At 37.4% G+C, this 144,179-nt stretch overlaps 1 non-coding gene across 1 annotated transcript; it reads left to right on the top strand.

Annotated features, from left to right (window-relative positions):
- The first annotated feature begins 7,657 nt into the window (after positions 1 to 7,657).
- Positions 7,658 to 7,730, top strand: TRNAK-UUU (transfer RNA lysine (anticodon UUU)). The gene has a single exon. It is a non-coding gene; the product is annotated as a tRNA-Lys (tRNA).
- Positions 7,731 to 144,179: the final 136,449 nt, after the last annotated feature.

Here is a 144,179-nt window from a genome sequence, read left to right as displayed (position 1 = left end):
GCCCAGCTCTGCCACTCAGTTGTGTGACTTGGAACCAATTGCCTCACCCTTGGGCACTGTGGTTTGTTCATCCATAAATGGAGATAACAGAAGCCACCTTTTACAGTTATTATACAGATGAGACACAATAATGCACATCAAGGACTTTGCCTAATGCCTCGCTCCAAAATGGCCAGGCTCTGTCTCTCTCCTTCCTTTGTCACTTGAAGGGCGAGACGTTAACCCACCTGACTTCTTATCTCTCCTTCTCCATAGCGTTCACAGAATGCTGGATGCACAGGGAGCACAGAATCAATATCCTCTGAATTGAATCATACAGAGGCCAGTCCTCAGACACAGACCTGGAGAAAATCTCCACCACAGGGCAGTCAGCAGCTATCCCTTTCTTGTCAATTAGAAGTGTCCTTTGAAGTACAGAAGCATCTTTCATAGAGAGAAGTTAGAACTCAGCTGATCTACAGGGATGTGTAGGAATCATGTCAGGTTCCAATAGCATGGGGAAAGTCCAGGAGTTGACCTGTAAAACTGAATCCCTGGTGTCTGTCACACCACTTGTGAAAAAGACCACAAGTAATTTTATCTGGGAAAACAAAAACCTATCTTGTGGATTGCACCCATTGCTTAGGAAAGCGGTAGTGGAAAGGGAGAATATTCATTTATAATTAAGAAGCAAAATATGTTTTCTGTTGCTGCCCTGAGGTTTTTTTTTTTTTTTTTCCCCTTTTGTTTTTGTGTTTTCCATTTCCCTATTGGTTTTCATTAATTTTGCCCTAGATTCCTGAGCTTTGTGAACCTGGAGAATTTTTTTTTTTAATTTAAATAAATAAAAAGAGCCTGTAAGTTTTCCCCAGATCGCCAGGCTTCAATATTAAATTGCTGTTTTCTGGCAGGATCATCCGCAAAACTCTGATTTTGTTTCTTCCTCTGTTCTCATCCTGATAATTGTGGCTGAATTCCCTCGTCTTTAATATGCCATATATTCTCCACCTGGCAAAGGATTCAGACAGATACAGATAATAAATACCCCGTAGACATACAGACAGAGAAACTGCTGTAATTGCTTTCATAATGACTCTGAGACATCAAAGGAAGGCAAATAATGGTATTTAACACTGTTTCCATTCTTTAGCTGAAATGTAATTTTATAGAGTTATTGTCAGGCAGTACAGCGAACGTACAAGTACAACTGTCATATTCAGCTCATATTAATTAGCTGCCCACGAGAGGGCCAGGCGCGTAATGGCAAAGTTCTCCTCATTTCAGATGGTCTGATATTCAGACAGAACCACAAGTACAATAGCTTGATTAACATAGTTGCTTAGATCAGGTTTTCCCTGGGAGTGTGTCAATTGGCATTTTGAAGAATCAATTAATTAGCACTCCAAATAATCCATTCTTGGGTTAATGAAAGTGTTTTGTACAGCTGCAAAAAATTACATGAAGAAAAACTAAACCTTTCCAAAGTTGCAATGAAAAAGATTTCTCTCGGAAAATGGCATTGTCCATTTCAAAATGCCACCAAAAATGTGTGTTTCCTTTTAAAGCCAGGCAATTGACATGTACAGTTTTAAACTACAGTGGGCACATTTTGGCTTAGAATAAGGCAAGTGGTGGATGCCACGGTGGCACAGAAATGAGAACTTTTATTTTCACTATTTTGTCTTGTAATTGTTTTACTTAATTAGGGTAAGTCACGGCCAACGTTTTGCATACCATTATCCACTATTTAAAACAATTGCTCTTTGACGGCAATATGCTTATTAACATTTTTAAAATGCCAGTATCACACAGATACTCCCGCTTTTGAAAGTTTGAGACAGAATTCTCAGACAAATGAGAATTACAAATTAAAGAAGCAAATTTATCTTTAATAAAGCTAAAAGTTGTTTAGCTTAGAGATATAACGCATTCTTTACAATGAAGTCTAAATTGTCAGAAAACCAAACTGTGAAACTCTAAGATACTTTTGCCATCGTTAAAATCTTACTTTCAGCACCTATTATCAGTTTGCCCCTCTACTTAAAGAAAATGCTAATGCTGTCTTCTAACTCTCCTGGATCCAAATTTTAAAGTATTTAATTTTGTGGCAGGCTTTTCTTATTTCTGAAATGACCTTAATCAACCCTATAAAAGAATAAAATAGTTTATTTGGTGACTTAGCTCTCTCCAACTTCCACAACTCAGTGTAAATAATAGATGGTGTTTATATAATAATTCTTCCTTCAGGAAATTCCATGTTTATCAGCATCCCTGATGTAAGTGGTTTTAAAATCATGTTCAAAGGCCTTGAAATGGAAGATATAAAATAAATATTTGTTTAGTAAAATGAGTGGTAATATCCACTAAAAAATTATTTGGAATTAAAATATAAATTTCATTATTTGCATGAGTGGGTTTTTTTTGGGGGGGTAGTTTGAAAAATGTGATTTCTTAGTATTAAATAATTAGTAACTTTCCAATTCAGTCTCATTCATAGGATATGACTATTGACTTAGGTAAAAATCAGCATATTTAAAACAGGCTATATCAAGTTTTTGCTGATATCAGATTTGGATTACCTGCCTTTATCTTGTCTTACTCAGTATTTAGTAAAGTGTTGGGAGTTTGACGATGTAGAAGTACATTTTCCTCTTATTATGTGGATGAGAGTCGTAGAGCTCATTACAAAAGTAGCTCTTAAAGGCTGATCTATCTGCCATACCCCCAAATCAAAACACACACACACACACACACACACACACACACACACACGGGGGCGCTTGCACACACACAGAATTCTGTAGAAACAAGCTGCTCATGTCTTCCTGTTAGGATGAATAATTCTCCCAGATGCAACTGTTTGCTTTCAAGGTTTAAGGTGGTCAGTGATGTGGGTGCTGGGAGCCTTCCTTTCCTGAGTCGTTGAGAGACATACCCCACACCTTCTTCTTCCTCTTCTTTCAAGGTGATGAAGTGATGGGCAGGGACTTGTTCTAACATATTTAAATGGACGTCAGTGAGACCCAGCATCTCCCATTTATTGCTCACCCTTTATTTTTCAACGCTCTCAGAAATGTAAAATGGCAAAGTTTTGCTGTCACTGCTCACGGTGGACTTCAGCCAGCAATGAGATCTATTGCTTATTTTGCTAATCAGCTCCTTGCATATCTGCATGCTCATTTTCTGATAGCTGATGAGGCGACAAGGTCATTGGACGTACAAGTACTTATTTAAAAACAGACATGAGAGTGAGATAGAGGTTAGTTGGGTCTATCAGAGCTGTCAATCAATTAATGAAAATTATTGAGCAAGGACACTGTGGGGGAAGCGAACAGAAGGAAGGAAAATGACCATGGAGACACAACATAGGGAAAACGACAGAACTGACTCAATGTGCTCACGTGAGCGCTAAAAACAGACATGCTCACATCCCAAGTGAGAGACAGCTCTGAGAAACAGCCACTGGAGTCTGCGCTGCTCCAAAGGCTCTGTGATGATAGAACAGGGCTTCTGCCCAGAGGTACACCCTGAACAATGCCTCTGCTTAGACGTGCAGGGGACAGCCAAGTGCCTGATGAATATTTTATTAATGTGTCCAAGACCTGTGGCCAAGATTTCAAGTCATTTAAAGACATTATTATCCAGATCAAAATTTGTGGTAAATCAAGGCCAAAAGAGTACAAACAGCCCTCTTCTTCCAGGAGAGGAAATATTAGATTCCTACCTGTACGACAGACGTGGAGAGCAAACCGAGTAATACCAGAAGGGGCTTTAAAAACTCTCTAAATATCCACTCTATCTCCACTGCACACCGTATGCTGGCACCAGGCAGTCACCCGCCATTTATCAGCACAAGAAAGAAAGAATTCATAACTTGTTCCTTAGGCGAGGGGGAGAATGGAGGAATAGAAAAATATATAAATGAGAGGAATCAGAAAGAGAGAGAGAGACCAAGGGATGAGGGGAGAAAAATTGCCAATAAGCTTGTGTGAATGAAAGATAGTGAGGGAGAAAAAAGAAAAGGCTGCAAAGTCAAAAACGGGGAGATACTGACACCAAATCTCTGCAAAGCGTTCAAAATTCTCCAGCTGCCACGCTTTTAATTTGCTACCATTCTAATTAAAATGCAAATTAAATTTATAATTAGCATCAGCGCTTTCTAAAGAAGCCTTCTTGTGCGCTGCACAAACATATGGGATGATGCTGTAGTGAAAAGTTTGTAAAACAGAAGTAACGGCACAAAGTCGGGGGTGGGGAGCATTCTTTTCCCTGGGAAATAAGTTTTATGCAGAGGTGGGTGGCTTAAGGGGAAGGCAAGAGCAGCGTTTCTTAGAGGAGGATGGAAGTGGGTGACTGTCCCATGGCAACAAAAGGATTGCTGAATATGGAAGATCGCCCGGCCAATGTGTACCTTTGTGTTGAATCAGGTGTCAAGGGTTACCCTGCATGTCATCGGGATTGTATAGGAGGTGCCAAAAGGCAAAAGGGGTCAAAGCTTCTAATCAAAAAGTCTATGGCCAAAATTAACCGCTGCTTGCTTCCAGATAATTAATTTAAAAATTGATGGGGAACAAAGTACCTCATGATTCGCACATGTATCATGTGTGCAAAGTAAACTCTCTCCCCAACTTGCTCTCCAAAGCTGAGGGGTGGGTAGAGATCCGGGAAACTTGTTAACCAAATGGGGAATTTACTGGGTTTGCTGAGGTGTTTGCTGCATATGTAGGTTTTATCCCTAGAATGCGTTAAATATAAATGTATAGATCTGGTATTTCTGCTCTTTTTCTTCAGAAATATGTTTGTGCTCAGTGAGGCTGATGGAGCAGAAACAGGAAGCTGGCAGCTGCAGTCAGTGAAAAAAAAACATCACAAAATCACCCTATATTCACCAGACTTTGGTTCCAGAGGATCTTTCTGAATTAAAAAAATAAATAAAAATCTGCACTCCTCATGGTAATCGTGCTTTCCTTTCCAGTGGAGGACCCTACCTGCACCTAAGTGTCTTTAATATTCCAGGAACTCTCCTTTATCTATTAACCAGGCTCTCCATCAGATATTTTAAAATTTGAATGTAACAGGAATGAATATTTCATAGATGTGTGTTAAGCTGTTATTAAACTATAATGTAAAGCAGGATTGTAGGAATATTTTTATATGTCAGAAAGTCAATTAAAATGATAAGCCTGTAATATCACTATGGTGGAGCCGTACAAAACGGCATTTCATATGCACGGGAGGTCCTCAGCCACCTAGCATTTGGGTGGCAGGCAGGACTGTTACATATTCAGAGGCCTGCGTACTTCAATTTCATTAGTAACACTTAGGTCCATTTTCGGCAGAGATTAAATGGAGAGCTATGGGGGATAAATCTTACCTGACTTGATTTTTATTTAGTATTACAAAAACGGCATTAGGCATTCTTAAAGGTAGGTGCTTACCTAAATGCACTGAGGATTCATTTGAAAATAAATGTCAATCCCTAGGAGAGTGAGGTGCCTATAATAAAATCTCTAGAGAGGATACCACCCTTGACTTGAATAAAAGTGATGTGGTTTCTCCTTGGAGAAAAACATGACAAAAACTGAAAATAGAGGAGGAAGTTAAAACTAACAGGAACCATAATAATATAGTCCTTAAAAAAAAAAAAAACACGTAGATTCCTATTTGTAGACTTTGAGATAACAATAAACTCTGCGGAGGGGAGTATTTTTGCTTTTTGTTTGCACACTTAGGCAGAAACATTTAGAAGTATAGTTGGTTCTTATGTTAGAATGCCTGATAGAAAACTAAATGCTTTCCCAAACTTGCTTTGACCATCAATTCTTCTCTGGGCAATGGCCATTGTCAAAAACGGGATGCTAAAAGATGATCTGCATGACAGGTTTGACATAACTCAATTAATCAAGACTTCACCAAAGAAAGAAAAATAATTCTACCCATACGGTGATGAAAAGTGTCTCCTGATATTCACAGGGTAGAAGTTCCTTATTTTTTCCTGGTGTCTAAGAGGAATGCTGGTCTCTTAAATAAGTCTTCTGTGTGACGGACAAAAGACTGAAAACAGGGGCATAAAAGCATTTCTTTGTTTAATTTTTAATTGTTGTCCTTCTCTTATTCAGAAAATGAAGTCACCTTTGTCGTGGTTTCATGAACCGCTGGGTAATCAAAATTATTATGCCGCCACCTGTTGTCTGTTAATTATTCTGAGAAGATACTCATAAATCATAACACCGGACAATAAATCAAGCTGTCAGCTCCCAGGTCAAAGGTTACCCATGAAAAGTTATAGGTCACCCACCGGGTGTGAAAGAGCAGGGTTTTAGAGCATCACTCATTGTCAAGCACTGTTGGGAGAAGTGCCACAGGAACAAAAGGAAACCTGAAGTACAGAAGAATTTCTGTCAGGGGATGGGCTTTGGGCTCCAGACTCCAGCACAAGTGAAGTCGAACCTCCCTTACCCAGGAATTGACCAGAAAGCTGGTCCGGCCATGGCCCCTCTCAGAGACCCGCTGTTCTTTGAAACCTTGTTGCAAATACTGTTCCTTTCGGAAAAGTCTGAAGAGCTACTACTTGGGAACATTATCTTCCCCTATTTCTCTCCATTGGCGAGTATATTGGAGAAATTCACGTCCTGCTGCATTATTCACCAAGACAATCACAATACGTCAAACTGTAGTTGATTGGAGGATACTTCGAAATGTCTTACTTCCTAAGTTAATTTGGCTTGGAGTATGTTTTCCTTGCGGTGTGACAAGAACTTGAACCGCATTGAACATTTTCAGCTCATTTATTTTCGGTCCCCTGTATGTAAAATAACATCATCACTTCAAACCAGTGTGTGCTGATGGACATCCTTGATTTAAAACCTGGCCAGGGGTAAATTACTTCTGATGTGGTGGAAGCAACTTTAGGATAAGATGTAATAAAGACATAATGATGAGGCAGCTGGGAGACAGAGCTAATGTTCCAGTTGGGAGACGCGTTGCCTGCTGTTTGAATTAAATTCTGTAAAATGGACGTCAGGCCTTCATTAAAAATTTCTCTCCAAAACATTAGTATTTTTCCTTTGTGTTAATTTGTTATTTTCTGCTCAAATAATCATGGTTTTCCTCATGAGGAATAGAAGTGCCATCAAAGTGTCAACTGGGGTCTGCTTTTTTTTTTTTTTTTTAAAGGACACACCACAATTGTTTACATCATGCATCTCGGAACTGACACTCAGAAAGACCATTCTCCGAAACAGAATCTGCGCCACCTTTCTCTTTCAACCTAGCAAGCTGTTATTACCCTTTTTTTGGGGGGGGGGGCACACGGGCTTAGTTGCTCCGCGGCATGTGGGAATCTTCCTGGAGCTGGGATCGAACCCGTGACCTCTGCATTGGCAGGCGGATTCTTAACCACTGCGCCACCTAGGAAGCCCTATTACCCCGTTTTTAATTGAGGCAAGTGAGTCATAAAAATGTGCCAGGTGATGTCGGAGGTCGAAACATGTTCCCTGATCCAACTTTAAACCATGCCTGCAAATTTACACACGTGGGTCACATAGTTTAATTTTGTTTAAAATCACTACTCAATGCCTTGTGGATGCTGGAGCCACCACAGAGTGAATTCAGCAGTTAACCCACTAGCAAACAGTTCTACAGACTGACAATGTCCTCTAGTACAAAAGTCCTGTTAGCCTGGATAGCTCAGCTGGTAGAGCATCAGACTTTTAATCTGAGGGCCCAGGGTTCATGTCCCTGTCCAGGCGCCAAAAATAAATAAATAAACAAAGGTCCTGTTATTCAGCAATTCTCTCATCAAAATGGGATTTGTTGAAGCTTTTCTGATCACCTTTAAAATTTCACTGTGTTGACATTTGGGCATGTTCTTCCAGGTTGCTGAAACAGAAATGATGAGCGGTGACTTTCCTAGTTTCCTCTCCAAGTAGAGTTGAGAGCTTTCTTTACTGGATACAGATGCACTAAGGACCTGCTAGAAGTCAGGTAATACGGGGTACAGAGCCGGCATGGGAACGCAAGCTCCTCATGCAGCATAATGTCCAGTAAAATGCTCTGCTCAGTAGATCCCCTGACTCCTTTCCTTTGGGAACAGTGTAGGCTGATGGATTTTCCTTGGAAGGGGGCTGGCTATCCCTTGGTGCACATGCTGAGGATGGACACTCTGTGCCAGGTGTGTGGGAAATCAGGGGGTCTGGTCATCCTCTACCCAATGAGGGTGTGTCCAGTCATCAGAAAACAGCATCCAAACTCTACCCGGGAAATTCGGGTCATGAACCATTAAGCCTCTGTCATGGGCTTAACTGACCACCTTCAAAATTCACATGTTGGAGTCCTAATCTCCAGTGCCTCAGAATGGGACTCTGTTTGGAGATAGGGCCTTGATAGATTGATTAAATTAGAGAAAGGCTGTTAGAGTGGGCCTTAATTCAATTTGACTGACGTCCTCATAAGAAGAGGAAATTTGGACCCACAGAGGGACACCAGGGGTGTGCAAACATAGGAAAGACCATGTGAAGACACAGTGAGAAGGCAGCCACTTACAAGCCAAGAAGAGGGGCCTCAGGAGAAATTAGCCCTGCCGACACCTTGATCTCAGACTTCCAGCCTCTAGGACTATCAGAAAATAAATGTCTGTTGTGTAAACCACCCAGCCTGTGGTATTTTTTATGGCCACCCAATAAGCCAGTTCCTTTCTGATGCCAGGAAAAATGTCCCTGTGGATGATTATGCAGAGAAGGAAATCCTGAGGGCAAGGGAGAGTGCTCCATGAAATCCCGGGAAGGCTGTACTCCTTGGGGGAAACCCTGATGGGTAGATGAGCCACCAGCATGGAGAACAACCAGTGCGGAGAGAGACTCTGGCCTGGATGCTTGCTGCAGGAGTTGGGGAGGCCATCCCAAGGGCAGCTCAGACAGGGGACACTCCAGCTTCCCAATGTGGGCACAGGCCTGAGTATCACTTTTGCTCACTGGTCTCAAGCGTCCTCAACATCCCTGCTGTTCCTCACACATGCCAAGCACCCCCTAACCTACGATCTCGGCACGTACTTCTCCCACTGCCTGGAAAGTGCTCCTCCAGGAGTGCTCCTAGCTTGCTTATCTACTTTATTTAGACTTCTACTTGAAAGGAGATGACTTCCCTAGTTATCCTTTTATTTAAAGAGCTCTCCCATCACTCTGTCTCCTTATCTTACTTTACTTTTCTTAATAACACTCATCAGCACCCAGAATTATACATGTAGTTATATAAGAATGTAACACACAAGAATGGGAACCTTCCCATTTTGGTTTCCTGCCACCTCCCAGTGCCTAGAAGGGGGCTTAATGACTGAACGAAGACATCCTGGTGTGATATGAGCATTAAGTGAGCTCATGTACATGAAGTTCTTGCATCAGGGCTTGGCACACAGCAGGGCTCCAGTAACCTTGGACATCATGGATGGAGACACCATGCAAGCAGTCTCCATCTCAGAGCTGTCAGGTTTGTCAACAAACCTGTCTAGAAAACTTGGACTTTGTAGATTTGTCCGTTGAATAGTCCCTTGATTTTACTCTTTTTATTCTAATAAAACTTCAGCTTGATATTTTCTGGCCAAAACATGAAAGACAAGGCAGTAAGTAACTGTCAACAAAATATAAAAATATTGTTCCAAGATCTCTTTGCCCTTTGCACTAAGGCACTGTGTGTCCAAGTACCACTGACTCAGATTTCCACAAACAGTCATCTCTCATATATACACTCAAGCCTATAGCTGTGCAGTACAATTATGAGTGTGCCAGGTTTGTCCCTACACAAATGTTACATTAATACTCTGTGCCAAGAGCACTTGCTACACAGTCATTGAGAATTTCCACTGTGCCCTGCATGGTATGAAAGGCAAGGCATGTTCTATCATCATTATTCTCATTTTTTTTTTCAATAAGGAAACTGAGAATGAGAGAGGGTTACTGAAATTAATTCTATTTTTTTTAAATTTTCAGTTTATCAATATATCCTTTTTTAACAAATGAATTTATTTATTTGTTTATTTTTATTTATTGGCTGCATTGGGTCTTTGTTGCTGACTACCGGCTTTCTGTAGTTGTGGAGAGCAGGGGCTGGCTATTCTTTGTTGTGGTGTGCAGGCTTCTCATTGCGGTGGCTTCTCTTATTGCAGAGCATGGGCTCTAGGCATGGAGGCCTCAGTAGTTGCAGAGCATGGGCTCATTAGTTGTGGCTTGCGGGCTCTAGAGCTCAGGCTCAGTAGCTGTGGCGCATGGGCTTAAGCTCCTCGGCATGTGAGATCTTCTCGGACCAGGGATTGAACCCGTGTCCCCTGCATTGGCGGGTGGATTCTTAACCACTGTGCTACCAGGGAAGCCCCATTTTTTTTTTTTTTAATATGGGAAAGTTCCTCTAATGAGGAGTGCACTGTTAAGGCAACTTGGTGACTAGACATTCTTGTATAAATCGCTATGGCTTTGTTGCTTAGTTTTGCCATATGTTCAATGAGGAGTCTGAACCAGATCAGGGATTGGCAAACAAAGAACCACATCTCATATGTCGCCTAGTGTTTGCCTTGTTAACAAAGTTTTATTGGATTATAGCCAAGCCCATTCGTTTATGTATCATCTATGGCTGCTTTTGTCCAATGACAGTAGAGTTTAATGTTTATGACAGGGACCACAAAGCCTAAAATATTTACTATTCGGCCCATTACAAAAAAGTTTGCAGAGTTCTAGACAGATACATGCTAAGGTCTCTCATGGTATTATATTGTTATACTGTAGAAAGCCGTTGATGTGCTCAGAATTTAGTAAACAGCCATGGACTAATTTCACTGACCATACTTACAAATGCTAGGTTACAGTTTTTCAAACCAGCAATGAGGTAGGTAGCTCAGATAACGGAATTATTTTCCCCAGTAAGTATTGCTTTTCTAGACTTAAAGGAAAGACAGTTAATATGCCTGATCACATCAGCATAAAGCATTGTAGGGCACTGAATTCTGTCCCCACCTTCCATTTTTAAAAAATATCTTTGGTATCTATTTGAAACTGACTTGTGACTTCTAAATTATTTTAAACAGTCTTTACTTGAGATGTGCTAAAGTAAGAGACACTGAAAAACCTAATCCATTTTGATGGAGTTTTTCTCAAAGACAATTTACGCTAAGAATATAATTTTGAAAACACAATTTGAAGCCTTTTACTTTATTATTTTTCCTTGCAATTTATCTGGTAGTTGTTAAACCCAGGCAACAATGATCTAGAAAGCTTAATATTGTAGTAATCACACAGATACTGCCCAAAGTTGTTAAGAAAATTTCTGCTAATAGGTCCCAGTTACTTTTCCTGTCTGTTGTGGCAGCTCTGCAGTGGGCTAAGTGCTGCCCAGAGATTGATGTTTGGAGACCCCTGTGCATGATGGGGCAAAAAAGTGGCCTGGGAGGGGTCATCCACAAGTTGCTTTTACTTTGAGGACAGGATGCAATCAGCATGATCTGATAGGAGAAGGAAATGGTTTTCTTCTTTTTCATCTCTTCTCAGATGTTTTGGAATGGTCAGTTTCTGTCTAACAAAGTTCTTGAGCCAATCCCAGTAAGTCTTCCAGTGTAGTCACAGTTTTCCAGTTAAAGTGTTCGAAGGTTCTAGAATCACAAGAGAAGTGATAAAAGTAATAATTTCTTTTCATCAAGTAAGTCAAAGATTTATATGGTAATATCTGAGGAACCCCTAAAAGAGGAATAAAATGACGTATAACTAACAAGCTAAGAGATCAGAAAAAATAGGATGATGATAATAATAATAATAATAAAATGATTAATCCCAAAGAAGGAAAGAAAAGGGATAGGAAAGGAAATAACTAGGTCTAATAGCAAAGAAGTATAAGGATGATAGATATGAACTGAAATATAACAGTAATTACACTAAATGTAAATGGATTACATACGCCTACTGAAAGAGCTAAAAACCAAAAGGCACATAGATGCAACTTCTAAGAGAATCATCTTAAATATAAGGACACAGAAAGGCTGAAAGGAAAGGAAAGGAAAAAATATACCACATATACATTAATTGAAAGATAAATATACTACCAGACCAAGTAGACTCTAGGGCAGGAAACATTACAAGAAACAAAGAGGAAATTTTTATAATAAAAATGGAGTCAAGAAAATTTAATTATTTTTAATATGTTTATATACAGTAACATAGCCTCAAAAGTCATTAAACAAAATTGACAGGATTATGAGGAGTAGACAAATCCATGATAACAGTAGAGTTTAACACAGCTCAATATTTAATTGAAGAAGCAGATAAAAAATTAGTGAAGCCATAGAACATCTAAAGTACACAATTAATAAATGTGAACAATTTACATATTTATTATATACAGACATATCTTGGAGATACAGCAAGTTTGTTTCCAGACCACTGTAATAAAACAAATACCACGACAAAGTAAGGTACATGAATATTTTGGTTTCCCAGTGCATATAAAAGTTATGTTTACTCTATATTGGAGTCTATTAACTGTGCAATAATATGATATATAAAGAAGTGTGCAAACCTCATTAAAAATAATGCTGTTAGATAAATGGGACCAATAGACTTGCTTGACACAGAGTAGCCATAAACCTTCATTTTGTAAAAATGCAGAATGTCCAAGGTGCAATGAAGCAAACTGCAATAAAACCAGGTATGTCTGTATTAATATAACATACATACAATATCTATTATATATTTTATATAAGCATAATCATTGTATCCAACAACCATATAGAACATTAAACCTAAATCTTATCATTTTCAAGTGTACAGGGCACATTATGTGACCTTGTATTTCTCTTTTTGGTCATACAGGTATACCACTTTTTACATGACAGATGTTTTGCCCTCTGCAAGTTTCTTCCTTGTCTATTACTACCCTCGGCCACATGAAAAGTGGATATTAGGAAATACATCCTTCTCAGGGACTGAGAACCCTTCTAGGTCCAATTCCTGACCATTGAATATTAAAGGACTGAGGATTGTTTCAAACAGCCATAGGTTCGTTTATCCTAGGCCTATAGATTCTCAACCAGTGTAACTCAAAAGTTTAGTAACTCCTGTCTATTTAATTACAGACAGGATTCACCAGCCTAAAATATTGATTTGCTTTCTCACTCTTACCCCAGTGCTAATGGTATAAAAAGGGAGGCAGGATTGGTTGGTCTCAGGATGGATGAGAATTATATCACTGACATGGCACAGGGTTATTGGTAAATGGAGGTGCTAAAGTCATGCTGATATTTGATTGGTTTTACAGTTGTTTTAAAATTCTCTTTTGATAACGCACAACCTTATGGATGAGGGGAGAGTTGTGCCATCACAAAACCCATTGGTATGCTACATCCCATTACTTCCTGCTTCCATGTTATGTGGGGGCTATCTCCTGAAGGCAGTCAGGATTTTGTGGGAAGTCCACATCCTTGATTTTATCTCTATCCTGAGTTATTTTAGTCAACTGACGCTTTTCGATATTATGTAGAAAGATTTTGGAAATCCAAATTGGAAAAGAAGAAGTAAAATTGTCACTCTTTGCAGATGACATGATATTATATATAGAAAACCTGAAAGACTTTACTAGAAAACTGCTAGCACTAATTGATGAATTTAGTAAAGTAGCAGGATACAAAATTAACACACAGAAATCTCTTGCATTCCTATACACTAACAATGGAAGAGCAGAAAGAGAAATTAAGGAAACTCTCCCATTTACCATTGCAACAAAAAGAATAGAATACCTAGGAATAAACCTGCCTAAGGAGGCAAAGGATCTGTATGGAGAAAACTTTAAGACACTGATGAAAGAAATCAAAGACGACACAAACAGATGGAGGGACATACCATGTTCCTGGATTGGAAAAATCAACATTGTGAAAATGACTGTACTACCCAAAGCAATTTACAAATTCAATGCAATCCCTATCAAATTACCAATGGCATTTTTCACAGAACTAGAACAAGAAATCTTGCAATTTGTATGAAAACTCAAAAGACCCTGAGTAGCCAAAGCAATCTTGAGAAGGAAAAATGGAGTTGGTGGAATCAAGCTTCCTGACTTCAAACTATACTACAAGGCCATAGTGATCAAGATGGTATGGTACTGGCACAAAAATAGAAAGGAAGATCAATGGAACAGAATAGAGAACTCAGAGGTAAGCCCAAGCACATATGGGTACCTTATCTTTGACAAAGGAGGCACGAATATACAATGGAAAAAAGGCAGCCTTTTCAATAAGTGGTGCTGGGAAAATTGGACAGCTACATGTAAAAGAATGAAATTAGAACACTTCCTAACACCATACACAAAAATAAACTCCAAATGGATTAAAGACCTAAATGCAAGGCCAGACACTATAAAACTCCTAGAGGAAAACATAGGCAGAACACTCTATGACATACATCAAAGCAAGATCCTTTTTGACCCACCTCCTAGAATCATGGAAATAAAATCAAGAATCAACAAATGGGACCTCATGAAACTTAAAAGCTTTTGCACAGAGAAAGAAACCATAAACAAAACAAGAAGGCAACCCTCAGAATGGGAAAAAATAGTTGCCTATGAAACAATGGACAAAGGATTAACCTCCAAAATATACAAGCAGCTCATGCACCTTAACACCAAGAAAGCAAATAACCCAATCCACAAATGGGCGGAAGACCTAAATAGACATTTCTCCAAAGAAGACATACAGATGGCCAACAAACACATGAAAAAATGCTCAACATCACTAATCATCAGAGAAATGCAAATCAAAGCCACAATGAGGTATCACCTCACACTGGTCAGAATGGCCATCATCACAAAATCTAGAAACAATAAATGTTGGAGAGGGTGTGGAGAAAAGGGAACTCTCCTGCGCTGTTGGTGGGAATGTAACTTGGTACAGCCACTATGGAAAACAGTTTGGAGGTTCCTTAAAAATCTAAAAATAGAACTACCATATGATCCAGTAATCCCACTCCTGGGCATATACCCTGAGAAGACCATAATCCCAAAAGAAACATGCACCATAATGTTCATTTCAGCACTATTTACAATAGCCAGGACATGGAAGCAACCTAAATGCCCATCAACAGATGAATGGATAAAGAAGATGTGGCATATGTATACAATGGAATATTACTCAGCCATAAAAAAGAATGAGATGGAGCTATATAAAATGAGGTGGATAGACCTAAAGTCTGTCATACAGAGTGAAGTAAGCCAGAAAGACAAATATTGTATGCTAACTCATATATACGAATCTAAAAAAAAAAAAAAAATTGTACTGATGAACTCAGTGACAAGACAAGAATATGGATGCAGATGCAGAGAATGGACTGGAGGGCTCGTGGTTTTGGGGGGGCGGGGGGTGAAGGGGAAGCTGGGATGAAGTGAGAGAGTAGCACAGACATATATATACTACCAACTGTAAAATAGATAGCCAGTGGGAAGTTGCTGTATAACAAAGGGAGATCAACTTGATGATGGATGTTGCCTTAGAGGGCTGGGACAGGGAGGGTAGGGGGGAGTCGAGGGAGGGAAGGAATATGGGGATATGTGTATAAATACAGCTGATTGACCTTGGTGTACCTCAAAAACTTGTACAAGAGTGTAAAGCAATTATATTCCAATAAAAAAAAATCTGCCTTTGTACCTCAAAATCTCTTAAAATTTTATCTCTACTGTTTGGTGTCAAAACTGAAGCACCCTTAATTTCTTGGGTCTCTCTATTCTTATTACTGTTTGAAAATTTGTCATTTTTTTTTTTCTAAACTCATATCTTCCTTGAAATACTTTGCCAAAAGTAACTATTAACCACTAGCACCTACAACTGAGCTGTGTCTTTTGATCCCTTCCCCTGGAGCTACAATTTCTTGAGGCAAGTAATCTGCTTTCCAAGTTTCCACAGGTTTAGCGAGTATTTTGCTACTGGTGAACATGGACAATCACTTCACATCCATTTCTTCACCACCGTCACTTTCCAGCAACTGACATAACTTCCTCACCCTATATTAGGTCAGGCTAGGCTTGTCCTGTATGACAAACAATTTCAAGCCCTCAGAGGCTTAAAAATGAAATGTATTTATCACTCACACAAAGTCCACTGCAGATTAGGCAAATATCTATGTTGCAAATCTGAGGCTCCCGCTTCTTCAATCTTCTGCGCTGCCCCATTAAGGGCCTCAGTTCTTTACAGGAAAGACAGAGAGTTAGAATGTTGCAAAAGAGCTTTCCTCTGCCTCAACACAGGAGTGACATATGCCTGGGAGCCAGGACCAGTTACATGGCCCGTCTTCCTATGAGGAAGGAAAGGAGTAGAATGAGTCCAAGAATGAGAGAAGAAGCAGATACCAGAAACCCAAGTATTTCTCCCAGATGGGTAATATAGTCTCAGTTTTACAGATGGGGAAAGTGAGGCTCAGAGTCATTAAAATAATTCCTCCAAGATTCCAAGTTAGTAAGCAATAAAGCCCCAAATCAACCCCAGGTCAATCTGATATTCTACTATGTGTCGTACCTCTCCCAATTTATTTGTTATATCATTTCAAATATCTTAACATCAGATAACTGTCCTCTGATGATCACTTGAATAATTAAAAGCCAAATGTTTCTCTCTAAAACCATAATGGCTCCCCAATGTTTTCTTCATTATATATAAAACTGTTCTGCTTAGAATATATATATTTTCAATGACTAATAAGTTAGATGCATGTATCTGAGAAACTTGTGTTCACTTTGTGCTTATCTTCTTTCCAGAGGTCTTGGAACTTGCTGCAAATGGGTTAACTTGCCCAGCACCACAATGGGTAGGATTGCCTGGCAGACAGCACTGGCATGCTTCGTACCCTAGTGGTCCCAACAAAAGGCTTTAGGAAGAACCAATAGTTGGCACAAAAAGCAGCACTTAGCTGGTGAAGGTAACTGTCATGAGGGGGTCAAGGTAAGAAGTCCGTGGGTGTGGAGGTCATGGGAGAACCGGGGGTGTTAGAGGAGAGAATAATGGTTGAGAAGATGGAAATTACCAGTTGATATTAAGATGCCAGAAAGCAAAGAGATGGATGTGTGTGTTGGGGGGGATTGTAATACAAGGAAGAATCAAAACATGGGAAACTAATTGCAGTAGTTTCTTTCGACAACTAAAATCTGCCCTTTTTGTATGTGTCATCATGTCTGTTTGAGAAAACAGTGGCTGCTGCCTGAAAGTTTTCTCTACCAAATTTTATCACTTGGAGGCTGCGTAAGAAGGGCCTGAAGCATTGGAGATATGGATATACCTTATCTGAAATGCAGGTTTTTAAAAAATAACTCTAAATACCAGCATAAAAGCATTATATAAAAGCCCAAAGCTTTTGCCTTATTTCTTATTTTTGTTTAAATTATTTCATTGTTTTTAAAAAGCACCTCAAGCTCATTTTAATGATTTAACTCATATTTCAAGGCACCAAAAAAGTGAAAAGAAAAAGGAAAGAAAATCAATCCAAAGCTCCTTTAGAAATTGCCATAATTAGATGAATATTACTAATATTGTGCTCAGATACAATAGTATACAGACAGAAGTAATTTTTTAAAAATGATTTAGTACTACTTGTACACTATGATAAAAATTATTAAACTTTTTTATTGTATTTAACAAGTAAGAAGAAACAAAAGAAATTGCTGGGGAGTATATATATATATATATATATATATACACATACACACACACACATATGTATATATATTTTATATTTTTTATTACTTCCTAAAATGTCTAAGGAGGGAAAAGAAACATAAAGAGAAAAGAAAACATAAAGAGTTTGAATCCATCTTTTCATAACCTGTTTCAATTTTACATGATGACAATTGATCCCCTGCTCTGAAAAAAGGAAAAATTCTACTGTAACATTTAAAAAAAATTATCTTCCCTCATGTCCCACTTTTATTAGTTATAGAATTATGTTTCCATTTCTGAATATATAACATTGAGATTCTCTTCTATAGCCATACGATATATGATTCACAATTGCTTAATCTTAATTCTATACGTGAATGGGTTCAAGGTTCACTTCTGATCACCCATCAAATCGTGCTTAACTGAGTTTCATCACCAGGTAGATTTGGTGTTGTGGTGGTTGAAGTCTCACTGGGGGTACTTACCTGAGCTTTTGTATAATTGCAAATGTTTTTTACTCAAGGGCAATTTATTTGGATATACTTTTCGAAGGTCATTTTCCTTCCACCAGGGTTATTTTGGGCATTGTTCCAACATCTCTTGGCCTGAAAATTCCATCAGTCCTTTTATCACATCTTCTAATGCTTTTCAATGTCTAGCAACTTTTTAAAGAGTTAATGGTGTGATATTTCTGTAGCTAGTTCACCAGATTGATGCTTTTAGATTTGAAGGACAATTATATTTATATTTTATATTTGAAAGTCAAATTATTTCTTGGGTATAAAATTTGGGTCCAAACCTTGTTTCTCTCAAGACTTTGTAGTCACTGCTCCATTATAGGCTTGTGTTGACTATATATGAGTATATTCACATGTGCATATATGCATATATATATCATAAGTGTATATAAATACATACACTTGTATACATATATCTAGGTATGTATGTGTATAAAATGTATAAAGTCACTCTGATTTTTTTTCCTTTTATGAGTGATTTGTTTTCTTTGCCTGAATGTTTGAATATTCCTTTCTTTACACTTCAAGTTCAATATTTAACCAAGTTCTGTTTCTAAGCTAATAATTTTTTATCTGGGAGAAAATGTACCACTCAAATAGACAATTAATTTTTTCCTTAGGCCCAGGGAAATCTTATTTTATGTCAGAAGTCATACCCTTAAAGGCTTACACAGGACTAGTGCATAACAGGAGTATATAAAGTAGGCTCGGTTACTTTAGAGGGATTGATAGAGCCCCTGGTGAACCAGATCATGGATGCTCTACATTAAGACACTGAGATACAATTTTTAAAAAGAGAGAATGCACAAAGGTAACAAAATACATTTTCCCAGTGTGTGACCCTTGGCCTATGACTTTGTATAATTTTTCTGTTCCTTTTAATTTTTTTCCCTAAGTTAGGAACTATGATCCACCTGTGTTGGGCTGTAATTTTTCTGTCTTCCATGATTATTATCTTCTTTCTTATTTCTGAGATCTTAGTATCTTTTGCTTTCATTTTTGTTTCCTCAAACTTTCCTTTATGCCAATGATTCAGCATTGTTTGGTCTCTGCCTTAATTTCTCAAATTTATTTATTAGTTCATTAATGGTATGACTTTAGACTTCTGTTAGTTATATTTACTATGCTTTTATTATGTAAGATTTTTATTATTTAAGATTTGAATTTTAATTGAATTGAATTTTTATTACTGCTGTTTCTCTGTTGCTTTAAGCGGTACTGAAGAATTGTCTACTGTGCTGCAAATAATGCCATTTGCAGCAACATGGATGGACCTAAGAGATTATCATACTAAGTGAAGTCAGAAAGAGAAAGACAAATACCATATCATATCACTTATATGTGGAATCTAAAATATGATACAAGTGAACTTACCTATGAAACAGAAACAGACTCACAGACATAGAGAACAGACTTGTGATTGCCAGAGAGGGAAGTGTGGTGGTAGAGATAGAGTGCGACTTTGGGATTAGCAGATGCAAACTATTATATATAGAATGCATAAACAACAAGGTCCTACTGTACAGCTCAGGGAAATATATTCAATATCCTGTGATAAATCATAATGGAAAATAGTATAAAAAAGAATGTATAACCGAATCATTTTGCCACCCAGCAGAAATTAACACAATGTTGTAAATCAACTACACGTCAAATGAAAAAAAAAATATTTGTTTTTCTCTTTCTGGCTTACCTCACTCTGTATGACAGACTCTACGTCTATTCACCTCATTACATATAGCTCCATTTCATTCCTTTTTATGGCTGAGTAATATTCCACTGTATATATGTGCCACATCTTCTTTATCCATTCATTTGTTGGTGGGCATTTAGGTTGCTTCCATGTCCTGGCTATTGTAAATAGTGCTGCAATGAACATTATGGTATATGTTTCTTTTGGGATTATGGTTTTCTCTGGATATATGCACAGGAGTGGGATTACTGGATCATATGGTAGTTCCATTTTTAGTTTTTTAAGGAACCTCCAAACTGTTTTCCATAGTGGCTGTACCAAGTTACATTCCCACCAACAGTGCAGGAAAGTTCCCTTTTCTCCACACCCTCTCCATTTGTTGTTTCTAGATTTTGTGATGATGGCCATTCTGACCAGTGTGAGGTGATACCTCATTGTGGCTTTGACTTGCATTTCTCTGATGATTAGTGATGTTGAGCATCTTTTCATGTGTTTGTTGGCCATCTATATGTCTTTTTTGGAGAAATGTCTATTTAGGTCTTCCGCCCATTTGTGGATTGGGTTATTGCTTTTTTGGTATTAAGCTGCATCCTAACTCATATATACGGAAGCTAAAAAAAAAAAAAAAATGGTACTGATGAACCCAATGACAAGACAAGAATAAGGATTCAGAGAATGGACTGGAGGACACGAGGTTGGCGGGGCAGGGGGCGAAGGGGAAGCTGGGATGAAGTGAGAGAGTAGCATAGACATATATATACTACCAACTGTAAAATAGCCAGTGGGAGGTTGCTGTATAACAAAGGGAGATCAACTCAATGATGGGTGATGCCTTAGAAGGCTGGGACAGGGAGGGTGGGGGAGAGTCGCAGGAGGAAGGGAATATGGGGATATGTGTATAAATACAGCTGATAGACTTTTGTGTGCCTCAAAAACTGGTGCAAGAGTGTAAAGCAATTATATTCCAATAAAGCGCTAAAAAAAAACCCCCCAAAAAACCAAAAAAAATTGGAGACCTGAGGATGATGAGCTGCAGGCACTTTAAGGGACAGGATGGGATACTTTATGAGACCTAATGCTTCAGGTTGTCCCTGTGAAAGGGCTCCTGGGTGGAAAACACTAAAACATGAATTAACATGGAGGATATAACTATTAGGAAGACTAATTGGTGCAAATGCTACCAGCTTGGGAGACATTGTCGTAAAGTCCAAAATACTAATGTATCAGCTTGGTTTGCAGAAGTTTAACAAGGCTGCAGTGGGACTTTTTCCTGATTTTGTAAGTTACTTATATTTATCTTGCTAGTGAGTATTTGTGAACTGCCTTAAATCTTTATTGGAAGAGGTAAGGTGTAAATGAATATACATTATAATGCCTTAATTATGTTATTGTTTATGCTATATTTTTAAGACCAAGTTCTCTAACATTGGGTTAGTATCAGTGCATTTGAGTGTTATCTAGGCAACTAGACACACCACCACCACTTCCAATGGCTAATCATTTTGAATATCCATTGACATCATTGTGTTACTTCTGGTGATCATTTTTAAAAGATGGAATTTGGACTCAACTTTGAAAAGGTTGTTAGTAAAATGTCATTTAATCTTGGTGGTGGGGCAATGAGGCAGAACATTTTGCATGTTTGCAAAATAAGCTTCATTTTGATGCATTTGGCTTTACTGATTATATTAATTAACTTAACAGCAAGTGTGAAGATTATTTATGAGGCATTAAAAATGATTGGTCGTTAATTGCTTCTCTGGTAGAACAAGGGACTTGAATTTCAGTGTAAGGTTTGTAAAAAATTTAGCTTACTGGTATGCAAATTCAAATTTTAGAAATGGGCCTTTGAAAACAAATGAAATCTCATGATGAGATGTAATTATGTGTAATATTTCCCTCAGAAAACAGAATTTAAATATTTTATCTAAACCACACCTGTTTTTTTAATGCTTATAAAGCATTTTGATTTTGCTTTTAGATGTTCATTTTATTTATTTTAAGATATTCTTAACCTTTATTTACTAAAAATACACCAAAGGATATATTTTTGTTGCCTGTAGCATCTAAGACCTAAGTATCTTGGGAAATGTAAAAATAAGTCACATGCTAAGCTACTGATCTTCAAGAACATCTTCAGCTAATTTTATTTCAAAACTTTGCCTTCCTTGTGTTTTTAATTTAAATTTTATTCTAATATCTTTGCAGACTTTCTTCTCTTCCAGTACAAATTGAGGCCTGAGCACTTTCCTGCGAAACATTATTCTTCTTTTCCTTATTTGTCTCTTTATGCACCATGGGCAGCAATGAATTTCTGGATGAAAGTTTACGTGGATTCTTCAAGTTCATTAACCCCATGGAACTTGCATTACCTGTTACCAAGAGTCAATTTATCACACAGGGGAATGTGTAAATCTCCATGGAGGAATGAGCAAAAAGTGTATAATATTGAGTATATCGCATGTAAAATGTAGCTGACTGGCAAAAGCCAGATTCATAACTTAGAACAGTCTTTTAAACCTCACACGAAATGCGTGTCATTTTGTTTACTGTTCTGAAGATTTTACCTCTCTTGGTAGGAGGCAGGTGTGTAGTAGATCAAAAGTTAGTGGGAACAGTTAAGTAATCTACATATCTCTAACCAATATCGCTACTTCAGGCCATAATCGTTATAGCTACACAGAACAGGTTCACACCTATGTTTTTGGTCCTTAATGCATCTTAAATAGAGTCTGAGGCTGCATAGTTTCTGTGAATGCATGTGTAATGTCTGTTTGATAAGTGTCTTCTCACACCCTGAGGACTTTTATAGGCAATTTGCATTTCACAATGAGAGAAATCAGCTGGAGAGGGTTTATTGTTTTGTATAATAGAGACGAGTGTGAAAATATCCCAGTTCTACAGATGGCACTTCTCGTTAGCCTTGAACATATACATGTGCAAGGATTGTTTTATCTTAACTAATACAGCCACCAAAAAGGCTATTTTTGGAGGTGAATTCACAGTTTGGTTGGATTGTAATAATTAGTAGAATTTCTTTAAAGACAGATGTAGTACTTACTTGAACTCCAGGCTGGGGGGTGACTTTGTGAACCTGGAAAGGAAATTTCCCTTTGCGTTGATCTCTTTTAAATGGTGAATTGTAATAAGCCTGTAATGCAATCAGCCTGATTTTTAAATAACTCAAAAGACAAATCAAGGAGCATGAAGCCAGTGCTGCTGTGTGTGAACTTCTCATTTGTGGCAGTCATATACAGATGAAAACATATGCATATGTGAGCCCAAAAGCTGGGTAATAAAACAAAAGCCTATGAAGAAAACCATATGCACTTAAAAATGCTATCCATGAACAATGATATCTCAGAAAACTTCAGATCCCCACAACTTATAAAGTTAGCTTGAGTCTTATACTATTCCATCTTCAAGTTGAATATTAACTTCTAAATTTGACACAAAGATAAAGGAAAATAAGACTCCTGTTGATTGATTGGTGGTACCCCAGCCCAATTTAAATTAGTATTTATATTTTCATGAAGAAATAATCACATATCTCTGTAGATCTCAAACTTTTGGTCTCCTTGCCCATTTTTATGCTTGAAATTTATTGAGGATTCCAAAGGGCTTTTGTTTGTGAGGGTTGTATCGATAAATGTTTACCATATTAGAAATTAAAACTGATTATCTTTTTAAAACATTTATTAAACATTTAAAAAATAACAATAATAAACCTATTTCATGCTAATATACATAGATAGCATTTAATGGAAAAATAAAAAATAGTAAAAAGGTAGCACAGATTTTCGATTTTAAATGTTTTTAATGTCCTGCTTATAGAAGAGGGCTGGGATTTCATATCCGCTTCTGTAGATATGAAAGCAATCTGTAGTATATGTTCTTTTGGTTGAAGTATATGAAAAATGCCTAGTTTTAAACTGACATTGAACCGGAAGAGAAAGAAGTGTTTTAACAGCTCTTTTCGATAATTGTGAAAATTCTTCTTTGATATTGCATCACAATTTGACAAATGGTAGTTTGTAAAAGATTAATTGAAAGTAGACTCTTAAATCACATTAATAAACTCAGTTACATTAAAATTATTTGCTGTATCTTGCACTTTGAATAGATGTTTTAGTCACACATAATTTTATGTCATCATGCTTTGGTTATTTGTAAGATATTAGCTCACTAAATTATATAGATATTACAAATGTCAATGTATTTTACCATACAATATAAAAAAAACTGCATTCATTAACATTACCATTAATGTAAGAAATGCCTTTAAGTTTTGGGAAGACATCATACTTGTGGAGGTGAATACAAATTTTCCAGAGCTGTTGTATTTGTTTGAGAGCTCAAGTGTCGTCTTTGGCAACAAAACCATGTCAATGGCTTTTCTTGGAGGGATAAGTACACACAGTGAACTTTTGAAAAACTGTCTGCCAAATACTTAAAATTAAATAACTATATTTTATCCATCATTCTTTTAACTTTAAACAGTGTTCCATGACCAAAAAAAAGTCAGTCTCACAGTGCAAACTCTAGTGTTTTTCCTAGGGAACACCATTAGATACGCATAAGAAGTGCTTCATACATATTTGCCATTTTGTCAAACAGAATATTTTAAAAAACAACATAAAGACCTGTACTCAAGGGTCAGGATTTGATAAAGTTTATCATCTTTACTGTTTTATCAAGGACATTCATTAGTGCAATGTACACTTTTTCTTTCTTTCTTTCTCTTTCTTTCTTTCTTTCTTTCTTCCTTTCTTCCTTTCTTTCTTCTTTCTTTCTTTTTTCTTTTTAATGAGAGAGTGTGTGATGGTGAAAAGTACAGTATAGTATAGTTTGGTGTCATTTGCCTTGACTCAAGCAATAGCACCAGCACTTTTACACCTCCTTTCTTTTGCACCATCAGTGCAAATGTAAACATTGTGAAAACAGCAAACAATGTTTCAATATTATTAAGAAAATAGTTTTAAAATCAGGAACCCCCTGAAAATGTCTTGGGGACTATCAGGAGTAACAGACCACACCTTGGAAACCATTGATCTCTAATCACATGTAACATAGTACTCCATTTTGTGTCTACACAGCCTTTCCTATTGGAAGAAAATCTTCTTAGTTTAAGTGCTCTAAATTTTCTCACTTATCTAATTTGGATCTATGACTTCCACTTTAAACATTTAATGTGAGTGACTTAGTAGAACAAGAAAGGACATTCTAAAGACAATTTTAAAATACCACTGAATACTTTTATAAATAATCCCAAAAGTCAAATAATGTTTTATTTATTTTTTATAAGTCAAGATCAAATAAGAAAGAGGGAAACCACCCTACTCATTTTAACAGATGTAATTTAGTATAGCAAAGTGATTTTAATATCAGGAAGTATTTGAGGGTTGAAAGAGCAAAACAAATAATAGTTTCGTATATCCGAAATTACAACCACAGAGCCGGAGAACCTGAGATGTCCCAGGAATACAGTACTCAAAACTCTAAAGAGCTTATATGACCTACTTCTGCTGTTACTTCCTAAGAAAAAGGTGTTCTGAGCTGGGTATGAGGGGTTAGAAACCTGGATGATGATGGGAAGTGGCCAACAGGAGAGAAGAAAAGTTTTTTAAAAGTGTTCTTTAGTCCCTTTTCTTCTTCTCCCACTTTTTGTTCTTCTTCTAACATGTCCTGTTGTCTGAACCTAAGAAGAAGTCAGTTTCAAAGAAGTCTACAAAACGCCATTTTCTCAGTCCTGGTATCACAGAGTGGACATGTAGAAAAGTAGATCTGCAGTTGGGTGACAACAGACAAAAAACTTTGTGTTTTGGTCTAAAGGAAGACAGTCCCTCATACAAACAAAGGTGCCTCCATCCTCTCTCCCTAAAGCAAAGACTCAAAATCTCAATTGTAATGGTACCTACCTTGTGGAAAAAGTCACTGAATTCATATCTAGGAGATGTATATTTCTCCTGCAGTGCGGTCTCAAACTTCCAACTGAATAATTTGTAACCTAAATATAAATTTGGATACACAATTCATATACAATTTTAAGAGAATAGGAGGAAGGTAAAATTAGTTTATCCATATAAATGCCATATATATAATATAGGAGGGGGTGGGCAGGAGAAAGAAATAGGTAAGGGAGACTAAGAGGTACAAATTTCCAGCTGCAAAGTAAATAAGTCACAGGCATGAAATACATTGTGAGAAATACAGTCAAGAACTATGTAATATCTTTGTATGATGGCATATTGTAACTAGAACATGTGGTGATCATTTAGAAATACTTAGAAACACCAAATCACTATATTGTGTAACAGGAACTAACACAGTGTTGAAGGTCAATTATATTTCAAAGCAAACAAACAAACTCATAGAAAAAGAGAATAGATTTGTGGTTACCAGGGAGGGCTGGGGGTTGGCTAAAGGCTGTCAAAAGGTACAAACATCTAGTTATAAGATAAATAAATACTAGGGATATACTACACAACATGATAAATATAATTAACACTGCAGTACATAATATATAAAAGTTGTTAAGAGTAAATCCTAAAAGTTCTTATCACAAAAAAATTTTTTTGTTTCTCTAATTTTGTATTTATATGAAATGATGGATATTTACTAAACTTGTGATAATCATTTCATGATGCACATAAGTCAAATCAATATGCTATGCACTATAAACTTATATAGTGCTGTATGTCAACTACATCTCAGTAAAACTGGAAGAAAAAATATATATAAATAAAATTACACAAGGAACAACCTACTATAGTCATCACTGCTGTAATTGGTCACAAAGCCATGCTTGGTATTGGTAACATCTTGAACTACCCATTTCTTGTTCCCTTTTTCCTTGGTCAGTACTGAATCTTCATATTCTGAATTTAATTGGTTGCTATAGTTCTAATGAACATTTATTGCTGGACATGGAAGGACTAAGAGTCAGGCCACAGGATTTCCTAGGGTCAGACAATATCCTGCCTCCTCCATTGCACTGAAACAACGTAATTGTGCTCTGGCAACCAGGGCAACCACCTCATCCAGTGGAATCACGCTCTTATTTGGTTCCGTGATGTGAGCAACCCAAATTGGCCGGGTGGCAGTCTCAAATTCCAATTCAACGAAACTATGCTGTATCCCTTAGCAAAAGCATACTTGGGGCATGAGTACCTCTAAGCCAGCACAGTTCAAAAGGAAGCAAACTTTCTGTGAGTGGAGTATTTAGGGCTGATAGAGGGAGAAATCATGCCCATTTCCACACCTTGATTTTGCAAATTCTGAATTCAGGCTATGGGGAAATCCACATCTTACATTGCTCAAAAATATAAGGCCCCTTCAACGAGAGTCACGATCTTTCAACTTGTCTCCCAACGGATACTACAAGCCTGAGATTTGGATAGGTTACTCCACCATTTTATCAGGCCTGCTGCTTCTGAATAATGGGCTACATGGGAAGATTAGTTAATTGTTTACGAGCCTGCTACAGCTATTTCTGCTGTTGTTGTTATTGACAAATGTGTTTCTTGTCAGAAGAACATATTGCCCCTCAGAAGCAATGTTAGGTGAGATTCTGTCATACCTAATAAGGCATTCCTGCTGTAAAGGGCTGGCTCTCATCTATAGGATTTGTAATCTTTTCTGTTTGATGAGTGACAGCCTACCCTGCAATGAATGCCATTTGGCAAGCATTCACATGAGACAAAAATATCTCTAACTTCTGTGTTTGTTTGAAGAGCGTTTTGTCTATAAATCTCTTCCCAGGTCTCCTTATCATCAATCTTTTACCTTCAAAGTCTCTAACCATTTAGTTTCCCTGATGCCCATGAACCAATACCCTTGATCATTTTTTTTCAGTCCAGATAATGTGGACCATCAAATGCATTGTTTAAACTTCTCTCCACTGTGCAGATTTTCCTTCACTACTTTCTTTCAGGAACTTTCTTGTTTGTGCTTGTAATACTAAAAGCCCTTCCAGCTGGTGCCAATGTATTGCACAGGAACATCCACAGCCAAGGTCCAAGTTTTTTCTCCTCACTAATGATGAATTTCTCATGAGGTCATAGATGTGGATTGAGCAAGAGGAGACCAGACACTTACGTGTGACTTCAGGATCTGCTCAAATATGATCACTTATACACCATCTCACCTTATGGTGGAGTTGCTGCTGTGAACTTCCAACTTCATGGTCTAGTGGACCATACAACACCAGTGTATGACAGAAGGCTAACATCACAGAGTCAACGGAATTCTCATGATTAGGCTTTCAGACTCTATCAGAGCCCAGGAACAATATAAGGGTTTTCTCAGAAGAAGAAGAATTATCTGCCAAAAATCAAGGCTTTTTTCTTCTTTTTCTTTTTTTGCAAAACAAACTTCTGTGGGTCTGCACTGTGATTCCTCTAATGTGGTTTATAAGATGCTCTATACAACATGCCTACTTGCCTTAGATTCATAGCATGCTGATGATTCTTCTGAGTCTCAGGGATGAATTAACAGAGTAGTCTGTATTATAGAATAGATGATGAAAGGCTTTGTTTTTCCCTAACAACTGGCGGTTTATAGGTTACTCTAACCTTTATTGATTACTGGCCATTTAATAGGTTTTTTGTTTTTGTTTTTGTTTTTGTTAAACTGGCCGCTTTACAGGTTGCTTAATAAATGGGTTATATTAGCACATTCATTGTGGCCTTCATTGTCTTTAAAATCCAAAGAGAACTACCATGCAGTGTGAGATGTAGCAACTGTTTTTTTACTTAGAGGGGTATTCTGTTGTATTCCAAATCATTGGGTGTCCAGAAACTTCACCAAGTCAGCAGGCTCATGAATTTTCATGTCTTTCTTCCTCTCTGGCATGTACGTGTCTTAATATGTTATTTAGGGTGTTAGCTATCTCCTGCTCATCAGGTCCAATCAGCAATGTTGCCACCAAAAAAGAGGAGCCATATGACATTTTGTGGGATGTGTTTACCAGCAAGACCTCTGTGAACTAGGTTATGTCAGAGAGCACCAGACCTGACATAGCCCTCAGGCAAGATAGTTAAGATGTGCTGTTGTTCCTGACAGGTGGGGGGGGGGGAGGGGTGGGAAACAAACTTCTAGTGTCCTTGCAAATCAGTATAGAGGAAAAAAAAATGTGAGCTAAATAGCTGTGTGTCAGGTACTAGGAGACATGCTGACTTGTTCCAGTAAATAATTTACATCTGGGAATAGCTGCTGTAATTAGATCACCTTATAAAGTTTATGAAAATCTATAGTCATTCTCCAAGATCCATTGCCTTTTGCAAGAGCCCAATTTGCAAGAGCAGAGTTAAATAGAGATATAGTAGAATTTTACCTGCATCTTTCAAGTCTTTGGTAATGACACTGACTCCTGTAATTCCCTTGGAGGTAATAATTTTGCCTTACCATTCTGATAGGGAAAAAGATTCCAAGAGATTTATCTTGGTTATTTTTACTATAATAACCCAGCTTATTGTCTGGTTCTTATTTGAGCTGATAGTTTATAATACGATACTCTAATTTTCTTTCTGTTAACTCTTCTATGCATTTGAAAGCAGCCAACCTACTACACAATCCTTGTGGCCAATATTACTACAGTAACAATAAGTGTATCAGCTGCTGAGTCTTCCAAAGCACCTGCTTTGAAAGGTGCTTCATTCCAACCAACCGAAGATGATAATTTAATTCATTATGATACCACTGCATGGCATGGATTTGGTATCCCATTTTGCATTGGCAACTAGCTCAATACTGTGCTCACAGCTGAAGACGTAACCAAATCAATCCTCGAATAGTTTCTCTGAGCATCTTATTTACAGTACCAAGCACTGTGTTAGACAGGGTCTTGTCAGGAAAAAAAGAAACCATACAAGATATTTCAATAAACCTGATTTAAATTGTCTATACAGGTGTTGAGCTAGTAAGGGGCCAAAAGAAAAGGAAGGAAGGAAAGAAGGAATGAAGGGAGGGAGGGAGGAAAGGAGGGAGGAAGGGAAATACAAAAGGAACCAAGATAACTGATGGAAGCAGCAATCACTTCTAGGCCTGGGGAAACAAAGAAAATAATGGAACTTCAGGAACACAGGAGCACAGATGAGGAGCACCTCTGAGCATCTGACTGATGGCTGCTATACCCCGGGGAAAGTTTGACAAGGCTGGTTCTGAGAAGCTGGAGGTTGGGAATAACTGCTGCTACTAAGGCCAACTGGCACTGCAGGTACCAGATGTCCAAGTCCCTCCCCTCTCCTCCCCATTCCAATTTTCCAAAGTGCCCCTTATTGACAGCATCCATCAGGGAGTCAGCAAGCAAAGGAATCTGGGAAATGTAGTTTGCAGAGTCTCAACCTCAGCATCACAGAGTAAACCATAGAAGGAGCTACTACATAAATGATTGGCACAAGTGGATATCTTTCATTTTGTCGTATCAGTGGTCTGGGTCACTTACAAAGTTCATAGTAGGTATTGTAGAGAGGCTGTGTGAGAAGTATTAAGGATATAGGCTCAGGGATGCATTCACTTATCTTTTCTCTTGCTGGTCTCTGGTCTTAAGCAAATTGTTTGGCCTCAATGATTTTTAGTTTCCTCTTTGATGCAATGCATGAACTTTTACCTTGCATGCTTGATGTAATGATTAAATGACATAAATGAGACTCAAGTGCTTACTATTGTGACTGGAACATGGAAAGCACTCTTAAATGTGGGTTATTAATTGAAAAAAAAACAAAACAAAAAACTCCCTACCATTTTCTTGTTATTGGTTCTCTTTTAGGTTGGTTATTTTATTTTATCTTATTAAGTAATTTTCAGCACAATAAAACTTCATCTTTAAAGCCCAAGCAAAACAGAGGAATAGAAAAACTAAGTCTGAAACTGTTGATCCATCACGCTCATTTATTCTTCTGAAATTTTCAGCTTTTTAAAAATTTGGTTTCACTTTCCATGGTGAAACTATATACTGTTTTTACACCAACTCATTTTTTTAGAGTTTTCAATAATTTCTAACACATGCTTAGCAATGAAAAGTCATTTGTGAAAGAACTTTGTGCACTTTAAAGTATATGCAAATTTATTATTATCATTACAATCATTATTTGAGAAACTAGTTCAGAAAGCTGGTGTTTTTAAAATGCATGCATAACATTGCCTTTTATCAGGTGGTTTAAATATACTTTTGAGTTGTCTTCAAGGCATTTGCTTAAGCCATCGTCATGATTCTTAATAATCTAAACATGATAGTAATAACATGGTCATGAATCTTAATCATTTTCATTTGTAAAAGCCCTGTTAGACATCTGAGATGAAAAAGAGCTATCCACAGCAATCATTCAATTCACAGTTGACTCTGCTTCATCTTCCCTGCAGTTGTATGTTGATAACATTTTCTTTTCTCTTTCTAGAAGAATGTTAAGGAAAGACTGAGTGACTGATCTGGAATTCAGGTTATGGTGTTAGCCAGGGTAGTGGTTACATTGGACTTGGATGATCAACCATAGTGAGGCGAAAAGCATTCACCTTCACTGGTCGCCTAAGATGCCCTCCCAGTCACCCTATCATCTGGTTAGAGAGGAAATTGTGTATTTAGTGATTCAGGAGGTGGGCCAGCTAATGTTATCTGCAGGCATAAAAGTTCCTTCTCAGGTGTTTCTAATGTCTTTAAATTTAGAAACTAGTGTTTGGGCTCAGGCACATGAATGCCTCCAAATTTTGGTGGATGGATCTTTGACATCTGAGTAGGAAATTCAACTAATGAGCTTGTAGGACTGGCCAGTGCCAAAACTCTAGCTGAAAAAAAGTACATCGTTACTCTTATCATGTGTTTCCCTCTGTTGTAATAAATGCAGGCAATATCAAAGATTTGGGGGAACACTAAACGTAAGAGTCTATGAAAACGTCCACATTTTAGGAAAGGCAAGGGCTATTTTTCCATGGATTTCAAAAAAAAAAAAAAAAAGAATCAGAAGTTCTTAATTCAATTCCGAGATTACTGTGCAAATTAATAGAAAAGTACCAAAGCAAAAACGGAGTACTTTGTGTTCCTTGTATTTTTTTTTTCATATAAGTAATATGCATTCCTACAGAAAAATAAGAGACTGTAGATAAAAAAATTAATGTATGGGATGTGTAGAAACTTCATAACCTAGTTCTATACTACATTTTTTTGAAACCCCCTACATTGTACCTTATTTGATTACCGTGTTAATGTTTCTTTTAGAAAATTTAAACGTGCACATGAAAATTTTACCTGAACAGAATTCTATCACCCCAAAATAAACACAGTTACTATTTTGGTGCATTTCTCTTCACACATATATGTGCATTTTGCAGCAGCACTACATTTTATTAATATATTTTATTCTTTGGAATTTTGTCGAGCTTTATTCCCTGGTCTCACTCTCCTCCTGGAAGCAATGGGCTCACCCAGGTGCTCTCCTCAGGGTAGTGGCAGAGGCATGAGAGAACAAATCCAGTTGCCCAGAGACTCTGCAGTTCTCTGCTGCTCAGTCAGCTCTCGGCTAACACACGTGACACGGCCAAGCCAAAATGCAAGGGATGCTGAAGTGCCCTCTCCAACTGCTGGTAAGCCACGTGCCCAAGCCTGACCTCAAATAAAGGGGAATTAGACTTCCCCATGGAGGTGGGGTGGGGGAAGGACATAGATAATTTTTTTTAAATGAGCAAATCTACCATATTGGTCTTTTGGATAGACGCTTTTGTGAAGTCTCAGTTCAATTATTTTGCCCATTTTTTTTCTATTGGGTTATTTGAGTTTTTCTGTACACATATTTTAGATAAGTGCTAGTATCTTTCTAGGAAAAGGTCTACATTTTTTCCACTATTGCAGAAGGAGGGGGAGTAGGAGGGGGGAAGAAAGGAAGGAAGCAGGAAGGAAGAATGGGAGGAAGTGAGGAAGGCAGGAGAGGAAAAAAAAACAAAGAGAAAAAAATCACTGCCAATAATTTTATTCTGGCGAGTAAACCTTTTGGTGGTCAGGAAATTACATTAACTCTTTTTTGATATATAGTGTATGGTCCATCACCCTGGAGATTAGGAGGGCCTCCTCACCTTGCTGAGGGATCCAGGACAGAGGGCTTTACAGGTATCCCTGAATTTACTCTCCTGGTTCAACAAGATTCAGAATCTTTCTGAATCTACTTTCTTGTGGGTCGAGGGGTCAGGGTTTCAGGTCAGTGGACTATCCAATCCTCTCAACTCAAACCTGCACTTTTTTAAGGTTTACAAAGCCCAATCTCATGCATTAGCTACATTTCTGTATCCATATTTCAGATAAGTGCTAATATCTTTCTTTAAAAAGATTTCATTTTATCTGCTATTGCAGAAGAAGAAGGATCATGTTAAAAAGGATCTTTGCCTGCTAAATGCTATATATTTACATAAACATGCATCCATGTATAAAAAGGCATGGATTTAAAAGTTATTGGCACTTTCAAAAGCATTGCATTGAATAATACAGAACTATATTAATTGCTAAGGAATTTGTCTTCTTTTTTGTATTTGTTTCTGTAATGCTTGTCTGCTTTGAAATGACTAATTCATCTTAAGCCATTTTAATCTATTATCCATTAACTTGGTGAAATATTGTCACTAGCTTATATGCCTTGTAGTCAACAAGCCAACAAGAGCTCCATCACTAAGAAGAGGCATTCTAATGATTCCACTGTGTCCTAATCGAGATGGAAGCTTGCAGAGATGTTCCTCAGAGAAGCATCCCTGGATTGTCTCATCTTCTCAGGATTTTTGACACTTTTACTAACATTATTTATCAATGCTGTTAAAAGGGGAAAATACATCTATATTTGAAGGAAGAGGTGGGAAGTGATCAAAACAAGAACTGGATGGGAAGTATGGCTTCTGCCTATACAGCAATGCATCTCATTTTGCAATTCTTTCCTTGGTTCCATTTTTTCCATAAAATGGGACAATTAAAAATAAAGATATAAGGCATGCTCAGAGACAAGAACGTCATATGCATAATGCTTACAGTGTCATTTGCCTTTACCAAATGCAAAATTTTCTAATGTATATGAACTTCACCTTCTGCATCTCAGTATATATTTTTTCTTTAGCTCTTCTTCCACTATTCTTTTTTTAAATAAGTTTTAAAATTTTTATTATTTATTTATTTTATTTTTATTTTTAAAAATTTTTTTGGCTGCATTGGGTCTTTGTTGCTGCGCACAAACTTTCTCGTTGTGATGAGCTGGGGCTACTCTTTCTTGCAACGCATGGGCTTCTCTTGTTGCGGAGCACAGGCTCTAGGTGCGCGGGCTTCAGTAGTTGTGGCTCACAGACTTAATTGCTCCGTGCCATGTGGGAATCTTCCTCTACCAGGGATAGAACCCATGTCCCCTGCATTGGCAGGCGGATTGTTAACCACTGTGCCACCAGGGAAGTCTCTCCACTATTCTTTTAAGACCATGCCTCTGCAACCTTCCATTTTGGGGTTAACCCTTACAGTTTGTTCAGGCTTTCAGTCTCTCATGGAAAATCCCAACAGGTAGGGCTGTTGCACCATCAGCCTGCAGGGTCCTGACTCCTTTTTTATTTCAGCATCATCTGTGTAGGACAGATTATGGGCCCTTTTTGATTCTCATTTGAAGGAATAGGAATAACTTAGATATGTTTTAGCAAATACATCAAGAGGGCTTGCTCTGTTTGAGACAACCAGAAACCCACAAAGGACTAATACTCTTTCCTTCAACTTGAGTAATTAGAGGGAAAAATCAGTCTACTATTCCACGAACCTAACTCTCTACCTGGACCTTCTTGCACCAAATATCTCAGTTGCAAGCTGATCAATGCAGCTCCAACCCTCTTACTTTCAAAGCACTTAACCCCTTTTAAAACATGCATAATTTACTCCTTCATTGGGTTTATTGTCCCTCCACTGCATTAAAAGTTTACACAAGACCCCCCACCTCTACACCTATTTTTGGTAAGTTTTGTTTTTTGAAGACCCCCCACCTCTACACCTATTTTTGGTAAGTTTTGTTTTTTGCTGTATCCCCAAGTACCTAGAACAGTGTTGGAGTGAGCACAGCACTTTTCCAAATGTTAACACCTGAATGAGGTGTGTGGAAGGGAGGAGTAGTTGATATTTTCCATTTAGGCTGCTTTGCTCTTCTGCTGGATGCTAATCATCCCAGCCCGCCTCCCTCAGGTCTATCTCAGGGAGCACAGAAAGTATGAGACATCCATAATCTATCCCAGATCTCATGGGGAGGTGCTGGTAGCCCTCCTGCACTGCCTCCATCAAAAATCAAGGACACCTTGCACGAGTGTCTGTTGAATGCCTATTTTATACAAAGAGTGGAGGGAGAAAAGCAGATAGACACACTGAGCACAGTCTCCTCTTTCAGAGAGTGTGGAAACTGGTGGGCGGGCACTGGGAATGGATGAGGGCCTAGATATCGTCATCATTTCCCCCAGGCCCCATTAAATATGATTAGTGAAAATAGAATAAATAGGGAAAAGAACTGTTGAGCACATTCAGCCTGAAGTTCTAATTCATATCCATCCAATGCTGATTTATCTTAATGACATAGATTAAAAACATCGTTAATAGAGAGTCTCTTTACTGTTAATATTCTTTTGTCTTTTATTTTTTAGTTAAATTTGTTTCTTGGATGCAGTATTTTCTCAGGATATTTCCCAGCTGTTCAGTCACTTCAAATTGTGCGTTTTTTTCCCCCCATTAGGCTTTTGCTGTATGTCAATTCCTAGACTTTATGTCACAGTTAAAACAACATACTTTTTTAATGTTTTGCTAGCTCAAGTCATAGTATTGCATCTGAAATATGTCACTCTGGGAGGGCGGGGGCTGATAATTTTTTTGTATTATATGTTTCTAACGTGTTAGTAGATCTTCTAATCATAGGCTCAGATTCACTGTTCTCTGTTAAGCACTGTAGCTATTTCTGTACTAAATTCAATATGTTTCAGTTCCTACATTTCTGTTTTTGAATTGCGTATGTCCCATTTACATTTACAGTTTATAGAATTGTAATAGAGTTCAGCAAAATAAAGATTTATATTTGTATTACTTTCAGGTATTCTTAGGCTAAAGCATGCATGGTTTTCTAAGCTATTTTTTTCACTGCCTCAGCTAGTTTTCTATCTTGACCAAATAGAGTATGTTATGTGGCCAGTCATCAAAATTGCATGACCTTTTCCTTTGGAAAACTGTCTGAGAAAATATATACACATATATTTTGGGCAAGTTATTAAACCTGACAGTAAAAAAAAAAAAAAAAAAAAAACACACACATTATTTCTAAACAAATACCTTAGCCCACTACCATCTATATGCCACTCCAAGACACACCTATTTGTAAGACTTATTTTCTGTGCTTCAAATTACTCTGAAATTACAGTCTACACAACTGATTATCAGATGGGAAACACTGAAACAGAGATAAAATATCTTCCAAACTTGATGAACCAAGAATTTTTTCTCTGCTCTTAAATCTGTCATTTCTCTCAGATTAAACAGCTAAATTGAGCCACCTGTGAAGAAAACAATGTTATTTATTTCCAGTAAAGGTAATTCCCATTTTGATAACCTTAGTCTAAAAGCAGAAACCTCTTAAAGCACTTTCTTCTGCTAAACAATTTCTGAATGGCTCTTTATTTTCAGAACTGCCCCTCACTTCTGAGCATTGGGGGTCTTCAGTGAATTTTAAGGGTCCACTTGGATATTGTGTTTTTAGTTACTGTTAAATTTCATTAAACAGACAATATTCTTTTCTACTAGAAAATTTCTATCACTGTTAGGATAGCTGCTTAGTAGATGATTTCCATGCTCCACGCATGGTGCACTACAAAGGAAAACATTGATGGATTAATACATTCAAGAATTAAGAAAGTTAAAAATGTAATAGGCTCTCCAAACCATGAATAAAAGGGTTAAAATATCATCAAAACGCCCTATTTGCAGACACTGGCAGGAAGACACATCCAAATTCAGAGAGAGGTTTGAATTAGGTGACTTTATAAAATAATAAAGTTACTTGTAAAAATTGATTTCAGGCGAATTTATTAAATGTATTACATTGAGTTACCGAAACATTTTTGGTAATTCGTTTTTATTAATTTTTTGTCCTGTGTTTGGACAAACTGTAGCTGATTGTCATTTGGGTTTGTTTTTTCAGATGATTAATAGAATGTTGCATTATTACTTTGAGATGTATAGAATAGTGTAATACTATTTAAATTGAAATATTGGCAGTATAGTTTTGTGTAGTTAGCAAAACAGATGTGTGTGCACCTACATGTATGTACACGACTCATATAATTACAATTACAATATCCTTACAGTAGTCTAGAAAGAGAGGGGCATAAAAAAAAGGTCTGTGGAAAAAAATGTACTTCACTGAAGCAAGTTTCATGGTAGAGTGAACTTTGGTCTCCTGATTTCAATCCTGTTATTACTAACCTTTTTAAAAAGTTATTTATTTATTATTTATTATTTATTTATTTATTTATTCGCTGCATTGAGTCTTTGTTGCCACGCAGGCTTTCTCTAGTTGCAGCGAGCAGAGGCTACTCCATTGCGGTGCACGGGCTTCTCTTGTTGCAGAGCACCGGCTCTAGGCACGCGGGCTTCAGTAGTTGTAGCACACAGGCTCAATAGTTGTGGCTCACAGGCTCTAGAGCACAGGCTCAGTAGTTGTGGTGCATGGGCTTAGTTGCTCCATGGTATGTGGGATCTTCCTGGACCAGGGCTTGAACCCGTGTCCCCTGCATTGGCAGGCAGATTCTCAACCAATGCACCACCAAGGAAGTCCCCCCCACCCTTTTAAAAAAATTACGTTAATATTAAAACAAAATTACGTTACTTAGCCTCAGATTTCAGGATGCTTAAAATTGCACAGTAGTTTCTTTTCATATATAGTTCATAATTTTTGAAACAGGTAGGCATTAATTACCTTCATTTCACAGTATATAAGGAGATAACACAAAACATTTCTAAAACTGTCATGTACACAGATGTTCAGTTCAATACTGTAGACAATTTGAGTGTCCAGAATAGGAGGAATGTTTACTAAACTATGTTCCAAGGGAACTTATGCAACTCTCAAAATGACTTTTACAGAGATTTTCCTCAGCATGAAACAATACTGTTGTTTCATTAGTAAAGAAATATACCAAAATACATGTGGACGATTGTCTCAGTTACGCCAAAACACATGGGCAGAAAAATAATGGGATGGCACTTAATTGTTCATTGTGTTAACCTCTAGATAGTTTCTGGTATTTCTAAGGTTTTTTATGTGTTTTCTAAATTTTCTCCATAATTATCCCATCATCTTTATTTTTTAATAAAACCTGTAAAAATAGAATTTTGCTTGCCTTTTCCATAAGGAACTGCTGAGTTTTCAAAGGTTTTATGCCATTCAGATACCTGGGGACAGTGATGAGTGATAGGACAGGGACAGTGCTGCGCGGTTATTCTTAGATCCCTATGACAACATCAGCCTATTCCGTGATGTTTTCTAGCTGGCACTTCATCAGCATATTGATTTTAAAGTTTTATCGACTCTTCTAAGACACTGCTAGGCAAGCTGTAAGCTCTTTCTGTAAGCCATTGGTCCCTCTGCTCTTCACTTCTTGGCTTTGATCGAGCTATTGAAAATTTCTTATGTGAAGCCTGGTCCCGTTGGTGAGATTTCTAGTCTCTGAAGAATTTGAATGTCCAGCTCTGTGCAGCTTCTTAAACTTTTACAAAGCCCCATTACTTTGTGAAAATGTAAATTCCACAGGCGTTAACTTTGGCTGACATTGCGTCTTCTTCTTCACGCCATACTTTGGCTCACGCCCTTCCTGTCTGCAAAGCCTTCTCCCTCCATCCACGAGGCAGGCATTTCCTGGAGGTCCAAACATGCGTCAGGCCCAGGACTCACTGCTGAGGTTGCAAAGATGATGAAGCCAGGCTTCAAAGAGTTCACAGTCTCAAGAGGAAAATGACTCAACACTGATATCAGCAGGATAGAATAAAAATGCTCTGGGAAATAGAAGTGAGGGTGATTTATCTCTCTAAAGAAGTTGAACTGGAAGCAACATGGGGGTGGAGAGGATATATCATTAGCACTGAAGAAAGAGTAAGATTTAGGCAAGTGGGAAGGAAGGAGAAAGGCATTCAAGTCAGAGAACACTGTGTACAAAAATCAGAAGGGGGTGGGGGTGGAGGTGTTTAGGGTATGCAGAAAGAAAAGGATACCACCTGTCCAAGATCACCCAGCTTCTAAGTGACAGAGCTAGCATCTAAGCCCTAAGAACTCTGGTTCTCACATTAAGCTCTAACCATAAGACAGCCTGCCTCTCTATTCTGGCGACTGTCTGTTCTTCATTCAAAATCCTTCAGAACCTCCCTTATCACCACCAAGAACCTTTATAACATGATGTCAACTCACCCTTCCCACTGCATGCCTTACTTTTCCTTTAAGTGGACATTGCACCCTAGACAACCTGGGCTACTTCGTGGCCCCTAAAAATGCTTTACTGCTTCTGACTAGTGATTTTTACACCTCCTATGAGCCTCACTACTAGGCATCTATCTTTATATCTGAATTCTATTCACCTTTCAAAGCCAAATCAGCTTCAGTGGTAGCGTTGTCGATGCTTTCCCCCAATCTTTCACATGCTTCTTTGCCTTAGTCAAGCCTTCATAACAATACTTGTCTTTCTGAATTATTCAGACAAACAGACACAGTTTCCCCACCTTGTATAATCTCTTTCCTTATAAAATAAGATTCTCAAATTGGAGCTGTGCTGTTTTTGGTTTTGCCAGCCACACAGAGCCCAGCACAGTGCATGACACAGAGAATGGTATCTTGTATTAAATAAATTCCTTGACTTGCCTACATCCCATAGACGCCATGTGGATCATGAATGCTGTTTCATTCATGCATCGTCATATTTCTCTCCCCTCCCCATCTCCCCAGGCTCAACTTTTAAAATGTTTTTATTTAGCTTTGGGGGACCAGGACTTGAAAAAGTCTATTTTGGTGTCACAAACTTTCAGGAGTCAACTGGCTTATTAAATTGGTGAGCAGGTGATTAATTGTGTAAAAACTGATGTCTGATGCTGAGCATGACACATATTGGATGAAATATACCCATTTCTAATGAACACAAAAGTACCTTCAGGGTAAAAATAAGCCTCTTCTCTAGCCATCAAAATCTTGACCTTATGCAATAAAGCAATCAGTGCTTAAAGGAGAGAATAAAAGGTGAGCGATATAAACTTTTTAACCGCACACTGTCTTGCTTTATACATTAAGGTTTAAAGAATTATGAAGTGATTCAGGCAAAGAAGCTGCTTGATGAAGGGGTCCAAAATTCTGAAAAATGACTTGTTGCCTAGTGGAAAGGCCCTATAATTCATGAGCACATTTCAGCAGCTAACGCAGTTTGTGATACTTTATAATCCTTACACATTCCAGAGCCCCAGCTCTCGGAAGGTTAGACCTAAGGGATACACTTCAGAAAAGTTACATAAACAACTGTGAACCTTAGGCAGGGAAAATGTACACTTTGAACATGTTGAAACTCTCCATATTAAGTCAGTTTAGCACTTTGATTAAAGAGTTTAATCAATCACCATCCTAAGCTGTTTATTAATCACTTTATCAAGCAGTTGATGCATTGCCGGTTTTAATAGAATCCATTTATTTTGATTTCTACCTACTTCATCTTTCCAAAGGGCTTTGTGAATCAGCTGTGATAAAAAGGAGAGGGAGAGGGAGAAGGAGAGAGCAAGAGAGTGGGAGAGGTTGGTTGCATCAAAAACCCGGCAAGAAATCTCTAACTGCACCTAAACATACTTTATTATCAACACACTACGAAGACTTGGCCAATTTATTACTGGTAAAAAAAATGCTCTGGGAAGTGAATGTTTGGGTGAACCACACGGTTTAGCTCAGATAAACACAGGCCATTCGTCTGCTTTCACACCTGACACCCTCATGATATACGATCCTAATAAGATTAATCTCCACCCATCCACCCCCCGGCCCCTCTTTGTTCCAACCTATTTGAGATCTTCCACTTTCCTTCATGGACATTTTCCCCACCTTGGGTTACAATTTGTGGTTCGAGTTAAAGCCCTTGTTTCCTCACTACAAGGAAAACAAGATGTGTGGGAAGAAAACATTTGTTATATGGCTTAAATTTTACTCAGAGACTTTTATGTTCCTCATGCCTTTAGCATGAAAGGAAGTGGGTTTGGAAGACACTCACGCAGCCAGACAGTCAGGTCTGAAGGCAGGATTCTCCCCGGGTGTTCCGAATACTGCTCCTATTCTCAACAAGCTATTCTTCTCAACCAGTGCCAGGAATTTAGGGGTGATACTGGTTATCTGCACTTCCTTTTATTCTGTTCTTACCGTTTTAATTCATGGAGGTGAGAAATATCACACAAACATTTTAACTCTATATTTTCTCTGTCTCCGGTTTAAAAAATTCGGTAAATATCTTCCTCTTCCACAGGTTTTTCCACAAGAGGAAAATAATGTCATAGGGGAACATTACATTTTAATATTAGTATCATAGACAATGAGAAATAAGTGAAAATTTAGTACATATAAAGATATGACAGTGCCTGTTTAAAGTATTTCCTATACACTGTTCCACATAATTTTATAATAGCCCTAAGCATTATTACCCCTGTGCTTTGGAGCTCTGTAGTCCAATATAGTAGCCACTAGTCACACGAGGCTACTGAACACCTGAGATATGGCAGATTCAAACTGAGATGTGATGTTATAGAGGATGAAGATGTTGATTTAATTGAAAACCCCATAAATGACTCTAAAAGAGACACTCTTTACTGAGGAGAACACATAGCTTATGTAAACATTTTTACATCACCTTTTTATTGTCATCCAAAACTATGGGGACATTTCATTCTTCTGACATTTATTGAATAGATGCTCTGCTAGATGGCAGGTGTATGGCGATTAAAGAACAGTCTCTGCTCTCAAGGAGCTACAATCCAGTTGAGAGAAAATAGGGTGGGGGAAGAAGGAGAGCGAGAGAGGAAGAAAGTGCCATGTGGCACTTAAAATGACAAACCAATGCACAAGGTGTTATGGAACCGGAAAATTTTAAAAACCACCCTTCTGGAGATGGAGGATTAGAAGCTGGAAAGAGTCAATGATTTTCTTGTGGAGGGTATGACTAAGCAAGAGGTATCCATTGTAAGAGTGCCTTGCACTTTACCTTGTAGACCTGGGTGGGGGGAGTTGGAAGATGGGGATTGGTAGGGGAGGAGAACAACCCCAGGTGGAGGCACAGTTTAGGCAGAGACATACAGGTAGAGAAGCAGCATAGAGTGTGAAGAGATTGCAAATATTTCAGCATAAGCTGAAGAAAATGACAGAAAACAGAGCTGGGGTATTAGCTCCAGCTCAGGGTTTCCTCTTGGGGAGCTCTGAGTACCATGGAAAGCATTTAGCCCTTCATTCTGTATCCCAAAATAAATTACTGCCAGATTATAAATGGAGAGAGGTAGTGTGACTTGTATTTAAGATCTCTCTCTCTCTCTGGTGGGGATATATGGAGGATGAGTTTGAGGTGTATAGACTGAAGGGAGACCCATATAACATCTAGCAGCAGTCTAGGTGAGGAATGATAAGGATTTGGAAAGAGGCTCCGGATTCAAGACACGGCTGGACGAGCAGCAGAGGTCTGATCAGATGACCACCAGAGCGTGTCTGCTGGCTCTGGCAAGAAGGAGGTCATTAGGTATTGGAAGGAAGGTCACAGAACATTGATGAGTCACTGGAGGTGGGCAAGTGGAGACCTTAAAAGAAGCTCAGCTAAGAGGGGGTGAAAAGAAATCAATGGCAACTGGAAAGGGATAGAGAGAACAGAGAGATTTTTTCAAATGCATTTATTTTTTAATAAGGCAGAGGCTTAAGAAAGCTTTTAGGATAAAAAGTAGGAGCCAGAAGGTGATTTCTAAAAGACCTCCTGGAATAGAGAAAAAGGGTTGCCATCTAGGGCACAGATTGGAAGTTTGCTGTCACTGTCTCTGAGACAGAACAAAAGGAGGCAGAGATGAATGTGGCTATAGCTGTGTTTGTAGGCAGCACAGAAGATTCGAGATGGTTGACAAAGGAGGTATGATTGTCCATTGTAAGGTCAAGGGAACTGATGATACTAGGGAAGGTTTGTACTGGTTAGTATGGGGAAGGGATTCCAAAACAAGTTCAAGAATTGGTGGGAAGTGTTGAGAGACTGGCTGAATTGTTGTCTATGGAGCTCAGACGTGGCTATAGGAGCCATGGGGGCAGAATGCAGCATGGCCCTAGGCTGGCAGTTGGCTGGATGGCTTTGCTGGAAGGTTGGAGCTGCCAGACAATAAATCCTAGCTGGGCTTGGAAGGAAGAGAAGCTAAACACTGGTTAATGAGTTGAAGAAACGAGAGGGATAGAGGGACTGCGCATTCCAATGATTTTGAAGAACACGTATGGCTGATTTCTTTCACATTAAATTCCATGAATGGTTACTCCTAATTTCCCATAGGAGAAATCAAGCCACAAAGAGCTACCTCTAAAGGAGAGTGACATTAACTTGTGACAATCTAGAATTTAGGGATTACGGCATTTGTTTTTCTATATCCTAGTAAAACAAATAGGTGTTACATAAATATGAATGAAGCAAAACCTAGACTGTGTGTTTGGCCACAGCTTATTCTACGAGTTCATGCAGGTCATACTATTACAGATAGGATGAAGAAAAATATGCATAAAAATACGAAATTGCTATGTTAATTAATTTTATTACTTAAATGTCATGTGAATCAATTATTTTCTACTAATACCTTAGATTTGACCTCTGCTACTTCTAGAACTCTAGAACTTGGACAAGGCAGTTGACCTCTGTGAGCCTTTCTGGGACACTTGGAAGGAAGGCGGTAATTTGTCCTTTGTGGCTTCACAGGGTATGGTGATGGTTACTATAGCTCCTATTCCTTTGGTGCACTAATTACTGTGGGCAGCAGTGATTGGGCTTTATTGATCCTTGCATACCAGTAGGTACCTCTGGCTTCTTTGTGCAGGGAATGCTCAACAAATCTTTATCAAACAAATGAGTCAAGGAGTATGAAATGAAATAATCACATTAGGTGATTTATGAGACCCATTCTAGCTCAGGTATCCCCTCCATCACATCTAGAAATATCTCTGGTTGTCTAGTGACATATGAATTAAAAAGAAGAGTGACCTGATCCCTTAAACTGTACACCCATCAAAAAAAAAAAGAGCAGAGAAAGGATAACAAGCAGTCGCTTGTCTAGAGCCCCCCTGAAATCCTACTGGGCAGACGTTGTGAGAACCCCCTACTCTGGGAGAAACACTTCCTTGATTAGGGTTGACTCAGCTGCCTGTGAGGAGTTTCCTTTTCCATTGTTCTCTGTGGCTTCTGCTCTGCCCTGTGAAAACTTTCTCCTGTGCATTCTCCTCCAGGGCCATGACTCAAATGGGCCTTGAAGAAGCAGGCCTTTTTGGGCAACATAATTTTGTAGCCCACTTTCTGTCCAAGAGTTGTTTGAAGTCCTTGTTAAAGAAGTGCAGTCTTTTTAGACCGAGCATGTGGGGTTTTTTGGCAACACAATTTCTTTAGGAACTTAGTATGTTCTGATGTATTTATTTTTCACCTATTCTGTGCATCAATGATCACACCCAATGTTCCTTCCAGATTGTGCCTCGTGTATGTCTTATTTCTTTGTGTGAGCTCTCCAGTGTCTCTTTTAATTTTCTGATGGCTGCCTTCATTAGGAAGACCATACCTTTCATCTGATCTATCCTCCAAGACTGACTGTCAACTGGGAAATATCACTAGGGCTTTGTCCCTGTAAGTCTTTCTCAATCCCAGAATTTATTCTTTAGGGTCTAGAAACCATTGGCCTTTCTCACTCTGAAAGTCTCCCTATATTTGGACTTTCTCTAATTCCTTATCACTTTGGCTTGCAAAGTAGTTAATACTTTCTAGAGTTCTTTTATCAAATACCTTGACAAAGGCAGCCTGTAACAAACAACAAAGAGCAGTGATGTCCTGTTTTCCAACTTCTTCTATCAGAGTCACCAGCTCAGTAAGCACATGGTCTGCCTTCTATGTTATAACATCTAGGGTGTTACAAAATATTTTGCCACTACCTAACATGAATCCCAGCTATCCATCCAGTTGTATCCCTTTCTTCACTAACTTCCTGCTAAGCCAAGGTGATAAAATCTGAAGATTTTATTTGGCAGTTCTGTAGTTCAAAGTGCCATATTCCGTATTAGGATAGACTATGCCACCCACCCCCAACCCCCCCCCCCCAAAAAAAAAAACCCTTGAAGTCTCAATAGATTATAAAAGACTAAATTTTGATTGCTTTCTCATGTCAGTCCAATGTGGTTGGCTAAGGGGGGATTTCTTTATGTAGTTTTTCAGAGACCCAAAGCTCCTTCCATCTTATAATTTTGCCACTGTCAAATCATGGCTTCTAAGTGTGCATGGAAGAGAAAAATTTGTCATGGGGAATCTCAGGTGGGTTGACATTAGAGCTGGAAGTGGTGAACATCACTTCTACTCTCATTTCATTGGCTAGAACTCTGTCACATGGCCCAATCTAACCTAAGGAAGTCTGGAAAATGTAGTTTAACCTGTGTGCCCAGGAAGGGGAAATAAGCTTTGTGGTCAGTCTTTGCCATTCATAAGATGAACCAAATCTCTGCTTTGCCATAAAATGAATATAATTGCTAGCAAAAGTAGTCAAAAAGGTAAAAATTCCATATTATTTCCTTTTTATAAGGTACCAAATCATTCTACTCCCTCCCTAAACGAAGTCAGCAATTGTTTGGTAGCTCAGGGATTTACCAAACTTTTCTCTGTAACACTGTTGAGCTAAAAGTTGAAAATTTTTAAATGTTGACCACTTCTCTAACCAAGTAGTATTTTTTTTTTTTAATTTGAAATGCTGGCTTGTAGGGGATGAAAATGTTACATTATTATAAGGATGAAATATCCTCCTGTTATCCACTTATTTATATTCACTTATTTAATATATGTTTGTCAAGTTCTTAAAATGTATGAGGCTTTGTGCTCAATGCCTAGGCTGTATTCTTTTATGAGATTTGAGTTATTCAGTCTGCAGATGTTTATGGACTACTAAGCTGTGCTAGGGACCTGGGAGACTGAGATAAATGTCACATTCTTGTCCTGAAAGGGCCCTAGTTTAGGCAGGTGACCGGCAGGTAAGCCAGGGTTCTCATTAGCTTGTAAGTGCTGTGACAGGGTCATATCCTGGGGCACAGTCTAGGAGAGGTGTGGGGGTATCTACAGCAGGGAAGTCAGTGACGATCACACTGAGCCTTAATAGGCAACTAAGTGTTCACTGAGGAAAGGAAAAGAGAGGAAAGGAATAAGGAATTTCAGAAAGAGGGACCTGCATGTGGAAGCACTGAGGGGGAGAGAGACTGGCAAGAGGGCAGGAGGTGAATGGGGGAGTGAGGGTTCCTCAAGGGCTTGCCAAAAAACAAAGCTCCAAATGGACATGAGAGCTGGATCAGGAGGAACCAAAGATGTCTACTTTAGGAGTTTAAACTTGAGCCTTAAGATAAATCATAGGTTAAAGTTATATTATAGGAAACTTTGCTTTGGAAATGATATTAATACAGATAACAAAGTAGCAGACACGTACTGAGATTCTGTTTCAGACACTGCTGTAAGTGCTTTGCATATTGTGAGCTATACATGCTTCACCATAACTTTGGGGAACAGTGACTCTCTTGTATTTGTTTTATCAACATGGGACTGAAACTCGAAGAGGTTCCATAATTCATCTGAGTTTATGCAGCTCGTAATCACTGGAGGTAGCAATAATGACCCACGAAAAAAAACCAGCAAAGAATTATGACAGCTCCCAGTTATGGGGGGTGTGTGTGTGTGTGCGCGCACGCGCGTGCGAGCACACGCGTGCCTGTATTTCTCCCTGAGAAAAATGCTGCATAGGGATTAGCTTTCCTCCTGCAAAGACCTCACAACCCCTAGATGATGCAGAGGTCATTTCAATCCAGGCCTGTATCCCTGCAAAGCTGTCACATACATCCATCTCCTCGCCCATTCCAAGCCTTTATTGGTGAAAGAACAGGAGATGAACTAAAGGTTAAGAGACACTCCTCCTTTCATTCTGTCCGTGTGACCACCCACTGGCCTGAGCTCTAGCCATGTAGCTTCTCTGGACCTTGTTCTCTTCCTCTAAGTCAAAAGTGTTGAAAAAAATCTTTGTCAGGTCCTTCTAGTTGTACACTATCGCATATTCTCTTTGAGAGCCCCAGCCCGGAAGAGGAAAGTCTAGTGTTTAGCATGTGCACATGGCCGTGGAGGAAAGGGGAAGCCCAGCCAGAAGTGCCAGCGGCTCTCTTACTTTTATGCATACAGCAGCCTGAGACCAGGATTATCAGAGAGAGGAGCTGAAGGCATGACTATGTACACTCTCCTCTCCTTTCTGTGCCCTCCCTTCTCTCCATCACTCTCCTGTTGCAGATGGTGGTGGGTTACCACCTCTGAGCCCTCATCACCCAGGCCTGGGGTCTGCACAGTGGGATTACTCACCTTCCAACAATAAATCCTCTTCCAACCAGCTCACCGCTGGTGCAGCACAGTGACAGATGCTCCAAGGGTCAGTTCCAGAAAAATTCACTACGGCTGAAAAAGGCTGCCGAGCAGCCCCATTCCAGGCTCCCTGGGCAAGGGATCTGTGGCCCAGCTGTGAAAGCCATTTCCAGGCGACTAGCAATTGTAAGGGAATACCAATCCAGATGAATTGCGGTGGATCCAAAAATGCTAATTAAGAGGGGACACCGCTGTAAAGCAGCACTTCCCACCTCCCTGGGAACTAGCAGCAGAAGGCTCCGGAAGCTGGAAACGTGCATCTGTTACAACGGTTTTTGCTTTCATTTTATATTTAGCATTCAGGGTAGATAAAGCATTTCTGGTGCCTTCCTTTCCTTCCTTTCTTCCCTCCCTCCTTCCTTCCTTCTTTCTCCCTTCTTTTTCTTCCTCCTCCATTTCCCCCCCTTCCCTCCTCCCTCTCTCCTTACTTCTCTTTCATGTTATTTCATGCCATCTGTGAAAGATGGCATTCTGACAGCATTCGGGGAGCATCTGAAGTTCCTTAAGATTTCCTGAGAAGACTCAGAACTGAGATGGGGCCTCTGTCGAAACCCATTTTAGGCAGTGTCTGCAGATCTGGGTTCAAATTCATTTTCTGAGGTTGGTCGCTGCTGGAGTTAACATCATCTTTGAAAATATAACAGTCCTGCTGGTTTAAGTAGAGGGCACCATTGCCCTAAATAATCTCTGGACAGACTCTAATTCTGTGTTGGCTTCGTGAGGGCTGGAGTATGAGCCCTGGCCCCATCCTCCTCTCCTGCAAAGCTGCAGCATCTCTTGGTTCTGTATTCCCCAAGATCTGCTCCATTCTCTTGCTTCCCTTTATTGACTGGCTTTTCTGTTCTTCCTACCAACGCTTTGCATGAAGCTTTGATTGACCACATCTACTTTCCCAAATTCAGTGTCTCTTTAGTGCAGTCCTGCTTAATCACTCTTCATTTGCAGCAACGTGGAGGGCTGCAGTGGACCTGGAGGGCATTATGTTAGGTGAAACACATCAGACAGAGAAAGGCAAATACTGCATGATATCACTTATACAGTATGTGGAATTTAAAAAATACAACAAACTAATAACTAAAACAAAAAAGATTCAGACTCACAGATATAGAGAACAAACTAGTAGTTACCAGAGAGGATAGGGAAGGAGGAGGGGCAACACCGCAGTAGGGGATTAAGAGGTACAAACTATTAAGTATAAAAAAAGCTATAAGGATATATTGTACAGCACAGGGAATATTGTCAGTATTTTACAGTAACTATAAATGGAGTATAACCTTTAAAAATTGTGAATCACTATATTGTACACTTGTAATATCTAATAGTGTCTAACATCTATACTTCAATTTTTTTAAAGAGGAATTATTGATAGGTAAAAAAATAAAAAAAGTACACAGATTCTTGAGGCAACATGCTTGAGTTCTGATCATGCTTCAACACTTAATAGTTGTGTGACCTTGGAGAAAGTCACTTAAATTCTAGAAACCTCACTTTGCTTACTTGTAAAAGGGGGATAAATAGTACCTCCTTTCTTAAGACTAAATGAAATAGTTTCTGCAAAGACCTGGCATGTAGACAGTGATCTTCAGAGGCTGGCTGTCAGAGCCAATTGTTCCACTTTTACTCAACTCATGTGGTTTCTGTATCTCTTAACTCCAATTTTGTTTTTTCAGTTTAAGAAAAGTTTAATGACCTGTGAGCCACCCATGGTTGCACGAATGGAGGGCGACTCTTAGCTCCAGTTCCTGAGAAAATATGATTGACTCAAACTGGACTGTGGGTTGGTTCTTTGGGCAGTGGGGCCTTTGGGGGGAATGGTAGTTCATAAGATATATTCTCTGAGAAGACAGTGTGGGTTGAGGCAATGACTGACAACTGACATCAATGTTATTGTTTTTTCTATTTTCTACCTGTTTGACTTCATTATCCTTTAACCAGCTTGCTTCTTCTACTCACATATTCATCTATATATTCTGAAGAATGGCAGGAAGATAAAGGAGCCCCAAAAGGTGAGAAAATCAAGATGTTACTTAACTGTTAGCCATCAGTACAGTTGTACTGGTTGTTAAAATATTATTTTATTTATTTATTTATTCATTCATTTAAATTAATTTCATTGGAGTATAGTTGATTTACAATGTTGTGTTAGTTTCTGCTGCACAGCAAAGTGAATCAGTTATATATATACATACATCCACTCTTTTTTAGATTCTATTCCCATCTAGGTCATTATAAAATATTGAGTAGTTATCTATTTTATACATAGTATCAATAGTGTGTACATAGCAATCCCAATTTCCCAATACATCCCATCCCTCATTCCTCCTTTGGTGTCCATATGTTTATTCTCTATGTCTGTGTCTCTATTTTTGTTTTGTAATTGTTTAAAAATTTTTTTGTTGGTATAATACACCTACTACTTGAACAAATGATTTCTCTTGCCCCTGCAGCCCTGGTCCCCCCACTATTAACACCAGAAATATGCATGACCTAAAACTAAAGAAGTCATGCCTGACAGGGCAGGAGCCTCCAAAACATTATTCAAAGCTATAGCCAGCATCCCATACGCCAGCTATATCCTCTGCTATAGCTCTCATTCTTCTTCCTTCCAATTTCTGTCCATCCAATGGGTCCTCGTAATCCTCTCTATAGTGGTGGTTGGAAAATAATCAGACAAAACAGAGAGGAAGAAGTCCATATAGTGTTCTCAATGACCAGAAGTGAAGTGTTGGATTGACATAGGGACAATGGCCTGTGAAGTACTAATGCCTGATCTTAGGCTCCTAATCCATCACTTCTTATATGTGCTAGTGTCTATTTCTCTAGCTCCCTAGAAACAGTGACAATTATATACCTCTAACATTTTCGGCCATCTGGTCAACAAAACAAAATCCTATCTCAGTGTCTCAAGTTGCATTTCCTGATTACTAATGAGGCTGAACATTTTTTGAAAAAAATATAATATAAGCCAGTTTTTCCTACATATTTTCCAGTAATATCCTGTGCTCATTTTTTTTTCTTTTTCCTATGGAGTTGCACAAGAGTTTACGGGGGCATGAGGAGACATTGTACCATTTAGTTAATAGTGTGAAGGAGGATGGTCTTTGGAAAAAACTGTATAAAAAGAAGGAGAGAAACTGAAGGAAAATTGTGTCAGGAGATTTTTAAACTAATTCAGAAAAAGATCTATTTTTTGCTGGAGGGTTGAGATTACCTATGATGATGAAAATCTAGGATCAGAGAAGCTTAAATAAATAGAAATCAATCCGTCTCACAAGAAGATCAGGATTAGATGGCTGTGTTGGTGTTGTTTCAGTACCTCAATAATATGGAGACCAATACAAAGGCTGTTATTTTGGTGATCTTCTCATGCTTACGGACTCATGCACACAAGTTTGAAGCTTAAACTTCAGCCATCACATCTTCATTCTAACAAGAGAAAGGAAAAGGAGGGGCCTATAGATGGGATGCGACGACTTTCCTAGGAATCAAAAAATGGTGTTTCATGGGTATACCTAGCTGAAAAGTTGTTAGGGAGAGTGAGTGCTGGGCGAAGGCATGATACACAGACAAGGAAAACAGTCACCTGTAAGACAAATGAGGCTTCTAGGATTGGAGACTGGGTGCATTTTGTTCATTAAGGAAATGTGAGAGGAGAAATAGGTTGATGTATTTCGAGGGCCTTCATGTGTACAGCGGTTGGACATACAGATCTGAGTTTGGAGGAGAGGTGGGGATAGAAAGAATAGACATGGGAGTCACATGGGTTACAGTTTAAAGAGTAAGGTGGAGACAAAGCAAAGGGTCAAGAACAAAATATGACAAAAGTTTTGGAAACTCATACCTGTTAATTTTCTTGACTTAAATTCTCAGAATTGAATACCAGATTTGAAACTGCACGATTACCTTTTTTTTCAGCATCGTATTGCTTTTTACAGCTTATTAATTTGCGAACAGTAGACTCAGCCACTTTTTTGTACTAAGTATAAAACTTTCAGAGCTTATGAAGCAAGCGCTTAGATCAATAGAAGACTCTACTCTCCAGAACTATTTTTTTCTTTCTCACTAGCTCTGCCCTGGTAACTATTCTGATTATGCATTTAAATAAAAAGATAGTAAAAACGAATTCCCTGATACATTTAACTGCCTTGAGGGATAAGAATATGCAGCAGTAAGTGTGATATGTAGAGTGTCTGTTCCTGTGTGGCCGCATGTGTGAAGGTATACGCGGTCGCCCTCCGCAGAGCCTTTGTACTGGGCTTCAAAGTCATCATGCTGGAGCTCAAAGGCCTGTGGGAGTGGTGGCATCTTCCTCCTTTTTACTGAAACCCAAGTGTGAACGTTCTTTGATAGCTGAGTTGGTGTTTTAAAATGTTGGTTCTGGTAATGCACTCTTCTGAATGGCTTTTCCATTTCCTAATCTCATACTCAGAATACAAATGGAAAACACGATTTACATGAATATTAAAATGGGAAATTTGCTTTTGCTGAATTCTCCATGCTGCAGAAACTGTCAGCTGTGATGAGACAGTAAAAATATAAATAGCTAACAGGTATCAAGCATCTACTTTTGTGTTAAGCACTTTATACAAATGACTTTTTTGCAACCCCTATAGCCATCCTACATAGCCGATACTCTTATTGTACCTATTTAATACATCATGAAAATAATACTTAAATAAATTAAGTGTTATACTCTGTGTGCTCACCACAGTAGTAGTAACAATCTACCTTGATTCGATAGGTAGGTGTTGAAAAGGAGCAACGACATAGAAATTCCTGGGATAATAACAAAAGAGAAATGTCATTTCCTGGGATAATAACAAAAGAGAAATGTCATTGACAGGACAGGCAGTGTCCTGTCACTTGATACGGACACTGAGCCCAGTGGGCTGGGTGGCAATGCCTGAGTTGCATTTCTGTAATCTAACACAGGCCATGGTTGCTTCCATTCTTCTATGAGGAAACACTAATAAAAAAAATTGAGGGGCTGAGAGTTGGAAGTGAAAAAAAAAAGGTATTGTAAATTCAGGAAAAATAAAACATTTACATAATTTCCAATATTTCCAATTTTGTTACAGTGAGAATAGGTAATAATGATTTAAAACTAACACAGTACCCTGTATATAACACAATTCAAAAACTGTTGCATAAAGCTTGTGGAACTTCTTTGGCAAATCTACAGTAATTATATTTTAAGGAGTATTTGTAAACTCTAGTAATTATCTAAACAAAGACAATGAAAAGACACATGAGCTATATTATTATAGAAAAACAGGTGTGCCATTGAAATAAGGAAACTATTTGGAAAGTGTCTTAACATCCTTAGAGGAATTCTCTACACAGAGACTCAGCCTCAACTCAGAGCAATGTTTTAGGTCTCATGTTTTGTACAATTTTTTTCTAAACAAATTGAATTTTCAGTTTTTCCCCACTAGGGTGAGTTGGAGGGGATTAGGGTCTAGACTGGAAGGTGGCGCACACACACACAAAGAAAAGCTTCAGCTTTTTTTCTCTTTCATTTTGACTCAAAAAATGCTGAATCTGGAACAGCTGTGAGGAACTGCCTGGGTTTACATGTACGTAGTCTGGGGATTTGAGTCTACACTTTAGGTTGATACAAACTCCTCCAAATGCAGGGACTTACTTTTCCTTGGTGTCCTAATATTTCTGGTTCATCTTTTCTGCCTGCCATCTTTTATTATGACCTTATCATGTGCCAGCTCTATGCATGGTCCTGGAGGTGGAATGATGAGGAGGAAACAGTATGAGGAGTCAGATGCAGGTACATGGGGCTAAAGTGGGACCAATGAAGAAGTAATTTCTTCTGCGTGAGGACATGGTGGCATGCAGCTGTCTAGGGAATCTTAGTAAAGGTTGGAGAAGGGCAGCCCATTTTAACACAGTCACATTTATCAGAGACCGCTCTTTGGCCTTGTTCTAAAACACCATGGATGAAATTCTTTTCTATTTGCTTTCCCTGTAAGTTTCCTTTCATCTTCAGAGCTCTCTGGCTACTTATTTCAAGTCCTGGCTCATCAGGTTTCTAATCATGTTAGAAAATTCCCTTAAATCTTCTTGAAAATGAGGGGGTCTGGACTAATAAAATGAATGAGTGAAACCAATGTCTTCAGTACGTGCCTTCTTTTCACTGGTGTTCAGTAACCATCCACAAGTCACAAGGCCAAAATTCACTGAGGATTTGTATCTTGCAAAACTAGACAGATGTTTTCTATCCTTGGGAAAGATAGGGTGGAGGCTTCTTCACAGGAGTATGTGAATTCGGGAATTGTGTTGCAATGTCTCACTTCTATTTGCATTGCAACAATTGTCAATAGACAGCTGTAGTATTCACTTACAATCAACTATCCATAGAATAACTTCTTATGTGTCAAGCCCCCAGGCTGAGCTTTGGGGACATACGAGTGGTTAAAATGGACTTGATTTTGTCCTCGTGAAGTTAATATATGTCTTTAATCATTTTTCATTGATTCAGGTTCCACAAGGCAAACAATTTCTTTGTCCTTCTTACAACACTTATAATACTTCCCAAGACCTCATGGTCCATCCTTTAGATCCCATGAAGGGAAACTTATACTCCCAACAACTTGTTGACAAGTAGACCCCACTAAGGAGCTTCAGCAGGATCTACTATCTACCATAATTTGATGCTGAAAGTGTGGCTCTCAAAGTGATAGTAAAAATGATTGTGTGATTAGAAATACTTTCTAACAGAGGAGGCCTATAATATTTTGATCAATAAAATGATTTCTATAAAATTGTCAGTGATTTTATAAAAATCATTGAAATAAATTGTACTGTCTTTCCAAAAGACAACATGGGTGAGAAAGATATTGAACTAAATATGTCCACACGCTTTTATTAAGAAGTCACGTATCTTACATCATACAAAGAGAGTAACCACATGAAGGCTTAAGAATAATACAGAGATATATGCTTGTGGTGGAGAAGGAGTGGACGTTTCCCAGAAGAAGGAGGAGAGAGGCTAAAGAAGTCAGATGCCATGTATTGGGTGATATTAAAGCAGAATATTTTTAAATGTGTTAAATAAAATTCTAGATCCTTTAGACAGTGAGGGAAGAAAGTTTTCCTTTATGAAATAAGTTTGGAAAGCATTACAAATATAACATATACTTGTAGAATACATTTCAGATTAGCATATTGAAGATTCTGAGAAGTCATGTAATGGGGAAAAAACCTATTAATGTTGTTTAACCTCCATTTTTCAAATTTTTTTGACAATAGAATACATTTTTATCCATTTCATCAGCTAGTAAAACTAGTCGCTGAACACACTTTCAAAAACACACGTTTTGAGATGTCCTTGGGGGGAGGTTAAAAATTAGTTTCTAAGACAAAAGAAATGATGAATTAAGAAAACATTTATTTGGGAATCAAACTGAATAAATATACATGGTTTGTGTAGTAAAGTTGACATTTTCTTGCTCAAGTAGAGGGAATTGTGAGTGGAATAAAATCATATAGTTATTTATTTTCCACCAGGGGTTTAAACAAAAGGCATAATAGTACTTAAATATAAGGTATACTGCTTACAAAATAGAGCATTTTTATAATTAAAAAGTATTTCCACTGCTGATGACCTTGGAATGTGAAAATATTTCTCAATCTTTTAAGATTTCCTATGGCTAAAAAGACTGAGAAGAGGCACAAAGTCCCACCCACTCTGAACCAGCAACGGTGATGAAACCACTTGAGGTCTGGTACCTCTCTAGTGGTACATTCTGATCCATCATCTTGCTAAAAGACTGAAGACAGCCTGTGGGACTTAGCCAGGAGCTCCATGAACCAATGGTATGGTGCTGGCTTGTGTGAGTTTGGGCTCTCTGTTGATTCAAGGCACCCGGGAGACTTTGTTCTGCTTGAGTAGGAGAGCTGACTGATGTATTTCAGCTTTGTGTTTCTGAAGACAACTAGACAGAGGCTACTAAACAGATGTTAAAAGCTTGATATCATAATAGTGACATTGATAGGTAACATTTTTTGAACTCAGTACGCGTGAGACATTGTTCTGTACGTTGATGGTCCCATTTTATTTTTATTATTTTTAAGGGGCAAGTTCTATTGTTTCCATTTTATGGAAGAGACTACTGAGGGTTAAGGAGAAGAACTGCTTGCTCAAGACCACACAGCACATTTGTGAGGGAGACGTGATTTGCACCAAGTCTTCTGACTAGCTTTAGAATAGATTTAGAAGCTCTGAGGAGAGCAATCATGATTTTCGTTGTCACTTTGTAGATCCTTTCCTGCAGTGGGGTGCTGCTCTAACCTCACTTTAGCTTGTACTTTACCTCCTTGAGGAAAGCTAATGCTAATTCTTGCCGTGAGATCAACTCACAAGTGAAGAAGTTGGTCACAGGGATGGAGCCAAAGACACGCTGATTCTGAAACCAAGCAGGACCCTGAGGGGCTCCTGGGCACAAGAGCCTTTCTGTGTCCCCCATTTCTTGATTACAGAATATAGGCTTCATCCAGCCTCCATGACTTTCCCTGAGTTCCAAGGAGCAGATTTAACCAGTTGCTAATTAGGGAAGGGAGGGGATGTGGGGACAAGGGAGGCACAGTCAAGAAACAATAGTGCAGCCTTGCGGCAGGGTCCTGGCCACCCCTTAAGAGATATATTGAATACATAACAATATCTGAGCTGTTTTGCAGATACTGAAACCCTCACCAGGTAGGAGAAGTTAACTGTATGCTGCCCATAAGCACGTTGACCTCAGACCAGTTGAAACCAGAAGGTTCCAACCCACTTACCTCACCAACAACCAATCAGAAGAACGTCCATGAGCTGATCACGCCCTCTTTGAACCATTACTGTAAAACTTCTCACTACCTCAGGTCGGGACACACAATTTTGGGGGCATTAACCCACTGTGGCCCCCTTTGCCTGGAAAGCAACAAAGCTCTTCTTTTCTACTTCACCCAAAACTGTGTCTCCAAGATTTAATTTGGTGTCAGGATACAGGGGCTGGATTCAACTTCAGTCCTAGAGATTTTATGTAGTCTTTGAAGATGCCCTAAATTAGCGAAGTAAGTAGGTCTGAGAAAACATCTTGCTAATAGATTGGAGACCTTAAGAATATTGATACCTTAAGTGTTTCAGAGACAATGAAGAAGGCTCATTCCTTACTGGAAAAGGAGCATTTGAGTCAAGTTGATTAGTCTCCATTGTGGGTTTGAGGCGGTGGTGGGGCTAGAGATAAATAAGACCCTCACAATCTCACAACTGATTGGACCCAAGGTGAAGTGGAAGCTAAAGACTTTTGGTTTAAATGAACCATCTGCTGTGCTGGAGTTTAGAATTGGTTTGAAATTTTAGTTTTCTCTGACATTAGGCTAGACTGTATAGTAGTAGCAGAAGTAGAGCACAGGGTGTGTTTTAAAATTGAGACACAGATGAGCAATCCATCCAACATGTTAGGGATGATATGTGGGATGAAGGGATGCTGTGTGAAATTCTTGACTTCGGTTTCTTACAAGCCCTCAGATAAAATTGTTTATTGCACAACCCTAAGGGCACCATTCATAATCCACCCACTGTACAAGGTGGCCCTGGTACGGACATGGTCATAACAGCATTCTGGAACAGAACAGGACGAAGGAAACATGAGTCATTTCCTTCTCCTCTTATGGCTCTCATCTGGCCACAAAAAGGACTGTGTAGCAGCTGCCAAGTAATTTCCAGAATTCTGTAATCTCTCAAATGATTTTAATAGCATTCTTGGGGCAAGGGGAAGGAAAGATCCAGTTTTTAACTGCTTATCTTTTTTTTTTTTTTTGTATTAAAGATTACATGCCATCCTGAGTTGAACCAACAATTCAGTCTCAATAGAATGGCATTTGATTAAATTCTATTTTACAAATGTCCCCCTTGGAAACCAGAATGCTGGAAAAAAAAAGAGCCTATCCCAGAAAACTGATGTGAATTATGTTTTCAAATAAAATGTATATATTTGGAAAATAAATCATCAGAAAATTATAAAATTCCAGTCTTGATTGACAAAGTTAAGTTTTCTGTAGTATATACTTCATCTGAGAAGCTGTTGCTTAGAGCAAAACCAGAACTCTTTGAGAAACATTTAAAAGACAACTCGATTTGAGTCCGCTTGTCTCTTTTCCCAGATTGATACATGTGGCCTCCTACATTTAAAATGAAAAGTCCTCAGACAATCCTAATCACATTGTCAGTCAGACAGTCATCTCCTGAAAGGGCCTCCTTCACCTTTAAGGATGCATGTACAATAGTGATATGTAAGCAGCTCAAAGACTCAATACCCCTTTTTTCTGCAAAGCAAGGCTGGGTTAGGAAAAAATCAATATGTTGGAAGTAAAGGTCAGACTAGGAAAAGTGACATGAAACAGAACTAAGGGAACAATATCCTTCATGAAGACTGTTTGAAGTTTCCTTTACCCTTGTGCTAGCTTCAGTGCAAATATATTTTATCCTAGAATAGAAGGCTGTATTCTTGAGGAAAAGTCATATTTTAAATATTTATCTATTCGACAGCATCCTTATTGCATATTATCTTTGTCCTATTGACTAATACTCGAAAAGAATAGTATATACTTTGAAGTGCACGTTGCATGTGAATTGGAGTTGCCAGATATTTTTTTTCCCCTTGTAAGCAATGAGATTCGAACACACATATGCATTTGCCTACCTTTTTGAACAGTTCTCAATTTACTTTTTCAAGTGGGCCAGATGTACTACTATAGTCCTTAAAAGGGTCAGGACCATCTCCTTATTTCCCCACTCTCTATACTTATTGCTTGGGTATAGCTTTAAAGTAGCCCATGAACCCTTTTCACTCTTGCAACACATTTACCCACAATTAACAATCAAGCCGTCTTCCCTTCATTCAGGAGTCCATTCTCCCCGGCCTCATTTTCCCTGCCTCTCTCTTGATCTACCATTGTGCCGAGAGCTGTTTGTGCCATCTCAATCTGCCCCCCTCACCAGCCACACAAGGATTGGGGGGGGGGGAAGAAAGCGCCCGGCATTCAGATGCTGAATAGCAAATTGCTCTCGAGTGTCCTTGCTTCCCCCGGCTGCCACCCACCCCCCACAGGAAGGACAAGGGGGGCGCTGAAAGCAGCCATACATTTTGTTCAGTGCTCTTGAAAACAAGCGTTTCACACCTGAAGCCTTTCACAGCAGCCCAGAAGCACCCCTTCAAACCACTTAATTGCCAATTGCTTCAGAGCTCCTTGTAAAAGTCCATTATGTCAGCCAGCTCCATGGCGGAGACAAAGTATGCGAAATGAAAGAGTCCTCCTTCTTCCAGGGCCAACGCGGCATTAAATATCCCCAGATCACTGGTTTTCTTGTTGTTAACAGGCCGTGATTGGCTCCCGTTCGAGGTATGCAGAGAAACCTTCTAGCATTATTTGAAAATGTAAGATGCAATTTTCCTTGGTTCTTTGTCGAAATAAGGTAAAAATAAATAGATACCAGAGATATTCAGGAAAGGGATCTTCACATACTCATTTGCTGTGCTGGGAGCTGGGGTGGGGGATGGGACGGAATAAGAAGCACCTAGAATAGTGCACCAATCAAAACTGAGTAGACTTCTGTTTTATTTTAGTTTATCTTTTTTCTTTTTTTTTCCCCACTAGGTTGAAAAAATTAAAGTGTGTGCAAATTCTCAAAGTTAAGAGCCTCTATCCTTGAAGTCAAAAGAAACTCACAATAAGATGTTCCACAAGAAAAGAATGCTCACCTTGAATACAAAGAAACTGAAGCTTAGTCACTAGAGAACTGTTTCAAAGTTGCAGCTGTGGAAATTGATTTTCAAATGGCTTGGCTCTTTTGGAGTCATCCCCCCACTCTCACTTCCCTCTTTACTGCAATTAACAACAACACAATCAATTTGATGAAGAAGAGCACCTGGTAAGCGTCTGAGTAATGTATTTCTTGTCATCAATGCTTCTCACTCACTGTTAGAGGAATAAGGCTGCCCAGGCGAGGGAGACATACCTATAAAACGTGACCCAGTGAGATGGACACGAAGCCTGATGGTGGAGGTGTGGGGTAGATTTCTTAGGATGATTCAAGGTATGTTTTTAGTGGACATTCTGGGCTCCTGGGCTCCCATGGTTGTTCCCCTGGCACTTTAAAAACCACAAGCCTGATGCTTGAAGAGTTTAAATGACATGTAAGGATGTCTTCCAGTTTCTACGATGGTGTGTGCTTTTTCAGATGCACTTGTGTTACCCTGCTTTGAAAGGGTTGCCATTTTCTTTGACACTTTTGAACTGAGATTCCTTGTAAAATTCAGTGCTTTCCTTCATGGAAAAAGCCAAGTGGAAAGTGGAGTATGAGAGAGGAAGGAAATGTGTGTATTTACTGTAATGAAACTTATGTAAGCGTTGGCGTCTATCTTGAGCCAAAATACTCCTCCGACTGTGTTGATAGAAGGATTGTTTTCCTGATGTGTAAATTTCCTTTGAATGAATGAACTTCATTTTACTGAATGAGCACTCCCTGGACAACCTGAGTCTTCTGGGTTTTTTTTTAATTGATCTTTCTTGGGATTGCCCTGCAACTCACACCTGCCGTGGCTTGTCAGACCATTTGGTCCAAGCTTGTTCTTGTGACTTCTGAGACTAAATCACCATGAATTCTCCCCATCCTGCCACAGTAAGTCTTTAACTGTTTTGGCCATGGCCCACAGTGCATATACAGTAACTGTACCATGCTTCAGACTTGCAGTGATTTAGAACCTAGAGCAATGAAAGGCACATTGTGAAGTGAAGAATGCGTTCTTGTTGGTCTGTCCATACCCAAGGAGCGTTACAAACAGTGAGGCTCATCTCAGAGCTCCTGTACCTCATGTTCCAAGAAAGGTCTCTCAGCTATTGTGCTTTGTTAAGGACCATATATATGAAATCCATTCTCCAGTAAGCATTCGACATAGAAAATAAGAATAACTTTTTATTCATGATGTTTGCTTTTCTTTCTGTTTTTCCTCTTGGCTTCTTTTCTTTATGTTTGCTTGCTTGGGTTGCTTTTTTTTTCTCGTCCTATCACTTATCAGCTTGCTCTGCAGAAAAATTTCCAGCAGATTAATGTATCTTCTTAACCACGTAGCAGACATACCTATCTCATAGCATGTATAATGCATTTTCATTAGACTTTGTGATAATTTTAATACCCACGTGAATATGTTATGCATAAAGTAGAAAATGAGAGGAAAGTAACATTGGCTACCCCCTGCTCATCTGTCCCCCTCCCCCTCCAAAGCTCATGAAATAGGGAAGTGTGGATGATGATACTGGGAAGGAAAGTTAGTGGATGCAGTTTTACTAAAAGTTTCATCTTAGCATAGAAAGCTGCAGGACAATCCCTACGTATAGTAAGGTCATGGGCCACCATGGCCAGTGGGCCAATTCTGGGCTGCCACCTGCATTTCTAAATAAAACACTATAGGAATATAGCCACACCCATAAGTTTATGTATTGTCTATGACTGCATTCACTTCAGAGTTGAGTAATTGCAACAGAAATGATACAGCCCCCAAATCCTAAAATATACACTATTTGGCTTTTTCACAGAAAACCATTGCTAACCCTTAAAATATAGCAAAAAAAAAAAAAAAAAAAATCAAAGACCAAAACCAAAAACACAAAACTGACAGGACATCTATTTACATTTCACACAAAAGAACATGAAACATTTACTGAAGACTTAATCAGATATACTTTTGTTGGGAGTCTGATATTTTGTGCTAGGAGGAAAACACAGATAAGATATGTACTATATAAGCATGTATGTGTATTTAATTAAATTTTATTTAGTTAAAGACTGCATGTGTCTCTTATGGTAGATTGTTATCCTTGAAGACAAGGACGTGATGTTATTTGTAACCTGACTGTGGCCACGTCTATCAAACAGTTGCCACTTAAATGTATTTGTTATGTGGATATCCTTTGGATGAATGTTCTTTGTGAAGAAAAACCATTTCATAAACTTCAAAGTCTTTAGGCCCAGCTCTTTGGAAATGGAGATGTTGAAGCCTTGAGACAATACACTGGTAGTTATTTTTCAGGTGTGTTATGACTTCACTCTACTTCTGGACGTCGCGGAGGGGTTTTGAATTCTTAGTGAACAACTATGTGCTTTTCTAATGCATTTTCTTCTCTTTGTCTTCACTTTATTCCACTTACTCCAACTTTCTGGGATTTTTGAAACGAAGTGAACAATTTCTCTCAAGTGGTAGGTTTTCTATAATTGTTTTAGCAACAAAAACAATTTTCATTATTCCACAAGTAATACATTTCCCATGATAGAGCCTTGCTTTCTCTCGGTCAACATATTCAGTATAACAGATGCTTTCTCCACTGTCCTTTGGCACAGGTGTACTGGTTTTCTTTGCCACTTACCTGGCAACATTTGTTGACACAAATAGTGGCAGATTTAATCAAAGTCTTGCCAATACCTCCTGGTGCCAGATTTGTAATCTTGCATTATTTGGGGGCTGCTCTGGCCATTTTCTAAAAAGGAGAATAAAGGAGCTTTCTTTTTCTTGAAAGAACTGGCATATCCATTGGCATCCAGAAGGCAACTGAATCAGTCTCCCCTGGCAGAATGGAATTCACACCAGTGGGAAATTTTAAAACAAGGGAGTTTAAATCTGTCTAAAATTGTTTGAACTTCTTTCTGCAGTCCAAGGAAATTTGCCTAAATATGTCTAGATTACAGCATGCTTTCACACATAACTTTGCTTGTGATCAATGCTTAGAATTTTAGCTATTGAAAAAGAAGGGGGGTCCTGATATTTTTGAGTGTTATCCTGAGTCCAGCACTCTGCCTGTGTTATCTAATTTCATACTCATTTATGTGTGCTATTTAATTTACTATTAATGATTGCCCTGGGGGTGCTGTTGTTGTCCACAATTTACAGATGAGGAAACTGAGGCACACCATGACCAGGCATGTTTACAGAGCCAGAATAAGGCCATCTTTCTTCCCCCTCCCTCAAGCTGCTGCAAAACCACACTTCTCTAACTCACCAGGAGCCCCAGGAAATTGTGGGCGATACTAAACTGTGTGCCAGCCTGCACCTGCAACAATTGGTATCTCCATGTAAGCGATACTTTAGCTGAGATAGGCTAGATGTGATGAATCCACATATCACCAAAGGAATAAGCCAGAGGATTTTCCAAAATGACCATAAAATTCGCGTGCCTGAGACAAAAAGAAAAGCCTTAGGGCGGGGTGGGATGGGTGGCAACAGTGGATCTAGAATAGAATCTACAAAAAGAATTGATTACATCCTCTCTCTGCTTTGCGTTTAGTGAAATCTGTGTTGGTGTTGTGCTTCAACATGTGGTCATTGCTGGTGCTTAAATATTGATGGCTGCCTAGACTCCCTGTCCTCTGAGCATCATCATTGTAGTAATAATAGCAATAATAACAAGAAAGATTGTGTTTACATCCATTAACCACTTTCTTTGTACTGATATTTTACATGGATTAATGTATTTATTTCTCCTCGGAATCCTATGAGTGTCTTATATTTCCTAGCATAGAACAACTGATGCTCAGGATGTCACATGACTGCTATAATTATACAGCAAGCAAACATTGGGGTAGGCATTTAAATACAAACCGTTGGCTGTCTGATGCTGAGGCTGCATCCTTTACCCTGAGTGAACTCATCCACACCCATGGCTTCAACTATCCCTAAAACACACGGATGATGTCCTATGTTATTGTTCAGGAATATTCTGTTAAAGACAACATATTATCCACACACCCATGAATAGACTTCTTCTCATTTTAGGCTTCTAACCTTCTCCCCAAACCTACCTCTTTGCCTCTTGATAAATAACATCTTCCATCTAATCGTCTGCACATAAAGCCTAGAAATGATCCCAGCCCATCTCTCCCAGTCTCTCAGAGAGATCTCTGACTATACCATATTAAGCCTTCTTTTTTATTTCCTCTCAAATCTGTCTCTTCCTCTCCTTATCACTGTCCCTGTTCATCCCTGATCAGTGACTGCCATCCCTTTCTATAGGCCTCCTGTCTCCAGCCCAGGTACCTGGAAATCCATTGACTGCCCTGAGACTGGAGTGATTTGTCTAAAGATGATTCTGACTACATTCTCCACTGTTGAAATATATTCAACACTCCCATTGACTCAAGAGCTTCCTAACCAAATACACAAAGCCCTTCACGATCTGGATCCTCTTCCCTGGAATAATTATCTTCCTATGTTTCTCCCACGCTAGACAGAAAGCCTCTCAGAGAGAGCAGCTGTGCGTTGCCAGCACCCAGACTGGTGCCTGGCCTACAGCTGATGCTAAATAAATTGTTGTTTAGTATATGAGCATGCTCTTAGTTAAAAGCTTTTAAAAGGAGTGTTATACCTTCATACTTAAGATCTAAAGTGCAAATATTTTGAGCTGCTTTTGGTTTTATGAGCCATATACGACATTTTTGCAGGTCTATTATTTTCTAAAACTGTTTGCACATTAGCAATTAAGCTATTAAGGTATATTTTCATATTATTATTTATACTCCACTGAGCTTTTCTTCTCAAACTTGAGTGAGTGATCACTTACAGAACACTAAGCTAAAATCATTTTGACACATGCTTGATTTTAAAGTGAATTATCTTTTTTTTTATTATTTAAACAAAAGCCAAGCTGTTTTTGTTGTTGTTGCTGTTGTTGGGTTCTGAAGCAGCTTCATATTATCTCTGCTCTGCAGATAAAAGTTAAGGTTCCTTGTTCACAGGCAGGATTTGGCAGTAAGCGTAGAGAATTGCTTTGGCAGATTTAGTTTAATTGACTTAAACTTGAGCACTGGCTGCCCTTACATAGGAATTCCCAAAGCTGTTCTTAACAGGCCTCACAAATCTAATAGTAAAAAAGGATTTGCTGATGAAGAACATCTGCCTTAGGGTCTAGTGAAGATTCCATACAAAGTTATACTTTTCGTGCTGCAAACTTATATGGATTTCCCCTGTTAATCTTTATCATGGGGAAAACCCTGGAAACATTCTTTCCCAGTTTTATCATAAGCTTTGCACATACCTTCTCTCCTTGGCAGCACCATTACTACATTGTCTGGTTGTTAGAAAGAACAGAGAGGCTATTGAAGATAATTGAGTTAACCCTTACCCCATCATTGCCCTAGGACCTGAAGCTTTGGGTTTATTTACAAGTGAATATGGAAAATGCCAGAAGGAGAACCTGTACCTTATAAGACTATTGAAACACATACTTGAGTATATTCTAAGATGTGACTAAGGCATGTTTGATCATTTTAGAATTGTTCTGATTTGTATAGAAAGGGATTTTTGAATGAACAAAACTCCTTTTCCAGCTATATATCCAGTCAAAGCCAGGACAATGCATATTGGTATTAAAGAATATCAACAAGGTCAACTACTCTAAAGCCATTCAGTGTTGGGCGGAAAGAAGCATGGACGTGTGCTGAATGAGTGTCAGGGGCCAATGACAGATTGAAATGCAGGATCCACATTTTCGAGCCAAAATGGGGGATTTGCATGTCCCAAGGAATGAAGAATGAGGAACCATCAGTGAAGAAGGACAAGTTATGCAGTTCAGGGAGTCGGAGTTAGATTTCGGACACCTACTGAAGAAGGCCCATGGTATACTGCATCTTGCAAAAGGAGTGCCTCTCTCTGGTGATGCATATTTTACACCCCCGCGCTCTTGGTAGGATACGTCTAATTTTAATGTGTGCTTAGGCATGTGGTGTTTATAGGAAAAGTTGTGTGTGTGGGTGTGCACTTAACTACTCAGGAGGGATCTGAAATATGATTCAAATTTCAGAAGGCTTTCCTACTTCTGAATACCAAGAAACCAAAACAGTCAACTGGATGAATCCACTTACAAGCCAAGAAAAGCAACAAGGCATTTTCGTATCACAAAAGTAGGGTAAGTTTTTGCCATGAATTATTTAAGAAATGCTTTCCATACCCTGAGCAGATGATCTGGTTCCTGTCCTAAATTGGCAGTTTCCTTTTAAAGACTAAATGAAGCATATTTCGATTAAAAACAAATGAAAACCAATCAGTAAGTTTTTAAATCTGACAGCTCTTCTGTCTTGAAAGGCAGGGAGAGTGGTACAGTGTTTAATAAGAATTATGCTATTCAGATATCTGACAAACATTATAAAAGCTTGGTTTTATAACAGTCTTGATTTTCTGTAAATATGGGAAATATATGAAAATTTACATTTTCGTAACTGTTTATAATCATTTATGATTTACACGGTTCTGGTTTCTGTTGAATTTTGGAAAATGTGAGACTTCTAATTGCTAATGAATCAGAGTCCAAAGTAACTGAAGGCAGAACATCCTTTGGAGGCCAATTTCACGATCTCCCCTGGCCTCTGAATGCTGACCTGTTACTCTGAAACGCGTGAGTTGACAGGACAAAGGGAAGAAGGAAGAAAGAATCTAGCCCTGTACAATGTCATGGCCCCAATTCTTGGTTTTGCTAGTTGGCATGATGATTTAAAATTTCTTCCACGCCTTGAAATTTGCAACAGAAATCCCTGGGGTAGAATATAGGCATGCAAAAGCTCAGATGCCCTTGATGAGAGTTGCTTCATAAGTTTTGGCGCCCACTAGTACTTTTTTCCCAGTCCAGGGATTTGGATAATTATCTTGGTTCATGGTGGGTGGTATCTCACTGCCAAATTGTTCTCTTGAGAGTACAGTTGCCTCAGGTTTTTGTAGCTAATGGTCTGAAATTTCTGGACTAATTGATTTAGATTTGTAATACCTCTTTGTTTTACTATGGAAACTATTGGTTTTAGTACTGAAAGACCATTGCAGCCTTGCAGCTTTAAATTTGGGGGGCTAATTGAATTATATTTGTTATACTTCCTTGTTTTATGTAGAAACTATTGTTCTTACCGCTGAAAGACCACTGGAGCCTTGCAGCTTCTTCCATGGAAATTAACCAAGCACTTTGCAAAGCTTCCCCAAAGATAGTAGGCATCATGAAGGTAGGAAGCAATTCTACTTTACCAGCTTTATGTGCTCCCCCCATGATCTAGAACAGTATCTGCCACACAGGGATTCGATAAGGGTTTGCCGAATTGAATCCTGCACGTGTGTTCTTGCTTCCAGGAGAAATTACATATGGGAAGCTGTCTACGCTAATGGAAGAAAAGTAGGAACGATAGTTTGGCAACCATTGTTCCAGTCCTCTCTTTGCTGCATGTTAGCAATTTGATCTTGAGCAAATCATTTAATCCATCTACCTTCACCTGTTTCGTCTGTAAATGGGAGTTTTAGAAGATGCTGATGCTTAAGATACAGAGGTATTATAACAATGAAGGGAGAGTGTGCATGTGAAAAAAAGTGTCCTTCACAAACATTGTACTATAGAAATCCAAAGTATAATTAGATATACATATTACAGTGAGAATGTATTGAATCTCAGCTTTCTGTCTAATTCTCCGATTAGTGTCACTATTGGTTATGAAATGCTGAGCCAGACGCCTCTTCTAACCCCCAGGCTGTGTTAGGACTTATTTGTCTCACTTGAGTTTAACCTGTTTCCAAGTTGTCTTCCAAATTTAAACATCTGATTTCAAACCATGATTTTATGATTTGTATAAATGAGAGATCATGAAATAGTCATTGGATTATATATTTAAATGTTATTAAATATTTTGTCATACCTAAAAAATAAGGAACATATACACAGAAATTAAACAAAAAAGGCTGAACATGTAATTGGGTTCTAGGTATTTTTGTTTTGCTGCAGTGATGCTCTGTTTCCTCTACACATCCTGCAGAGATTCTTATCTATGGGGCTAAAATTCCACAAGGTCCAAATAATAAGGCAGCAAGAGGGATGCTTTAGAGGTGAGGCAGTGGTAATCAACCTGGGAAAGAAGTTGCTTAGGAAGACAGTTTATGATTGTTTCAATGTTAAGATGGGAGAGATTGACCCATCTTTCAACACTCATTTCAAATGACCCATTCTCACTTGACCCTCCTTCCAAAAGGCAGTTGAAGTCACCACTGCCCACTTTGTGTGTCCACCCTGAGTCTTGCAAAGATGTCTCTCATATCTCGTCCAGTGATCCTCATGCTTACTTCCTTTTACCTGACTTGCCCTTCGCTGCTTGGTCAGGACAAGTCTGTGTCAGTGGACATCATATGATGGTGCTTAGGAAAGTTCAGTGGTTAAATGAATGGGAGAAACAAAGTGAGTAGCCTGGAGTAAGAAGCATAGGCCAAGAAGAAATGCTCTGCTAGGCTAGCTGAAGATAGCTGTAAGAGCAGAAACAGAACCCAGAAGACACGTGTGGGAGATGTTATAGAAAAAGCTCTGTATTTTATGATCTCATGAGAGCGAGATTGGGGTGGTGGTGGGCAGATCAAAATGGCTAAGATGGCCAAGACAACATCAAGGAGACTTCCAACGGCAATTAAAATTTTTGACATGAGGAGGTTGATTGGACTGGATTATTTATGTTATTTAACATATATTTTTACCCAGCGTAATGACGATAGGTACAAGTATGATGTGGAACATTATGAATCTAAGAAGGGCTACAAAGGTGGCTTCAGAAATTGGTTCATTCTGCTGGTGAAGAGCAGCGGGGCTATGGGCTGAGACAGATCTTACTTGAGCCCTGATCCTCTCTAGCTCTGCAGCTTAAGACAAGTTACTTAAACTGTCTCAGCCTTATTTTCCTAATTTTTAAATGGTGTTGATAGTAATGATAACTCCCTAAAAACATTGTGAAGTTAAATAAGGGGATCCATTTAAAGCACTGAGTACGATGCCTGGTCATATATTGATATGATATTGATACGATATTGATATGATATTGGTATGATATTGATATAACCCCTATTGATAGCAGGGATGAGCAAATGCTTAATTTGTGTGCATTTGAAACACTGAAAACTTTGCATAAAGTAATTATGCCTCGAGCCCTTGAGTACCTGCTTGTGGAAACTTGGGTCATGAAAAGTTTCCTGCCTTTTTTTCCTCCATTTATTCAAAACATTTATTGACTATTGCAAGGTTCTGGGCTAGGTTCTATGAGATACACAAACATATGCATGAGATGTGGTCCCTGGGTTTCAGTGTTTTGCAACTGAGTGAAGGTAGATAAAACATATATAAAACAATGTAATTTAAAAAACCCCCTGCAACATAGTAATTTGAGAAACAGAAAACAGGCACTGGTGGGAGAGACCAGAGAGTCAGGTTTAAGTGCCATTCTCTTGTTCGTTCTCTGGCCTTAGGTTGGTCTGATTAACTTGGCATTGGCTTCTTCACCTGGGACGTGAGAATGTTGGTTTCCAAGATCTCAAGTTTCCTGTTGGGCCTGAAGATTCTAAGCCTCAAAGGGTTATTGAGGCCATTCAGACCAACGCTGGCGGTCATTGCCTCTTCAAAAATTTAGGTAATGATTTATGGAGAGACAGTACAGTTAGGCCTGATCTTGGAGAACAAGTAAGATTGCTCCAGGCAGAGAAGGAAGGGAGAGTGCTCTTAGGAGACATAGGAGCAAAAGTCCATAGGTGGACAATTACAAGACTTATTTGTAGTTATTTATACACCTAGAATCAGAGGATAGATGTCATCAAGTGATTCAGTCTCAGATGTAACTGAGTTTTATTGAGAAGCTCTCCTTAACAATCACCAGCCTGGGGATTTCATGTACATTAGCTAATTTAACCCTCCAGCAATATAGTGTGATAGGTATCATTACCTCTTTTTTTTTTTTTTTTTTTTCTTACAGATGAGGTATAGGTACACATACAGGTGATCACAAAGCCATACAGATAATGCAAGAGTGAAGTAAGTTTTCTGGAGCAAAATATACATCTGGCCCCACATCTGGCCTCTAGACCACTAGTTGTCAGCTTTCTGTATGTGGAAACTGACGTTCAGAGAGGATAAGCAACTTACTCAAAGGAACAAAGTGCCTATATATTAAGCTGGGATTCAGATTTGGGTTTCCTGAATCTAAATCTGGTGCCTTTGCTGCTATGTGATCTTCCTACTAGGAAAACTAAGAGAGGAACCTGGAATGATAGGTAGTGTCCAGACTGTAAACAGCCTTAAAAAGCAGCCCAAGTACTTAGGTTGTATTCTGTGACCAGCTGAAGACTTAGAGCAGAGTCGAGAAAGAATCAAAGTGGTACTTTGGATCTGTTAGAAATGTAGAGAGATGGTTAAGAAAGTACAATTTAGGAGTGCTGTTCTAAGGATAGAAATAGCAATGTAGATTCAGAATGGAACAAAACAGAAATGGAATGTGAACCATGGTATGACTGGATATTGTTAGAGTCAGGAGAGAAATCAGTCAAAGATGAGAGATTTTTGACCATCCTTTCTTCCTATTTGAAGAATTTGACATCATGTGAATTGTTCAAGGTTAAAAAAAAATCCCACTATGGAAACCGTGTTTGTGTCATACGATTTACCAAATCACAAACTAGCTTCAGAGATTTCTATGACCTGTCCCCATAAGCAAAGCAGAGACTCCTTGCTGGTCAGCCTTTAAGAAGGCGTGTGACTCCAAATTTTAATGCCAAAAAGCTAGATAAGTTTGAAGGAGAAACTATCTTTTTGTGATCTCATCAGTTTCTCTTTTTTAATGGGCTCATTTTTGCAATTGCGTATCTGCCAATACCCTGATAACACAGTTGCCCTTCTAACTTCAAATGGATATTTTTTTTTCCTGAAGTAGAACTTCACAAATGCTGCTTTGAATAACTGGAGCCTGGCAGATCCAATGGAAAAACAAATACCAAATGCTTAAGGTGTATCTGACATGGCTAATTTGAAGCATTATGCATCTTAGTAATGAGAAGAAAAAATACTACAGTAAATTACTATTATTTTAAAAATCTATTGAATGTAAAGGTAAATTCAGAATATAAAGTGGCTAACCCTTTCTGTTAGCTTCAAATAGTGTCAATTCAACCCCTGTGTTGAGCAAAAATGGATGAAATTGAAATGATTAGTGTAGTTTTCAGCATAATTTGAAAAATATTTATCTACGTGTCCATCTTATTAAAAGAGCAAACCCTTCAAAGCATGTTGGAAAGTAAATGATTGCTCTTTTTTCTAATGGGATCCTTAATTATAAATGGTTCATATTTGCTAAAACTAGAATACAGCAAAGCACAACTGAAGGTAATATAATATAAAAAGCAAATATCTCTAGTCTATCATGTCCTTCAAAAATAATCTGAGCTGGATTGTGTGTATGTGTGACAGACGTCTATTTCTCTCAATTCCAAAAAGTCCAGACAACATGTGGAAAACTATTGTAATGTGGGAAATTATACCGAGTATTCAATATGCGATGAATCAACGCAGACCAGTTAGCTTAAATACTAACAAACAGCATGTTAACTTTATTCTTTATTGAGTAGATAGATATTCTACGGTTAAAGTTTTCTGATGCTATTTTCCAATATGAACCCTTACAATCTGAATGTAAGTGGGTTTTTCCTTTTCTTTCTTTTTTGTTGGCACGGGGTGGGTGGGGGTACTGCACTACTTTGCCCTCCTTGAAGACCTTGGACTTGAAGAAATAGCAGTCTAGTGTAAGGTGCTGCCATGCAGAAGGACTGTGGGCATGGGACAGATTGACATCGGTGAGTAATGCTATTGCTTTCTTTATTTCACCACTGCAAAGTGAGGCATTCATCGCAGAGCCAGGCTGTGTGCTAACATGAGCTCCCTGTTGGGTGGCAGACCTGATGGGTCCCAGATCCCCCTGCTTTCCAGGTGGGTTACAGTCTGCGAGTCCATCTTTTGTGCTCTGCACTTTGATTTGGTAAGAGTTTGAGTTAAAACTTAAAGTTATAGTAATATATTTTAGCCAGAGTTAAATCAGATAAACTTAAATATTCATCTTAACGTGTATCCACTGACTTACTTCAATTTAGCATATTTCTTTTTCTAAAGAGTGCTAAGAATCTTTCCCAGACATGCACAATTAATCTCATTTGTATTTTTTTCCTACAAGAGACAATGCAAATATATTACATGGACCCCAAACTGTTTTTATCAGAGTAACAAACAAAAGTTTTTGATGATGTGATTTTAATATGATGCATGTGGGAAAAAGAACCCACAGCGACTACTTAGTAACATCTTTTATTTATTTTTTGCCTGGAATCCTGGGTGGGGTGGGTCGTTTTCTTCACACACTGCTCCCGTTCACATTTTTCCCTTTCTTTAAAATTGCCGAAGCTTAGCTGTTGCTATTTGGTGTTGCTCGACCCTTCTGGTCAGCAATGACTCCCAAGGGTGGAGGAGAGCGTCCTAAAGTTCTGAAGGAGAAAATTTAATCAGCAAAGTAATCATTTCTCCTGTGATGAAAAAAAAAAAAAAAAAAAAAAGGAGGCCAGTGTGAATGACAAAACAGCTGTGGACCACCAAAAAAGTCAACTGGAATTGGAAGGAGGTGGACCTGAAAAAAAAAAAATTGCTTGGAAGGCATAGCTTTAAAGGGAAAATGAATCAGAAAAGAGTTCTGAAGTGTTAGAATGCACTGCCTAATAACTTTAAATAGTCCATTGAGTCTTCCGGAATTTTTTTTGTTCTTCTTCGAGAATAATCTGCTTACATCGTTAAGACCTCAGCTAAGCTCAGTAACACAAATTACCAGATGTTGTATCCCCTAGTTTTTCCATCAAAAGACCAACCACGAAGCTTGTTGAAAGAGAAAGGTCATTGTCCCTCCCTGGCTATAAAACTATTTTTGCAACTCCTAACAAATGAAATGAGAATACCTTTCAGCTGTCGAAGGAACCTATCTCCCGCTCCTTCGAAGTCTCCCTGTTTGGCTTTGTTATTTTCTAATAATGCACTCATGTGTAAGCTAATAATGTGAACAGAGGGAAAATGAAGAGACTTAAAAAAAAAAAAAGGGGGGGAAAAAAGCAGAATGAATTAGGGCAATTGAGGTCGCTCTGTTTCATTTTTGCTGGAAGAATTTTAGCCCTCGTTTTTACCTTATCGCTTATTACACAATTTACGATAAAATGAGATGTGATTCCATTCTCATTGTTGGGCTATAGCCTATTGAACATGCATATACAGAATTCATTTCAGATTTAAACACTATCTTAATTATAAACTGAACAAAATGGACAACCTATCGGGTTCTCCAAATTGCATTCTAACAAATAGTTTCATTTTTATCACATTTCTACTGATGACATATTGGGTATAATAATGTTCAAGGAATAGTCCCTTTTTTATGCATTGCCTTAATTGTACCAAAGTATTTCCCACGTGACAACTAATAGTTTGTTTCTGACATACAAGTTTGAGAACTTTACACGTATAGCATGCCTCACGATATTTTTCATGATGTTTTACCTAAATAATATTATCGGCAAGTCTTCATATTTTAAAATCACCTACAAATGATGCCCGTGTTGCATAATGAAAGCATAATAATTATGTTACATGTAATTTTTTATTTTCTTTAAAAGTAATGTGATTGTTGTCTGTATTTAGGATCCATATGTAGAAACTTTTCCAACAAAAGCCAGGCGCCAAACTGAGACTATTGCAAGAAATAGTATCATTGTGTTTTAAAATGCAATATACATCTAATAAGATATTTAAAGAATACCTTTAAAGAAAACACGTGATTTAAAGAAAACATGTATGTACATGAACCTAAAAAGTTTATGTTTGTATTTCTGCAAAGTGAAGATTGCTGTAAAGTTATGTACATGATCAAACATATAATTTTATAGTTAGTGTAGTCTTTCCAAATATAATCTCAGTGAATATAATAATATAGTTCCTAATCATCAGAATATGATGCTGTATAATCTATAAAGGCATTGATTTCTCTTAATATGATATTTTAAAATGTAAAAGAATAATCATGTTTAGAAAAACGGGTATTAGGAATTGTAGACAACATACAGTCTCGTATTTATACATATATTTTAATATGTGTAGCATTTGGTGAAGAATTTCTAATTTAAAATCCCTTAAATGTAATTTTACAGAGCAAATAAGGAACACTTTCAAAGACAACAGGTGAAGCAAAATAATTCGCACTCTAATGTTAATTGTTCGTTAATGTAAGTTTACCAAAAGGCCTCATTCACTTACCAGATATTGCTATACTTTTGTATTACTCAAATGCAAATATATATATATATAAATACACACACACATGCAACTTTAGATTTTGTTTTCTTCTGTGTAAAGTTCCCATGTAGCATCTAAAACATAAACCTGGCCAACGGGTCGTGGAGAATAGAGGCTGGTGTTTTCTGAAGCTTGCACCCAGACCATTAAATAAAGCTGCTGTCCTGCAGGGCCTTGGAGCCACCCTGCTGTCCACCAGGGTTGTCTTGCAGATACTTTTTTTGAATAGTACAAATGAAAGTCGATTCGTTTCTCTCTCTTTTACTTGAAGCAGGGGGTTGTCCAGCACACACAGGCACACGCGCGCGCGCACACGTACACACACAAATACAATTTTTAGTCATTTTTTTTCAATTTAAATGATTTGCTATCACAGTTACTCCATCTTTTATCTCTAAAATAGTTTCAACCCTGTTAATGTGTGCATGTACTTTTTTCTTATCAGCCTCTCAGCAGCATTTGTGATTCATAGCAGCCATCAAAGTGATAATAAACTCATTCACAATACTAACAAACAGGGGGCTCCCAGTTATTTACGAGGCAAATTCACTGCAAGGCTGGGCTGTGGAACAGGGGAGAATCAAGATGGTGTTGATTGATAAATTGACAGGTTAATTTACAAGTGGATAATAGGAGTTAGACCCAGAGGGAAAGAGGGAAGGTCTGGATTCTAGCTTGGTTGCACTGCCATCTGTCTTATGCCCAGAAATCTGCAGGACTGCTGGCTGTCAGGATCAAATACATACACATTCTTCATAACTTAAAGACAAAGACTTCCATTTACTGCTGTTTGATGGGTTTGTTTCCTTGGTTCTTCACACAGTTGACCCTCGATATGTCTAAAACAGTGCCACGTCCCAGTGTGTTTTATAAGTACCACTTAGAACATGATGTAGATTAAGTTATTCTGCCAGTTTCACAAAATAAACAATGAACAAAATTGTTTTCGAGATGATATTTCACAAATATTGTCATTTGATTGTTGATGATTGAAATGTAGACTTTCGAGTTTCAGAGGCCTCTGGTATGTTCTTGTTCTAGGGTGTATGCCTCCCCCACCTCTGCAAAAAACACACCCTTCTCTTTTTCTTTTTTGTCTTTGGTATTAGATGCTGGCTGGTCTAGCTGTTTACAAGGTATGCTAAAAACAAATTGTATGAATCGTATTAAACATTCGCATCATTTCTTTCTCCTAGCGTTTTATTATTGTAAATTTTGAACATATTTGAGAATTAAAAAAAATGTTTACTAAGTACTTTCAAAAATGGAGTATTATTTTGCTTATTTTTCTCTTCCAAAGAAATGTTTTATTTTATAGGTCAGCCATTTATGTCATTAGTTTTGGAGGAAAAATCTTCAACAGTCAGTTGTTTTTTTTAATCTTATAGTCTGGTATCACAGAAAAATTTCTTGTAAGTTGTCAGGACAGTGCCTCTTTTTTGGGCTAATGCCACTGTTAGATAGCAAATCTGTAACTATTGCCACTCTAGATAGAGCCTTTGGTCTTTCAAAATCAGCTGGTTGGAGACTGTTCGCAGCACTTGCAGTGCCCCAGTCTCCCAGACAGCAGGCATTTGGTTCTCCTTTGCCAGCACCTATGAGCACGGGGGCTGAAATTCTGGATTCTCGACTTGAACCCTTTCTCCCCATATCACCCATTGCAAGCGAACACTGTTCTCAGATTTGAAAGTTCATTTAATGCTTAGCTAATGTTAAAACTTCATAGATTTGACCAAATACTGGGGACTTCAGCACATTTTGAAAGGAAATTCAAAAAGGCATAAAAGAGCATGTCTGCTCAGCTTTTGTAATTCATTACAAAATGCCAACACTAATATTATTTTTAAACAGATTGTCTCCTATTAATCAAGGTATTAAAATGAACTATTAAAACTATGCTTTTAGTTGAATAACATGATAAAACCCATGGAAAATATCTGATCAAGAATGAGTGTCAGAAAAATAAAAACAAATAACTTTGCATGCATGGAATTTTATGGTGTCACAAGGTTAAAAATGTCCCCTTAAAGGGTAAATATCCTTTGAAAAGAAAATGCATTTATGTGTGAATGGGAGGTTGAAAGGCTTTTACTGCTTTGTTTAAAAGTAGACAATCATCTTTGTAATTTTTTTGGCAAGTTGTATATTTTTCAAAAAAAGACTCATAAAAGATCACAATATGTTTATATTTATGAATGCTAATTTTTCATGATGTGGTAACTGTTTTGTTAAAAGTGTGTCAGGAAAGTGTCTTAAGTAATTTTTAAAGTTTATAATATAAAGAGAAAACCTGTATATACAGACCGAAGCAAAGTATTTTATTTTCAGAGGACTATTTAAATTTTACTTTTTGTATTATTGCTCTATATAGAGACTTAGTGACAAAGAAAGTATTACGTAAAATAGAGAAATAATTGATAGCCAGTTTATAGAAATGTGTGATTTTATACCATATTTTATAGGAAATCTAATACAAGATAAAATGTGTTTAAAATTCAGCATAATATTAGTTTTCTCCTATCTCTAATTTCTAGTGGTAAAACTAGCAGAGTTATAAAGCCATAATCTCCAATATGTTATACTTTCATAACTTAAAACATGTAAGTTAACTTTCTAGAGACTTATTTTAGTTAATATTTTCAAAAGTTCATGATCCCACTATGATGTGACTGGATTCATTTTAATCACAAGCATGTTGATAGAGAAAAGAATAAAAACCCAATGCAAGAATGCGCAGGTACTGAACATTTTATGTGTTTGTAATTTTAAATTCTTTCTAATAAGTCACACTCCCCTCTGTGCGAGCTAAGGAGAGGTTTTCTGCTTTTTTCTCCCTGCAGGTACTAAAAGAAATTCTGAAGCAAAACAAAAACAAAACCAAAAGTGACAAAAAAGATATCAGATCTAATATCCCACCCAGTTTCTGAGTTCAGCCAGTGACAGGTATGTTTCGAAGCAGGACTATTTAGACACATTGATTTTTGTTGTCACTTTCTTCTTATTTCATATGTCACATCAAGGCCTGGAAATTAGATGAATATAAGAAAGGTTGGCTGATCATTGTTCCTCAGGAGGAATTTTCAAAGTCAGCTAGCTGTGCTTGATAAAAGTGGCCCTGCACAGAGCTCCACTCTGCCTACAGGGAAGTTTAGGCGAACTCAACTTTTACCACTTCACTCATATTACTAAGATTCCGGGTTGTCAAGAAGGCATCCATTTAACTGAAGTCTGGTAAATCTCAAAAGTAAAGCATTAAGGAAAAGAAAAAACCTTGTATCATCTTTTCCCCTCTCACTTCAAAGTCCTTTGAAATGAACATGCAAGTCCAATTCTGGTAAACAAATTTTATGAAGTAAGTCATGCAGGTAATGCTTTCTTCAATTGTATGCTTCCAGAATAACACGTTGACATCCAATCTTTGTGTTTTGAAGAGTTTGTAATAATAAATAGAAATCAATGCTGCAGACTGAAAGGTGCATCAGTTATGTTTCTATTATCTCACGTAGTTTTTCCATGTTATGTCTATCTGTCCCCCTGATTTTTTTTTCACATTGTAAAACGTACTGTAGTCTAATTGGCAACATAGATTCTGAGCCTAAATTATATTTGACAGAAATTTTTAAATGGCTTTATTTTGTGTGAAATATAAAAAAGCTCATGGTCCTTGAGTTTGAATAGGGAGATTATTTTTTGGCATGTACCATACTTTAAACAGTTCAGACCAGGTATGAAAAATTTAAAAACAAATTAAGAAAAGTCCTAAATAGCCATTTGCTCCTGAAAAGGAGCAAAGAAAAAAGTGACCAAAATAGTTGAAATATAATAAGTGAAGTGGATAAATATCAAAAGTTTAAAACTGAAAGTATTTAGAAACAGTGGTTCATTTCAATCCACTGCAGAAATATATTTCCTCCCTATACCTCTCATTCGCTGCAAAAAGGGGCAGTTCAAAACAGACTGGTAAAGTTGCAGAGAAGCTGATTCTGAGCTCTGAGGGTGTGTACTCTGCTTAGTTCTGAAGCAGATGGGGTTCGGGGTTCCTGGACAGACCATGTGGATTTAATGGCCAGAATCTCGGTGATGAAACATTGCATGGAGATCTGGGGAGGAGGGAAGGATCATGAATGCCATCCTAGTGTAACAGAGAGATTTCCTTTTCAGAGCATTTACAATTCCTTTCCTGCCTGTGGTCGATCTGGAGTCTTTAGGAAATTTTATTTGCGCCCACGGGGAGAGAATGCTTGCTAAGCTGTAATTTCCTATGATTTGAAATATGGCATTTGTAGGCCTCCTGTGTAGGATCACTCCGGAAAGAAAAAAAAAGAAAGAAAGAAAGAAAAACAGGGTTTATCTTTTAAACTTGGCTGAATACCCAGTCATTTTAATTCAAATTCCCCTTACCCATATATTTTCCTTTAAAAATATGTCCATGTAATTGTGTGGACATTTTTGGACAGTGGTATATTGGACTATGTTAATTGTTTATTAACATGATATTTTTAGCCTAAATGAAATGTTTCTCCCAGTCACGTTATTTGAAATATTAAATTAAATTAATTAGTGGAGGAGAATGTTAATGTATTAATATAAATGAACATTTATAAAAACTAGAATTGAGGTCAAAACACTGAATCAGAGAGCAAATAAAAAAAGAAACAGAAAGAATAATCAGGAGTAAAAAAAAATCAGATAAATTAAAAATTCTCAGCGTGGGTGATCCTGTAATCCTCCCTTCTCGCCAGTCATTACAGAGGAGTAAGCTAAGACCCAGAAAGATAAAATGAGGTCCCAAGTTCTCATGAGTAGTTCATGCCAAATCAGTGGCCAGGATCCAGGTGCGTGGATTCTCAGACTAGCTTGATTACCACATCAGCCTGCTGGGGACAGTTCCTGCGGCTGTACAATTTATAGTGGCTAGAAGGAGCCAAGAAAGGTCAGCTTGCCACCAAACCTCAGTTTTTGCACCTTGAAAATGAAGGCAATTGCATTGTCTTTTATTTCTAAACGTTGAAAACAATGTTTTAAAATTTTAACTGAACATCGAATTCACAGAGGAAAAACCAGAGAAGAAAAGATCTGATATCATTTATAATAAATGTTGATTCTTTCATCCATCAGTAGGAATACAGAATGGGAATGCAGGTTGATCATGGCAGTGATCATCCCAGAGCATACATTTGCAAAATTCTGGGGTAATTATGGCCAACCATCTCTCTTATGAATACACCTTCACACACACACATGCGCATGTGTGGACATGCACATACACGCACACACACACACAAGCATGTGGCTTCTTCTCAGAGGAATCCTTCTTGCACGTAACTATTTTGAATTTTGTTAAATAGTACTAGAGTTTGGGGCATAAGGGCCAGTGTTCCCTGGAAAAGAAATTACAAGTCTACATTTCCTCTCTGAACTGCTGAATTCTGGTGGTCTATAATCCTCCTTGGTGAATTCTCAGCATGTTTGACTCTGTCCAGAGGATGAGGCAGTGTGTGTGTGTGTGTGTGTGTGTGTGTGTGTGTGTGTGTGTGTTTGTGTTTTGGGAAAGGAGGATGGTAGGATGGTCATTGGGCACTTGAGAAAGGAGCCAACAAGTAGGTGGAACAAAATAAGACATTTAGGATAGTTTGATATAAGTTTTTAAAGTACTTCTTAACATTGGTGTAGGGTCAATAGATAGAAGTCAATATAAAAATACCCGTGAAATTGGGATTGAGTTTAGGTTACGTGGAATCCCAAGGACAACTGGAAGACAGAAACTTCTGTGCATGATTGGGCTGCTCTGGCAGGACTAGGTGGCCCCATGGTTCAAGACATAAATGGGTTCCATTAAAATGTCACCAACTTGTAGTCAAAGTTATATCTTAATATTATTCATGGTGTTTCTCCATAGCTTGTGTTTGGTGATGGTGGTAATGATGACAGTGTTATGTTCTAAGCGCTTTGTGATTTTGTATCAGTCTGGATGCTGCAGAGAAACAGAACCAGTTGGAGTTAAAAGAGATTTATTATGAGGCATCAGCTCCTATGAAAATGGAGGCAGAGAAGTCCCACAGTCTGCCATCTGCAAGCTGGAGACTCAGGAAAGCTGGTGGTATAATTCAGTCCAAGTGCAAAGGGTCAGAGGAGATGAGATGAGATGTCCCAGCTCAAGCAGGCAAGCAGGAAGCTAAAAGGAGTGAATTCCGCCTTCTTCCACCTTTTGTTCTATTCAAGCCCCCAGTGGATTCAATGATGCCCACCCACATTGGGGAGGGCAATCTACTTTACTGAGTGCACTGATTCAAATGCTAATCTCATCTGAGAACACTGTCATAGACATGCCCAGAAACAATGTTTAATCTGGGCACCCCATGGACAGTCAAGTAGACACATAATATGAACCATCACACATTTCATCTTCACCACAACTTGTGATAGATTCTATTACCATTGCCATTCCATAAATGAGGACATAGGCCTTGGAGACATCGGGTAAGTTACCCAAAGTCACTGAATGACTAAGAGATGGCCGTGGAATTCAAACCCAGGGTGTCTGGTCTACAGACAAATGCTTAATCCTACAAGATACTCTGTCAGTGAAACAGAGATTTTTTGTTGTTGTTGTTGTTATGGATGATTAGCAAAGAGAACTGTGTATTTAGTAAAGTGCCAGGAAACCGATTGTCGAATTGGCATGAAGTCAGTTCAGGTAGATAATGTTTCCAGAATTGTTCACCTGACATTCTCTCCCCCCAACACCATATCCTGTATTTTATTTACATTTTTACATTCTCTCCCTCCACCCCACCCTCTGCTCCATGATAAGGTCAGGGAAAGAAACACTTTATGTTTCTTGATTTGGTTTGTTTCTTATTTAATTTTTTATTTATTTTTATTTTTGGCCTTGCCTCACGCTTTATGGGCTCTTAGTTCCCCAACCAGGGATTGAACCTGCACCCTCAGCAGTGAAAGTGCAGAGTCCTAACCACTGGACCGCCAAGGAATTCCCTTGTGGTTTTTTCTTTTTTAATATTTTATTTATTTATTTATTTTTTATTTATTTATTTTGGGCTATGTTGGGTCTTAGTTGCGGCACATGGGATCTTTGTTGTGGCATGCGGAATCTTTAGTTGCAGCACGTGGCCTCTTCAGTGTGGTGTATGAGCGTCTCTCTACTTGTGGCATGGGCTTAGTTGCCCTGCAGCATGGGGGATCTTAGCTCCTGACCAGGGATGGAACCGGTGTCCCCTGCATTGCAGGGCAGATTCTTTACCACTGGACCACCAGGGAAGTCCCTTGGTTTGTTTCTTAATGAATTCTCCAAGATATCATGTTTTTCTATTTGTTGTGACCCCTAGGAAGCTCAGAACTGAGTTTTGTGCCCATTTGCTGTATTTATTTTTTCTCAGACAGCGCTTGATAAATGATGAAGTATGTTTTGGAAGATTTTAATGTCTATGTAGGTAAAATTTTTATCTCCAATCCTCTATAGACAGAAGAGAGGTGGTTGAAGAAATATTTAAATAAATGAACCTGAAAATGCCCAGAAAAATATTACAAGAAGTGAGTTGGGAAACTGACAGTATTTTTAACCCACTTCTTTCTGAGCAGAGCTAGCTCATGAATCTATACAATGTTTTCTAATTATAATAATGATACACATCCAGGATAGAAAATCTCACCACGCAGAGGGAGTCACCACTAACACAGATATCCTTTCACAAATCTATGGCTAATAAAGATCAATAACTATATATTGTTGTGTGTGTGTGTGTGTATACAATGTATATTCTGGAAAATTTGAGATCATTCTATGGTACTATTTAATAACCTGATTTTTTTTCCATATAACTATGTATTTTGAATATTTCCCACATCATTATATATTCTTCCAATTGTTTTCAAAGAATCTCACAAAGAGATTCACTTCACTGCTGGCCTCCTATAAGTAAGAGTTCACACCGTGTGTTTAAATATTTATTTACGTGTAGCACCTCAGTCCATGCCATCTTGCATAAATCCCCCTTTGTAATTAAGTTCATGGACTATTATTGAGGGGATTATTTCTATTTCCCAGCAAATCTGAGACTATCTTCAATATAAAACATGCATTCTTATACAATAATTACATCAATAATTTCAAACTCAGTTTGCAAAACTCGTTACCTGAGTTACTGTCATGCTTTGGCCACGGGGGCATCTGAGATGAGAGCTGTGCTTTCTTCTCAGCTTTCATGGGACTCCAGAAGAAACTGAATCTCTGAGTTGAGAAGCCATTTAGCTGAACTGCAGTCTAATTCCACCACCCCCTTGGCCCTGCTGCCCGTTCTGAAGGCTCACGTTCCAATCTTCTCACTTCCCAGCCTTTAGAGAGTAGATGCTACATGCATAATAATGGTAACCTGTTCACCCTCTCCTCCCACCCAAGACATACAAGCATCTCAGGAGCCTACTCTTATGTCCCTGGAGAGGAGGACCTTTTATTCATTTTACTATCAGTTACCTTTAGGACTCCATTCTTCTTACTGGTCTTCCTATTCTTTCTGGAAAGTTGCTTCCCTTTCCCACTGAGTTTCTCCAGTAGTCTCTCAGACCACTCCAATCTCCAATGCCACTCCTCTCTATATTAAATTCTTATGCTATACTCTCCGTATCTTTTGATCATGCTTTATTAGGAAGTATGTATGTTGGGAAGATAGGTTGACAGAGTTACTTCCATACCAGCCAGCTGACAGTGAATCAAAGTTGAAGTTGATATGTCACCGAGAACAATTGAGAAAAAGATTAAATGAGATTGATTAGCATGCAACATTTCTGGAACATAGCTATTACCTTGGAGTAGTTACATATGCCAGATACAGCCAACAATTTTCTAAGAAGCTCAGAGCAGGTGTTATGGCATGTTTTTGAGAGCACTGGACATAATTAGAAGTGTGTGGAAAAACCATATTTGACTTGTAAAGGGATTTTAATCTCGGGGAGAAGGATACAGCCTCATAAAAACATAAATAAAAATTTGGAATGCTACAATGATTGCCCTTCAGAGGAAACAAAATCCTGATGAGTATATCACAGCCTGGGTCTCCAAGAAACTTCTCCATCTTATATCGTGTCTTCCTTGGTCTCTTCTGCTTTGGGTCAAGATCTGTCAACACCTAAATGTAGTTCTAATGCCTTGTTCTCACTCACATGGCTCTATTGTTCACAGATCCTTCTAATTAAATTACTTTGTTCATCAAGAACCAGGCTGTGTTTCGTCTTCTATAATTGCACATCTCCTGGGATCCACCCACTATTGGGCCTGTACCCTGAAGGTACTGGGGCCATAGGGATTTTGTCCTTAAACCTCATCTAACTCAAGATAACGCACATGTTTTAGTACTTGAGTCCAATTTTCAAATGGAATCTGACACAGAACCTCAATATAAATGCTGATAAAAGAAGGTCAATAAGGAATTTTCAACCCACACCTACTCAAGCTCTCTCTGGAACTATTCGCTTTTTTTTGGCAACCCTAGGGGCACAGGAATAGAACCATATATATGATTCTGTTGATAACAGTTTGAGAAGGACTGATCTTATGTAACCTCCTAATTTTTTTGGAAAACTGAGGGTCAGAGAGATTAAGCGGCAGAGCCAGAGTGAGACAGCAAGTACTAGATGAAGCTGAGTCCCGAGGTCGGATAGTCTGACACTGCCCATTAAGCTTTTCCTTTTAACAGGTGCAAAACAATGAGACTAAATAGGAGAAACAGAAAACATTGCCACAGGATGTTGAGAAGAGTTTTATTTTCAAGGTCCATGTAGACACAGGAACATTTGGTGCTGAGGATTTTATTCATGCCTCCACACTTTTTCATTTGCTTATTTTCTCTCCCCTCTCTGAACTTACTTAAGTATCATGTTAGTGGTCTTCGAGAGCCATAGACAGATAGATGGCTCTGTTGGATACTAAATACCATTAGTGTTCATTTAGGTCTCTGCTGTTAATATCATTTGGATAATAGATACTAGCCTAATAAGAATATAACTCAAATGGATTAGATTCTTCTTAAAAACATTCCAAAAATGAGAATGGTATAAAATCTCAAAATGTTGCCCACGTGAATTCTGTGGTATCACTTCTCTGACTCTCAGGGCAGAGAGAACTGAACAGAAGAAGAGCAGCCCTCCTCTGAAATACTCTCTGGAATATTGAAAGAAGGGCTGACACTTTGAAATTTAATAGGGCTGATAAACAGCATCTCATTAGAGTGAAATGCTATTTCTACTTGGGAAAAACTGTGGAGTTAATGAAGATTTCTGGAGTTTCTTGTGTTGGCCCTCTGTGTCTTTTGCAAGGTAGATGATTAATAATGGTTAGTAGTAGAATGAGGGTGGCAGGCTGTCTTCTGTCCCAGGATGCCCTATCTTGCTGTAGGAGGTAGAAGTTGGTAGACCACTTTCCGAGAGTTCTATTCAAAGCTCGTTGTAATTTACTCAGATTTCATGTGGACAAGAAAAAGCATGTCAGAGAGAGACACAACTGAAATATTGAATCATAGCATATTGCACATGGGCTGGCTCTGGGGCAGATGGTTTTAGATTGCAAGGGAAAATCGGTGAGTGGCGTAAACATGGAGGGCACCTGCCTGGCTATAGTTTGTGGTTTCTCTTCAGCTGGAGCAGAAGGGGAGATTTAGCAACTGTTTGTTGTGGCAGAAAATCATCTCTGATTGTTTGCCGGATAGAGGATTGGAGTCAAGCAGATACAGCCAATCTCGAAAGAGGAATGTTGACCTGCATTGTGTGGAACTGTGTGTGCCTGATGAACCTGTTATAACTCCATCTACCCTTACTTCAAGGTAAGGCTTTTTCAAATCAAGAAAAACAAAAGTGAATATTAGAACTAAGTCCTGGCAAGTTTGAAAGTAGCCCAACTACACGAAGCTACAGGAAATGTCTTTTATTAAAAATGTTTCTTAAAGATGACGAGATTACTTGGCTTTTTCCTGTCTCATCTTATCCCCCAAAGCAAACTAAGAGTCACCTCTTACTAGTGCAAAGGTGTCCTATTCAGCGTGGAGCAAACCCTCGGATCCTGTGGTGTTCATCATGGAACTCTAGACCTGACACATCTGAGATGAGACAGAGGCCTTACATAACATTGACCTTGATGTCATGTAGACTTGGGTCCAGATTCTCTCTTCTGTCCCCTACAGACTGTGTGCACTTAAGCAATTTACTCAGTTTTCCTCTTTTTCTATTTCTTTAGCTGAAAATGGGGGTAATTGTACTAGCTTCATAGAGCTGGCACGGCAATTACAAGACATTAAATGAAATAAGTATGTATGAAGTTGTCAGTACTGGTACCCATGTTTGCCGTATTGCTTGTCCCCCAAATTGTCTCCCCTGTGATGGCCTTCTGGTTATAGCCCCCATTTCTAATTTACTTTAAGTTCCTATGTTTGGAGTCACTTAGTCCCTTTAGACAACAATTTTAGAATTTTTTTTTTTCTCCAGAAGGACTCAGTAGAGAATAACCTAAAGTATCTGAATGAGGTATGAGTCCTTTCTCATACCTGCTCTGAGATTCCCAGATTCTACATCTAGGAGCATCTTGAAAAGCAGAGACCCCTCTGTGGGCCCTCTTAACTGTTGGAATCCTAGGGAAATTCTGCAGCTTACTGAAACTTTAGACAACACAAATCTGTAAAATGAGTAACTTCAAGGTCCAGCTTGTAAGCTAAAATCCTCAGTTGTAAATCAAAAAAGTATATATAATAATAAACTATTAACATGTTAAATTACCTGTATGGAATCAGGTTTTCTCCTCTTTAATGAAGCCATTTCTAAGTATGGTACAGCACTTTGTCTCCAGGTAGCATGAGTTTTGGGAACATTATGAACATATTTTAAATTTGCATCCCCATATCCAGTCTATCAGCAAGTCAATTCTGTCAAGACTTCCTTCAAAATACAGCCCAAATCTACTCACATCTCCCCAGCAGCATAGGTGATGACTTTCTAGACTAGGAAAGTCACCTTCAACCTGGGTTACACATTTTTGCTCCTACCGTCGTTCAATATTACTCTTCCCAGAGCAGAAGTAAATAATCTTTAAAATAGAAGTTAGATTTTGTTACTCCCAGTCACAAAGATTTTTTATTGTTTTATTACATTTAGTGATGTCTAAACCTATTGCTGTGTCTATAGAGCTTCATGTAATCTTTCTTTCTGCTTACCTTCATCTCCAGTTCTTCCCCAACGGACCCCCTCCCTACCACAGTGAATCCTTTGGTTTCTCCGCACACCAAATTCTTGTTGGTTTCAGAACTTTGTTTTGTACCTCCCTCTGGAAAGGGCTTGCTTTTTTTCTCATCTGTCTAAATATCACCGCTCAGAGACTGGTGGCTGGAAGCACCCTGTTACTTTGTTTTGGTTTCTTTGTATGCTTTATCACACTTCAGTTTCTTTAATGGCTAATGTATTATTCGAGTTTTCATTATTTTCGTATAGCTGCAAATGTGATAGGGTCCAGGGCAAGCAGCGGTAGTGGCCAGAGTCAGTGGTGTGCTCACCCTCGTCTTGGGGGGGTCAGCTGCAGGCACCTGTGCAGTGGCAGAGGCCAGTTGCAAACACCCACATACTGTTGGGGGACCAGGGCAAGAAGCAAAGCCTGGGGCAGAGTGCGGGCACACTGGCAGCTTGGGGGGCCCTGGCACTCCTGTGGCTGTTAGTTCATGCCATAGGCACATGTCAGTGAAGACCGGCGTCAAAAGTCAGGTCAAGGGTGTGCATATATACAATTCGAAAGGCTCCCTGCAGGTAAAAGCCCGTGGTGCAGGAAATGACAGGACACAGGGTCACATCCAGGCTCACAAGCAGCTGTGCCACCCTGGCTGCAGTGTGTACTCCTGTGACTGCAGGATCTCACCATGGGTACAGGGCAGTGGGGGCCAGTGATGAGGCTTGGGGCATGCAGGTGCACAGCTGGTGGCAATAATTGCTGGTGAGTGCAGTGCTGCAAGTCAGTGATGTGAGATGGGGCCACATCTGGACCCACAAGCAGCTGTGTGGGCCTTGGCTGTGTGTGTGCACTTCCACGGCTGCAGGATCTAAACAAGGGTGTGCACGTGGCAATGGAGGCTGGGGATGGCTGTCTCGCTGGCTTGGGGCAAAGGCACAGCTGGAGGGGACTGCCCTGAGCATGTGCGTAGTGGTGGGAGTCCGCTGTTGGGATCTAGGCTGGCATCTTGGTCTCTCACAGTTGCAGAGCCCTGGGCTGACTGTCAGTGAAGTTTCTAGACTCCAGTGGGAGCAGAGAGGAAAGCGTGGGAAGGATCCCAGGCAGCTGATGACAGCAAATGCAAAAAACTGTGGGGCGGAAACTAGCGAAGTGTGCAGGCAGTCCACGGTGGCTGTGATGGCCAGTGGTGCCTTTAGTGGCCAAAGCTACTGGGGTTGTCTGCAGAGTGTCCCTGGAAACCGTGGTCACTCCCACTGCAGAGCTGATATTGGCAGCCTCTGTTTTTCTCCTTTGTTCCTAGCTTTTTCCATATGTCTCAGCTTTGTTCCTCTCTGGGTGGGATGAAACCAAAGCAGGTCCTTTGTGTGCTGTCCCAGAAAACTGGGAAGGCTGGTCACTCACCCCGCTCAAGTTTTTTGTTCCACTGTGTTGCTAAAGTTTCTTAAGTGGATGCCAGAGCTCTTGCAGAGCTGTTTTTGTTCATGGATAGCTGTCTAATTGTTGATCTCTGTCAGGGGACAGAGTCTGGGGTTTCCTATTCTACCTTCTTGGTGAGGTCACCCTAATAGGTAACTTTTTATCAAATCACCAAGCTATAAATAATTTCTAGTCTATACACACCACTTAGGAAAATAAAGTACAATAATTATTTTGTGAAACAAGTATACAAATTCATCAAGCAGTGTATAAGAAAAAACTATTATAAACTAATCTCATATATGAACATAAGATTCAAAATCCTCAATAAATAGTCGCAAATGGAATTCAACTTTGTGTCTGTTTACATGTGTATTTATCTATCTATAAAAAGCATCTTAAGTGTGTTTAATTAGCATAATCATAAGCTACTAAAAGAAAGAAATCCCAAATGTTGTGTTTAAAGATGGAAGTTTATATGCCTTTCACAGGGGGCGTGGTCTTTTCTATCAGGTGGGTAAAATCCACTCATTATTTAGGGAACAAGGTTCCCTCCTTCTTCTTGTTCAACCACTCCACAGGGCAGTGGTGCCTGGACTAGTGGCATCAGCATCCCCAGGAGCTTGTCAGAAATGTACATCCTCAGGCGCCACCCTGGGTGTACTGAATTTTATATATTGGTGGCACCAGACTTGCTTTAATTTCTCCTGGTGATTCTGCTACCCCCTAAAGTTTGAGACTCCATGCTTGAGGGAAAGAGCCTGAAACCTTCTTTTGTAAAAGGCCAGAGAATATATATTTCCGGCTTTGCATGGCAGATTTTTGGTGTCACACCTACTCAACTCTGCTGTTGTAAAATAAAAGTAGACATAGACGGTACATAAACAAATGGAAATCATTGCATTCCAATAAAACTTTATTCACAAAAACCGTTGGAGAGCCATATCAGGCTTTTGCCATACTTTGCTGAACCCTGTCCTTCCTAGGAAATTGTCCTCAGCTGCACAGTCAAAAATGGGCTTTGTTCTTGCTTATTGGAAGGGACAAGAGGGGAGCTTCAAGAAAATGACTTGGCTTTCAAGTTGATTTGCTCATTTCAAGTATCACTTATGCTCCCACTTTGTTGACCTGACCGTAGTTATGTAGATATACTTAGCTGCAAATGAGACTGAGGAATGAATTTTCTAGTGTGAAGACATGTACCAACTTATATCCTCGTACTGCAGGAGAAAGGGAAAACACAAGTTGTTGGAAAAGTATCCAAGTCTGTCCTGATGGACAGCAGTAGTCCCCCCACCTGCCCCAGTCAGGAATTCAATGATGGTTTAATACTAGAAAATCTATTAATATATCCACCATAGGGCATGACACATTGAAAAGCTCCAGGACACCCCCATTCACAGTGTAAATAATGGGGTAGTTTATGGCAGTGGCACCATCCTAGATTTGCATGGAGCGTGGTTTGCATAGACAAATATGCCAGCCCTGATCTTGGGTTAAGAGACTGAATGTGAAAATCCATAGGATCATCTAAATTACTGAAGAAAAAGCATTTGATAGAATTCAACATTCATTCACGATAAAAACTCACATTGAATTTGGAAGAGAACGGAATTTCCTTAACTTGATAAAAGATACAGTTCAGATATCTACAGAAAACATCAGATTAGGTGGTGAAAGTAAAGGAAGCATTATCATTGAATTCAGTAATGACAAGAATGTCTATTATCAGTATGTCTGTTAACCTTGAAATGGGATGCTTTAACTAATGATAAGAGAAAGAAATAAGATATAAAAATTAGAAAGAGATAAAAGTACATTTACTTCCAGAATACATGGATTGACTATGAAGAATATCTACAAACCGCTAAAATTTGTGTAAAATTTTACTAAGCTCACTAGATAAAATATAATTATAAATAATAAATTCCTACTCACCAAATATAATGTATAAAATGCAATACAAAAATATCACATTCACAATTCATACCACCATGGAAAAATTACAAAATACTAGCATGGGATACAAAAGGAGACATGAACAATAAAGAGATACATAAATATTTCCATTTGTCCTCAACCAATTGATAAATTCATCTCTCATAAGAGTCCCAACTTTCTTTTCAGTGAAACTGGACAGGCTACTGCTCAAATTTACGTGGAGTACCTAAGGTAATTTTTAAAAACAAGTAGCTGTCTTTTCTCACCAGTTTTTACCCTTTATTACAGTGGCTGCAAAAGTAAAACAGTGTTACAGAAATAATGTATAAAGTGATGGAATAGAATGGAGAGTTCAGAAACAGATTCACCTATATAAGAAAACTTGATCAATAATAGAGACGGTATTATAAACAAATGGTGAAGAGGGACAGTTTAAGATGACAGTGTAGGAAGAGACTGAACTCCCTTCCTTCCACAGACACATCAGATACACAACTACATATGGATCAGTTCCCTCTGAAAAGAACCTGAGAAATAGGTGAAGACCTGCTCCACAACAAAAGAGAAAAAGGACCACATGGAGATGGGTAGGAGAAGCAGAGACATGCTCTTGAAAAAAAAAACAAAAACAAAAAAACCCTACCACAGGCACAATGGTACACAATAGGGATGGATCTCACCAGATGGGTGCTTCTCCTGGAGGAGTGAGGGGCTGACACTCCACATTAGACACCCCATCTCCTGGGGTCTACTCCAGAAAATGAGCCTCCAAAATGTTTGGCCTAGCAAACCAATGGGGCTGACATCCAAGAGTCCCAAAGTGTATAGGAAACTCAGACTTCTTTCTTAAAGGGCTCACATGCAGCCTCACTCACCCCAAGACCCAGCAAAATAACAGCAGTGTAAAAAATGCCCAGACTGTACATGAAAGAGAGTCATTTGTGAATCTAAAATCTTTGGCCGAAGGAGCAGAGAAGAGTGGAAACGATCTGCAGAGGCAGAGGCGCTGGCACAGGGCGCTGTTGTACGTCCCTGCGAGCACAAGCAGGGACAAGCAACCACGGCACTATCCTGCCACACTGCTACAGCCAGAGAGTTCTGGGCACTGCAGCACTCCCCCACTCCCTGGATATCAGGTGGGTGGGTGCAAACGGTTGCAGTATCCTTCTGCTCCCTAGCTAAAGTCTGAGTGCAGGAGGTGGTAACACTCCACAACTCCCTAGCTGGGGCTGGGAAGTGCAAATGGCCATGGCAATATCCCTCTCCCACCCTAAAGCAAACTGGAAACTCCCTTGCCCCGTGGCCAGGGCTGGTGGGCACAAAAAGTTGCGGCATTCTCCCACTCCTGCCCTAAAGCCCAGGTTCACACATTCTCACGCTGAATTGCTGAAGCTTATAGGGTGCACACAGTCAAGTTACTTTCCCATTGCCTTCCTGAAGCAAGAGAGCAAGCCCTGTCCCCTATACGCTCCAGCTATCCAACTAAAGCCCAAAGACATGCACAATCCACACAGGGAACACCCCTTGATTGCCTGACCATGGTGTCCAAGGGGGTTGGTGTTCCTGACCTCCACTGGATTGTAACACTTGGAAAGACAGTTATTGGCAGGCCAACAACCCCAGGGTACTGCAAGTACAGCAGATTAAAACATAAGCCCAGTCTTCCTGTGAAAAAAGGCCTATTTACTTAGCCTGGAGCTTTACCCTGAGGGACAGGCTACAGGGTTTAAACATCTAGAGGATAAGGAGGTGCTCCTAGAAGATGTAAGCAGTGAGACACCATTGGCCTCACTAGGGCCTGATGAGACTCCACAGAAAGAAACTTTACACTATTCAGGAGTCCTGATTCTTGCAACCATCACCCAGGGGACACCTCCAGATCTCCTGGTCTGGAGGCCAACAGGGGTTATGACTGTGGCCCTACAGGAATGTATCTGTATGCATATTTTATTTATTTATTTATTTATTTTTAATTTTATTTATTTATTTATTATTTTTGGGGGGGTACACCAAGTTCAATCATCTGTTTTTATACACATATCCCCGTATTCCCTCCCTCCCTCGACTCCCCCCCCACCCTCCCTCAGGTCCCCCCCACCCTCCCCGTCCCAGTCCTCTAAGGCATCTTCCATCCTTGTGTTGGACTCCCTTTGTTATACAACAACTTCCCACTGACTATTTTACAGTTGGTAGTATATATATGTCTGTGCTACTCTCTCGCTTCGTCTCAGCTTCCTCTTCATCGCCCACCCGCTCCCAAACCTCAAGTTCTCCAGTCCATTCTCTGCATTTGCATCCTTGTTCTTGTCACTGAGTTCATCAGTACCATTTTTAGATTTCGTATATGTGAGTTAGCATACAATATTTGTCTTTCTCTTTCTGACTTACTTCACTCTGTATGACAGACTCTAGGTCTATCCACCGTATGCCATATAGCTACATCTCATCCCTTTTTATAACTGAGTAATATTCCACTGTATATATATGCCACATCTTCTTTATCCATTCATTTGTTGATGGGCATTTAGGTTGCTTCCATGTCCTGGCTATTGTAAATAGTGCTGAAATGAGCATTATGGTGCATGTTTCTTTTGGGATTATGGTTTTCTTTGGGTATATGCCCAGTAGTGGGATTACTGGATCATATGGTAGTTCTATGTGTAGTTTTTTAAGGAACCTCCAAATTGTTTTCCATAGTGGCTGTACCAACTTACATTCCCACCAACAGTGCAGGAGAGTTCCCTTTTCTCCACACCCTCTCCAACATTTGTGGTTTCCAGATTTTGTGATGATGGCCATTCTGACCAGTGTGAGGTGATACCTCATTGTGGCTTTGACTTGCATTTCTCTGATGATTAGTGATGTGGAGCATCTTTTCATGTGTTTGTTGGCCATCTGTATGTCTTCTTTGGAGAGATGTCTATTTAGGTCTTCTGCCCATTTGTGGATTGGGTTATTTGCTTTTTTGGTATTAAGCTGCATGAGCTGTTTGTATATTTTGGAGGTTAATCCTATGTCCGTTGTTTCATAGGCAACTATTTTTTCCCATTCTGAGGGTTGCCTTTTAGTCTTGTTTATGGTTTCTTTTGCTGTGCAAAAGCTTTTAAGTTTCATGAGGTCCCATTCATTTATTCTTGATTTTATTTCCATGATTCTAGGAGGTGGGTCCAAAAGGATCTTACTTTGATGTATGTCATAGAGTGTTCTACCTATGTTTTCCTCTAGGAGTTTTATACTGTCTGGCCTTACATGTAGATCTTTAATCCATTTGGAGTTTACTTTTGTGTATGGTGTTAGGAAGTGTTCTAGTTTCATTCTTTTACATGTTGCTGTCCAGTTTTCCCAGCACAACTTATTGAAGAGGCTGTCTTTTTTCTACTGTATATTCGTGCCTCCTTTGTCAAAGATAAGGTTCCCATATGTGTTTGGGCTTACCTCTGAGTTCTCTATTCTATTCCATTGATCTTCCTTTCTGTTTTTGTGCCAGTACCATACCGTCTTGATCACTATGGCCTTGTAGTATAATTTGAAGTCAGGAAGCGTGATTCCACCAACTCCATTTTTCCTTCTCAAGATTGCTTTGGCTATTCGGGGTCTTTTGTGTTTCCATACAAATCGTAAAATTTCTTGCTCTAGTTCTGTGAAAAATGCCATTGGTAATTTGATCGGGATTGCATTGAATCTGTAAATTGCTTTGGGTAGTACAGTCATTTTCACGATGTTGATTCTTCCAATCCAGGAACATGGTATGTCCCTCCATCTGTTTGTGTCGTCTTTGATTACTTTCAGCAATATCTTAGTTTTCTGCATATAGATCTTTTGCCTCCTTAGGCAGGTTTATTCCTAGGTATTTTATTCTTTTGGTTGCCATGGTGAATGGGAGAGTTTCCTTAATTTCTCTTTCTGCTCTTCCGTTGTTAGTGTATAGGAATGCAAGAGATTTCTGTGCATTAATTTTGTATCCTGCTACTTTACTAAACTCATCAATTAGTGCTAGCAGTTTTCTGGTAGAGTCTTTAGGGTTTTCTATATATAATATCATGTCATCTGCAAAGAGTGACAATTTGACTTCTTCTTTTCCAATTTGTATTCCTTTTATTTCTTTTTCTTCTCTGATTGCTGTGGCTAAAACTTCCAAAATTATGTTGAACAACAATGGTGAGAGTGGACACCCTTGTCTTGTTCCTGTTCTTAGAGGGAATTCTTTCAGTTTTTCCCCATTTAGAACGATGTCGGCTTTTGGTTTCTCATATATGGCTTTTATTATGTTGAGGTAATTTCCTTCTATGCCCATTTTCTGGAGAGCTTTTATCATAAATGGATGTTGAACTTTGTCAAAAGCTTTTTCTGCATCTATTGAGAAGATCATATGGTTTTTATCCTTCAATTTGTTGATATGCTGTATCACGTTGATTGATTTGAATATATTGAAGAATCCTTGCATCCCAGGGATAAATCCCACTTGATCATGGTGTATGATTTTTTTAATGTGCTGTTGGAGTCTGTTAGCTAGTATTTTGTTGAGGATTTTTGCATCTATATTCATCAGTGATATTGGTCTGTAATTTTCTTTTTTTGTGACATCTTTGCCTGGTTTTGGTATCAGGGTGATGGTGGCCTCGTAGAATAAGTTTGGGAGTGTTCTGCCCTCTGCAATATTTTGCAAGAGTTTGAGAAGGATAGGTGTTAGCTTTTCTCGAATTGTTTGATAGAATTCGCCCGTGAATCCATCTGGTCCAGGGCTTTTGTGTGTTGGGAGATTTTTAATCACTGCCTCAATTTCTGTACTTGTGATTGGTCTGCACATAGTTTCTATCTCTTCCTGGTTCAGTCTTGGAAGATTGTATTTTTGTAAGAACTTATCCATTTCTTCCAGGTTATCCAATTTATTGGCATATCGTTGTTAGTAGTAGTCTCTCATGATGTTTTGTATTTCTGAGGTGTCCGTTGTTACTTCTCCTTTTTCATTTCTAATTCTGTTGATTTGTATCTTCTCCCTTTTTTTCTTGATGAATCTGGCTAATGGTTTATCCATTTTGTTAATCCTCTCAAAGAACCAGCTTTTAGTTTTATTTATTTTTGCTATGGTTTCCTTCCTTTCTTTTTCATTTATTTCTGCTCTGATCCTTATGATTTCTTTCCTTCTGCTCACTTTGGGGTTTCTTTGTTCTTCTTTTTCTAATTGTTTTAGGTGTAAAGTTAGGTTGTTTATTCGATCATTTTCTTGTTTCTTAAGGTAGGACTGTATTGCTATAAACTTCCCTCTTAGAACTGCTTTTGCTGCGTCCCATAGGTTTTGGGTTGTTGTGTTTTCGTTGTCATTTGTTTCTAGATATTTTTTGAATTCCTCTTTGATTTCTTTAGTGATTTCTTGGTTGTTTAATAGTGAATTGTTTAGCCTCCATGTGTTTGTATTTTTTGCAGTTTTTTTCCTTTAATTGATATCTAGTCTCATGGCATTGTGGTCTGAGAAGATGCTTGATATGATTTCAATTTTCTTGAATTTGCTGAGGTTTGATTTGTGACCCAAGATGTGATCTATCCTGGAAAATGTTCTGTGTGCACTTGAGAAGAAAGTGTAGTCTGTTGTTTTTGGATGGAATGTCATATAAATATCAATTAAGTTGAGATGGTCTAATGTGTCATTTAAAGCTTGTGTGTCTTTATTGATTTTCTGTTTGGATGATCTGTCCATTGCCATTGATGTAAGTGGGGTGTTCAAGTCTCCCACTATTATTGTGTTACTCTCGATGTCCCCTTTTATAGCTGTTGGCATTTGCCTAATGTATTGAGGTGCTCCTATGTTGGGTGCATAGATATTTACCATTGTGATATGTTCTTCTTGAATGGATCCCTTGATCATTAGGTAGTGTCCTTCCTTGTCTCTTTTAATAGTCTTTACTTTAAAGTCTAATTTGTCTGATATGAGTATTGCTACTCCAGCTTTCTTTTGACTTCCATTTGCATGGAATATCTTTTTCCATCCCTTTACTTTCAGTCTATATGTATCCCTTGGTCTGAAGTGGGTTTCTTGTAAGCAGCATATAGAAGGGTCTTGTTTTTGTATCCATTCAGCCAGTCTGTGTCTTTGGTTGGAGCATTTAATCCATTTACATTTAAAGTGATTATTGACATGTGTGTTCCAATTACCATTTTCTTAATTGCTTTGGGTTTGTATTTGTAGGTGTTTTCCTTTTCTTGTGTTTCCGACTTAGAGAAGTTCCTTTAGCACTTGTTGTAAGGCTGATTTGGTGGTGCTGGATTCTCTTAACTTTTGCTTGTCTGGAAAGCTTTTGATTTTTCCCTCAAATCTGAATGAGATTCTTGCTGGGTAGAGTATTCTTGGCTGTAGGTTTCTCTCTTTCAGGACTTTCAGTATATGCTGCCATTCCCTTCTGGCCTGCAGAGTTTCTGTAGAAAGGTCAGCTGTTATCCTTATGGGTTTTCCCTTATATGTTATTTGCTGCTTTTCTCTTGCTGCTTTTAATATTTTTTCTTTGTGTTTAATTGTCGTTAGTTTGATTAATATATGCCTTGGTGTATTTCTCCTTGGGTTTATTCTGTATGGGACTCTCTGTGCTTCTTGGACTTGGTTAATTATTTCCTTTCCCATGTTGGGGAAGTTTTCCACTATAACCTCTTCAAATATTTTCTCAGACCCTTTCTTTTTTTCTTCTTCTTCTGGGATGCCTATAATTCGAATGTTGGTACATTTAATGTTATCATTGAGATCTCTGAGACTCTCTTGTATTCTTTTTATTCTTTTTTCTTTTTCCTGCTCTGTGGCAATTATTTCTCCCATTCTATCTTCCAACTCACTTATTTGTTCTTCTGCCTCAGTCATTCTGCTGGTTATAGCATCTAGAGTATTTTTAATTTCAGTTATTTTGTTATCCATTGCTGTTTGTTTTTCTGAGTTCTTATGAACTGTTTCTTGTACTTTCTCTATTTTGTTATCGAGATTTTGTATCATTTTTACTATCATTACTCTGAATTCTTTTTCAGGCATTTTTTCTATTTCCTCCTCATTTATTTGGTCTTGTGGGTTTTTTTCTTGCTCCTTTGCATGCATGATATTTCTTTGTTTCCTCATGGTTGTCCAAACTTTTGGGGTTGCTTGCCCTGGCATTAGAGCTGTTTATAGAAGACTGTCCAAGCCTCAGACTAATGTCCAAGTGTTGAGTTAAACAGATACTAAGTCTAGGAAACACATACATGTATAAGACACACAATTACTGAATCCATTAGGACATAAAGCTCTGGAAAGACCTGACAGAACCCCAGTATTCTATCAGATATTCAAGAGAAACCCAACAGAAATTGACAACTGAAACAGAATAAATCAGAGGCAAAAGCAAAAGCAAACAAACAAACAACACCTTACACATACAAACACTAATCCAGGGAGATTTTGTAAGCTATAATCAAATATAAGAAATAGCTAGAGTACCACCAGGCAGAATGGAGATTCTCAGAATGAAATTAGACAATTGTACTAAGAACTAAGATAAAGACAAAAACCTGATATTAAATACCAAGACAGTGTGTCATCTGGAGAATAGAGCAAGGAGTCTGAGCAGGTCGATAGTGTTGCTTATCAGTATGTTAAGATAAAATAAACTAAAAATGGCTGGAAGAAAGGGGAACAGAAGAGTGTAGTGTGGTTGGAAATATGCAAATAAAAAGAAAGGAATAGAAGTGTATAAAAGATAGGGATGAAAGGAAAGTATGAGAGATATATTGTCCGTACTACCAAAAACTTAGCTAGAAATAGAAGTATATAAAAAGGCAAAAAAATAAAAATAGAATCAAAAATAGCATTAAAAATTATTTTATAAAACTGTAGATCCCTTAGGACTAAGATCATAGTTATTAAAGGAAAAAAAATCCAGAACTGATCCCAGAATGGACCAGTTCAATAGGATTGATACTAATATTTCTATTTCCTTAGTGTCTCAGCTGTAAGTGTCCTTCTACTCGCCTTGGGTTTTTTTACATTATTCTGTGACCAGCAGGGCTTCCTTTATTTTTCGTCTGTAAGCATCAGTGTGTGGGGAGGGAAAGGGTACAATAGTGGCTCCTTTCCCTGGCAGTGAGTGAGCAGTGGCGCACTGTTGTTTCAGTCGGGCTTGGAGGTGCCTGTTGCAAAGGGATGCCTGGTGGCTCAGGTGTAAACAGAAAGTCTCAGAGTTGGGCCTCTCTCGGGTTTTTTTTTTCCCTCGGCAGCCTCTCTGCTGCTGGAGTTCCAAGGGGTTTTAATTTAGCCCCGCCCGAGTGCCTGAGGGTGCTTGTTATCCCTGAGTGCTTGAGGTGGCCCACAGGGCGTCTCTCCACTGCCTGTTGCAGAGGCACTGAAAGAGAGAGAGAGGCTATGGCTGCAGCTCCTCCCTCCCGCCTGTGAGCCTGCAGCTTCCAGCCGCCATCATGGCCGGGCAGCTCTCAGGGGCGGGCACTCCTTGCTGTGGACCTCTTCCCTCCTGTCCTCTCGTTCTGTCACCTTACTGGCAACAATGTTTCTCACCCTGAACCAGCTCTCCGGTTCCCACACTCCCGCTCCCGGACCCTCTGTTCAGCTGTGAATCGACGTCTCAGTCTGGGAACGCTGAGCTGCGGTGCAGACCCTCCATGTGTTTCTCACTCCCTCCCGTCTGCCACAGCTCCGCCACTTTACCCTCTTTGAGCCGTCGTAGATGCCTCCCTACCAGTTATGTCGGGATCCTTGTGGTCCTTTCTGGTGTCTGAGGTCATCTGCTGGTGTTCTGCTGGTTCTCTGTGGGAATTACTGCACCCTTCGGTGCATTCCCAATGCATCTGTGGAGAGGGATGCATTCCACACCCCTCTACTTTGCCGCCATCTTTTTTCTCCTATATGCATATTGTAAAAGCTGCTCTCTGAGGGTTTGTTATCCAATCAGGCTGAAACTTAGCTAAATGAGATTCATTCCCTTGGAACACTGATGTCTCAGCACACACTCAACAACAGGGCATGTAAATAAATCAGGCAGTAAAGACATACACAAGGATTCAGTAGACAACAAAGATCCAGGGCAGGGTTGAATAAGAAGTATCATCAGCTACACAAGGCCACTTCTTCAAGACTGAGAGAGGTAGCAGTTTTGCCTAAAACATAGAAACAAACCGAGAGAGCCAAGAAGAATAAGGGAATAGAGAAATATGTTCCAAATGAAAGAATATGATAAAATCTCAGCAAAAGAACTTCAGGATATGGAGATAAGTAATCTATCTGATAAAGAATTCAAAGTAGTACTCATAAAACTGCTTATCAAACTTGGGAGAAGAATGATGAAAACAGTGAGAAAGTCAACAAAGAGAAAATTTAAGGCAAAACCAATCAGAGCTGAATAATATGATATCTGAAATGAAAAATACAGGAGAGTAAATCAACAACAGCTTAGATGATACAGAAAAATGTATCAGTGACCTGGAAGACAGAATAGTGGACATTACCCAATCAGAACAACAAGAGAAAAACAAATTTAAAAAATAAGGAATGTTTAAGGGATCTCTGAGGCAACATCAAGCATACCAACATTTAAATTATCGAGGGCCCAGAAGGAGAGAAAAGAAAGAAGGTCAGAAATCTTCTTTGAAGAAATAATGGCTGAAAAATTTATTAATCTGGGTAAGGAAAAAGAAATCCAGGTCCAGGAGGCACAGGGAGTCCCAAACAAGATGAACCCAAAGAGATCAACACTAAGATGCATTATAATTAAAATGTGAAAAATTAAAGAAATAATTTTAAAATCAGCAAGAGAAAAACAACTAGTTACATTTAAGGAAACCCACATAAAGCTCAGTGGATTTTTTTAGCAGAACAGAAGGAAGTGGTATAATATATTCAAAGTGCTGAAAGGAAAAAAAAAATAGGTCAAGGATACTGTATCTGGCAAGGTTATCAATTGAAGGAGTTGAAGGAGGGATAAAGAGTTTCCTAGAAAAGCAAAAACTAAAGGAGTTTATCACCACTAAAAAGTCCTTACAAGAAATATGAAGGGCCTTCTTTGAGTGGAAAAGGTCATAATTAGAAATAAGAAAATATATGAGAGAAAAAAGATCTCACTGGTGAAGGCCATTATAAGGTAAAGGTAATGAATCAACCACTTATCAAGCTAGTATGAAGTTTTAGAGACAAAAGTAGTAAAAGCAACTATAAGTACAATAAGTAGTTAGGGGGTACACAAAGTAAAAAGATGTAAACTATGACACAAAAACATAAAACATGAGGTGATGGGTAAAAATATAGTGCTTGTAAATGCATTTGAATTTAAGAGACTATCAGCTTAAAATGGACTGATTTATATATAGGTATATATGAACCTCATGATAACCACAAATCAAAAACCCATTATAGACAGAAAAATAAAGAGAAAGGAATCCAATTAACACTGAAGAAAACCATCAAACCACAGGGGAAGATAACAAGAGAATAGGAAAGGAACAGAGAAGTACAAAAGCAACCAGAAATAGTTAACAAAATGGCAATAAGTACATAACAATTAATAATTACATTAAACATAAATGCACTAAGTTCTCCAATCAAAAGACATAGGGTGACTGAATAGATTTAGAAAACAGAACAAAACAAAACAATGACAAAAAAATAAGACCCATCTATATGCTGCTTACAAGAGACTCACTTCAGATTCAAAGACCCACACACAGATAGCAAGTGAGGGGATGTAAGAAGATAATCCATAGAAGTGGAAATGAAAAGAGAGCTGGGTAGCAATACTTATATTAGATGAAATAGCCTTTAAAACAAAGACTGTAACAAAAGACAAAAAAAGGGCATTTGTAATGATAAAGGGGTCAATCCAACAAGAGAATATAACATTTGTAAACATTTATGTATCCAACATAGGAGCATCTAAATATATAAAGCAAATATTAACAGACATAAAGGGAGAGATTGACAGTAATATAATAATAATAGGGACATTTAATACCTCACTTACATCAATAGATAGATCATCCAGACAGAAAATATATATGGAAACATTGGCCTTGAACAACACATTAGATGAGATTGATAAATATACACAAAATATTCCAAACCATATCAAGCATCTTTTCTGACCACAATGGTATAAAACTAAAAATGAAATACCAGGAGAAAACTGGAAAAAAAATCACAAACACATGAAAGGTAAAACAACATGCTGCTAAGAAATCAAAGGGTTGATGAATAAATCAAAGAGAATATCAAAATACCTCGAGCAAGTGAAAATGAAAATACATCTTCTAATCTCTGGAATGTAAGAAAAGCAGTTCTAAGAGGGAAGTTCATAGTGATACAGGCCTACCTCAAGAAATAAGAAAAACTTCAAATAAACAATCTAACTTTACACATAAGGGAACTAAAAAAGGAAGAACAAACAAAAACCAAATACAGTAGAAGAAAGGAAATAATAAAGATCAGAGCAGAAATAAATGAAAAAAAAAATAGAAAAGGTCAATAAAACCAGGAGCTGGTTCTTTGAAAAGAGAAACAAACAATAAACCTTTAGAAAGATTCATCAAGAAAAAAAGAGAGAAATCAAATAAATAAAATTAGAAATAAAAAAGAAATTACAACTGATACCAAGGAAATCCAAAGTACTGTGAGACAACTACAAAAAATTATATACTAACAAATTTGACAACCTAGAGGAAATGAATAAATTCTTAGAAAGACACTATCTTTCCAAGACCAAATCAAGAAGAAATAGAAATAGAAATAGAAATTTTCAGTAGATTAATTACTTTAATGAAATTGATCAGTAATACAAAAATTTCCAGCAAAAAATTTCATGGCCAGAAGCCTCACAGGTGAAGTCTAACAATTATTTAAAGAAGAGTTAATACCTATTCTTTTCAAATTATTTCATAAAATTGATAATTCCAAATTTATTCTATGGAGCCAGCATTACCTTGATACTGAAACTAGACAAAAATACTACCAAAAAAGGTAATTTCAGGCCAATATCCCTGATGAAATAGATGCAAAACTCCTCAACAAAATATTAGCAGACCAAATTCCACAATACGTTGAGGGGGATTTATTCTAGGGATGAAAGGGTGGTTCAATATTCAGAAATATCCACAAATCAATCAATATGATAATCACATTCACAACACCAGGATAAAAATCATGATCATCTCAATAGATACAAAAAGATGTTTGACAAAATCTAATATCTATTTATGATAAAAAATCTCTGAAAATTGGGTATAGAGCAAATACCTCACAACAGAGTAAGGACCATATATGAAAAACCCACAACTAACATCATTCTCAATGGTGAAAAGCTGAAGGAAAAAGACAAGGATGGCCACTCTTGCCACTTTTATTCAACATAGTATTGGAATTCCTAGCCATAGCAATCAGACAGTAAATAAATAAAAGGCATCTAAATTGGAACAGAAGACATAAAACTGTCACTATTTACAGATGACATAATATTATACATAGAAAACCTTAAATAAACCACCAAAAGCTATTAGAAATAATAAATGAATTCATTACATTTGCATGATACAAAATTAATACACATAATCCTATTGCCTTTCTAACCACTAATAACAAACCATCAGAAAGAGAAATTAAGAAAATAGTTCCATTTAAAATTGCATCAAAAAAGAATGAAATACCCAGAAATCAAAAAGAGTAAAGTAACTAAGGAAGTGAAAGACCTCTCCCCTGAAAACTATAAAACATTGATGAAAGGGATTGAAGACAACACAAAAATGGAACAATATACTGTGCTCATGGATTGGAATAATTTATAGTGTTAAAATGTCACCTACTACACAAAACAATCTACAATTTCAATGTAATTCCCATTAAAAAATTACGCCAATGGCATTTTTCACAGAACTAGAAAAAAAAAACAGTAAAATTTGTATGGAATGACAAAAGACCCCAAATAGACAAAACAACCTTGAGAAAGAGGAATGAAGTTGCAGGTATCATGCTCCCTGATTTAAGCTATTCTACAAAACTACAGTAATCAAAACAATATTTACTGACACAAAAACAGACGTAGAAGAATGGAACAAAATAGAAAGCCCGGAAATAAACTTGTGCACATATGGTCAATTAATTTGTGAGAAACAATGTAAAACTATACAATGGAGATAAGACAGTATCTTCAATAAATGGTGTGGGGAAACCAGACTTGAACAGATACATACAAAAGAATGAAACTGAACCATTATTCTACACCATACACAAAAAATCAATTCAGAAATCAATTAAAGACTTAAACGTAAGACCTGAAACCATAAAACTCTTAGAAGTAAGCTATTCAGTAAGCTCTTTGACATTGGTCTCAGTGATATATTTTTGGATCTGTCTCATCAGGCAAGGGCCAAAAAAACAAAAGCAAACAAATGGAACTATGCGTACATCAAACTAAAAAGCTTTTGTACAGAGAAGGAAACCATCCATAAGACAAAAAGGAAACCTACTGAATGGGAGAAGATATTTGCAAATCATACATCTGTTAATGCCTTTTTAAAATAATTAATTAATTAATTAATTAATTTATTGGCTGCGTTGGGTCTTGGTTGCTGTGCACAGGCTTTCTCTAGTTGCAGGGAGGGGAGCTACTCTTCGTTGCGGTGCGCAGGCTTCTCATTGTGGTGGCTTCTCTTGCTGCAGAACATGGGTTCTAGGCACGTGGGCTTCAGTAGTTGTGGAGTGTGGGCTCAATAGTTGTGGCTCGTGGGCCCTAAAGCACAGCTCTGTAGTTGTGGTGCACAGGCTTAGTTGCTCCGCGGCATAAGGGATGGAACCCATGTCCACTGCATCAGCAGGCAGATTCTTAACCACTGTGCCACCAGGGAAGCCCTGATAAGGCCTTAATATCCAAATTAGATAAAGAATTTATATAACCTAATATGAAAAAAAAACACATACACAAACAACCTGATTAAAAAATGGGCAGAGGTCTTGAATAGACATTTTTCCAAAGAAGACATGCAGACGGCACATAACGGACACATGAAAAGATGTTCAAGATCATTAATCATCAAGGAAACACAAATCAAAACCACGAGCTATCACCTCACACCTGTCAAAAGGGTAATTATCTTAAACAAAAATGAAAAAATAGACATTGGTGAGGATGTGGAGAAAAGACAACCCTCATGAAGTATTGGTGGGAATGTAAATTGGTGCAGTCACTATGGAAAACACTATGGAGGTTTCTCAAAAAATTAAAAATAGGATGACTATTCAATCCAGCAATTCTACTTCTGGGTATTTATCCAAAAGAAAAATTACTAATTCATAAGATAAATGTACCCCTATGTTTATTGCAGTATTATTTACAAGAGTACAGATATGGAAAAAACCTACGTGTACATCAGTAGATGAATGGAAAAAGAATATGTGCCACACACACTCGCAACCCCCCCTGCCCACACACACACAGTGGAATATTATTCAGCTATGAAAAAAAAAGAAATCTTGCCATTTGTGACAACACGGATGGACCTAGTGGGTATGCTAAGTGAGATAAATCAGACAGAGAAACACAATTACTGTGTGATTTCACTTGCATGTGGGATCTATTAAAAACAAAACAGAAGCAGACTCACAGATATAGAAAACAAACCGCTGGTTGCCAGAGGTGAGGGAGGATGGGGAATGGGCATAATAGATGAAGGGGGTTAAGATACATAAACTCCTGGTTATAAAATAAATAAATCATGGGGATATAAGGTACAACATAGGGAATATAGTCAATGATAACGTAATCAATTTATATAGTGATGGATTGTAACTAGACTTATTGTGACCATTTTGAAACGTATATAAATAGTGAATCACTATGATGCATACTTGAAACTAATATGATATTGTATGTGGATCATATGCCAATAAAAATGAGTAAATAAATAAATAAATGAAAATGGCAACAAATTAATAATTTTATGTCATTTTGTTACTCATAAAATATTGTATCTCTTCTATAATCCCTATCTGTAGATTGAAAAAGCAAAGGTAGGAAGAAAAACTTTAAACATTTAAAAAAAATTTAGGAGGCTAACTTTATGATATTGGAGTATGAGAATATTTTACATCATAAAAATATGTAAATAATAAAGGATAATATAGATAAATTTGACTATAATGCAATATCCTTTTTTTTTCCAAAAAAATACAAAGTGTTAGAAAAACACATACAAACTTAAGAAGCAAAATCTGCAGCTCAGGAGAGCACATATAGACATTACGATCAGGCATTGACAAAGAACTTCTAAAACATAAATAGAAAAAGACAAGTATCTAAATAAACACTAGGTGTATATATCATATATTTTGCATAAAATAATATATACATGACAACTATCAAAATAGATTTTAAAACTTACTAACAGATAGGAAAATGGAAAATAAAATTGAGATATCATTTCACAGATTGAAATAATTTCAAAGTCTGATAGTAACATGAATTGGTGAGAAGGTGGGGAAAAAAACTTACAGATTTCTGGCAAACATGTAAATTGCTGCTACCAATTTCTAGAGCGATCATAATACTTAGTGAAATTGAAGGTGTCCATACACCTTGCTTCGATATTTCCAATTCTACCAGAAACTCTTTTGTTTATGTGCAGGGAGACATATGCAGGAAAATCTGTAGCATTATGATTATTACCGAAGAAAAACTGGAAAGTACCTAAATGTTCACCAAAGAAAAGTGGGTAAATAAATTATATCAATGAGAAGGAATACTACAGTAGTTATAATTAGTGATTCAGGCTATATTTATTAATGTGGATTTTAAAAAAGAAATAATATTTCACTAAAAGAGAAAATTAAATAATGATGTGGATATTGTATTATCTATTAAAAAGTCAGTAATCACACAATGAAACAGTATGCAGCATATATTTTATGGATATTGATATATGTAAATGCGGAAAGCAGGCAAGGTTAAAGGACTTTCCTGAGAATTAAAAACACAGAAATTCAGGATAGCAGCTAACATTGCAGATAAGGGATAAAATGGTAATGTGTTTGGAAGGGAAACAGAGTTTTAAATTTATCTGAAATGTTTTAAACTTAATGAGATCAAAAACAAATGTAGTGAAATGTTAAAAAGTGATAACTTAAAAAGCTGGGTGGTGGGTACACAGATGTTGGTTTTGTTAGTCTTTATAACATTCTAATGAAGTGTTTTATAATATAAATATTTAAAGTTTTTCATCAGTGTTTTGTTAAAATACACTTTTATATCCACTCTACCACCTTCACATTTTTCATCCACTTTTAAGTAAAATACAGGCTGTTCATTTCTGGAAAAAGTTAAAAACAACACAACAACACAGTAACAAGCAGCATTCATATTTCTTTGAAATAGTACCCATATGGTTTCTTCTCAGTTATGTCACATAATTCCTTATTTTTTTCAATATATATTTCTTGCTGCATATTAAAGGATTTTACCCATTTGTTGATTTCAGAACTTTTGCATTGACTTGTGTTTGTCATTTTGGTCAAATATTCAAATTGGAATATTTTCTTATTTGTTTCAGTATCCTATGAATCAGAATATAACAGCATGGAGCACAAAACCAGCTCTATAAATATTTGCTTAATACCTCATTGATTGAACATCTTAACCCAGTGGTGAATTATATACGTAAGATAAATATTCATTTAAAACATCTGGCAGACTGAAAATTATAAAGAACAAAAGTAAAATAATTTGCAATTCCATTACCCAGCAATAATTTCTCTTAATCCATTGATGTATTTATTTTCACACACATTCCAATAGATAGCAAATAAAAATGCAGAATTCCCTGTTAAATTTAATTTCAGGTGTGCAATGATTACTTTTATTTCTTTTTTTAAATAAATTTATTTATTTATTCATTGGCTGCATTGGGTCTTCATTGCTGTGCATAGGTTTTCTCTAGTTGCAGCAAGCAGGGGCTACTCTTCATTGTGGTGTGCAGGCTTCTCATTGCAGTGGCTTCTTTTGTTGTGGAACACAGGCTCTAGGCATGTGGGCTTCAGTAGTTGTGGCATGTAGGCTCAATAGCTGTGACTCACAGGCTCTAGAGTGTAGGCTCACTAGCTGTGGTGCATGGGCTTAGTTATTCCTCGGCAATGTGGGAGCTTCCCAGACCAGGGATTGAACCTGTGTCCCTTGCATTGACAGGCAGATTCTTAACCACTGCACCACCAGGGAAGTCCCTACTTTTTCAATGTAAGTAAGCTCCGAGTAATATTTGGGACCTACTTACACTAAAAGATTATTTGTTATGTATCTGCAATTCAAATTTAACTGTGAATGCTGTGTTTTATCTGATAATTCTACCAAAGGCCAAAGCAGAGTGCTTAAGTTGACTCTGAATTTCTGGCTTCCCTCAGGGCTTCTGCCAAGTTCATAGATTAGTTTAACATCAAGACTAGAGGCAAACAGACCTTGTGATTGCCTAGTTTATGAAGTTGGAACTGAAACTCCCACCTGAAGTCTAATGGTTTTAGAAGAGAGTATGTGAAAAATCAGTGTAAATTCATGAACATTCTTGGAGAAAATAAAAATCTCAGTAATCTTCCTAATAAATATGAAAGGCATGCATTTTTTTTTCCTGCTGCATGGACTGGGACTCATGATCTCAAAATTTTAAAATTTATACATAGTTTTTAACCATTGCAAGCTGAGAATCTAAAACCATTTTTAAACCTTTCGCAACCAACAAGGTCTAGGGATGAAATACTTGTTGGTTGGCTACTTTCACAGTCTCTGATCTCAGTGTCCCCATGAAGACCTTGCTCAACTAATCATGGCCAGCTGATAACCTCAGGTGTCAACTTTCACCAATGCAATTGAGGAAAATGGCTCTCCTCAGTTTTCTGTCACACATCAGCACTGAAATTTGGAAAAAGAACTGTTTGCACTCAGAATCAATCAAATGGAAGTAACTTCTCAAACTCTCACTTCTATCCCAAGCCATCTCTTCACAGGAATACAGAAGCAGTCTGTCAGGCTGAGCTGCAGAAGAGAAAAATAAGGAAAAGGGCAAATACCATGTTATCCCTTACATACTCATACTCTCCTCATTCATTACTCTAGCCCTGAAAACACATATAAACCATAACCTTTCTCCCTTCCACTTCAATAAAAAATAGAAGGCTGTTAGATTTTTGGAGGAAGAAGACCCACTTTACTAAAGTAGCCAAATTATAGTTCAGTTGAACCAGGGCATCCAATACTCATATGGTATTTATTTTTCCGAAAACATGATTGGTGTTGGTGAAGATGGAAAAAATGGTAGGATCTCCTGATGCACTGTCTTCATTTACTTGACATTGCAGTCTTATCAACATGGAAGAAATCCTGAAAACCAGAACAAATGTGGGAGAAAACAAACAGTAAATAGAATGAACTTCAAAGGAGAGAACACGGTCAGGAGAGAGGAATCACACCGTCATCACATCACACTGACCCTAGATCAGGGTCACTTCATCAGTTTCCTTTCTAGTTGCCCAACCAACACACAACATAATCTCTGCTGGTACTTCTCATCCCTTTACTCACAACTTGCAGGAACTGAAATGGCTCCTTCCTTTAGGATGATTAGATGGGCAATAGAGAATATTATAGAGAAGCATGACTGGGTACAAGCATGTGAAAATTTTCCTTAACTTTTTATTGAGATTTGATTGCAGAGAATCTTGCCTTGCATGGACAGTAAGGATAATTCACTAGTGTGATTCCATTACCCAGAAAACATCTTCGACAAACATACCACCATCTTTCATTCATGAGACTCTTGGGGAAAATGCAAATACATTGCTACAGGGAAATATAATATCTTACGAACTGAGTATCGCTCATTTTTCATTCTGTTCCACCATTGTATAGCTCTATGATCTGCCTCTAATATAAATTTTTTCCCCGGGAAAATACTTTAGTACCTTAAACTGTCCAAAACCCATTTGATGTCTAGACATTCTTTTTCAATCATCAAATAACGAGTCTCTAGGGAAAGACTTTTCCTACTGATGTGCTCAATAGATTGTTCTTGACTGGCTGGTTTCTGTACCAGCCGTGCTCTCCATCTCACCTGCACTTTAAAAGATTTCTCAAAGTCACATCTAATTAACATTGGCTCTGAATATAAAAAGACATTGTTCTGATTTCTCATACTCAATGCATGTAATTTTTTTAGATCTCTCCAATCTATTTAATACAGTGTAAAAGTGCAAAGCCTAATATCTAAAATATGAATATTACTTAAACTCTTTAAGTGCCTCTTTCCCATGTTTTTTTGGGGGGAGGGGAGATATTTTTCACTACCTACTTGCAGTTCATGCTCTTTGTAACCAGCTCTTTCCTTTTCAAAAACCAAATGCTTCTTACAATGTGAATTTTCATCACAGGGAAACATGTTTTTATGTCCCTCAGAATCCAATATTAAGGGACCAGATTATATCAGCTGTTTAATATTTGTCTCAGAATCCTTGTTGAAACGTTGTATTTATGTATCTGAAAATATCACTATAGTTATAAGAAAACTCTATAGATGTTTGAATTTGAATAGGTTTCTGAGCAAAACAAAAGCTTGAGGAAATGAAATGGGAAAAAACAACTTAAAAGCTTGCTGTAAGGAACTTTTTATTCAATCGATCACATGAATAAACCTGGATACCTTCAGTATCTTATAAACTATTCCTTATTAACCAGATCTTTAAATCTGTCATTCACATGCTGCCCTAGTTATCTTCATAAAATCTAAGTCATTTGACACTTCTCCCATTCATCATAGTCTTCAGGGCAACCTGAAAAATAACATTGAGTGCATTAAAATGACATTCAAGGCCTTCTGTAATCAAGTCTCAAAACCTCCTGGCTTCATCTCCTGCCAGATTTTATCAGTTTCACCACTTACACTCTCTATTCTCACTGTATAGCTCGCACATTCATAACTCTGTGCCTGTCCTCATGGTGTTTCTGAAATTCCCATGTGCAAACGCCACTGATTGATGGAGTCTTCTGGTTGCTTTGGTCACAATCTGTTCTTCCTTATTCTGCTTCAACTGTAAAATGTGTGGTCTCTTTTGAGACAGATTTTAACTTATATTTTAGTTATTGATTTGTGATTTCCTCATTGCAAAGTAAATTCTCTGAGAAAAAATTAGTTTCTTAGCCAGTTTCACATTCTCCCTGTATCGGGTACAGGGCCATTCTGATAATTGGTCCTCAATGCACGTTTGTTGAATGATTCAGAAATGAGACTACTTACCTAATTGGAGGTCTTAGGAATCAGCATCATTTTCAAGAATATTTTCTATTTTCACATCTATGTTCTTTCTTCCTTTGTGTAGAAGAATCCTGAATAATGAACTATTCAGTTATCAGGAAAGCTATGTGAATATTATTGGGTCTGACCAAAACCGGGAAGCATTCAGACAATGACTGAAGCACAGAGATGGGCTTAAGAGATGGGAAGGAGTGTAAGATAAATGTACTAAATACACATGTTAATTGTAGTCTCCATGTCAACAGGTACGAGATGGTGAAAGTGTCCTTCAATTTTTAGGAAACTGAGAGTGTAGCTGGTTATCCTTAGGTTATTTGCAAAAAGACTAATTCTTAAAATCTACCTTCCTTTTCCTAAGACCAAATTCCAACCTTACCACTGAGGGTTATAACTGATCCTTTCACAGTGTCACAGTCTTCTTCCCACTAGTCAAATCAGTGAGCCCATCCCAGGCCATTAAACAGAGAGCAGTTAACCTGCTGAGCTTGCTGTGGAGAATTTCCACCCACTTGCAATTCTCCCCATGAAATGGAGATGTGATGACTGGCCAATGATTCTAGATCAGCTTTTAGCATAGTTTGTCTGCAGTTCCCAAAACAAAACAAAGCAAAACAAAACATAAAAACCATAACCCTATGTATTTATAATTAGTCCAGCTTTCCCCTCTCACCTGAGAAGACAATATTAGCAGGTAATTTTTTTTTTCATTCTCTTTAGTCAGTAGACCTTATGTTTCATGAAAGAACTTGATGAGAAGGTGACAAAATGAATTCACAGGTACTAAGTATGTAGATCTAGATGTGGCATATGGTTCATAAGCCATGTAAATGTCCAATTTGTAGAGATCAGTACAAACTATTAAAGTGAGGGTATGATTTCATGCTTCCACAAGCAGTGAATAAGAACCACCATTTCTTGGCATCCTTGCCAAAATTTGGTACTTTCAGACTTTTAAACGTATGCCAATGAAATGAGTATAGTCATCCCTTGGTATCTGCTTCGGATCAGTTCCAGAATCCCCTGCAGATACCAAAATTTTCGTATGCTAAAGTCCCTTATATAAAATGGCACAGTATTTACAAATAACCAATACACATCATCTCCTATACTTTAAATCACCTCTAGATTGCTTATAATACTTGATACGTTGTAAATGCTATGTAAATGGTTGCCATTCTCAGAAAATTCAAGTTTTGCTTTATGGAGCTTTCTGGAATTTACTTTTCCAAATATTTTTCAGCTGCAGTTCATGAATTCACTGATACAGAGCCTGTGGATATGGAGGGCTTACTGTAAATTGCTATTTCATTATTTTTATTATGGATTTAATTTGCTTATCTCTAATTACTGATGAATCTGAGTATGAAATATCTGTTCATGTCCTTTGCCTTTTGTTTTTAGGGAATATATATATAACATTCTGTCTAATATGTTATATATATATTTATAAATATAAATATTTAAATAAATAGTTGTATTTAAATTTATTAAATATTTAAATAAATTTATATACAAATATATTGCAAATGATGTTTTTCCTTTGAAATTTGCTTATACTTTAAAATACCTTATTAATATTTTCTATGTTTTATATATGATTGTGTATTTTTAACATTTTGGAACATGTTTGATATGTTAATTAGATGATTGTGCTTTTAAATATTTTATGTCCATACTGAATTTTTCATTTTTTTTAAACTATGAATTATTGTGGGTGGTATGCTAGAGTTACACATCATCATGGTAATATAAATTCTCACCGAAATTCTGTCATTTTTTCCATCATATCCTAAAGTATATACAACTACATATATTTAACATATACCTATGACTAGATAGTTAGGTTCATATTGTATTTTCTTGTTGAAAATATTATCTTAGTATTGTTACTACTTCCTTTTTTTATCACTAGTAATATCTTTCTCTTAAAGTCCAAGTTTCTGATTTTAATATATCCCACCAGCTGATTTTTTTGGCTTTTACTTACCTGGTATATCTGTTTCAATCCTTTACTTGCACGCTTTCTGTGTTCTTCCTATTTTTATTTTTAAATCTACTTTGACAATGTGTAAATTTCAAAGAAAAAATTCATCAATTTGTATTATTATTACTACCGATTATTTGGATTTATTTTGTGCTTTAATTTTTTCTTTCCTTTCCATTGTTCCACTTTTTTCTCCTTTCTTGCAATTTTCCAAATCCATATATATATATGTGTATATATATATATATATATATATGTGTGTATATATATATATATATATATTTTACTTTTTATTGCATTCCTCTCCCCTCCACTGGTTTAGATATAAATCTTACTTACTTTTCTTAGTGGTTTTGTTGTAAGTTTTAACCTGCAGACTTCATGTAACAAAGGCCAAGGAAGTATTACCAGCCTCCTCAGCAAATGACTTGGGATATTTTAGCTCCGATTAACTCTCCGTCTTCTTACTTACGATATCTGTTCACAACTTTCATTGCTTAACACACAAATTAGGCACTTTATCTGTATCAGTTGAATAGCAATTTAAAAACTTTATGCCATGTTAAGTATCTCATTCAATTGCCATTCCCTTTTCATTTCCAAATGTCCTTTGGAGCTTATTTTGTTTCTTCTTGACGCAATTCCTTAGGAATTCCATCTTTTGGTGGCAAACATTTCCAGTTTTTGTCTTTCTGAAAAATTGCTTCACTAGATTTAACAATTTTAAATTACAGGTGTTTACTCGCAGGCTTCTAAAATACAATTTTTCATTCTTTAATATTTCATTTTTGCTATTGGGAATTTGTCAGCAAAAATGTCATTTCTTTGAAAGTAATCCATTTTATTTTTTTCTCTCTGTTATTAAATCCACTCTGTGGGGTTCGGCAGTTTTACTACAATATATCTACATGCGGATTTCTTAAAATTTATCTTGCTTGGGACTCACTGGGATTCAATAATCTGAAATTCATGTGTTTAGATAATTGTAAGAAACTTCCAGATATGATTTCTTCAAGTACTATTTTCTTTCTCTTATTCTCTAAATTTTCTCCTTCTAAAAGTATAATTAGACATGTTTTTGATTAGACATATATTTGGTTAGACTCTATTCGCCATATCTTTCTAACCTTACCTTCATATTTTCTGTCTCTTTGGACATTATTATTAATAATTCTTCAGATTAATCTTTCAGGTCAAAAATTCTCTCCTTTATTGTGTCTAAACTAATATGTAAACCAGTTGTTAATTTTCTAATTTCAATGATTATATTTGTCATTTCTGGATTTTTTAAAATTTGGTCATATTTTGGTAGTCATTTGCTCCAAATTCATGTTTTTTTCTCTTGTTTTTCAAATGTTTTTGTTCTTAGGTATATACCTGATAATTATAATGATTGAAGTTATTACAGATCTAATTTTGTTCTTGGTTGTTTCTGCTGACTCCTACTTATGGTGTCTTATTTTCTTTTGTATATTGAGATTTTACTATGAGTTTGTGTTTTGTTGAACAAATTATATAAATTTTTTGACACCTGCTTTGAGAATGCTTTGCACCAGGGAAAATTTATGTTTCTGCCAGCTGTTCAAGGACACCAGAGATCTGGTCTGTTTTAAATTATAGTTCTATGTTTGCAATTTTTAAGGCATGAAAAGGAATTGTAAACCTAGTCCCCAGTCTTATATGAAGACAGGCCATTTGTTATGTTGTTGATGTTGCTTGTTTCTTTTATCTTCCAACAAGAAGCAAGACTCATTGTTTTGTAGGCTGTCTTACATGATTGCTTTACCTAGTTTAATCTTTTTCTGAGAGTTCAACCTTTATGTATAATCTGTCCATCAATAATTTTAGAATATTTTCCTCAGTCATCCCTTGCCACTGGTACTCTAGCATCTTTGTATATCCTCAGGATAGCAAGTTGCTTTATTGATAGTTTTTCTCCTTATTCTATGTTCCTTTCTCACTCATGACTTTGGATTTCCCTTACTTTCTTTCAGGCACATCTAATCCTCTAAAGAAATTGTTTAAAATGTTTTATTAAATATTTAGTGGGTTTTGTAAGTAGGGAGGGGTTGATATCAGTGTCTTTTAGATACTATTCTGTTCTAGAAATGGAAGTCTATTTTTTTTTTTTTTACCTGAAAGTAATGGAAGCAGTACTAAACCTGAAAGTTTTCCTTAGGTCTTTTGACACAGAAAAGATTTTGGAGAGTTTAGTTCAGAAGGACCAATTTTGTTAGGTCTCAAAATTGTACAGATTCAATGGAGCAATAGAATGTAATTCCTCAGCTGAAAAGTCTGAAATTTCAGTAGTTATAATCCAAATAGAGAATTGTTTGCAGCTTGTATAGAAGTTCAGAGCTGGATATAATGTGGATTGACATAAGAAGGGAAGGTTTACTCTTGGAGATAAAAATAAGGGATGGGGCTGGCAGGGGTAGTTTTCTTGGTCATGTCAAACTTGGAGACTGAGAGAAGCATGGCTGAAAGGGCAAGAATGGACTTAGTGTTGTGTCACCTAGACTTGTACTTGAATGATGCTGATGTCTTGATGAAAATTTTATTTATTTAAAAAAATTCCTAGTGAAAAAAATCCTTTCAGGTTTCTTTCTTCCTTCCTTTCTTCCTTCCTTCCTCTCTTTCTTTCTTTCTTTCTTTTCTTTCCTAATAAGAAAAGCCTGCACCAGACATTTGACAAGATTCAACTGCATGGAGTAAATAAGTTTGTCAAGAGTCAAGGACTACTCTTGACAAAAATAGTTGTCTATTAGAGTTAGAAGCAGGCTTTGAAGCACTCTACTTCGCATTACCTCTCTCTTTAATTCAAAAAGCAAACACGTAGGACTTTTGACAATTAAGTATAATTATCCTCACAAAGAAAAAAATGTGTTTATATTTTCTATACTTCGTTTGAGTGACTTATGAGCTTACCTGTTTAAATGAGTGCATTTGTTGAGAATTTTTTTTATCACAGAAGTTGCAACATATTCTAATAATTCTTTTCCTAGAGAGCCTTACAATTATATCATGTGCTTATGCAGCTTGAAGCCAATAGTAAATGTAGAATCACTTTTTTTTTTTTTTTAATGTTTCAGGCCTTTATTTTTCTTCAGGACACATTTAAGTGATAAATTATTCATTGCAAATGGATATTTGGGGAGCTAAGTGCTAATTAGGAAACTTTTTGCAGATTGCTCCTCAATTAGTTGATTAGCATTAATAGAAGTATATTTGAATGATGCAAATTTAATGGTTTAATTTCACTAATGGGGTTAAAATAATAAATGCATCAATTTAAAGAACAAAAGGAATTTTTTTTCCAAGAGTGGACGTTATTTCACTGATGGAGGAGGGGGCATTCAGGATTTGAACCCATTTGTTTCTTTGATTGATAAACCTGTTGTGTTACAACAAGTAAAATATTAGGCCTCACCATAGAGGTTCACACTGCTAGATCCCATTTCTATTCACTCGCTAGAAGCCAAGGTTAAGGCATGTGAGATGTTTTGTTAGCTTTTTGTTAGCTGACTAACTTTTTGTAGCTTATGGAAGTGTGAGAGGCAGAATTCCAAGCATGCTCTCCAAGATTCCATCCCTTAGTTATACAATCAAACACTAATCTAGGTACTACTGTGAGGGAGTTTGCAGATGGAATTAAGCTTACTAATCAACTGACCTTTTTTTTTTTTTTTTTTTATTTATTTATTTTTTGGGGGGGTACACCAGGTTCAATCATCCGTTTTTATACACATATCCCCATCTTCCCTCCCTTCCTTGACGCCTCCCCCCAAGCCCCCCCCACCCTCCCCGCCCCAGTCCTCAAAGGCATCTTCCATCCTCGAGTTGGACTCCCTTTGTTATACAACAACTTCCCACTGACTATTTTACAGTTGGTAGTATATATATGTCTGTGTTACTCTCTCGCTTCGTCTCAGTTTCCCCTTCACCCCCCGCACCCTCCCATACCTCGAGTTCTCCAGTCCATTCTCTGTATCTGCATCCTTGTTCTGGTCACTGAGTCCAACAGTACCATTTTTAGATTCCGTATATGTGAGTTAGCATACAATATTTGTCCTTCTCTTTCTGACTTACTTCACTCTGTATGACAGACTGTAGTTCTATCCACCTCATTACATATAGCTCCATCTCATCCCTTTTTATAGCTGAGTAATATTCCATTGTATATATATGCCACATCTTCTGTATCCATTCATTTGTTGATGGGCATTTAGGTTGCTTCCATGTCCTGGCTATTGTAAATAGTGCTGCAATAAACATTATGGTACAAGTTTCTTTTGGAATTATGGTTTTCTTTGGGTATATGCCCAGTAGTGGGATTACTGGATCATATGGTAGTTCTATTTGTAGTTTTTTAAGGAACCTCCAAATTGTTTTCCATAGTGGCTGTACCAATTTACAGTCCCACCAACAGTGCAGGAGAGTTCCTTTTTCTCCACACCCTCTCCAACATTTGTTGTTTCCAGACTTTGTGATGATGGCCATTCTGACTGGTGTGAGGTGATACCTCATTGTGGCTTTGACTTGCATTTCTCTGATGATTAGTGATGTTGAGCATCTTTTCATGTGTTTGTTGGCCATCTGTATGTCTTCTTTGGAGAGATGTCTATTTAGGTCTTCTGCCCATTTGTGGATTGGGTTATTTGCTTTTTTGGTATTAAGCTCCATGAGCTGCTTGTATATTTTGGAGGTTAATCCTTTGTCCGTTGTTTCATAGGCAATTATTTTTTCCCACTCTGAGGGTTGCCTTTTAGTCTTGTTTATGGTTTCTTTTGCTGTGCAAAAGCTTTTAAGTTTCATGAGGTCCCATTCATTTATTCTTAATTTTATTTCCATGATTCTAGGAGGTGGGTCAAAAAGGATGGCGCTTTGATGGATGTCATAGAGTGTTCTGCCTATGTTTTCCTCTAGGAGTTTGATAGTGTCTGGTCTTACATGCAGGTCTTTAATCCATTTGGAGTTTACTTTTGTGTATGGTGTTAGGAAGTGTTCTAATTTCATTCTTTTGCATGTTGCTGCCCAGTTCTCCCAGCACCACTGATGGAAGAGGCTGTCTTTTTTCCATTGTATATTCTTGCCTCCTTTGTCAAAGATAAGGTGCCCATATGTGTTTGGGCTTACTTCTGAGTTCTCTATTCTATTCCATTGATCTTCCTTTCTATTTTTGTGCCAGTACCATACTGTCTTGATCACTATGGCCTTGTAGTATAGTTTGAAGTCAGGAAGCCTGATTCCACCAACTCCATTTTTCCTTCTCAAGATTGCTTTGGCTATTCGGGGTCTTTTGCATTTCCATATAAATCTTAAGATTTCTTGCTCTAGTTCTGTGAAAAATGCCATTGGTAATTTGATCAGGATTGCATTGAATCTGTAAATTGCTTTGGGTAGTACAGACATTTTCACGATGTTGATTCTTCCAATCCAGGAACATGGTATGTCCCTCCATCTGTTTGTGTCGTCTTTGATTTCTTTCATCAATGTCTTAAAGTTTTCTGCATACAGATCTTTTGCCTCCTTAGGCAGGTTTATTCCTAGGTATTTTATTCTTTTGGTTGCAATGGTGAATGGGAGAGTTTCCTTAATTTCTCTTTCTGCTCTTCCGTTGTTAGTGTATAGGAATGCAAGAGATTTCTGTGCATTAATTTTGTATCCTGCTACTTTACTAAACTCATCAATGAGTGCTAGCAGTTTTCTGGTAGAGTCTTTAGGGTTTTCTATATATAATATCATGTCATCTGCAAAGAGTGACAATTTTACTTCTTTTCCAATTTGTATTCCTTTTATTTCTTTTTCTTCTCTGATTGCTGTGGCTAAAACTTCCAAAACTATGTTGAATAATAGTGGTGAGAGTGGACACCCTTGTCTTGTTCCTGTTTTTAGGGGGAATTCTTCCAGTTTTTCTCCATTGAGAACAATGTTGGCTTTTGGTTTTGCATATATGGCTTCTATTATGTTGAGGTAATTTCCTTCTATGCCCATTTTCTGGAGAGCTTTTATCATAAATGGATGTTGAACTTTGTCAAAAGCTTTTTCTGCATCTATTGAAATGATCATATAGTTTTTATCCTTCAATTTGTTGATATGATGTATCACATTGATTGATTTGCGTATATTGAAGAATCCTTGCATCCCAGGGATAAACCCCACTTGATCATGGTGTATGATTTTTTTAATGTGCTGTTGGAGTCTGTTAGCTAGTATTTTGTTGAGGATTTTTGCATCTATATTCATCAGTGATATTGGTCTATAGTTTTCTTTTTTTGTGACATCTTTGCCTGGTTTTGGTATCAGGGTGATGGTAGCCTCGTAGAATGAGTTTGGGAGTGCTCCACCTTCTGCAATATTTTGGAAGAGTTTGAGAAGGATAGGTGTTAACTCTTCTCGAAATGTTTGATAGAATTCGCCTGTGAACCCATCTGGTCCTGGGCTTTTGTGTGTTGGGAGATTTTTAATCACTGCCTCAATTTCTGTACTTGTGATTGGTCTGTTCATGGTTTCTATTTCTTCCTGGTTCAGTCTTGGAAGATTGTATTTTTCTAAGAATGTATCCATTTCTTCCAGGTTATCCAATTGATTGGCATATAGTTGCTTGTAGTAGTCTCTCATGATCTTTTGTATTTCTGAGGTGTCCATTGTTACTTCTCCTTTTTCATTTCTAATTCTGTTGATTTGCATCTTCTCCCTTTTTTTCTTGATGAGTCTGGCTAATGGTTTATCAATTTTGTTAATCTTCTCAAAGAACCAGCTTTTAGTTTTATTTATTTTTCTTATGGTTTCTTTCCTTTCTTTTTCATTTATTTCTGCTCTGATCTTTATGATTTCTTTTCTTCTGCTCACTTTAGGGTTTCTTTGTTCTTCTTTCTCTAGTTGTTTTAGGTGTAAGGTTCGGTTGTTTATTTGATCATTTTCTTGTTTCTTAAGGTAGGACTGTATTGCTATAAACTTCCCCCTTAGAACTGCTTTTGCTGCATCCCATAGGTTTTGGGTTGTTGTGTTTTCGTTGTCATTTGTTTCTAGATATTTTTTGATTTCCTCTTTGATTTCTTTAGTGATTCCTTGGTTGTTTAGGAGTGAATTGTTTAGCCTCCATGTGTTTGTCTTTTTTGCAGTTTTTTTCCTGTAATTGATATCTAGTCTCATGGCGTTGTGGTCTGAGAAGATGCTTGATATGATTTCAATTTTCTTGAATTTGCTGAGGTTTGATTTGTGACCCAAGATGTGATCTATCCTGGAAAATGTTCCGTGTGCACTTGAGAAGAATGTGTATTCTGTCATTTTTGGATGGAATGTCCTATAAATATCAATTAAGTCGAGATGGTCTAATGTGTCATTTAAAGCTTGTGTGTCTTTATTTATTTTCTGTTTGGATGATCTGTCCATTGATGTAAGTGGGGTGTTCAAGTCTCCCACTATTATTGTGTTCCTGTCGATGTCCCCTTTTATAGCTGTTAGCATTTGCCTTATGTATTGAGGTGCTCCTATATTGGGGGCATAGATATTTACCATTGTGATATGTTCTTCTTGGATGGATCCCTTGATCATTATGTAGTGTCCTTCCTTGTCTCTCAACTGACCTTAAAGTATGGAGATTATCTTGGGTTATCTGGATGGGCTCAATATAATCACATCAGTCTTTAAAAACAGAAGAAGGCAGAAAAGAAAGTCAGAACTAAGGTGAGGTAGAAGAGGAGGTCAGAGAGATTCTAAGCATGAGAAGGACCCTACTGGGCATTATTAGCTTTAATGATGGAGACAGGGAACCATGAACTAGAGAGTGGTTGTGGCCTTTAAGAAGCTGAGAATGACCCACGTTACCAACTCTTGAGAAAATGGGAACCTCAGTGCTGCAACAAATGGAACTGAATTCTGCCAATGATCTTAATAAAATTGAAAGCAGATTCATCCTCAAAACCTCCAGAAAATATTGCAGCCCTGCTGGCACCTTGATTTCCATCTTTTGAAATCCATAACAGAGAACCAGCTCAACCATGCTGCGCCTGGCTTTCTGACCCACAGAACGGTGAGATAATAAATTTGTGTTGCTTTAAAGGGTTGAGTTTGTGTAATTTACTATGGTGGCCCTAGAAAACCAATACAAAAGTAATGTAAAAGCATAAACACCATTTATAAAATATTCATGGCAGAGACAATGGTATTGCAAGGGGTGATGGCATCAGTGTCCCCTGGTAGCAGTGTCCAGAAATGGTGATCTACCTGTTTCATTCCTGGGCTTTAACTTTGCATGTCTTTCTGCTGCATAATCTCTTTGGTCCCTAACCGTTTTCTACTGTCAGTTTTGCCACAAATTCATTCCAGTAAATTTCTATCCTGCTTAAATTAGACAGAGTTATTTTTTGTTGCTTGTAATCAAGAAATCTGAACTTTATAGACACTGGGAATAGAGAGTGGCTTATAAGCAGTGGAACCCATGATTAATATAGGTATTTGGAATGGGTTATCTTAACTATTTGGAGCTAGTGTAATCTCCTAGGTTGAAAATATGGAAACACATGATATGTAATAGGATACCACAAGTGATGGCCTGTAGTCATCTCAAACAGGCATTTCTTGAAAGGCAAGTTTTTGACTGGCCATTCTGCCACTGCCATGAATGAAAGACAAGAGGAAGCCAAAGGTGGCTGCTGTAAGGTGATGACAAGCTAAAATCCTGAAAAATTTTAAGGCATCAATTAAAATCCAGAGACTTTCCTGATTTCATCTCATGTTTCCATAGAGTTGAAGCTGACAAAGTTTAATGTTTGAGCTAAATTACAATGCATACTGAATTCAAAGCTTCGCTATATATTTTATGTCAAAGTGAGGAAAATGATTAGAATGGATTAGGACACTAAGAATTAAATTGAGGATATATGGGAAGATTCAGATATCTTTAACTTCTCCTGTGGACCAAAAGAATCCCTCATCTCTTGTTTGATCTCATGCTGACATGGAGATGAGGTAGCCATAACCCTAAACTCAGTGTTTAATTTGCAGAAACTGAATGATAATATCAGTTAAATTCAAAGCTTCACCAGATCTTAGATCAATAGGACAGTGATTGGGAAAAAATAGAATTTAAATGAGAACATATAGGGAAAATTCAGAGGTCTTGCAGCTCCCTTGGAAGCCCTCTTTCCTTGTTGACGAGACTTTCATTGTTGCATAAAGGCATTTTAAGTAACTCTCGTTCCTAAAATTTTTACCTTAAAAGCAGATCATTCTTCTTAGCCAGCTGTTGTGAGCATTCCTTAACCCTTCTTACCTCCCCAAAGGTGACAAGCATTATGTCCCAGAATACTTCTGGACAAAATTACAAAAGCAAACCTTCATAAGAATGCTTTTATGAATGGTACTGATGAACTCAGTGACAAGAACAAGGATGCAGATACAGAGAATGGACTGGAGAACTCGAGGTATGGGAGGGGGCGGGGGGTGAAGGGGAAACTGAGACAAAGCGAGAGAGTAGCACAGACATATATATACTACCAACTGTAAAATAGTCAGTGGGAAGTTGTTGTATAACAAAGGGAGTCCAACTCGAGGATGGAAGATGCCTTAGAGGACTGGGACGGGGAGGGTGGGGGGGACTCGAGGTGGGGGGAGTCAGGGAAGGAAGGGAATACGGGGATATGTGTATAAAAACAGATGATTGAACCTGGTGTACCCCCCAAAAAAAATTAAAAAAAAAAAATAGACTTACTTCCAAAAAAAAAAAAAAAAAAAGAATGCTTTTATGTTTAAAAATATATATGGCTTTAATAATTCCTGTTGACCAAAATCTGGAAAATATGTGTAGGAATGGATCTGAGCTTGTTCTTTTTCTTTCTTTTTTTAATAAATTATTTATTTATTTATTGGCTGCGTTGGGTCTTCATTGATGCATACAGGCTTTCTCTAGTTGCGGTGAGCAGGGGCTACTTTTCATTGCAGTACACTGGCTTCTCATTGTGGTGGCTTCTCTTGTTGTGGAGCATGGGCTCTAGGCACACAGGCTTCAGTAGTTGTGGCATATGCGCTCAATAGTTGTGGCTCATGAGCTCTAGAGAGCAGGCCCAGTAGTTGTAGCTCACAGGCTTAGGTGCTTCAGAGCATGTGATATATTCCAGGACCAGGGCTCAAACCCATGTCCCCTGCATTGGCAGGAGGATTCTTAACTACTGCACCACCAGGGAAGTCCTGTGCTTGTTCTTAAAATGATGGAAGATCATTACTTTTGTTTTGATCAAATTCACTGATATGATTTCAGGATGCTGGTTGGATTTCTTGCATTTTAATTATTTGTTTATATAGATGCCTAAAATCTGAAACATGGAACTCAAAGGTAACCTGAACTTGAAAACATGAAAGGCCAAAAGAATTTCCTTGATATAATACGTAGAGGAAGCCCCCATAACTTTGGGATTGGAAGACTGGGTTGCATTTATCGTATGTTACTACAAATAATTTCTTAACTACATCCCCTGAGAAAGACCAAAGGATACCTTCTTTACCAAGACTCTGAGAAAAATATTGTGTCATAAGAGCACCAACATCTCTGAAACATGCTTATTGGTAATTTGTTTAGGATTTAAGATGCTCATGAAAGGGATTGTACTTGAAATAGGTTTCTGGTTTCAGTGGGTAGAAGAATTGCAGAGGAGCAGAAGCCAAATAGTTGCATTTGATGTCCACAATAAAAAGACCAGCATGGTAAACAGACCCTCAAAAGTCTTTGACACTGGCTAATCAATTGGAGATTCCTTAGGACGAAGCAGATTCAAATTTTCTAGAAGATTCCTAAATGATATGCACAATACTTTGTGAACGTTGAGGGAGGGTGGAGCTTCATGTCTGATGAATTTTGATCAAACTTGAGAAACCTTAGTATAAATTTGTTATCCTAAACCCAGTTCCAATACCTGAATCAGTAGACCCAATCTCCTCGAATGAAATGAAGGCAGATAGCATCATGATTGGACCTTGTAATAATATCAAAGTACGCATCATGATTCTTTCTCCAAATCTTTCTCAAAAGAATATGGAGCCATCCACCACTCAGAAAACAAACGTATCCAGACCTTTTGCAGATTAGTAAACACTAACTCATTGCTAACACGATTGCTCACAAAAATCCCAGGTACCACTATGGTCCATTCAAGCTGTGCCCACTAATGGATGTCCAAATTACCATCCACCATAAGTGACACTAGAATACATATATATATATTACATCCAAGTATTCATAACAGGGTAATAATGTTGAAACCCTTCCAAGATAGGTTGCATCACTTTTCTTCACTGGAATAGATATTGAATATGGATTTGTATCTTTGCCCATCAAGCATATTCAAGGAATACTATAAGGGTTCTTATTTAGTGCTCTAATATTGTTACAGATTTCCACATACTGTATCTTCTGCTGGGGAAAGCACTTGAGAGGAAAAAAAGGCAAAGGACTGCTATATTTTGAATCATTATCCTTGCTATATTTGCTATAACCCAGAAGTATCTTTTATTATAAAATCTTTGAATGGCCTATTGAAATCTCAGTTACTTTAAAAATTTTTGCTTCTCATTCCCATAAATTTGGGGGTCTGCTGGTTTAGAGATATTAGTCCATAAGGGAAGCATATTTCCACCAGGGCACACAACATTTCTATTGGTATAGAAGCTCTTTTCATAACCTGGTAATCTTCAGCTTTATATGACTCTAGAAAAAAAAAAATGAGATGATAGCCATTTTAGTATTGGCTAGTGTAACTTATCCTGATTGTGAAGAAAAAGAATTGGGCTATTACTTTACAATGAAGAATAAGGATTATGGGTGGAACCCATGTGATCTCTCAGGGCACCATCTTATTCATGTCAGTACAGTTCAATGAAAGAAAAAAATCATAAACTAGAAAGACTGCCAAAGACTTGGATGCAACAACAATAAAGCTTTGTGTAACTTGCTAGGTTAAAAACCAACAACAACCTATTTGGTCAGCTGGGGTGCTGGCTGAAGGCAGAATATGCAGAATGAGTAATGAAGGAGAGAAGTCAGAAACAGAGGCTCTGCTTTTATACACAGTTGTAGAAATGAGAGTAATAACATCTACATTTCTGTTTTTGCCATATGATCAATGTATTTATATACCTTAACCTTCAATTTATTTTTATTTTCCTTCATTATTGTATATGGTGTATGCTACTTAACATTTGGTTCATAAAAGAATTTCAGGAATGGGCATCACTGAATTTTGAGCTGGATTGAAATAACTGATGAGATATCACTTCGTCTCCCTTTGGGGAAAGAGTGAGTATGCATATTGTTGCATGGCTGTGTGATGTTCTGAGTATATATTTCTTTTTTCCCTTCTGGAAGTCTAATCATAGGAAGAAGTATTTACACAAATGACAAATAATGATAGTCTTTTTCTATTCTCTTGTCTACTCAGCATCTCTATGCCCTCTGTAGTTTGGACAATTTCCCCAACGCATTGCTTTGGTGGGACTCCATCTCAGAAACAGAAAGGACCATGCAATTCCCTTTTCTCGCTCTGTACTAGCCAGAGTGAGGTCTTGGTCCTATGTTTAGCTAACTGGGAGTTTATGTTGAAGGAGTAATGCAAAGATAAGGGGCATTTTAGAAATAATTTAACATGGTTTTAGAAGTGTCGAAGTCAATGGTGGGAATTTTGCAATTCCAGAAATGAGCTACCAGAGATGGTAGGGGCAGGGGAACCAGAAGAGGTGCCTGTTCAGACCCTTTTTCCTGGGCTGAGTCCTAGTCTATGTTTTCTACTTGCCATCAGACTCCGTACAACACCCTGACTTCAACACTCTGAGCTCTCTAATAGCCTTTGTGTTAGGGTTAGCAGGCATGGTTTCTGTGGCCTCCAACTCCAGTTAGTACAACAATACTATTTGTATTTTGTTAATACTTGTATAGTTTTATATGCATGTATGTGTGTGCATGTATAGTTATATAGTTTTACATATACATGTATATTTATATATAACAAATTATCAAGTTATTACTAAGTCATCATAATAATTTTTTTCATTTTTCTTTCCATTCTTTAACCTAATGTCCAATATTGGTATTCATGTGAAGATAATGGCTAGATCATATTTTTCCTGTAACAGTATCCTTCCCCTGAATGGGGAGCTACTGTGTATTTAACTTAAACAAGTATAAAATTCATTTTAATTTTACCTTTCACAGTCCAATTCCTGTTATTGATCAAAAAGCACATTTCTGCATGTGACACTGTCTTAAGTGTGATGTAGACAGAATAAACAGACACAGGGACCCTCTCCTGAAGTCTGCTTGCAGCCCTAGAGAACCAGTGTGATCATAAATAAACATGACCATTCATAGTGTAGAACAGAGATGGGGGAAATTAATATTTTTATCTATTTATTTGATATGGTGTACAATGGTTGAGTGTCAGGGGGAAGATTTGGGAGAGAAATAATGGTTTTATATGAGAAAGGAACATGGAAAATTTGAGAGCTTTTTTTTTCTTTTCCAATAGTCAGTGTGATTATTCGACTTGGTGGTAAACTTCAAAGATTCAAAATGAGTTCTTCCTCTATTCATTAAGATAGCATCGTGAATGCTTGGCACAGACAGCATATATCTGTGCAGGACAGTGCGCTATGTCTGACTGCTAATAAGTCCCTCGTGAAGTTGAGTCTTCTGTCTTTACAACATTTGAGCTCTTGGCATACTAATTTTTTCTGACACAATACAGTCAGAACCTCCGGATGTGTCTTCATATTGATCAGTTTCATATAAATAGTTGGTCTTTGTTCCTTTAAAGACAGTATCCGAGAAGTAGCTATTGGATGAGTAATGGCAAAAAAGGCATTTATTTTTACATGGTTTAATAGATACACTTTGAATTCTGAATAATTAAATAATGTTTGATTTTATAAAATGCTTACAATTGGAAGTATTTTACCAGTGATTAAGACTTCAGAAGGAAGCGGAAATATTATCATTCAAGCTTAGTGTAAAACTTGACAAAGATCATAAATAGTTAACATTATGCTTGCTGAATCCCAATTAGCCAATCACCTGATCTTTACAAAAAATATCTAAAATGAACGTGGCAAGGACTCTTCATTGCCTACAGTCATCAGTTCCTCTACACTTGCCCTTCTTCTGAGGAGCCATTTGCTTCAAGAAAAACTGTGCCCTTTTCCAAAGCAAAAAAGAAAATGCTGGTTAACATGGATGGGCCCAGAGATTATCATACTAAGTGAAGTAAGTCAGACAGAGAAAGACAAATATATGATAATCACTTACATGTGAAATCTAGTGAAATCTAAAAAATAATACAAGTGAATCTATATATAAAACAGAAACAGATTCACAGACATAAAAAACAAATTTATGGTTACCAAAGGGGAAGGGAGAGGGAGGGTAAATTAGGAGATTGGCTTAACGGATGCAAACTACGATATATATGAAATAGATAAGCAATAAGGATTTACTGTGTAGCACAGGGAACTATATTCAATATCTTATGACAATTTATAATGAAAAATAATCTGAAAAAATACATGTATGTAACTAAATAACTTTATTGTACACTTGAAACTAACATAATATTGTAAATCAATTATATTTCAATACAAAATAATTTTAAAAAGAAAATGCTGATGGGTTTGAGTTAGCCACAGTGATTCCCTTATTGTGTTGCCAGTAATTGATTCAGAAGTGAGTTTGTGACACAGCTCTGGCTGGTGAGACTTAAGCAGACATTCTGAGGAAGTTTCTCTTACTGTTAAAGTGGGAAGAAACTTTGACTACCTTTGGAAATTGCTGTGTGAGAATATGATGCCTAGAACTGCTGCAGCCTTACTGCAACCCCCCCAAAAAAAGTCATGAGGACAGAGGCCAATATGTCAAGATCTGCAAACAGGAAGACAAAAAGAAACTGGCTCATGGATTATATCATTGAGCTTGGGAATTATCCTTGCACTGCCCTATCCTTGGACTGATTATTGTGTGACACATGAAAGTCATTATTACATAAACCATCTTTTGTTAGGTTTTTCTGTACTTGTAGGTAAAATGTTCTAACTAATTTAATACATGTCTTTATTACCAAAGAAAACTAAAATTGCTATTCAAGTGTACATAAATTAGAGTGACTCACTTTTAGGGATAGCATTGATTCAATTCTCTTAGGAAAATAAATCCTCTAAAAACTTTAATACTTTATCATTGGTGTGTTGTTACACCATTGCTGAGAATCTCTGAGAATATGTTGGAGTGAATAAGGGGAATTCTGCATCATGGTCTAGTCTGCTGTTAACTGTGGTGGCTTGAATATTGTTATTATCAATATAAGTTGAAGCAATGAACCACTGGTGCTTTCTGGACCTCAGCTTTCTTATGAGTGAGATGAAGTGATTATATGTTAGTTTCTTAAAAAGCCATATCACAGCTCTAAATTTATTTATTCTAAGTTTATTTCAAAATCATAATTTGCCATCTCAAATTATTCCTAGTGGCAGAACAGGAATAGAGATGCAGATGTAGAGAATGGACTTGAGGACATGGGGTGGGGTGGGGGGGGGAGAGGAAGCTGGGATGTAGTGAGAGAGTAGCATTGTCATATACACACTACCAAATGTAAAATAGATGGCTAGTCGGAAGCAGCTATAGAGCACAGGGAGATCAGCTTTGTGAATACTTAAAGGGGTAGGATAAGGAGGGTGGGAGGGAGGTTCAAGAGGGAGGGGATATGGGGATATATGTATACATATAGCTGATTCATTTTGTTGTACAGCAGAAACTAACACAATACTGTAAAGCAATTATACTCTAATAAAGATGAAAAAATTAAAGAAAAACAAAATCATAATTTGTTTTCTGTAAGAAATAATTTACAAAATTCCTAGAATCCTGGAACAGTTTATTTATTTGTTTACTGATTTCCTTTTCTTTTTACGAGATGAAAAGTTATGTGCTTTGACACAAGCACTGACACAGGCACTGGGGATAAAACACTATACAACAAAAATGTGATCCATGCCTTCACTGATCAATGGAAGAAAATCACTTAAAAAACTACAAATATAAACATTCAATGAGATCCAGAGGGTCTAAGAATACATGCCCAGGGAAATTAACTTGAAGCTGGGGCTTTAGGGATATGTAGAACTTAACCCATCTGAGGGGGCTGAGGGTTTAGAGAGAGTAGCAGTATGGGTGAATGTATAGTGTAGAGTGAAGGTTGAATACATTTGAGAAACAGAAGGGATCCCGGTGATGTTGGGGCAGTGGGGAGAGATGTGTAAGATGAAGTTGGATAGAAAGGCAGGGACTGGTCTTAGAACACTGTTAAAGATTGTCTACTTTATCATTTTCCATAGGAAAATGGTCATTGTGTTTTGGGATAAAAGAGGAAAAGTTGGAGGCCTCCCTGCTTTTGTCTCTCCAGACATATGTGCTCTTCTCTTTACTTCTAAATGTGACTCAACCACTCTTTAAACATACTGTCTATCTTTGTGGAAGCTGCATTGTCAAGACCTTCACTTCTAGTGCTAGGTGACCTTACAAATGAGGCTTACCAGTTTGGCAGAAGAAATCAAAGTGGAATGAAGAGGAGTAGTGTAGGAATTGCCTGGCATCCAGATAAATATTTTCTAGGCAACTGAGTGCCCATCCCCTGTTTTTAGTGTGGTAGTGGCTATACAATCAGATGGAATAAGCAAAGCCAATCTTAGAAGGAAGCATTATATTGATGTATGGGTTTCTAATACAGTAAAATGCAGTTAATTAATTAGTTACTCACATCCATACTAGGCAGTTATTGCCTGGCCTAGGAATTGTGATCAGTACAATCAATAAGAAAACTCAAACACTTTCTTATACTAGCCATGTGGACTTATTTTTATCCCAGATAAGCCCTCATTGAACTTGAATATAGTTTCTATCTACTTAAAAAAATGAGTTGACTTATATAACTAGCAAGGACCTACTATACAGAATAGGAAACTCTTGTCAATACTTTGTAATGGCCTACATGGGAAAAGAATCTAAAAAGGAGTGGATAGGGACTTCCCTGGTGGTCCAGTAATAAAGAATCCTCCTTCCAATGCAGAGGACGTACGATCTCTGGTCATGGAACTGAGATTCCACCTACCACAGGGCAATTAAGCTCCCATGACACAAACTACAGAGCCCATGCACTCTGGAGCCCATGAACCACAACTACAGAGCCCATGCGCCCTGGAGCCTGCATGCCACAACTAGAGAGAAGCCTGTGTGCCACAAAGAAGAGCCAGTGCACCACAAAGAAAGATACTGCTGCCTCAATGAAGATCCCAAGTGCCACAACTAAGACCAGGACACAGCCAAAAGAATAACGGAAATAAAAATAAATATTAAAAAAAAGAGTGGATATATGTATATGTACTACTGATTCACTTTGCTGTATACCTGAAACTAACACAACATTATAAATCAACTATAAGCTAATAAAAGTTAAAAGAAAATGAGTCAACTAATATTTGGGTGAAATATAATTTTCAACATTATATTGAATTCAGATAACAAGTCTTAAGATTCCAAGTTTCTTTCTTTACTTAGAGATATTTTTATAAACATTTTTTCTTTGTTTTAGCAATTATTTTTGAAGTTTTATTATTTTTGTCTTGAAATTCCCTTTAGGGCTTCTGAGTATTGGTCATTGAGCACTTCTCATTTTATCCTTCAGTTTTCAGTTAATTTTTGCTAATTTTGTTCAGGTTGGGGCTTTTGCTGTCAATAGTTTCTACCTCAATAAAGGTAGAACAAGATGGTGTATCACTCTTAATATAAAGTACCTGTGACACAAGTCCTAGAATTCTCTTGTTTTCATTTTAACAGTGAATCATTGAATATGACATGTATTCCTACAAGTGTATGTTTTGATCAATATTAGTTCTGTGGCATGTACTGTGATATATGTGTATTTTTCACCTGAGCTTCTATATTTTTCAAGAAAAAAAAATAGGACACAGGTCCAAGAGACAGGACACAGTTCTAAAGTTAAGTGGAAAATGGCACAATAAAGCCAGGAATCTGAGCTGATTCTTGGCAGTATTATAAGAAAGGAAAGACAGAATCTTGGTGTTCCATGCTACTCAGGCAACCAGGACTTGAGAGACCAAAAATTAAGACCAGAAAGAAAGAATTAAGTGTATTTAGGTGAGCTTGATATTCTGTTCTGCATTTCCCATGAAGGCATTTGCTGATTCATAACTAAGTCCAACACAAAGTAGCAATTAAAATCTAGGAAGTCAAGCAGAGGTTATGGAACTCTTGAGAAGTTGAGAAGATAAAATTGGAAGCCAAGAACCTCAAAAAAAAAAAAAAAAAAAAAAAACGCAGCATGGTAAATAGTCCAGAGTTCCAGTTAGATTGATCAGAGGGCTATGATCTAGCAGTAAGTTATTGTTCAGTACAGTAGCCACAAGCTACAACGCGGCTATGGAGCATGTAAAATGCCCCCAGTCCAGATTGACAGTGTAAATTACAGAGCAGATATTGAAGCCTTACTACAAAAAGGAAGGTGGAATATCCCATAAACAAACTTACATTGATAATACGCTAAAGCAATAATCCTTTGGATATATTTGGTTAAATAAAGTAATAATAAAAGTTACTTTCTCCTTTTTCCTTCCTACATTTTAAATGAGCCATTTAAAATTTGAAACCATATGTGTGTCTCACATTATATTTTTTTTGAATCACACTGTGTAAAAGTGAGTCAGAAAAAGACTAGACCTCACAAAGACAAAGTGAGATTTGAATTTGATCACTTCTAGGCTAGATTTAAGATAATCGTCACTTTCACTAACTGCCTGCCAGAAATCAAAAGAAAATACTTTCTGGAGGGAGATGACTGCAGCCAAAACCTTAGACAACTTTGTAATATATATTTTAAATTGTCATTTCATCAACAATTTTCAAGCATATTAAAAGGTAGTATTAAATGATTATAAAGCAGCAGGAAAAAAAAAAAAACACGATAGAAATAAACCCACAGGGGATCCAGAAACTGACACTATCAGACATAGCCTTTAAAATGTGTGATTAATATGTTTAAAAAATAGATGTCAAAATAGATAATTTCATCAAGTAATCTACAGTGAAAAAGTCAAAGGGAAAACAGAGCTTTGAAAAATAAATAAGCAAAAGTAAGAATTGAATAAATGGGTTAAACTCATTTACTAAACAGCAGATTAGATGCAGAAAAGATCAGATGAGTGAACTGAAAGACAATGCACTAGAAGAGATCCATGCTAAAGCATAGAGACAAAAAAATGAAAAATACATAGAATAACACAAGCATATTTGTAATGCAATGAAAGATTAGAATATACATGCAATTTGAGTATCTTAAAGGGAGGAGGGGGAATGGTCCAGAAGCCATATTTGAAGTTGTACTGGACAATGATTTTCTAAAACTGATGAGAAGCATCAAGTCCCAGATTTTAAGAGGTTTAAAAATAGATCAGGATAAATACAAAGAAAACTTCATGTCAGAACATCAGAGGTAAAATACTAAGAAATAAAAGCACAGAAAAATCTCAAAAGCAGCTAAAGAACAGTGACACAGTACTCAAAATATCTAAAGTAAATATGACAGTTGACTCTACAACAGAAATGATAGGTAAGAGAGGAAAAGTAAATGATGTATTTAAAGTGTTTAAAATAACTACTAACGTAGAGTTCTATCCACCAGAAATAGTTTTCCAAAATGAAGGTTACAGATATCTTGGCACATACACACCCCACAGAGTTTATTTTCAGAAGCACACTCTAAACTAACTATTAAAGAAAGCTCTTTAGACAGAAAAATAAATTTATATTAAGACAAGGAAGTAGAGGAAGGAATGAAGAGCAACAAAAATAGATATTAATGGTAAAAATGTGTGGATATCTAAATATTTTTTTTTATTGAGATTCAGTTAACATACAATAAACTGCATATATTTAGTGTACAATTTGGTATCCCAATCTCACAATTCATTCCCCTCAACCCTCCCCACTTTCCCCACTTGGTGTCCATATGTTTGTTCTCTACATCTGTGTCTCTCTTTCTGCCTTGCAAACTGGTTGATTTGTACCATTTTTCTATATTCCGCATATATGTGTTAATATACGATATTTGTTTTTCTCTTTCTGACTCGCTTCACTCTGTGTGACAGTCTCTAGGTCCATCCATGTCTCTACAAATGTCCCAGTTTCATTGCTTTTTACAGCTGAGTAATATTTCATTGTATATATGTACCACATCTTCTTTATCCACTCATCTGTTGATGGACATTTAGGGTACTTCCATGTCCTGGCTATTGTAAATAGTGCTGCAATGAACATTGGAGTGCATGTGTCTTTTTGAATTATGGTATTCTCTGGGTATATGCCCAGGAGTGGGATTGCTGGGTCATATGGTAACTCTATTTTTAGTCTTGCAAGGAGCCTCCATACTGTTTTCCATAGTGGCTGTATCAATTTACATTCCCACCAACAGTGCAAGAGTGTTCCCTTTTCTCCACACCCTCTCCAGCATTTACTGTGTGTAGATTTTCTGATGATGCCCATTCTAACCGGTGTGAGGTGATACCTCACCGTAGTTTTGATTTGCATTTCTCTAACAATTAGTGATGTTGAGCAGCTTTTCATGTGCCTCTTGGCCATCCGTATGTCTTCTTTGGAGAAAAACCTATTTAGGTCTTCTGTTCATTTTTTGATTGGGTTGTTTGTTTTTTTGATATTGAGCTGGATAAACTGTTTATATATTTTGGAGATTAATCCTTTGTCTGTTGATTTGTTTGCAAATATTTTCTCCCATTCTGAGGGTAGTCTTTTTATCTTGCTTATAGTTTCCTTTGCTGTGCAGAAGCTTTGAAGTTTCATTAGGTTCCACTTATTTTTGTTTTTATTTCCATTACTCTAGGGGGTGGATCAAAAAAGATCTTGCTGTTATTTACATGAAGAGTATTCTTTCTATGATTTCTTCTAGGAGTTTTATAGTGTCTGGCCTTCCATTTAGGTCTTTAATCCATTTGGAGTTTACTTTTGTGTATGGTGTTAGGGAGTGTTCTAATTTCATTCTTTTACATGTAGCTGTCCAGTTTTCCCAGCACCACTTATTGAAGAGGCTGTCTTTTCTCCACTGTATTTCCTTGCCTCCTTTGTCATAGATTAGTTGACCATAGTTTACCTCTGGGCTTTCTATCCTGTTCCATTGATCTGTATTTCTGTTTTTGTGGCAGTACCATACTGTCTTAATCACTGTAGCCTTGTAGTATAGCCTGAAGTCAGGAAGCCTGATTCCCCCAACTCCATCTTTCCTTCTCAAGATTGCTTTGACTATTTGGGGTCTTTTGCATTTCCATACAAATTGTAAAATTTCTTGTTCTAGTTCTGTGAAAAATACCATTGGTCATTTGATAGGGATTGCATTGAATCTGTAAATTGCTTTGTGTAGTATAGTCATTTTCACAATGTTGATTCTTCCAATCCAAGACTGTGGTATATTTCTCCATCTGTTTGTGTCTTCTTTGATTTCTTTCATTAGTGTCTTATAGTTTTCTGAGTACAGGTTTTTTACCTCCTTGGTTAGGTTTATTTCTCGGTATTTTATTCTTTTTGTTGCAATGGTGAATGTGATTGTTTCCTTAATTTCTCTTTCTGATCTTTCATTGTTAGCATATAGAATTGCAGGAGATTTCTGTGTGTTAATTTTGTATCCTGCAACTTTACCAAATTCATTGATTATCTCGAGTAGTTTTCTGGTGGCATCTTTAGGATTTTCTATGTATAGTATCATGTCATCTGCAAACAGTGACAGTTTTACTTCTTTTCCAATTTGGATTCCTTTTATTTCTTTTTCTTCTCTGATTGCTGTGGCTTCCAAAACTTCCAAAACTATGTTGAATAGTAGTGGAGAGAGTGGACATCCTTGTCTTATTCCTGATCTTAGAGGGAATGCTTTCAGTTTTTCACCATTGAGAATGATGTTTGCTGTGGATTTGTCGTATACGGCCTTTATTATGTTGAGGCAGTTTCCCTCTATGCCCACCTTCTGGAAAGTTCTTATTATAAATGGGTGTTGAATTTTGTCAAAAGCTTTTTCTGCATCTACTGAGATGATCATGTGGTTTTTATCCTTCAATTTGTTAACATGGTGTATCACATTGATTCATTTGCATATATTGAAATATCTTTGCATACAGGGTAAACCCCACTTGATCATGGTATATGATCCTTTTAATGTGTTGTTGGATTCTGTTGGCTACTATTTTGTTGAGGATTTTTGCATCTGAATTCATCAATGATATTGGCATGTAATTTTTTTTTTTTTTATATTATCTTTGGTTTTGGTATCAGGGTGATGGTGGCCTCATAAAACAAGTTTGGGAGTGTTCCTTCCTCTACAATTTTTTGGAAGTGTTTGAGAAGGATGGGTGTTAGCTTGTCTCCAAATGTTTGGTCAAATTCACCTGTGAATCAATCTGGTCCTGGACTTTTGTTTGTTGGAAGATTTTTAATCACAGTTTGAATTTCATTCCTTGTGATTGGTCTGTTCATATTTTCTATTTTTTCTTGATTCAGTCATGGATGTTTAACCCTTTCTAAGAATCTGTCCATTTCATCCAGGTTGTCCATTTTATTGGCATATAGTTGCTTGTAGTAGTCTCTTATGGTGCTTTGTATTTCTGTGGTGACCATTGTAACTTCTCCTGTTTCATTTCTAATTTTATTGATTTGAGTCCTCTCCCTCTTTGTCTTGATGAGTCTTGCTAGAGGTTTATCAATTTTATTTATCTTCTCAAAGAAACAGCTTTTAGTTTTATTGATTTTTGCTATTGTTTTCTTTGTTTCTATTTCATTTATTTCTGCTCTGATCTTTATGATTTCTCTCTGTCTACTAACTTTGGGTTTTGCTTGCTCTTCCTTCTGTAGTTTTTAAAGGTGTAACATTAGATTGTTTATTTGTGATTTTTCTTGTTTTGTGAGGTAGGATTTTATTGCTATAAACTTCCTTCTTAGAACTGCCTTTGCTGCAACCCACAGGTTTTGGATCATTGTGTTTTCATTGTCATTTGTCTCTAGGTATTTTTTGAATTCCTCTTTGATTTCTTCAGTGATCTCTTGCTTATTTAGTAGCATATTGTTTAGCCTCCATGTGTTTGTGTTTTTTACAGTTTTTTTTCGGTAATTGATTTCTAATCTCATAGTGTTGTGGTTGCAAAAGTTGCTTGATACAATTTCAATTTTCTTGGATTTACAAACACTTGATTTATGACCTAAAATGTGATCTATCCTGGAGAATGTTCCATGTGCACTTGAGAAGAACATGTAATCTGCTGTTTTTGGATGTAATGTCCTATAGATATCTATTAAATCCAGCTGATTTATTGTGTCATTTAAAGCTTGTGTTTCCTTATTAATTTTCTGTCTGGATGATCTGTGATTGGTGTAAGTGGGTGTTAAAGTCCCCCACTGTGGTTGTGTTACTGTCGATTTCCTCTTTTATAGTCATTAGCATTTGCCTTATGAATTTAGGTGCTCCTATATTGGGTGCATATATATTTATAATTATCTCTTCTTCTTGGATTGATCCTTTGATCTTTATGTAGTGTCCTTTCTTGTCTCTTGTAACATTTTTTTATTTTAAAGTCTATTTTATCTGATATGAGTATCTCTACTCCAGCTTTCTTTTGATTTCCATTTGCATGGAATATCTTTTTCCATCCCCTCACTTTCAGTCTGTGTGTCCCTAGGTCTGAAGTGGGTCTCTTGTAGACAACGTATGTATGGGTCTTCTTTTGTGTCCATTCAGCCAGTCTGTGTCTTTTGGTTGGTGCATTTAGTCCAGTTACATTCAAGGTAATTATCGACATGTATGTTCCTATTACCATTTTCTTAATTGTTTTATTTTTGTTTTTGTAGATCCTCTTCTTTTATGTTTCCCACTTAGAGAAATCCCTTTAGCATTTGTTGTAGGGCTGGCTTGGTGGTGCCGAATTCTCTTAACTGTTGCTTGTATGTAAAGCTTTGTTTTCTCCGTCCAATCTGAATGAGATCCTTGCTGGGTAGAGTATTCTTGGCTGTAGGTTCTTCCCTTTCATCACTTGAAATATATCATGCCACTCCCTTCTGGCTTGCAGAGTTTCTGCTGAGAAATCAGCTGTTAACCTTATGGGAGTTCCCTTGTATGTTATTTGTTGTTTTTCCCTTGTTGCTTTTAATAACTTTTCTCTGTCTTTAATTTTTGTCAGTTTGACTACTGTATGTCTTGGTGTGTTTCTCCTTGGGTTTATCCTGCCTGGGACTCTCTGTGCTTCCTGGACTTGGGTAGCTATTTCCTTTCCCATGTTATGAAAGGTTTCAACTATAATCCCTTCTAATATTTTCTCAGATCCTCTCTTTCTCTTCTCCTTCTGGGACACCTATAATGTGAATGTAGGTGCGTTTAACGTTGTCCCAGAGGTCTCTTAGGCTGTCTTCAGTTCTTTTCATTCTTTTTTCTTTATTCTTTTCCACATCAGTGATTATCACCATTCTGTCTTTCAAGTCATTATTCGCCTTTTTGCCTCAGTTAATCTGCTATTGGTTCCTGCTAGTGTATTTTTCACTTCAGTTATTGTGTTGCTTATATCTATTTGTTTGTTCTTTAATTCTTCTAGGTCTTTGGTAAACTTTTCTTGCAACTTTTTGATCTTTGCATCCATTATTTTTTCAAATTCCTGGATCATCTTCACCATCATTATTCTGAATTCTTTTTCTGGAAGGGTGCCTATCTCCTCTTCATTTAGTTGTTTTTCAGGGGTTTTATCTTGTCCTTTGATCTGGTAAAAAGAGTTTTACCTTTTCATTTTCTCTTTCTTTCTGTGGCTGTGGTTTTCAGTTCCACAAGACGAAATACTGCTGATATTGCTTGATACTGCTGTCTGCCCTCTTGTGGAGGAAGCTATATAGGAGGCTTGTGGGTGCTTCCTGATGGGAGGGACTGATGGTGGGTTGGACTGGGTGGGCAGAGCTCAATAAAACTTTAATCCGATTTGGTGGGCAGAGCTCAGTGACACTTTAATCTGCTTGTCTGCCAATGAGTGGGGCTGTGCTCCCACCTTGTTTGTTGTTTGGCCTGAGGCTACCCAGCACTGGAGCTAACAGGCTCTTTGGTGAGGCTAATGGTGGACTCTGGGAGGGCTCACGCCAATGAACACTTCCCAGATCTCTGCCACCAGTGCCCTTGTCTCCGTGGTGAGCCACAGCTGCCCCCCACCTCTGCAGACAACCGTGCAACACCAGCAGGTAGCTCTGGTTCAGTCTGCTATGGGGTCACTGCTCCTTCCCCCTGGGTCCTCGTGAGCACACATTTTTGTGTGCCCTCCAAGAGTAGAGTCTCCATTTCTTCCAGTCCTGTGGAGGTCCTGCAGTCAAATCCATCTGGTTTTCAAAGTCTGATTCTTTGGGGATTCCTCCTCCTGTTGCTGGACCCCCAGGGTGGGAAGCCTGACATGGGTCTCAGAACTCTCACTCTAGTGGCTGGGCTTCTGCAATATAACTGTTCTCCATCTTGTGAGTCACCCACCCCAAATTTATGGGATTTTATTTTAACGTGATTGCACCCCTCCTACTGTGTCATTGCAACTTCTCTTTTGTCTCTGGATATGGGGTGTCTTTTTTGGTGAGTTCCAGTGTCTTTCTGTCGATGATTGTTCAGCAATTACTTGTAATTCTGGTGCTCTTGCAAGAGGGAGTGAGAGCATGTCCTCCTACTTGGCCATCTTGATTCCTCATCCTAAATAAACTTTAAATATGCAAAATAAAAATATGTTATTTGAAGTATGTAAAGGCCTTGAACTCTCAAAGAAGTGATAAAGTTTAATTTATAGGTTAATTTATTTTAGCTTCTAAAACCAAGGATGAATGTAGTTATCTCCATGATAAAAATGAAAGAAAGGAGAATATGTAAGTAACAAGGCAATAAAAGATAAAAATGCTTGATTCATCCAAATCAAGAAAGAATAAAGAACAAAAATTAAATATGTTGACAATTAGGAAAAATAATAAGAGGAGGAGTTTAAGTTTAAATAAAGTAATAGTAATAATCTACATTATATATAAATTGATTACATGTGCCAATGAAAAGATTGGATAAATCTTAAAAGATGGTATAAATTTTTACAAGGATGATCAGACTGGATAAAATTGGTAGATAATTACAGATATATGAAACAAACATATATATGAAATATATAGATGATGCATATGACAATATATGTGTGTAGGATATATAAAATATGGATGTAATCTATATCTATATAGATAATATCTATACATAGATATAGATATAGGTAAAGAATGATAAGGAAATTAAAATAGAAAGTTTATGCCATACAAAAACTAAACAAAAAAATGCAGTTTTAGTGACCATAATAGCAGACAATGCAGATTCTAAGCAAATACTTCATAATGATAAAATATTCAGTCCAAGGTGATAAAAATTATAAATTTATATGCACCTAAAATTAGAGCCTCAAGAAAAAAAAAAGAAATAGATAAAACTAAAGAGAAATAGATAATTTACAATTAGCTTGTGATTTTAACCACCTTGTTCAGTAACTGATAGAAGAAACAGATTAAAATTACTTGCATCCCTTATGGATGATTCAATCACATGATTATCAAACTTGACCTTATTTACATACATAGAAATCTGCACTCAACAGCTTAAAACCATATGCTGAGCCATAAAGTAAGTCTTGACAAATTTCTAAGGATTGAAATCACAGAGCATATATTCTCTAACCACAGTGTAATTATGTTAAAATCAGTAGAAAGTAAAATAACAGGAAAAGCTTTAATTTTTCAATACATTTCTAAAGAATCCATGAGTCAAAGAATTCATGATGAATATTAGAAAATATTTTCCGCTGAATGGTGATTAAAATGCAAATTTTCAAGACATGGGATACAACATAAACAATGCATAGAGGGAAATGATAGTCTTGAAAGCATGTATTATGAAAGAAGAATGGCTAAAAATCAATGAGCTAAGTGTCTTCTGATGATGTTAAAAACAGAAGTACAAATTAAACTCCAAGAAAGTAAAAGAAAGGAAACAATGAGTAAGAGCAGACTTATGGTCATAAAATTAAAAAAAAAAATACACTATGTAGAAAATAGTAGTTAAAAGCTCACTTTTTAAAAGACTCCTAGAATAAAAAGTAAGAAAAATTATCAAAATAGGGAATAAGGAAAAAAATTCAATATTGTTAAGATAATGGAATATTATGAGTAACTTTATGCTACGATTTTTAAAGTTATATTAAATGGACAAATTGCTAGTAAAATATAGCTTTCGAAGCTTATACAAGGAGAATTACAAGCACTAATTATTTCTAAATTTATTAAATACATCAAATATGTTATTAAAAGCTATCATCCGAAGAAAATTCTGGGACCAGATGAATTCACCACTTTTTTTTTCAAGCATTTAAGGAAGAAGTAACATTGTACACAGACTCATCCTAAATATAAAAAAACAAAAAAGGGAATAATTTTTGGCTAATTTTACCAGACCAGTACAAACCTTATACCAACACGGTAGAAGGGATAAACAATTAATGGTTTTAATGTTATATTCACCCAATGGAAAACTATATAGCAGCTAAAATAAATGAACTACAATAAATAAATATGACCAGCATAATATTGAACTAAAGGAAGTCAGACAAATTAGAACACATACTTTTATTATTCAAAAGAGTACAAGTTTGATTAATCTATGTAAAGTTAAAAAATAAGCAGCATGAATCTGTGGTGTTACTTATCAGGATATTGGTTATTTTTGGCTAGGAGGGTGGGTTATTAACTGGGAAATGACTTGAGGGGAACTCCTCATGTATTAATAAGACTTCATTTTTTGATCTGGATGCTAGTTAAAAGGGTGTGCTCCCTTTGCAAAAAGTCATCATTTCACTCATATTTGTGCACCTTTCTTTACATAGGTTACAATTCAATAAATACATTTCTTTAAAAGTTTACATATACAAATGTTCCCCCCTTATCCACAGAGGATACATTTCAAAACCCCCAGCAGATGCTGGAAACCACAGGTAATACTGAACATTACATATGTTATGCTTATTTTTATACATATGTACTCATGATAAAATTTAATTTATAAATTAGACACAGTAAGAGAGTAACAATGAACATTACATAATAATAAAGGGGATGATCCATCAGGAAAACATTACAGTTATGAATATATATGCACCTAACATAGGATCACCAATGTACATATAAAATAATTATTAACAGACCTAAAGTAAGAAATGGAAAGCAACACAATAACAGTAGGGGATTTTAACACCCCACTTACATCAGTGGATGGATCATTCAAACAAAAAACTCAAAGAAGAAACAGAGGTCTTAAATGAAGCATTACATCAGATGGATTTGATAGATATGTACAGAACATTCCTTCCAAATGCAGCAAAATATACATTCTTCTCAAATGAACATGGAACTTTCTCAAAGATAGACTATGTGTTGGGACACGTCTCAATAAATTTAAGAAGATTGAATAATATCAAGCATCTTTTCCAATAATAACGGTATGAAACTAGAAATCAACTGCAAGAAGTAAGCAGGAAATGTTACAAATATGTGGAGACTGAACAACATGTTACTGACCGACTACTGGGTAAACAAAGAAATCAAACGAAAAATAAGGAACACCTAAAGACCAATAAAAATGAAAATCAGACATACCCAAATCTATGGGAGACAGTAAAAATGGTACTGAGAAGGAAGTTTATAGCAATACAAGCCTACCTCAAGAAACAAAACAGAAACTCAAATAAACCTAAACTTACACCTAAAGGAACTATAAAAAGAAGAAAAAGTGAAGCCTAAAGTCAATAGAAGTAGGACATAATAAAAAAGAGAAGAAATAAATGAAATAGAGACTAAAAAGAGAAGAGAAAAGATCAATGAAACTAAGAGCTTGTTCTTTAAAAAGATAGACAAAATTGACAAATTTTTAGTTAGACTCACTAAGAAAGAAAGAGAGAGTATCCTGATAAATAAAATCTGAAACAAAAGAGGAGAAATAAGACATCACAGAAATACAAATGATATAAGGGAATATATGAACAACTATTTACCAAAAAATTGGACATCCTAGAAGAAATGAGCAGATTCTTAGAAGCATACAGGAATGATTGAAGAATCCTGAAGAAATAGAAAATCTGAATAGACTGATTGATTCCTAGCATGGAAATTGAAACAGTAATTTAAAACTTCTCAAAAAAATGATGTCCAGTACCAGATGACATCAAAGGTGAATTCCGTAAAAATATTCAAAGATTTCATACCTATCCTTCTCAAACTCACCCAAAAAACTGAAGAGGAAGGAATGCTTCCTAACTCAATTTATGAGGCCAACATCACCCTGATACCAAAAACAGACAAGTACAATATTAAAAAATCACAGGCAAGTATCTCCAACAAATATAGATGCAATAATCCTCAACAAAACATTAACAAACCAAATACAACAATACATTAAAAGGACCATACACCATGATCAAGTGGGATTCATTCCAAGGATGCAAGGATGATTCAGCGTCCGTAAATCAGTCAACTTGATACACCACATTAACAAAGTGAAATATAAAAAAATATATATATGATTATCTCAAAAGATGCAGAAAAAGTATCTGACAAGATTCAGCACCCATTTATGATAATAACTCTCAGTAAAGTGCATAAAGAAGGGATAGACCACAACATGATAAAGGCTTTGTATGACAAACCCACAGCTAATATCATATTCTGTGAAAAGTTGAAAGCCATCCATCTAAGATCAGAAACAAGACAAGGATGTCTACTCTTGCCACTACTAGTCAACATAGTATGGAAGCCCTAACCCAAGAATTAAGCAAAAAAAGAAATAAGAGCCATCCAAATTGGAAAGGAGGAAGTAAAACTGTCACTATTTGAAAATGACATGATTTTGTGTGTAGAAAACCCTAACGACATCAACAAAAAAATGTTAGAAATAAACAAATACAATAAAATTTCAGGATACAATATCAGCAATAAAAATATATTGTGTTTCTATACACTAACAATGAGCTAACAGAAAAGGAAATTAAGAAAACAATTCAATTTACAATTGCAACAAAAAGCATAAAATACCTAGGAATAAATTTAACCAAGGAGGTGAAAATACTGTACTCTGAAACTATAAGACATTGTTGAAAAAAAAAATGAAGACACAAATAAATGAAGTGATATTTCATGCTCATGAACTGGAAGAATTAACAATGTTAAAATATCCTTATTACCTAAAGCAATCTATGGACTCAATGAAATCCCTATCACAACATTTTTCATAGAAATAGAACAAAAATTCTGAAATTCATATGGAACTACAAAAGACCCTGCATTGCCAAAGCAATACTGAGACAAAAGAATAAGACTGGAGGTATCACAGTCCCTAATTTCAAACTACACTACAAAGCTACAGTAATCCAAATAGCATGGTGCTGGCTGAAAAACTGACACATAGATCAATGGAACAGAATTGAAAGCTCAGAAATATATACACACATATGAACAATTAATTTATGACCAAGAAGAAAAGAACATACCATGGAGTCAGGACAGTCTCTTCAATAAAAGGTAATGGGGAAACTGGACAGCCACATGTAAAAAAATAAAACTAGATCACTATTTCACACCATACACAAAAATCAATTCAAAATAATTAAAGACTTGAATGTGAAACCTGACCCATAAAACTCTTAAAAGGAAACATAGGCAGTATGATCTTTGACCTTAGCAATATATTTCTGGATATATCTCCTCAGTCAAAGGAAGTGAAAGCAAAAATAAATGGGACTACATCAAGCCAGAAAGCTGGTGCGCAGCAAAGGAAATAATCAACAAAATGAAAAGACAGCTACCCAAATGGGAGGGGATATTTGCAAATCATATATCAGCTAAGGGGTTAATATCCAAAATATATTTTAAAAACTCATATACCAACAATAAAACCCAACAACTTGATTAAAGAGGAGCTGAAGAGACATTTTTCCAAAGACACACAGATGGCCAACAGGGACAAAAAAAGATGTTCAACATCACTAATTATTAGGGAAATGCAAATGAAAACCAAAATGGGACGTCACTTCACACCTGTCAGAATGGCTGTCATCAAAAGAGCAAGAACTTATGTGTTGGTGAGGATGTGGAGAAAAGGGAACCCTCATACGCTAATAGGTGGGAATGTAAATTGGTGCAGCCACTATAGAAAACAGCATGGAGATTCCTCAAAAAACTAAGACTAGAACTACCATATATGAGTATTTATCCAATGAATACAAAAACCCTAATTTGAAAAAAAAAATTTGCCCTCCTATGTTTATTGCAACATTATTTATAATAGCCAAGATATGGAAACAACTTGTGTCCATCAACAAATGAATGAATGAATAAAGAAAATGTGGTATACATATACAGTGGAATATTAGCCATAAAAAAGATGAAATGTCACTTGTGACAACATGGATGGATCTTGAGGATATTATGCTAAGTGAAATGTTAGAAGGAGAAAGACAAATATATAATTTAACTCATATGTGGTGTATAAAAAACACATGACAGCAAAAAATAAAATAAACTAAACCAAATGAAAATAAACATGTAGATACAGAGCGCAGAAGGGAAGGAGTTGGGGGGAGGGTAAATGGGTAAAGGGCAGTAGCTGTACAGTGAGGGATGGAAAGCAGATTTTTGGTGGTGAGCACTCTGTAGTGTTTACAGAGGTAGAAATGTAATATTTATTATACACCAGAAACATTAAATGTTATAAACCAATGTTATCTCAATAAAAAATTAACAAAAAAAACACACAAAAAAGAGATTGACAACCGTAACTAATAATAAAATAGAACAATTATAATAATATACTGTAATAAAAGTTATGTGAATGTGGTCCCTCTCTCTCACTAAATATTTTACTGTAAAATTTAGTGCCTTTTCCGTCTTAACTAAGCACTTATCACACACTGTGGCTGTTACTGTTGCAGTCTGAGGTGTGAGAGCAAATGTAACATGAATTTCTTTTTCCTTCTTCACAATTTCACTGATAGAATATTTATTCTTACCAGAGATCTTAGCAACCTCAGCAAACAATGTATTCTCTTCCTAACTAGAGAATTTTTACCTTTTCAATTAAAGGAAGCACTTTATGGCTTCTCTTTGGCGTGTGTGAATTGCCAGCAACACTACTGTTATGCTTTAGAGCCATTATTAAATAAAATAAGGGTCACTTAAACACAAGTACTGCAATACTGCGATAGTCAGTCTGATAACCTGGAAGGCCACTGAGTAATGGTGGACAAAGGGATGACTCACGTCCCAGCTGGGACATGGGGGAGGGCATGAGATTTCATCACGCTACTCAGAACAGTGGACAGTTTAAAACTTATTGTTTATTTCTATTATTTACCATGTAATATTTTCGGACCCTGGTGGACTGCAGGTAACTGAAATCTCAGAGAGCAAAACGTTGGATAAAGGGGGATAT

The sequence above is a fragment of the Hippopotamus amphibius genome, chromosome 2 (genome assembly GCF_030028045.1).
Source record: "Hippopotamus amphibius kiboko isolate mHipAmp2 chromosome 2, mHipAmp2.hap2, whole genome shotgun sequence".
Classification (NCBI taxonomy): domain Eukaryota; kingdom Metazoa; phylum Chordata; class Mammalia; order Artiodactyla; family Hippopotamidae; genus Hippopotamus; species Hippopotamus amphibius.
This window is presented reverse-complemented; position numbering and strand designations above follow the sequence as displayed.